Source organism: Oncorhynchus nerka, linkage group LG14 (genome assembly GCF_034236695.1).
Source record: "Oncorhynchus nerka isolate Pitt River linkage group LG14, Oner_Uvic_2.0, whole genome shotgun sequence".
NCBI classification, from domain to species: Eukaryota; Metazoa; Chordata; class Actinopteri; order Salmoniformes; family Salmonidae; genus Oncorhynchus; species Oncorhynchus nerka.
Window position 1 is genome coordinate 30,827,734 of NC_088409.1, and position 144,179 is coordinate 30,971,912.

At 43.7% G+C, this 144,179-nt stretch overlaps 3 protein-coding genes and 2 long non-coding RNA genes across 16 annotated transcripts in view; all 5 read left to right on the forward strand.

Annotated features, from left to right (window-relative positions):
* The first annotated feature begins 4,369 nt into the window (after window positions 1-4,369).
* nphs1 (NPHS1 adhesion molecule, nephrin) lies at window positions 4,370-59,668 on the forward strand. 2 transcript variants are annotated; one of them, XM_029679317.2, is made up of 30 exons: window positions 4,370-4,489; window positions 8,048-8,156; window positions 10,533-10,736; window positions 17,334-17,456; window positions 24,805-24,927; window positions 25,707-25,788; window positions 26,916-27,022; window positions 29,414-29,538; window positions 30,818-30,989; window positions 34,336-34,493; window positions 43,114-43,255; window positions 43,692-43,816; window positions 43,948-44,116; window positions 44,379-44,508; window positions 45,643-45,815; window positions 46,715-46,855; window positions 49,071-49,211; window positions 50,352-50,476; window positions 50,912-51,074; window positions 51,304-51,460; window positions 51,878-52,029; window positions 53,035-53,146; window positions 53,340-53,521; window positions 53,793-53,834; window positions 54,687-54,812; window positions 55,461-55,503; window positions 56,144-56,276; window positions 58,612-58,690; window positions 58,796-58,968; window positions 59,204-59,668. In XM_029679317.2, the coding sequence occupies exons 2-30, from the start codon at window positions 8,093-8,095 to the stop codon at window positions 59,324-59,326; spliced, it is 3,789 nt and encodes a 1,262-aa protein (XP_029535177.2). In that variant the 5' UTR covers window positions 4,370-4,489; window positions 8,048-8,092; the 3' UTR covers window positions 59,327-59,668. The 2 variants fall into 2 exon arrangements, 1 of the variants encoding a protein (XP_029535177.2); XR_010465757.1 differs by lacking the exons at window positions 58,796-58,968; window positions 59,204-59,668 and having other exon boundaries at window positions 55,210-55,503.
* A 5,709-nt stretch (window positions 59,669-65,377) lies between these two features.
* LOC135574977 (uncharacterized) lies at window positions 65,378-69,426 on the forward strand. The gene is made up of 2 exons (XR_010465665.1): window positions 65,378-68,243; window positions 69,095-69,426. It is a non-coding gene; the product is annotated as an uncharacterized LOC135574977 (long non-coding RNA).
* Window positions 69,427-72,939: 3,513 nt separating this feature from the next.
* On the forward strand, window positions 72,940-97,969 carry LOC115140882 (intercellular adhesion molecule 1-like). 7 transcript variants are annotated; one of them, XM_065027972.1, is made up of 9 exons: window positions 72,940-73,108; window positions 75,238-75,283; window positions 84,828-85,100; window positions 85,187-85,513; window positions 95,166-95,216; window positions 96,149-96,178; window positions 96,479-96,553; window positions 96,698-96,743; window positions 97,407-97,969. In XM_065027972.1, the coding sequence occupies exons 1-9, from the start codon at window positions 73,097-73,099 to the stop codon at window positions 97,429-97,431; spliced, it is 885 nt and encodes a 294-aa protein (XP_064884044.1). In that variant the 5' UTR covers window positions 72,940-73,096; the 3' UTR covers window positions 97,432-97,969. The 7 variants fall into 7 exon arrangements, with proteins under 7 accessions (XP_064884044.1, XP_064884047.1, XP_064884046.1 ...); XM_065027975.1 differs by lacking the exon at window positions 96,479-96,553; XM_065027973.1 differs by lacking the exon at window positions 95,166-95,216 and having other exon boundaries at window positions 72,941-73,108.
* Window positions 97,970-119,629: 21,660 nt separating this feature from the next.
* LOC115140883 (uncharacterized) lies at window positions 119,630-122,257 on the forward strand. Its single transcript, XR_003865306.2, has 3 exons — window positions 119,630-120,761; window positions 120,899-121,410; window positions 121,534-122,257. It is a non-coding gene; the product is annotated as an uncharacterized LOC115140883 (long non-coding RNA).
* A 20,206-nt stretch (window positions 122,258-142,463) lies between these two features.
* The window catches only part of LOC115140881 (IgGFc-binding protein-like), a 19,615-nt gene continuing 17,899 nt past the window's right edge, over window positions 142,464-144,179 (forward strand). For 3 of the 5 annotated variants that reach the window (XM_029679322.2, XM_065027979.1, XM_029679323.2), the window contains exon 1: window positions 142,464-142,631. The gene's annotated coding sequence lies outside the window, so the exon portion shown is untranslated. Of the gene's footprint in view, window positions 142,632-142,789; window positions 143,381-144,179 lie in introns of those variants that run through there. The other 2 variants (XM_029679321.2, XM_029679320.2) reach the window with 2 other exon arrangements.

A 144,179-nucleotide genomic window follows, 5' to 3' on the forward strand; every position in this document is an offset into this window, starting at 1 on the left:
TACTCACCATCCCTAGCCAATATACTCCCTATCCCTAGCCAATATACTCACTATCCCTAGCCAATATTCTCCCTATCCCTAGCCAATATACTCACTATCCGTAGCCAATATTCTCCCTATCCCTAACCAATATACTCACTATCCCTAGCCAATATTCTCCCTATCCCTAGCCAATATACTCACTATCCCTCGCCAATATTCTCCCTATCCCTAGCCTATATACTCACTATCCCTAGCCAATATACTCACTATCCCTAGACTATATACTCACTATCCCTAGCCAATATACTCACTATCCCCAGCCAATATACTCACTATCCCTAGCCAATATACTCACTATCCCTAGCTTATATTCTTACTATCCCTAGCCTATATTCTTACTATCCCTAGCCAATATACTCACCATCCCTAGCCAATATACTCACCATCCCTAGCCAATATACTCACCATCCCTAGCCAATATACTCACCATCCCTAGCCAATATACTCACCATCCCTAGCCAATATACTCACCATCCCTAGCCAATATACTCACCATCCCTAGCCAATATACTCACTATCCCTAGCCAATATACTCACTATCCCTAGCCAATATACTCACCATCCCTAGCCAATATACTCACCATCCCTAGCCTATATTCTTACTATCCCTAACCAATATACTCACTATCCCTAGCCTATATTCTTACTATCCCTAGCCTATATACTCACTATCCCTAGCCAATATACTCACTATCCCTAGCCAATATACTCTCTACCCCTAGCCTATATAATCCCTATCCCTAGCCAATATACTCTCTACCCCTAGCCTATGTAATCCCTATCCCTAGCCTATATAGTCCCTATCCCTAGCCAATATACTCACTATCCATAGCCAATATACTCCCTATCCCTAGCCTATATTTTTACTATCCCTAACCAATATACTCACTCCCTAGCCAATATTCTCCCTATCCCTAGCCAATATACTCACTATCCCTAGCCAATATTCTCCCTATCCCTAGCCAATATACTCACTATCCGTAGCCAATATTCTCCCTATCCCTAACCAATATACTCACTATCCCTAGCCAATATTCTCCCTATCCCTAGCCAATATACTCACTATCCCTCGCCAATATTCTCCCTATCCCTAGCCTATATACTCACTATCCCTAGCCAATATACTCACTATCCCTAGACTATATACTCACTATCCCTAGCCAATATACTCACTATCCCCAGCCAATATACTCACTATCCCTAGCCAATATACTCACTATCCCTAGCTTATATTCTTACTATCCCTAGCCTATATTCTTACTATCCCTAGCCAATATACTCACCATCCCTAGCCAATATACTCACCATCCCTAGCCAATATACTCACCATCCCTAGCCAATATACTCACCATCCCTAGCCAATATACTCACCATCCCTAGCCAATATCCCATCCCTAGCCAATATACTCACCATCCCTAGCCAATATTCTTACTATCCCTAACCAATATACTCACTATCCCTAGCCAATATTCTCCTATCCCTAGCCAATATACTCACTATCCGTAGCCAATATTCTCCTATCCCTAACCAATATACTCACTATCCCTAGCCAATATTCTCCCTATCCCTAGCCAATATACTCACTATCCCCAGCCAATATACTCACTATCCCTAGCCAATATACTCACTATCCCTAGCTTATATTCTTACTATCCCTAGCCTATATTCTTACTATCCCTAGCCAATATACTCACCATCCCTAGCCAATATACTCACCATCCCTAGCCAATATACTCACCATCCCTAGCCAATATACTCACCATCCCTAGCCAATATACTCACCATCCCTAGCCAATATACTCACCATCCCTAGCCAATATACTCACTATCCCTAGCCAATATTCTTACTATCCCTAACCAATATACTCACTATCCCTAGCCAATATTCTCCCATCCCTAGCCAATATACTCACTATCCTAGCCAATATTCTCCTATCCCTAACCAATATACTCACTATCCCTAGCCAATATTCTCCTATCCCTAGCCAATATACTCACTATCCCAATATTCTCCCTATCCCTATTATACTCACTATCCCTAGCCAATATACTCACTATCCCTAGACTATATACTCACTATCCCTAGCCAATATACTCACTATCCCTAGCCAATATACTCAATCCTAGCCAATATCCCTAGCCAATATATTCTACTATCCCTATTCTTCCCTAGCCTATGTAATCACTATCCCTAGCCAATATAGTCACCATCCCTAGCCAATATACTCACCATCCCTAGCCAATATACTCACCATCCCTAGCCAATATACTCACCATCCCTAGCCAATATACTCACCATCCCTAGCCAATATACTCACTATCCCTAGCCAATATACTCACCATCCCTAGCCAATATACTCACCATCCCTAGCCAATATACTCACTATCCCTAGCCAATATACTACCATCCCTAGCCAATATATCACCATCCCTAGCCAATATACTCACTATCCCTAGCCAATATACTCACTATCCCTAGCCAATATACTCACTATCCCTAGCCATATATACTATATTCTTACTATCCCTAGCCTATATACTCACCATCCCTAGCCAATATACTCACCATCCCTAGCCAATATACTCACCATCCCTAGCCAATATACTCACCATCCCTAGCCAATATACTCACCATCCCTAGCCAATATACTCACCATCCCTAGCCAATATACTCACCATCCCTAGCCAATATACTCACCATCCCTAGCCAATATACTCACTATCCCTAGCCAATATACTCACTATCCCTAGCCAATATACTCACCATCCCTAGCCAATATACTCACCATCCCTAGCCTAATTCTTATATCCCTAACCAATATCACCATCCCTAGCCTATATTCTTACTATCCCTAACCAATATACTCACTATCCCTAGCCTATATTCTTACTATCCCTAGCCTATATACTCACTATCCCTAGCCAATATACTCACTATCCCTAGCCAATATACTCTCTACCCCTAGCCTATATAATCCCTATCCCTAGCCAATATACTCTCTACCCCTAGCCTATGTAATCCCTATCCCTAGCCTATATAGTCCCTATCCCTAGCCAATATACTCACTATCCCTAGCCAATATACTCCCTATCCCTAGCCTATATTTTTACTATCCCTAACCAATATACTCACTCTCCCTAGCCAATATTCTCCCTATCCCTAGCCAATATACTCACTATCCCTAGCCAATATTCTCCCTATCCCTAGCCAATATACTCACTATCCGTAGCCAATATTCTCCCTATCCCTAACCAATATACTCACTATCCCTAGCCAATATTCTCCCTATCCCTAGCCAATATACTCACTATCCCTCGCCAATATTCTCCCTATCCCTAGCCTATATACTCACTATCCCTAGCCAATATACTCACTATCCCTAGACTATATACTCACTATCCCTAGCCAATATACTCACTATCCCCAGCCAATATACTCACTATCCCTAGCCAATATACTCACTATCCCTAGCTTATATTCTTACTATCCCTAGCCTATATTCTTACTATCCCTAGCCAATATACTCACCATCCCTAGCCAATATACTCCCTATCCCTAGCCAATATACTCACTATCCCTAGCCAATATTCTCCCTATCCCTAGCCAATATACTCACTATCCGTAGCCAATATTCTCCCTATCCCTAACCAATATACTCACTATCCCTAGCCAATATTCTCCCTATCCCTAGCCAATATACTCACTATCCCTCGCCAATATTCTCCCTATCCCTAGCCTATATACTCACTATCCCTAGCCAATATACTCACTATCCCTAGACTATATACTCACTATCCCTAGCCAATATACTCACTATCCCCAGCCAATATACTCACTATCCCTAGCCAATATACTCACTATCCCTAGCTATATATTCTTACTATCCCTAGCCAATATATTCTTACTACCCTAGCCAATATACTCACCATCCCTAGCCAATATACTCACCATCCCTAGCCAATATACTCACCATCCCTAGCCAATATACTCACCATCCCTAGCCAATATACTCACATCCCTAGCCAATATACTCACCATCCCTAGCCAATATACTCACTATCCCTAGCCAATATACTCACTATCCCTAGCCAATATACTCACCATCCCTAGCCAATATACTCACCATCCCTAGCCAATATACTCACTATCCCTAGCCAATGTAAACCATCTAATAGTGTGGCATCACTTTTTTGTTGTCAGCTGTTTTTTTGTCATCTATTTTTCCTTAAGATGACACCCCTAACCCTCATACACACTCCTCTCTCTCTTCCTCCTGTGTCTTTCCCTGTCTAAGAAGAGGAGGATACAGTATATGTGGAGTCAGAGAGTGGGAGAGTCCTATTGGCATTCTTTCTTATCCACACTGCACACTTTTGTTCCAAGCGACATCGTGAGATCAGGCGAGACATAGAGAGTGGCTCCGGGGCCTCGACGTTGCTCAACAGGTAAGCACAGCTTTTCTCTCTCTCTCATGCAAATCCCTACGCATATTCAAAGACTAGTGGCTTCTTTATGAGAGATGCACTGTCTCTCTTACTCTTTCTCTCTCTCACGTTCGCTCTCTTTTTCTCTCTCTACCACAGTCTCTCTGTGAGCTCTCAGGAGACAGAAGGATGAGTCAGTGGAAGTTTGAAAGGAGGTCTTCTCTCCTTCTGTCTCTCTTTTTTTCTCCCAACTTTCTCTCGAGGCAAGTGACATGTGAGGGAGTCAGAGAGAGAGACACATTGAGTCGAAGTTGACGACCCTACAGAGCAGAAACAGAAACCAAGCCAAGCAGACAGACACTCTGCTCAGGTTGGTGAGAAGAGCTTCTCGGAGACATACTGTCCAGCTGCCACTGTAAATTGCTGGACGAGGCTGATGCAATCTGGCTCGTCCACCTGCCCCTCCTTGACTTGGCTTGAAGTTTTCTCTGTCTATTTGCGTCTGGAGAAGCAGGCAGGCTCATCCAGGCAACACTAATCAGACTGTCAGAGGGCCACCATGTTTTCATGCACAATTAATGATTTTAGTTCGATTAAGCCATGTGGATAACCTAATCTGCATCTTTGGCCTATAACTGATTCTGCTGGTGAGTGTTGGTGGTGTAATGGGTTCACAACAGACCTCCCCTATGAGGCCCTGTAATTGGGCCCACAGGTTAATGGTGAGATTTGCGGTGTGTGGGTGAGCCTGATATTAAGATGTAGGACTATATCTGAATTGCATGGTTGCATGAGGTTGAGGCTTCATTTTCTGCACATTGAGTGATTTCATGGGGTTTTGCATCAAATTGGTCCAGGATTGAGTGTATTGAATCGTTTGATGATGTTATGAAAGAAGCCATTAAAAATCTACCTGTCGGGGTCACGCCTGATGCCTCTGCTCTCTCCAATACCCTGGAGTGGAGAACGGCTGACTTGTCTCCGAGAGCGAATCAAATTTCAAATCAAACTTTCTCATTTGCATCTGTGGTAAGCTAGTGAGGGACAAGGTCAGAAACTGTAGTAGCAGTGAAGGTAGAATATCTACTGACTTATACAGGCAAGTTACAACAATGCTTATCCTGGGTGGTGAGCACCAGTTTTCAAATATCTTCCTGACTCATACAACTCTATTGTTGTCAGTGAAATACAGATTATATTATACAGTACAAGGTTTTCCTAGACAAATACATTATTTAGCTTGATAGCACTTGAGTAAATGTGGAAAAATTCATGGAGTGTGAGTACTTTCTGAAGGCACTGTAGATACTGAATGAATGTAATTGTTCATGTATTCCATTATACTGTGTGCATGCGTGCGTGTTATGAAGCTTGTTGAGCTAGTTATGGATAATGACAGAGATCTGTGCAGGGACAAGAACTCGATTAGCTGCCAGGGCTGAAGGCCTGCTTTTTTAGCTGTTTGTGTCTCATATTGTGAATTTTGAATATGTGTTTGTGTGTGTGCTTGCATGCATGTGTTCATGCCTGCATACTCGTGTATATGGTTTTCTCAGGTAGCCTAGTGATTAGAGTGTTGCTGGTTTGAATACCTGAGCCGACAAGGTAAAATATCTGCTGATATCTGCTGATGCCCTTGAGCAAGGCCCTTAACCTACCATAGCTGACCCTGGAAGTCAACACATTTCACTGCACCTATCTGGTGTTTGTGACAATAAAGCACAAATGATTTATTTTCTGGATGATTGTTTTCTGCAATTGTTTTCTCCATTAATTTGAATTCTTACATGACTTCATCAGAGTCCATCCAACAGACACAGCCCTGACCCAACCCTAAAATAAGCATTGTCAAGGACAATGAAACGAAACAAAAACACACACTAGAGAATGAACCAATCCTCCATTTTGTGCACGGACCTATTTTCCCAATGAATTAAGCCCTGTGTTTGGGTTAGCAGTGGTGGCGGCAGTGCGGGGAGGGGACGGGAGGTCAGAGTCAGTAGGCTGCGGCTCTTTTCATTAAATATGTCCGGTAGAAACGTGTTGAGTCATGTAGCCTTCCTCTACAGACCAGTTTTACCTCTCTCCCTCTCAGCCAAATTGTGCACTTCTGCAGTTCTGCATTAACAGCATCACTCCCACAACGGAGGAGGGAAGGCATGGGGAACTTTCATTACACATATAGAAACCAACCAGCCAGCACTTTACTCTCTCTGGTATTTAGATCTCAGATGTGAGGAAAAGGGCAGACTGGGATGGTTAATAAGTATGAGGAAAATCAATTCATGAACATCGGTCGGGGTTGAAATGCTTATGGTGTTTTAAAGGGGCAATCAGCAGGTCAGGTTAAAACAAAGCGTCTCTCTGCCCATGTTTTGATAAGGGATTGGGCAGGAGAAATCTAACCACTCTCAAATTCATAAACAGAGCAGGGACTGACAATCCATGATATCAAAAGTATAATTTTAACCATGTTTTGAGGCTATGCAGTGTTAGTTTACATTTGCGTTGTTTACAAACATTGGAGCTTTTGTTTTGGGATTCTGAGGGGATATGACAATTGAACCAAGCTCATGAGGTTAAGTTATATTGAAGTTATATTCTTCAAGAATCATTGGGTCCTGTATACAGTGAGTCCAAAAATGTATATACATGTAGCAACTGCAGATTTACCCTTTAATAAAGGTGTATTAGAAAGAGGGAAAGGGAGGCAGAGAGAGAGAGACAGGGAGAGAGAGAAAGAGAAACAGACAGGGAGACAAAAAGAGTAAGAGTGAGTGAGAGAAAAAAAGAGAGTGATAGTGTGTGAGAGAGAAAGGGAGAGGGGGGGAGAAGGCAGATTTGTTTTTGAGAGCTCAGAACAGACATCTAATGTGGTGAAGGGGGATCAAATTGCCCTTGTGTGTTCAAAGTGCATGTTGGGGGCTCTGAAATGCACTGATGTTTCTGAGAGCCAGGAATAATTGAGTGTGAGCTAATTCTTATCAAAGCCTGTTGGAGTGCAACTAATCGACTGAGGGGAGATGCCTCAAAGAACTGTTGCTTTTAATTCATTTTGTTTATTCAGATGAGAAAATGTTTAGTTTTCAATCAAGTAAATCACTATTATTTGTTCCACCGCGACAGATAAGTTGATTGATTGCAAACTAACTTAAAATGCACATCGGGTCCCTTTCCAAAAGAAACAGGCAGAGAGGGAGTGTTAGATTAGAACAGAATGTAATGGACGTAGACATAGTGTAACTCATGGATTTATCTAAAAAACTGTTGATGGGTTAATTCACTAGTGCAGGCAAGAGTCATCCAATGATCAGCAGCCAGGTTAGTCTGTCTTCACCAACATAGCCAGCTACAGTAGCTAGCGCAATATGTGGCTATCGCTTTGAGAATACTTTGTGTGTGCTTGGGAACTCAAAACTTGACATTGAGTCAACTAAGCCTTGACTAACATAACCAACATGACTGTAGGCCGTCATTGTAAATTAGAATTTGTTCTTATCTGACTTGCCTAGTTAAGTAAATGTTAAATACATTGACAAACAGTTCACTGTCTGTCATCTCTGTGATTTGTCGTTTCAGGATTCCGCAGGGCCTGGATTAAACGATTGGAGCCTGAGGTTTGAGATGGGTTTGTCATCAACAGCGTGCTTCTCTAGTCCACTTCTTCTTCTCCTCACTCTGCAATGGGGTAAGAAAAACAGCCACAATGGACCTATTGTCTCCTTTCGAACTCAGCAAGGCCTTCTGTTAAGTTACACACCATTACTCTAGTCTATAGCACTGTGCTCTCATTGACTTTATGAGAGGCATAACCTAGAGCTCTGTTCAACTCAATGGATGAGTTTGCATCAAGGTTTCTGTGGACTGTTGTAGTGTTGTTGATAATTCTATGCAGCACATCAGGTATTATTCCTCGCTAATACCCTTTGCTTTTCACTTACCTTGCATTGCACACTTCTGGCAGTGGATTGTTACTCATCGACAATCACATTGATACAATGAGACATTGTGCTCAGGCCTCAACATTACGCTTCCTTGCCAATGTACCAGCTGGTTCTCAGAAGAGCAAAACCAACTGAATGGGAGCAGAAACAGGACAGCTTAACGACAACACATTGTCAGAAGAGAAGGATGCTGTGACGACTGGCTAATCGTTTTCTCAAAATACGCTGTCGAATCACCAAGCTGTCAAAGTTGTTGTTTTTCCAACCGTCTGTTTACTGCTGCTGTACCTCCTCAGACAACGACAATCTGTTCGGATTATTTTGTAAATCATATTCAAAAATGGTGGCCGTCAATCAACATGAAATCCCACAGTACTTGTAAGCCTTTGCTCTGTGAAACAAATCTAGTTCCAGTGTTGATCGCATCATTATGCAGTTACAGCACATTTACTGACACATACAGTAAATCACCTCCAAAATAAAATCTAACAATCACAACCAATATTTATCATCCACACTAATCTGTTGATGGAACAGATCCCACTGTACTGCTGACATAATTATTTCAAGTTGATGAGGTCTGATAGCCTGCCTTTACATTTACATTCTCTCTCTCCTGCCTTTGAAAACATCACAGAGAGAAACAGAGAGACATTGTTCAGTAAGTTAACAAGTGGCCGGTATCATCTTCTCTTAACCTCTACCTGCTTTCTGTCGACCCTGTCCAATGTTTTGATACTAATAACTTCAACTGCAATTATTCCAGATGCTTTTCATAGCGGTTCAGCTTGTACTCCAGAGTATGGCTAGCCTCTGCTTCCATCTCGTTGTGACAGCGAAGGCCAAAGAGTTTTGTGGGCCGCATCAGCTCCATAGCATAATTCCAAGCCATTATCTCGTTCAAATAGACACCAAATCCTTGGATCGGGAAAGGAAATCAATGGCCTACGGTGTTTGCCTGTCTCACCACTTCCATCCCTCATGCACCTCTCTAGGCAGTGGCAGTAGAAAAAGAGAAGAATCCATTTTGTTCCTGTTTGTTTTTCAACTTCCTTTTGCTGCTCATTTGTACACGGAATTGTTGTGTATTCATTTATGTTAACTGATATGCAAATGTGATTTTGTGGCTGGTTGTTTGTATGCGTCGTCTATAATGGCCAATCTTTCCCTTCACGTTTGACGTGAGGTGACTGATGTCCCCTTGATCTGAGAGTTTTCCCTCTCACTCACATTGCCGAGGCGCAGCCGAGCATGCAGTTCGCAAACAACTTTGTGATTGGCTCAAAGAGGGTCAAGATTCAAACAACCTTCCAGAAAGAGGCGGTGTAAATAGCTGCTCTCCTCTCCACTGCATAGTTTAAAAATAAGATGCATGCTTATATATTAGGAACCCTAATTAGCATAGGACTTTGCATGCAGGGCTACAATCGCATTATCTTGTGATCCTGGTCTCATTGTTCTAGCCTCCACCTCACTCACTCCCAGGCTGGCTGAGTGGCAGTAAGGTTACCTTCCAGCCACCAGTGCAGTGTACCGGAGCATTTCACGTCATACAGGGAGTGAGGGATTACCCACCCCCACCTTCCGACACCCCCACACCACCTATGACAGACGACGGCATTAAACCAAATATCATTACTCTCACCTGTAGAAATTAGCCAAAGGGACATCGCAAGTGAAGAAAAAGCAATGGGTGAACGAGGGCTTGGCCTCTCTTCCTTTCCATTCCTTATCTCCTGGACCTAGGAGGGGTTTCATTCGCAGTAATTACATTATTGACTCATTTGCAGGGCCGAATTGCTCCAATTTCCCATCAATAAAACATATGACGTGATGAATAATGTGGCCCGGCTCTACATTCTTTATTTGAGCCCTCATCCCCTGCCTTCCTAGCGTTCCCTTCTTCCTCTCCATCTTCTCACCCTCCTCCGCTCCCTCCATCCATTTCACAATCCTCCTAACCCATCCCCCCCTTTGTTCCCTTCTTCCTCTCCATCTTCTCACCCTCCTCCGCTCCCTCCATCCATTTCACAATCCTCCTAACCAATCCCTCCCTTTGTTCCCTCTTTCCTCTCCATCCTCTCACCATCTTCCCTCCTTTCCCTCCCTCTCTTTTTCAGGTGTGGTGGAGGTGGGGGCCCAGCAGGCGTTCAGGACCCAGCCCAAGAACATGACGGTGCGTGCGGGGACTACGGTGATGCTGAGGTGTGAGGTGCTGAGGCCCTCAGGGGTTGTCCAGTGGGTGAAGGATGGCCTGCTTCTGGGTCCACAACAGAGCCTGCCGGGGTTCCCTCGCTACAGCCTGTTGGGGGACCCTAAGAGAGGTGAGAGCCTCTGGTTGATGGTTAGGGCTAAACCAGGATGTGGACTTGAAGCTAGGGTTAGGGTTATGGCCAGGGTTGAGCCGGGCTGTGGACATGAAGCTAGGGTTAGATTTAGGGTTGTGTTTGAGGCTAGGGCTAGGGTTGAACCAGGATGTGGACATGAAGCTAGGGTTAGATTTAGGGTTGAACCAGGATGTGGACATGTAGCTAGGGTTAGATTTAGGGTTGTGTTTGAGGCTAGGGCTAGGGTTGAACCAGGATGTGGACAGGAAGCTAGGGTTAGATTTAGGGTTGTGTTTGAGGCTAGGGCTAGGGTTGAACCAGGATGTGGACATGAAGCTAGGGTTAGATTTAGGGTTGAACCAGGATGTGGACATGTAGCTAGGGTTAGATTTAGGGTTGAACCAGGATGTGGACATGAAGCTAGGGTTAGATTTAGGGTTGAACCAGGATGTGGACATGAAGCTAGGGTTAGATTTAGGGTTGAACCAGGCTGTGGACATGAAGCTAGGGTTAGATTTAGGGTTGAACCAGGATGTGGACATGAAGCTAGGGTTAGATTTAGGGTTGAACCAGGCTGTGGACATGAAGCTAGGGTTAGATTTAGGTTGAACCAGGCTGTGGACATGAAGCTAGGGTTAGATTTAGGGTTGAACCAGGATGTGGACATGAAGCTAGGGTTAGATTTAGGGTTGAACCAGGCTGTGGACATGAAGCTAGGGTTAGATTTAGGGTTGAACCAGGATGTGGACATGTAGCTAGGGTTAGATTTAGGGTTGAACCAGGATGTGGACATGTAGCTAGGGTTAGATTTAGGGTTGAACCAGGATGCTGACACATAGCTAGGGTTAGATTTAGGGTTGAACCAGGATGTGGACATGTAGCTAGGGTTAGATTTAGGGTTGAACCAGGATGCTGACACATAGCTAGGGTTAGATTTAGGGTTGAACCAGGATGTGGACATGTAGCTAGGGTTAGATTTAGGGTTGAACCAGGATGTGGACATGAAGCTAGGGTTAGATTTAGGGTTGAACCAGGCTGTGGACATGAAGCTAGGGTTAGATTTAGGGTTGAACCAGGATGTGGACATGAAGCTAGGGTTAGATTTAGGGTTGAACCAGGCTGTGGACATGAAGCTAGGGTTAGATTTAGGGTTGAACCAGGCTGTGGACATGAAGCTAGGGTTAGATTTAGGGTTGAACCAGGATGTGGACATGAAGCTAGGGTTAGATTTAGGGTTGAACCAGGCTGTGGACATGAAGCTAGGGTTAGATTTAGGGTTGAACCAGGATGTGGACATGTAGCTAGGGTTAGATTTAGGGTTGAACCAGGATGTGGACATGTAGCTAGGGTTAGATTTAGGGTTGAACCAGGATGCTGACACATAGCTAGGGTTAGATTTAGGGTTGAACCAGGATGCAGACACATAGCTAGGTGTAGGGTTGGTGTTTGCATTAGGGTTGAATACAAAGTAGGGACATTTTAATAGTAGGGGGAAATGCTTAGGAAAAGCAATATATCAAAATTGGGTAAGAAATAATGACAGGGAAGCAGAAAATGATAACACACATGGGTAGTAGTCCAACACATGTGTTTTTACAGCTTGAGCAGAACACAAGCTACCGAATTAAAACATTGAGTGGTAGACAACCCATGGACAAGATGAACATGAGGAATATGTCTAAATTATGAGCACAGAGATGCAGTCGCTGAATGAGGGCCTACACAAGCCACGCAAACAGGTCAAAAGGGCCAAGAGTTCAAGCATTGTGTTGTTGCTCTAAGACGTGTGTGAATTTGGTTTTCTTTGTGACATATTTCAAATGACAGGTTGTTCACTGTGAGGGTGAACGGTGCGTCTGTCAGCGTTAATTGCATTGGCTGTAAGACAAACATAGTAGCAGTAAGCCTACACTGTATAGCCTTGATATGCATGGAGGACACAGTCACAGGCCTAAATGAAGTTACCACGGGGACCCGATGGTAGTGGCTTAACAGAGGACGTCTAAACAGATGCCATCTGTGACTACAGAGACTGTGACTGTGAAATAGCCTCGCGTGTACCAACATCGTCACCCTCAGAAGCGAATAAAGGGAAAATGAAAGTGGCAAGAGAGAGTGAGAGAGAGATGACAGCAATAAAATTAGACCCAACCAAATCATGAAAAAACAAAAAGATAATTACTTGATACATTGGAAAGAATTTACAAAAAAACAGAGCAAACTAAAATGCTCTTTGGCCCTGACCACTGTGCCTGACCCAAAATAAAGGACATCTGTGACTATGTGCAGACTCAGTGAGCATAGGTTTGCTATTGAGAAAGGCCGCTGAAGGCAGACCTGGCTCTCAAGAGAAGACAGGCTATGTGCACACCTGCCACAAAATTAGGTGGAAGCTGAGCTGCACTTCCTAACCTCCTGCCAAATGACCATATTAGAGACACCTATTTCCCTCAGATTACACAGACCCACAAAGAATTCAAAAACAAACCCAATTTTGATTAACTCCCATATCTATTGGGTAAAATACCACAGTGTGTCATCACAGCAGCAATATTTGTGACCCTGTAACGGTTTTCTTCCGTTGAAGGAGAGGACCAAAATGCAGCGTGGTTAGAGTTCAACATGTTTAATAAAGACCATAAACGTGAACACTACAAAACAACAAATGTGGAAGAAACAAAACAGTCATATCTGGTGCATAGACACAAAGACAGAAGACAACCACCCACAAAATACCCAAAGAACATGGCTGCCTAAATATGGTTCCCAATCAGAGACAACGATATACACCTGCCTCTAATTGAGAACCAATCTAGGCAACCATAGACTTACATAAACACCTAGACTGGAAAACACCCCATAAACATACAAAACCCCTAGACCAGACAAACACATAAATCCCCCATGTCACACCCTGACCTAACCAAAATAATAAAGAAAACAAAGATAACTAAGGCCAGGGCGTGACAGACCCTTTGCCCCAAGAAAAGTGCAACCAGTGAAGAACAAACACCATTGTAAATACAACTTATATTTATGTTTATTTATTTTCCCTTTTGTACTTGAACTATTTGCATATCATTACAACACTGTACATAGAAATAATATGACATTTGAAATATCTTTATTATTTTGGAACTTTTGGAATGAGTGTAATGTTTACTGTTCATTTTTATTGTCTATTTCACTTTTGTTTATTACTATTTCACTCGCTTTGGCAATGTAAACATACAGTACCAGTCAAAAGTTTGGACACACCTACCCATTCAAGGGTTTTTCTTTATTTGTACTATTTTCTACATTGTAGAATAATAGTGAAGACATCAAAAATATGAAATAACACATTGAATCATGTAGTAACCAAAAAAGTGTTCAACAAATCAAAATGTACTTTATATTTGAGATTCTTCAAAGTAGGCACCTTTGCCTTGATGACAGCTTTGCACAATCTTGACATTCTCTGAACCAATCACCTGGAATGCTTTTCCAACAGTCTTGAAGGAGTTCCCACATATGCTCAGCAATTGTTGGCTGCTTTTCCTTCACTCTGCGGTCCAACTCATCCCAAACCAACTCAATTGGTTTGAGGTCTGGTGACTGTGGAGGCCAGGTCATCTGATGCAGCACTACATCACTCTCCTTCTTGGTCAAATAGCTCTTACACAGCTTGGAGGTGTGTTGGGTCATTGTTTTGTTGAAAAAAAATGCTAGTCCCACTAAGCGCAAACCAGATGGGATGGCGTATCGCTGCAGAATGCTGTGGTAGCCATGCTGGTTAAGTGTGCCTTGAATTTAAAAAAAATTACTAACAGTGTCACCAGCAAAGCACCCCACACCATCACACCTCTACACATGCAAAGAGCATCCTTTCACCTACTCTTTATCTCACAAAGACACGCCGGTTGGAACCAAAAATCTCACATTTGGACTCATCAGAGCAGACAACAGATTTCCACAGGTTTTTTATATTTTTTATTTGATCTTTATTTAACTAGGCAAGTCAGTTAAGAACAAATTCTTATTTTCAATGATGGCCTAGGAACAGGGGGTTAACTGCCTTGTTCAGGGGCAGAATGACTAATGTCCATTGCTCTTGTTTCTTGGCCCAAGCAAGTCTCTTCTTATTATTGGTGTCCTTTAGTAGTGGTTTCTTTGCAGCTATTCAACTTTGAAGGCCTGATTTGCGCAGTCTCCTTTGAACAGTTGATGATGAGATGTGTCTGTTACTTGAACTCAGTGAATCATTTATTTGGGCTGCAATTTTTGAGGCTGGAAACTCTAATGAACTTATTGTCTGCAGCAGAGGTTACTCTGGGTCTTCCTTTCCTATGGCATGCCTCATAAGAGCCAGTTTCATCATGGTTTTTGACACTGCACTTGAAGAAACTTTTAAAGTTCTTGGCATTTTCCGGATTGACTGACCTTCATGTCTTCAAGTAATTAATGACTGTTGTTTCTCCTTGCTTATTTGAGCTGTTCTTGCCATAATATGGACTTGGTTTTTTACCAAATAGGGCTATCTTCTGTATACCACCCCTACCTTGTCACAACACAACTGATTGGCTCAAACGCATTAAGAAGGAAATGAATTCCACAAATTAACAAGGCACACCTCTTAATTGAAATGCATTCCAGGTGACTACCTCATGAAGCTGGTTGAGAGAATGCCAAGAGTGTGCCAAGCTGTCATCAAGGCAAAGGGTGGCTACTTTGATGAATCTCAAATATAAAATAGATTTTGTATTGTTGAACACTTTTTTTTGTTACTACATGATTCCACGTGTTACTTCAAAGTGTTGATGTCTTCACTAGAAATGATACTACAAAATCAAAAATAAAGAAAAAACCTTGAGTGAGTAGGTGTGTCCAAAGAGAGAGAGAGAGAGAAGAGAGAGAGAGAGAGAGAGAGAGAGAGAGAGAGAGAGAGAGAGAGAGAGAGAGGAGAATAAAAGTATGTAGCAGTATCCGCACACGGCGTGTATAAAAAGTAATCGCCAATTAGAAGGCAATCCTATATATGAGCATTGCATTTGCTCATGATCAACCAGCACAGAGCCGCATGGTGCTATTCCATGGTGCCTTGGCTGTCGTGAGACACACAGCACTAGCAGACAGGCACACGGGAGCTGACAGACATTCAGGGACACACTAAACTCTAGAAATGTTACACATATTCACAGACACTGATAGGCAGACTGGCATGCACTGCACACACACACACACACACACACACACACACACACACACACACACACACACACACACACACACACACACACACACACACACACACACACACAAATCTATAGAAGCAAAAACACAAGCGTTATCACTTGACGCCACTCGATGATACTTGTCACTGATTGTCACCATCAGTGATGTCTGTTGGCGCTGAAAGAGCTCTCACACTCTCACATACGCTCACACACACACTTGGCAAGTTGATTGCGGCATTTGTGGTAAGTAATTTCAGGAAAGAGGGAAATTATTCATAATTCGAAGTCTTCCCGCTGTATGATAGCATAGATGTGAAAATTGTTGCTGGTTGGTATTAATTATCTTGCCAACTTTGTTGATGAGTCCTTTTTTAGGACTGGGTGGTTGTCACACCAAGATGTTATTTTATGTTAGTACGCTGTGAGTCAGAGAGCGACACAAAACAGGAAAAAGCCTCCCAGACCCCAAACATCCTATAATACACACGTTTAATTGCATCAGTCAACATATTAACCCGTGGATGGTGAAACACTATCAGGAGAGAAATAAAGATGGAGAGGTACTTTGTCTGTCCTCCTCAATCGATACATACCATATTCCCACCAATATAGAACAACATGACAGATCTGGAGTCAGACTTCATACACCACACAGCTATCCCTCTTCGTTGGTTAGTGTGCTATTTTCCAAACCTAAGTAGCCTAATGGTAAATCAACAGAGTGTGAGACCAAGTTGCAAGCAAAATGTCCCCGAATTCGTGTGCACGACGCTAGAGAAAATATTTACTGAATTGGACTAAAGCCCCTGGTGTTATAAACAGATGGAATTCCAGTGTGTATCTGGTGCTAAGACCCTCCTCAGTACTGTATGTGTGGAAACCAAGCTCTCTCACAGTGGTCGGTAGTCAATACCACTCTCTCTCTCCTCTTTTTGAAGGGCTTCATCTTGGTGCCTGATAAATGAGAATCCTACCAGTCTGTTTCCCTACAGGTATCAATGATGCAGGCAAACATTACGCTGAATCTACAGTATTTATAACAGCTCTGTACCAACCACACCATCTGGCAGCATTACAGATATTCAAGTCTTTAATTTCCCACACAAAACATCTGTGTTCATTCAACCATGTTTCCTCGGTTGAAGGTAATTCAAAGCTCAGTGCTTTTTGGACCCAGTGCCCCATAGATACACAGGGGATTGGTAGTAAATGTTCATAGATGTGTACAAAGAGAGCTATTTCAGGTGAAGAGTGAATGGTAGAGACTAAATGGACCACCTCTCATTGTAATTACAGTTCATTGTGTGAAGCTTCGCAATTACAACATAATGTGTCATTAAAACATGAATTACTGTCTTTGTGTCTCTCTCTACTCCAGGACAGTACTATCTCCAAATCGAGAAAACCGAATTGGAGGACGACGCCCCCTACGAATGCCAAGTGGGCCAGTCCGAGAGCAGCCGGGCAATCATCTCCCATACAGCGTGGATCAATGTGCAGAGTGAGCAAAACCACTGTTACTCCACAGGGGGGCACGGTGGGTGGTGGGTCATCTTATTCAAGACAAAGCATGACATTAATGTATGAAAATCTTCAGGAGCTCAGCCACACACTGAACATCCAAACCTGTAATCTACAGGTCCTTGTCCTTGACACAATGTGTTATTTGTTGCTATGCACCTTGAGTCTGCTGTTTAGGCTTATTTTGGGCTCAAAATTATAGAGATTAAACCCATTTCTTCCTTTTATTTGGACATAAACAGAGTACAATAACATAAAGTGGCCGTTTTTGTTACTTCTTGGATATTTAAGCAATAAGGCCTGAAGTGGTGTGGTACTGTTTATGGCCAGTATACCACTGATAAGGGCTGTTCTTAGGCACTACGAAAGCGGAGTAGATACACCCCTTAGCCGAGGTATATTTGCCATATACCACAAACCCAGGAAGGTTCCTTATTGCTTTAATAAACTGCTTACCAACATATTAAAATAATGAGTGACATATTCTCATTAAAAACAATATTTTCATAAGTCAATTCATACTATTTCATCCTTCCACCAAAGGAAATATTTTCCCATCATTGCTATGCAATCAAAGAATGCTTTCCATTCCGCCTGGCTAACATTCTTGTCTTTTGTTAGCTCGCCATCGACCGAAAACAGATTCACGTCAATCTCTGCCATTGAAATGACAGCAAACGAGCTGTATTTCCTTTTGTTTGAGTTTTTTCAATTGAACATTCTTTGGATACATCCATAATAATGATTCTGATTTCGCCTGGCTCAGTCAGAAAAGTTGCTGTCTCATCAGGACACCGTTCACTCTCTATGACAGAGGACGATCTCATTTGTGAATTGCAAAATGTTTGCAGAATTGCAGAGAGGCAGACAGCAAGGTGAATACAGTAACCCCAACCCAACAGTTGCACAGTCCATCCGCTAATCACATGACCATGAACTGCAGGACATATCTAAAATTATTCCTTTATCGCACACAACAGAGAAATATGACAATTGAGATATGTTCTTGATTCTATGGACCACACACACACACAAACACACACACGCAAGCAGACACACACACACTACAAGCAGTGTGTGAGCCTCCGTCCGTAACAGCCACTCATGGTGCTCCGTGTCAGTAGCTCCTGGGTAAGTAAATCATAATAGAATGGGAGTGAATGAAAAGTATCCACACAGACGTGGGAAGGAATGGATGTAATTGTGTGAGTACACCAGGCCGCCTGTTGTCACTTTATGATGAACAGCATACTCTCTCATTCTCTCTCTCTCTCTCTCTCTCTCTCTCTCTCTGTCTCTGTCTCTCTCTCTCTCTCTCTCTCTCTCTCTCTCTCTCTCTCTATCTCTCTCTGTCTCTCTGTCTCTCTCTCTCTCTCTCTCTCTCTCTCTCTCTCTCTCTCTGTCTCTCTCTGTCTCTCTCTGTCTCTCTCTGTCTCTCTCTCTCTGCGCTGGCTTTCTCTGTCTCCTTGCTTTTGGGAGCTATGCCATATGTGGAGAGCATGGTGACTCTGAAAGAGCTTTTCTTCTCCTGCTACGGTGTATTCATTTCCCCTTCTCCATTCATCTCTTGCTCTTTCGCTCTTTCTTTTTGGGGGTCATGAAGTGTGTATACCGGGGTGCTGGGGGTGGGGGGTGTTGCCTTGGTGACTCCCACTGCCTCTCTCGCTCTCCTGGGAAGGGAGCATATTTTTCTGACATCAATAGGAGAGACTGAGAGAGAAAGGAAGGAAGGGGGAGTGAACCCCAGCTCTCTCTACACTTCCCCCTGTTCCAGTCAGCTCCATCTTTATACACCTGCAGCTACAGCAGGACTCAGTCCCACATTTATCACTGCTGTGACGTGAAGTGTGTTGTTGGGTGGGTGTGTACACACTCACTCACAATACGTAAAGGCTATCCACCCAGGTGCCTATGAGGCATCATATCAGAGAGGTCCAGGCCCAGATCAGAGAGCTCAGGGTGTCAGGAGACTGTAGTGTAGTAGTTTGTCTGGAGGAGACCTTCAACTCTCTTGTCAGTCCAACATGCGTAGATCCTAATGTTCCCACACTTCCCAGCTGCTATCCCTGCATATTTTCCCTGAATGTTTTCCAACTGATTCCATGACAGATGGATATATTGATACAATCAGACAGGCAGACAGACCAGCCTGAGGCCACAGACTAATCTAAATCCTGCAACAGCAGTGGTCGTCAGTCCTGGGGACCCAGAGGTGTGCAGACGTTTGTTCCAGAACAACACTAAAACACTTGCTTCAACTAATCACAGGCTTTAATATAAGTTGATGAGTTGAATCAGATGTGTTATTATTGTAATACTGGGTTAGAACCAAAGCCAGTACTGTACAACCTATAAGTGAAATGAGTAACACGTCTTGACAGCCTTCCGATGAGTTAAGAGTTCCTCCAGACTACCACAGCTCCCATGATAACATAGATAGACTTCACCAGTCAGCCAACCAAAACACTTTCCTTTAAGAAAAGAGAGATAGAGGTTTTCACGCCCTGATCTGCTTCACCTGTCTTTGTGATTGTCTCCACCCCCCTCCAGGTGTCGCCCATCTTCCCCATTATCCCCTGTGTATTTATACCTGTGTTCTCTGTGTGTCTGTTGCCAGTTCGGCTTGTTTGTCAGCTCTTGTCTTTTTCCAGCCTCTCTTTTTCTCGCCCTCCTGGTTTTTGACCCTTGCCTTGCCTTGCCTGTCCTGATCCTGAACCTGCCAACCTGACCATCTGCCTGCCCCTGGGCCTGCCTGCCGTCCTGTACCTTTGCCCCTTTCTGGATTTCCAACCTCTGCCTGACCTGAACCTGAGCCTGCTTGCCGTCCTGTACCTTTGCCTCTGTTGCTGTAATAAACATTGTTACTTGTTCAAGGCTTGCATCTGGGTCTTACCTTATCCTGATAGAGGTAGCAATGCAAAGAGAGTGAGAAAGCATAGAAAGATCATGTAAAACCAAAAGAAAAGCGAGCCTTGCTCTCTAGTTGGATTCCCCAGGTCGGAGTGGTGGATTGTGGGTATCATCACCAGCTAATTCAGGACGGATCACCACACGCATCGAACAGTCGAGAGGGAGGCACACAAACGTCAATAAGTCCTCTCAGCGGGCCAACAAAGAGACATTTTCGAGACATTTCTATCAGGGGCGAGATAATTCCTGTGTGTTTTTCCTATCCTGCCGAGTTCAGATAGGGGATTACGGCAATAGGCAGATCAAGCGGCAGCAAGTAATCCATGACAAAAACAACCTCTCCACCACCCCCGCGTCCTCCCGCCGAAACTTATACCCCCGGCCCCCGCCCGTCAGAATACCAGAACACCTGACACATCCACTGTCTTTTGTTTGAAACCATTAGCGTTACCATATAATCCTATTAATTAACAAGTCCCTCTTTCCATTTTCTCCTCTCTCTCTCTCTCTCTCTCTCTCTCTGTCTCCCTTCATCTCGCTCTCTCTCTAAGCACAGGCCTGCCTGTATATCCGGATCCTGCAAATAATATTCTAAATGTTTTTGTTTGATGTGTCCCGTTTTTAAGAATACGTTACTCATGCAGTTAAGCTGCAGTTAGGTATTTCTGTGGGAGAAGACAGGGATTGGGGGAAAGGGGGGTGTTTAAGCTTGTTATCAGTGTTGGTTGGGGGTTAGAGACAACAGTTAGAGGTGCGAGTATACTGCACAATGAGCCTTCATGTTATGGCACTTCTTTATGAATAATGCAGCAACTCATAAACGGGGGCATTTACACAAGCAGAATGGAAGGCAGGGTGATTTTGTTCAATGGGTATACCTTTGTTCTATTTGCCTGTGAAATTGGCCCTCTTTTTCAGCACAGTGAGCAAACAGGTACTAGCTGCCCAAGGCTGCGGACCAAAAAATGAGCCTTAGCTAGGTATGTGGTGTGCTGCGGATATGAGAAGGATTTTCCGAGTTATTGCTCAATAACGTCAAATATGTGGCATTCAAGGCCAGGTCAAAAAGCTAGTGTGAGTTCTGTTGTTGTTTCGTCTGTCTCTAGTATCCAGTTGTCACTCACAGGGAAGATGCTGTGTCTTTGTGACAGGGGATGGAGGTGGGGGTTGTTGAGTAAGATGTTGTTTCTTATGTAATGTGAAAGATGAGGGGGAGAAGGACTGACTGAGGCCTATTTCTGTCTTGGACACCTGCTTCGCTTACTGTTCAGCACTGGGGAGAACAGAGGAGAGGAGAGGGATGAGGAACGAGGGAGGAGGATGAAGGGGGGGACCGCTTCAATGGCTTTCAGCCTCAAAGCTCACACACCTGAGTCCTTAGTATGTGCGTGTGTCTGTGCGGCGTGCATGAATGCATGCATGTCTGGTTTGATCTAGTGAGTCTGCACATGAAGAGTTTCATTCCAAAAAGCTATATATCCATTTTCAGAAATGTTGCTAAATGAGCTTTTAATGTTTAAAGAAATTAGGAAATATATTGGTGTGTTTATCTAATCATGGCATGGGGTTGTTCAATGACTGACAGGTATTTGTTTAAAATATAATTTGATGGTTTCTTTTCAGAGTGACAAACAATCATGTTTTTGGAGGCAAAATGCTGTATATCTGCCTCACTCTCATATAAATAAGTAGTACTGCTTGGTTTTACACAGCCAAATGTAACAAATAAGTACATTTAAATGTACTGTATTACTAATTTAGCAGATGCTCTTATCCAGAGCAACTTACAGTAAGTGCGTCTATCTTAAGATAGCTAGGTGAGACCACATATCTGAGACAACCACATATCTGAGTCAAATATACAGGTTACAAACATTCCATTCCAGCAAAACAATGGTTATATAGAGTTTTGCAAAAAAACACAATTGTAATTCACAGATGTCAATCATTTCTGAGCAAAAAACACAGGCTCTCTAAACTGCCTTCTTGTTTATTTGTTTCCCGTTGATCAGATGTTTTATTCAAACAGATCAGAGGAGCTTTGTGTTCTCTATGAAGTTACTGTATGGTGACCACCTGCTGTGTCAGAGGCACACAGCTACCTGAATCAAGATAGATCCGGGGGATTCAGTCAGGGTCTGTGTGTGCAAATGTGTTTTCAGACTTGTTGATCTGTCTGTCTGTCTCTTTCTCTGTCTCTGTGTGTGTGTGTGTGTGTGTGTGTGTGTGTGTGTGTGTGTGTGTGTGTGTGTGTGTGTGTGTGTGTGTGTGTGTGTGTGTGTGTGTGTGTGTGTGTGTGTGTGTGTGTGTGTGTGCTTATCGCTGTGTGTCTGGCTAATCTGCTTCTTATCCGCCTTTCCATCCATCCATCCGTCTGTATTTGTCTAATGAATGCAATTTTGCGTCTCGTTGTCTCTCGCCTTCATGGCAGCAGCATGTCTGCATGTTTGTCTATGTTGAGAGTGGGTGTGTGTGTGCACATGAGTTTGTGTGTTTATGCATGACTGTGCATGTTTGTGCACATGTGAAAATGCATTTGTGTGTGTGTGTGTGTGTGTGTGTGTGTGTGTGTGTGTGTGTGTGTGTGTGTGTGTGTGTGTGTGTTTTGGGAGGTAGTAGGGGGGAACTCAGGTGGGGGTAACATGGTCCACCTGAGTGGCTGTGGTGGATACGGGGCTCTCATTCCCATCACAAGCTACAGCACACCCTCCACTATACTGCACCTCCCTCTGCAGATTTAACAGCAGTGATAGAGAAAGAGAGAGAGAGGGAGGAAGGGGGTTGGCTAGGGCTGGGGAAGGGGAATAGGGGATGATGGAGTAAGTGTGAGATAGGAAGAGGAAGCGAGCATGAGAGTGAGAGAGAGAGGAAGCAAGAGAGAAGAAATGACATACCTGCCCAGCTCGTTTGCGAACATCATCATTCTTATTTTAGGAGATATGTTAGATGGCGAAACTCTCCTGGAGCACAACAAGTGATGCAGCCGTGTGAATCATGTGGGTTTGAGTAGATTGAGCGTGCAGGAGCCTGTCAATAGACACATGGCCCAGTCATCGGCCCATCATCCCGGGGAGTGGAGACTGGTGAGGGAGGGGGAAAAAACACACAAACAAATGCATCTCATTATTTCAGTGCTCACCTCTGCAGTGCTCAGGGTAACCCATCACAGTCCACACAGATCCAATTGCTTCCATGAAATCAGTTTGAAGCTGCAGCCAGATCTCATCTGTCTCAATAGCAGGACTGGAGCCAATAGGACTACTCTACTGCACACAGCAACAACTCCTCCCAGTGGCACTAGGTGAATTACCCAGATTTGAAGGAGAGGAGAGAAACTATCTGGCTGACTGTTTATCCAGCCATAACCATTGGATTTATGTCAGCATTCAGCAGCGGATGACAGAATTACCCCTTGATGAAACATATAGCTCTTCCTCTGGATGACTCGCATGATAAACAAACAATAGCTGCTTGTTTGTCTCTCTTTCTTCCTCTACTCTTCCATTCTCTCTTTCTTTCTCTCTTTCTTTTTCTTTCTTTCTTTCTTTCTTTCTTTCTTTCTTTCTTTCTTTCTTTCTTTGTCCTCTCTCTCTCTCGTCATCCTCACTCTGCTTCTCTATCTGCCTCTCTCTTCTCACTAAACCATGCTGTAAGTTGATATCTGTTGAAAAGTAGCAGTGACCTTTTTTTCTTGTGTGTTATGCTGGCTCTCACCCATTCACAGAAAGCTTGCATTTGCTTGGTAAAATAACAGTTTAAAGATCTCTTTCCTCTCCTCTTTCCATGTCCCTACTCCTTTACCCTATTCTGTGACAGTTTGTTGTGGAGTAGATGATCATGTGTCCAGAGTAAATGACAGTTGTGCTGAAGCCTGTTTGTTGATTAGCACATCTGGTGACATTTTCCCTCTGAATTCCCGTCCAAATAACTTCCACTCTCTTCAACAAAGTTTTCTTTCTCTGAATTCCTGCATGGTCCGAAAGAAATGAAGGAGAGTGGGGAAGAGAGAACTAGGAGTGGGAAGTGCTTTGATCTGCTGTGTAAGCACGTATTCAGCTGGGGGGTGATCTGAGAGGAGAACTGTTTGGCGCTAACACAGATTATCATCTGTCTCCTTTCATCACCAACCCATCTCTGTATGCATATCCCAGTCTTATCTACTGTACACCACACTAATGATATGGCCCCACTGATTCTCCAGGAATATAACAGAACCTGCCTTATTGGCTTGGTACAACTGTCTTTCTTCAATATCTAAGGATCTCAAATGTTTTGAATGCATTAATTACCAAAATCATATTTTTCTGTGATCTGTAAACAGAATCACCAATTCTGGTCAAGACCTAGTCTGTACTGTATATCTCTTACGACGACCCATAACCACTGTTATAGACACCAGTCCTCTGTTCTCCCCTCAGTTCCTCCCTCTAAACCTTACTTTGAGCTGGAGACCACAGAGCCATGGGTAGCAGGGAAAAGCTACACTGTCACATGCATCGCTCCAGACGCCAAACCAGAGGCAGTGATCACTCTGTTTAAAGGTAGGTCACCAAGTACGGTATCAACCCACTGCACACAAACTTAATAATGCTAGTACATACATGTTTTTCCATCAGGAATAGCAGAGACGTTAAATGTGAATCAGTACTGAGTTGAGGGAAAAACATGTTTGCAAAGACATGTTTCAACCTACACTATAATTGTAGTACACTATATCTCAATGTCCTGTTTTTACAATTACATTTTAAAACTATGGCCGTGTGTGAAATCTGTCTTGCCTACTACTTACTAAAACAACATACTGTGTACTAATAGTACTACATACTAGTTAGAATTTACTGGTTAGTAAAACACATGCAGTAAGCAACAAATATCGTAATACTTATCATCCATACATATTTCAATAAATGTTTTACCTTTATTTAACTAGGCAACCTAATGCGCAATCGTGCTTGTTCCCTGCCATTCGTTCATTTTTGTAGAACACATCCCCTATTCTGATTATCAGCTCTCGTCAAACACCCTACACCCCAACCCTGGCACTCTGCCACCTCTGGTCTTTTGTTCCTCCCACCCCTACAAGGTGCCTGCTTCTACTCATCCCAGGCAAAGCTCTTCTCTGTCCTGGCACCCCAATGGTGGAACAAGTTTCCCCCTAACGTCAGGACAGATACGTCCCTGCCCATCTTCCAAAACATCTGAAACCCCCAACTCTTCACAAAGTATCTTTGTAAAAATGGTGGGGAAAAAACAAACACCCTTGCCTTGTTGTCTCTAACACACACTCTCTTTCCTCCTCCCCCTCCTCTTTCTCTCTCAGATGGAGTTGAGCTGACAGGTGTAGAGTCTTTCCCTATGTCTGGCTCTGAGGACAAGCTCCAGAACACACACGCTACAAAAGAGTATGTGTTCCTGTTCTCTGTCTCGTGTGTGTGTGTGTGTGTGTGTGTGTGTGTGTGTGTGTGTGTGTGTGTGTGTGTGTGTGTGTGTGTGTGTGTGTGTGTGTGTGTTATCCCTAATTGAAGCACTTCTGCATTCCCACAGAACTACAGTACAGTGTAATGAATTGGTGCCGACTGTAAACTGTCACTCGGTGCCTTGTGTCAAATCAAATGAGGTTTTGTCAAAGACACAGAATTACCTTTCAGTTGCTAGACAGATGCAATCCTATCTGATTCACCTGGTGGTACATACATACATTCACCAGTGCTGCAGATGAGTCTAATCCAGCTCCAAAGATAATAACCCCTTGTCATCTGCAAAAACACGATGTAGAAGGTATTAAGGAGATAATTCAGCTCTAACGCAGAATAGCCTGGTCGCCAACTAAATCCTTTATGTGTAGATAGTGGTTATAAATAGCAACCATATTTTGTATAGGAGCTTTTAAATCTGGAGATGAATCTAGATAACATGGTGGACTTTGGGTTTGTCATATGTCTGGAGGTATAATGCTCACATTGTTATGATGTTTAGCGGGGTTATAATGCTCTTGATATCCAGACCCGAGATTGTATGAATCTGTCTGTTCTTATGGGGTCTCAAGGGCTCAATTAGAGTGTTAAGGGGTGATGTGTCCTATGTGTTAAGCCATGATCTTTAATGTTATCAATCATCTATTCTTCTCTTCCATCCAATTCTTCCTTCCCCATGACCCCCTTTCCCCCACGCTCCTCACCCACCCCTCCATCGCACACACACACCCCTCCATCGCACACACACACCCCTCCATCGCACACACACCCCTCCATCGCACATACACACACACCCCTCCATCGCACATACACACCCCTCCATCGCACAAACACACCCCTCCATCGCACAAACACACCCCTCCATTGCACAAACACACCCCTCCATTGCACACACACACACCCCTCCATTGCACACACACACCCCTCCATCGCACATACACACACACCCCTCCATTGCACACACACACACACACACACACACACACACACACACACACACACACACACACACACACACACACACACACACACACACACACTCCCCACCCCTGCAGGTTCATGTTCTTAAGCAGTTCGGACAACGGGAGGGAGCTGGTGTGTCGTGCGAAGAACCCGGCTCTCCCTAGGGCCCTGGAGACCAGCCTGGTGATGAATGTATACTGTGAGTGTGTGTTGTTCCTTACCTCATGGATTCACCGACACCTTTACCTTTCCTTATTCCCTTCTCCAGCCACGTGTGGACCCCGACCCCGGGCTGGCATTGGGGCAAACATCCTCACACTGAGCAACCACTCCGAGGGGAGACTTTCAACCACGGGCAAACTCACACCTACTGGGGACTCAATCCCAATGCTCATCCTGGAGTGTTTTATTATTATTATTTTTTCACCTTTATTTAATCAGGTAGGCTAGTTGAGAACAGGTTCTCGTTTACCTGGCCAAGATAAAGCAAAGCAGTCTGACACAAACAACAACACAGAGTTACACATGGAATAAACAAACGTATAATCAATAACACAATAGAAAAAAGCAATATACAGTGTGTGCAAATGAGGTAAGATTAGGGAGGTAAGGCAAAAAATTGGCCGTAGTGGCGAAGTAATTACAATTTAGCAATTAAACACTGGAGTGATAGATGTGCAGAGGATGAATGTGCAAGTTGAGATACTGGGGTGCAAATGAGCAAAAATAAATAAATAACAATATGGGGATGAGGTAGTTGGATGGGCTATTTACAGATGGGTTACTGTATGTACATGTACAGTGATCTGTGAGCTCTCCGGCTTCAGTGATTTTTGCAGTTCGTTCAAGTCATTGGCAGGAGAGAACTGGAAGGAAAGGCAGCCAAAGCAGGAATAGGCTTTGGGGGTGACCAGTGAAATATACCTGCTAGAGAGCGTGTTATGGGTGGGTGCTGCTATGGTGACCAGTGAGCTGAGATAAGGCGGTGCTTTACCTAGCAAAGACTTATAGATGATCTGGAGCAAGTGGGTTTGTCGACGAATGTGAAGCAAGGGCCAGCCAACGAGAGCATACAGTTTGCAGTGGTGGGTAGGATATGGGGCTTTGTTGATGAAACGGATGGCACTGTGGTAGACTGCATCCAATTTGCTAAGAAGAGCGTTAGAGGCTATTTTATAAATGACATTGCCGAAGTCAAGGATCGGTAAGATAGTCAGTTTTACGAAGGTATGTTTGGCAGCATGAGTGAAGGATGCTTTGTTGCAAAATAGGAAGCCAATTCTAGATTTAATTTTGGAGATATTTAATTTTGGAAATGCTTAATGTGAGTCTGAAAAGAGAGTTTACAGTCTAACCAGACACCTAGGTATTTGTAATTGTCCACATATTCTAAGTCAGAACAGTCCAGAGTAGTGATGCTGGACAGGCGGGCAGGTGCAGGCAGCGATCGGTTGAAGAGCATGCATTTAGTTTTACTTGCATTTAAGAGCAGTTGGAGGCCATGGAAGGAGAGTTGTATGGCATTGAAGCTCGTCTGGAGGTTAGTTAACACAGTGTCCAAAGAAGGGCCAGAAGAATACAGAATGGTGTCGTCTGCTTAGGGGTGGTTCAGAGGATCACCAGCAGTGAGAGCGACATCATTGATGTATACAGAGAAAAGAGTCGGCTCTAAGAGCGTTAGAGGTCGACATGAAATCATCAACGTCTCTACTGCTGTCACATTCAACCCACTCAACTCTGTCAATTCCTCTGGCATCAGTGCAATCAAACTCTTTCTTTCTTTCTTTCTTTCTTTCTTTCTTTCTTTCTTTCTTTCTTTCTTTCTTTCTTTCTATTTCATTGTCTGTCTCTCTCTCTCTCTGACTGTCTCTCTGTCCGTCTCTCTCTCTCTCTCTCTCTCTCTCTGTCTCTCTCTCTCCACTCTGTATTAAACAACATCCCTCCAGTAAGTGCTAATGTTGCAGAACCCGTCGACCACCGCAACAGTAGTCCTTACTCAGCAAGCCAGCCCATCAAAGCCTGGAGCACCGTGTCCATTTTCAGCCAGCCAGATTGTTAGTGAGGTAGCAATTTGTCATGCCGGCCCAGGGTCCACATACAGCCGCCTGCGCTGCCTGCGCTCCCAAACTCATTGCAGCAATAACAAAGGCTGGCCCTCCCTTAATTTATTTTACGCTGTATGTTTTATTCAGGAAGGATGTAATTTATTCATATTTCCAAACGTTGCTTTATTACTGTTTAAACATCTGTTATTTTGCTTTATGGAGTCGATCTAGCTGGCTGCTCCCTTAATACTTAATGCTTTCATCAGAGCTAGAGCCCTTACTCTGCAGTCAGGGTAAATGTTGCCAATTTATTGGCCCTGTCTCAACAAATAGAGAGGATGCTCCCTTGCTCATAAAGCCAAGTGTCCGCTCATCCCAGTGCATATTTCTCACCCTCTATCCTCTCTTTCTGTCATCTTCTCTGTTTCTGGTGATTCATCTCTCTCCCTCTCTCTTTCTATTGCTCCCTCTCTTCCTCTCTCTTCACTTTCTGTCGTTCTTTCCCAAGATGTTGTTTCATCTCTCTCTTTCCCTCTCAACATCAGTCCCACCCCAGAATCCAGTAATCCAGGGCCTGGACAGAGAAGGCCTGGTGAAGAGGGGGACCACATTGAAGCTGTTTTGTGTGTCCCAGGGAGGGAACCCATTGGCCACCCTACACTGGACCAAGGTACAGAGACTACACTCGGCTAAAGCTTATAATCAGTCGTTTCTGGTGTATTCTCCATATTCTACTTCTGTACTCTTTCTTTCAGAACTCAATCCCTTCCTGCTGCAACCAGTCAGTCACCTATTATGTTAGTGAATAACCCATAGCCCTGTCCTGTCCTCTGCTTGTTACTAACTCCTAGCCCTGTCCTGTCCTCTGCTAGTTGCTAACTCCTAGCCCTGTCCTGTCCTCTGCTTGTTACTAACTCCTAGCCCTGTCCTGCCCTCTGCTAGTTACTAACTCCTAGCCCTGTCCTGTCCTCTGCTAGTTACTAACTCCTAGCCCTGTCCTGTCCTCTGCTTGTTACTAACTCCTAGCCCTGTCCTGTCCTCTGCTTGTTACTAACTCCTAGCCCTGTCCTGTCCTCTGCTTGTTACTAACTCCTAGCCCTGTCCTGTCCTCTGCTTGTTACTAACTCCTAGCCCTGTCCTGTCCTCTGCTTGTTACTAACTCCTAGCCCTGTCCTGTCCTCTGCTTGTTACTAACTAATAGCCCTGTCCTGTCCTCTGCGTGTTACTAACTCCTAGCCCTGTCCTGTCCTCTGCTTGTTACTAACTCCTAGCCCTGTCCTGTCCTCTGCTTGTTACTAACTCCTAACCCTGTCCTGTCCTCTGCTTGTTACTAACTCCTAACCCTGTCCTGTCCTCTGCTTGTTACTAACTCCTAGCCCTGTCCTCTGCTTGTTACTAACTCCTAACCCCGTCCTGTCCTCTGCTAGTTACTAACTCCTAGCCCTGTCCTGTCCTCTGCTTGTTACTAACTCCTAGCCCTGTCCTGTCCTCTGCTTGTTACTAACTCCTAGCCCTGTCCTGTCCTGTGCTTGTTACTAACTCCTAGCCCTGTCCTGTCCTGTGCTTGTTACTAACTCCTAGCCCTGTCCTGTCCTCTGCTAGTTACTAACTCTTAGCCCTGTCCTGTCCTCTGCTTGTTACTAACTCCTAGCCCTGTCCTGTCCTCTGCTAGTTACTAACTCCTAGCCCTGTCCTGTCCTCTGCTTGTTACTAACTCCTAGCCCTGTCCTGTCCTCTGCTAGTTACTAACTCCTAGCCCTGTCCTGTCCTCTGCTAGTTACTAACTCCTAGCCCTGTCCTGTCCTCTGCTTGTTACTAACTCCTAGCCCTGTCCTGTCCTCTGCTTGTTACTAACTCCTAGCCCTGTCCTGTCCTCTGCTTGTTACTAACTCCTAGCCCTGTCCTGTCCTCTGATTGTTACTAACTCATAGTTCTGTCCTGTGGATCAGAATGGGGAGGTGATTTCCACCAGCTGGGAGGTGGACACAGAGTTGCGACGGGCCATCAGCCACTTGACCCTGCAGGTTAAACCACAGGACAACCAGGCCGAGCTGTGCTGTGAGAGCGTCAACCAGGTGACCCCTGTCCCTCTGTCCAACAACCGCAAGATCACTGTCCTCTGTGAGTCCCCGACTGCTAAGAGATATATGCACTTGAATGCTAGAACACACACACAGACACACAAAAGCGATGGAATGTTTGTGTTTTTTCAAATGTTTGTTAACCCAATCATTAAAGTTATTTTCAATAGCATTCATCCCAATCACAATGACATTAACATTAGTCCTAGCTCCAATACTGAAACTAATTCTGCATTAACACAAACTCTAATATCAATATCATTAATGAAACTAATGGCAATTATGACCCGGGCCCATATTTCACACAGAAACTCATTTGAATCCCAGCTTGGTCTTTTACAGTGAGCTAATTTAACTGAATCGCTTCAATGCACAATCCAAAGGCAATAAAGCTGGCACTTTCTGTGGTGATAATAATGCCAGGTAATAAATTATACATCTTCACTTCACTGCATAGGAGATCTCTCAACTACCACGACTGGAAAACAAACAGAGAATGAAGGTTCCTTCGCATCACACCGACTCTTCCTTCACGCCATCACTCGCTATCTTGCTGCGTCAGTTAATGGTCTAAACCGCTCTCTTCTTCCTCTCCTATTCCACGTAAAAGCCATGTTACCTCCTAGCTATTCCTATTCACGCCTCATACACGTCGGAAATGAGTTGCAGACCCTTTATCAATGTATCTCTCTTTCTATTGCTCTCTCTCTCCTTTTAGTTTTGTCTCGAGCTGGAGGGCAGAGAGAAGAACTGGTGTGTTAGGGATATGCCAGCATCGCCCTAAGGCATGTGCGTAACCTAACACACTGTCTGTCTATGAGTGTAGCCCTCATGTCTGCCTGTGTCCCGTGTATAACGTACATGATATGATGCATTCATGTCTACCTGCTCAGTCATTAGCCTGTCTTACTGCAGCCCCTCAGGGATTACTGCTCAGCTGCACTTCCTCTGTGCTAGTAAAGTTCCCTCCTTTGAAAAGGAGTTTGATAAAGTATGATTAGAATTTATACATAAATGTCTGGAATATTTTAAGTTTGGTGAATCTCTACAATGGGTTAAAGTGATGTACAGCAACCCCAGATGTAAAATAGTAAACGGTGGTTACTTCTCAGAAAGTATTGAGCTTTTAATAGGGGTAAAACAAGGCTGTCCGTTATCTCCATATCTATTTATTATGGTCATTGAAATGCTAGCTATTAAAATTAGATCCAACAAGAACATCATGGGGTTAGAAATTCAGGGGTTAAAAACACAAGTGTCAATGTACGCTGGTGACTCTAGTTTTTTCTTAAGTCCGCAATCTGGATCTCTGCACAGTCTCATTGAAGATCTTGATCACTTTTCTGCCTCTCTGAATTAAACCTCATTATGACAGGTGTATCATATTACGTATTGGATTGTCAACAAATACAGTGTTTACACTACCTTGTAGTTTACCAATAAAATGGGCGGATGGTGAATTAGACATACTTGGTATTCACATCTAAAAAATATATAAATGAACTTACCACAATTAATTTCAATAGAAAGTTAGCAAAAATAGATAAGATTTTGAAACCATGGAGAGGTAAATAGTTGTCTATTTATGGGAAAATACATTGATTAACTCTTTGGTCCTATCACAGTTTACTTACTTACTAGTGGCATTGCCTACTCCAGATGATTCATTTTTAAAATCATATGAGAAAAAAATCAAATTAAACGTGCCTATTTATATAATGAATATGAGTTTGGGGGCTAAAATTATTACATATTAAAGCTTTAAACCTCTCACTAAAAGCTTCACTCATATATAAGTTATACTTAAACCCAAAATGGTTCTCCAGTAGATTATTAAGAAAAGCTCATTCTTTGCTCAAAAATTGAATTTTTTTGCCTTCATACAGATTACAACTTCTCATTTCCAACTAATTGAAAATGTAATTTTGTTTAAAGTATTGCCCTTTCTTAAACAAGCCATACAAAGCTGGTTACAATTTCAGTTTTATACTCCAGAAAAGATAGAACAAATATTACAACAAATGTTATGGTTAAGATCAAATATATTCATTAGTAAAAAAACTATTCATTATCGAAAAAATGTTTTAAAATTGTGTTATATTTATCAATGCTGTTATGAATAGAAATGGAGGAGTTATGTCAAATATGTAGTTATCAAAAAGATATGGGAATATCTGCTCAAAACAAATTTACAACCAACTGATTGCAGCACGACAACAAAAAATAGAGGAGGCAAGTGGAAAAGGGAGAAGGTACGGAACGTGTTTGCCTGCCATATATTAAAGATACAAATTGGCTGAAAGGAACTGGCATAAATAGAAAAATATACCAGTTTCATCTGAGGACAAACATGTTGACAGCTGCACCATACAGGTTGCAAAATAAATGGGAGGAGATTTTCAATGTACTAATTCCATGGCATATGGTTTATGAACTGGTATGAAAAACTATACATAACTCAACACTTAGAGCTTTTCAATTTAAGTTATTATATAAAACTCTTACCACCAACAGAATGCTATATATATGGGCCATACAACAGTCTCAGCTCTGTAGATTTTGTTGGGAAGAGACACTTATTCAAGTATTGCCCCTATGCAGCGTGTCTCTGGTCACAGGTTGAGGAATGGTTAAAAAATCAACCATACATACAATTAACCATACAAATAGCAGTGTTGGGCATAGCCAGTCAATAAATACTATAATAATAGGTTTTCATCTTTAGCTCACAATCTGTGGATAATGTACGATTAGAAAGATTAAAACATGTTGTAAAACATCACAGCACAATTGAAAAATATATGGCACATGGAAACCAAACAAGGGCGGTCTATGGTGATCGGTGGGATGGGCTGAGAGTGGCTGAGGGTTGGGATTAAAGACTTTGATTGGTAATGTATTGTTGTTATATATAACAGTACCATGTATGTCAAATGTATAAGTAAAATGTATATGTAAAATGTGTATGTAAAATGTATAGGTAAAATGCATGAATATGTAGCATAAAAGCTGTAAAAAAAAGCCAAGATATTTGTCCTCGAGGAGGGGTGGTGGTGAAGGGGTTAAAAAAGAATAATAACAATAAAAGATCCCTCCTGGTATAGCTGAATATAGACAGGCTTTGGTAACTAGTATGGGTTTGAAATGGATGGAAAACCTCAGGAGAGGACAAGACTTCATAAAGTGATGTTGATAGATTGGAAATGGTTTCTTTACTTCTTCCTTTACATTCAAATCCAGTCTTTTCATCCTTTCTATAAAATATTGATCCTGACACAGAGCACTTTATTGACTGAATTTACTGTGTGTGTGTGTGTGTGTGTGTGTGTGTGTGTGTGTGTGTGTGTGTGTGTGTGTGTGTGTGTGTGTGTGTGTGTGTGTGTCAGTTGAGCCAGAGAAGGTGATGGTGCTGGGGTTGTTCGAGGCGAGAGAGGGAGAGGAGGTGACCCTGTGCTGTTACACCTCCTCCAGTAACCCGCCTGTACACATCCGCTGGTGGTTGGGCTTCAGGGAACTCAACACCACCGTGGTCAATGTGGAAGAGGTAGGGGGCCTGCATTCACTTCGACACACACTTCTTCTCACACTGAATCACAGTGGCAGTTCAAGCTTGCATGGCTCCCTGGCTCAAGACGCTGAAGCGGTATGATCCCACCTCCTCTGACAAGGCCTGGGCCTCAATCTTTATTACAGGGTCTTTGGTTTGATCCCTCACCTCAATCAGTGCCTCTCTCACCGCTGCTGCCTGATACCTCAGTGGCTCGACACGCTTAACTTTACTCTCCCACCTTGTCTCAGTCCACATCTTCAAAGTGATGTCCACACGTTTTTTTCAGGATGGCCTATTGCTGTGTGGAGGCTGAGATCAAGGTGTACAGTTTGTGGAAGATGCCAAAGTAACCCATGGCATCAACAGAACTTTTAGCAGCATCAAACATAAGCAGGTTCAATGTGTGAACCCCACATGGCACAAATAGAGCTCTTGGATTCATTTCCAGGAGTCTGGCTTGGGACACCTTCATTTTTGCCTCTCTTGTTGGCCCCATTGTCATAAGACTTCCATCTGCAGTCCGCAAAAGGAATTTTTAGATAAATGTTCCTTTATGTGGGGCTCCTCCTTCAGTGACACAATTCTAATCACAACAGACAACTGTTCAGTGTGGCTGACATCTAATGACCTTGCTGCTCAACAAATCAATGAGTTTATTGTGTATTTGGTGGCCACGGTAGCTGGTGGTGTGACTCGAGGTCCTTTTTTGGACACAGTTAAGGTGCTCTTTCATGACTGGATCAAATTGTGCCGTCAGTTCAACCTCTTTGAGGAAATTTCCATTGGATGGAAAGTACGGTGTTTCTGTGTGTCCCCTTAGTGCCAGATTTCTAATTGCCAGAGACTGCACAATAGCAGTCAGATGTGTCAACCCCTCTCTCCATCTTATCCTCTCAGGCTCCATAAGTGCCATCTCATGCTTGTTAATTGTTTCCCCTTTTTTGATCCTCATTGCCAGTTCTTTCCATGTTTTCATGCAGTTTTGGTGTTTTGGACTGGTGTCGTGTGAAGTCAGAAAAGAATGTATATGTTTCCAGTCTGGCAGTCCTGCTAAATGAATTTTCTTCTTAGAAATAAGTTTGCAGCAGAAGCAGAAGAGGCTGTTGTTTCTTTCAGAACACACCAACCAACTTCTAGGGATTTGTTCACCACTCACCAAGGTCTTCCTGAGATACTGGTGGCGGCAACTTCTTCCATCACACTCACTCCTTGGGAAAACAAAGTTAGGTGGTACCTAACTTAGTCCTCTGCAAACGAGTTGTGTCCGAATTCTGTTTGTCAGAACCGAAGGCCAGTCAGCAGGGTCTGTAGACAGTGGTTCATCCTCAGCAGCAGGATCTGGTGGGGATGCTGCTACAGGCATTTCTAATGGAGAGCACATGGGCATTAGTTTACACATGTGATTCACAGCTTTTATAGTGGTAGAACATCCCACATACATATCCAGTAATAATTAAATCATCATTGTTACCTACAATATGGAAACTTAAAACTTTGCAAAAGGGAAATGATTTATTTTGTTTATGTTATGCAGGCATGCACACATAAACACATGTGTGTCTACCCACACACACACATGCCCGTGCGCACAAACGCATCCGAAGAATTCTGCTGGGGAGAAGTGGAAGCAGATGGGTCTTCATCCTCATCCTCAGGCTCAGACAACATTTGTGAAGGCACCTGTGTGGGTGAGGAGGTGGATGGCTCCTCATCCTGAGGCTCAGACAACATTTGTGAAGACACCTGTGTGGGTGAGGAGGTGGATGGCTCCTCATCCTCATCCTCAGGCTCAGACAACATTTGTGAAGACACCTGTGTGGGTGAGGAGGTGGATGGCTCCTCATCCTGAGGCTCAGGCTCAGACAACATTTGTGAAGACACCTGTGTGGGTGAGGAGGTGGATGGCTCCTCATCCTGAGGCTCAGGCTCAGACAACATTTGTGAAGACACCTGTGTGGGTGAGGAGATGGATGGCTCCTCATCCTCATCCTCAGGCTCAGACAACATTTGTGAAGACACCTGTGTGGGTGAGGAGGTGGATGGCTCCTCATCCTGAGGCTCAGGCTCAGACAACATTTGTGAAGACACCTGTGTGGGTGAGGAGGTGGATGGCTCCTCATCCTGGCCAATGCCAGAGGGTGCTGGCCTCTGAATTTGCATTGAAATACAGTATATGAGTCTGACACCCTAAATACATTTGTTGCACAATTAAATATACATGTCATTATGTCATTCATTTTCAGAATAGGAACCAATTGAACCATACACCCTCCTTGGCTAATTCTAGGCATAAGTCACTCCAAAAGACTCAATATGCAGTTTTGCTGTTCTGGACTGCTGTCGTGTGAAGTCAGCAGTCCAAAATATCAGCATAATATAGATGTCTTTTAATTTAGCCTACAGCATTGGAAATTCCCCTTACTGAGCTCAGGACTTAGTCAATACAATCACAGAAAACCTGCACATCCCCCAACACTGTCAACCAAGAGTCAAGACTAAACCAATTCACCTTGGTGGTGTGCAGACTGTTTTTATATGATTCTTAACGATTTCGCACAAACCCCCCCGAAAAAGCAACAATATGTCTGTGAAACTATATATTCACAGTATTATGAATGAATTGTGGTTTATTTGGTAGCATTTTGTATTGTAACTGATTTTACTAATTGCATTAGTACTGTACAAAGTTAGAGGTGCGCTATTTGATAGATTCCACCGCTCCCCCTACCTCGGGCTTCCAGTACGGAGACTTGAGGTCAACCAATACCCGCCCCCCTCTCCATCTCGTACTTCTGGGTGGGAGACCTTCCCAGGTAGTAGCCTGCCTAGCTTACAAGCTAGATAAAGGAAGCTTCCAGAAAACACTTCCAGTAGCATTAGTGCAGCCTCACTTTGGTGTGTACTACCTGGTACAGCAGCTACCCTAAGTTCTTCAAGAACCAGCTACAGACAGCTCAGAATAGAATGTCATGTTGGCCCTTCTCAGCTCAGCGAACTACAGTGGCTATCAGTTGAAGCTGAGATTAGCCCATGAAACTGTATGTACAGTCCCCCAGTGTCTAAAGAACTCTCTTACTACTGTTAGGGACTCTCATTCCTACACCATGAGAGGCAGTGCCACAGATTTTGTGCCATGTTGGTTCCAGAGCAGTAGAGTGGAACAAACTCCCGGCTGAGATAAAAACGGTTTCTGCCAGTCTTAGGTTCAAACACTACCGCAAGGCTTGGTTAATGTTGACATAGCCTCCTAGCAAAGTGTAAAGCCACTCTGCACTAGAGGAGTGATTTGGTAGTTGTGCATATCTGCTTTTTTTGTAAATACGTAAATATGTGTATAATGGAATATATGGCACAGAGTGCCCATGTCACTTGTATTGCCCTGCAGCCACTTCAAATCAAATCTAATCTAATTGTATTTGTCACATGTGCCGAATTCAACAGGTGAAACCTTACCGTGAAAAGCTTACTTACAAGAACTTAACCAACAATGCTGTTCAATAAATAGAGTTAAGAAAATATTTACCAAATAAACTAAAGTAAAAATGTAAAAACAGTAACACAAGAAAAGTACATAACAATAACGAGGCTATATACAGGGGTTAATGGTGCCGAGTCAATGTGCGGGGGTATAGGTTAGTCGAGGTAGTATGTAAAGTGACTGTGCATGGATAATAAATAGCGAGTAGCAGCAGTGGAAAAACAAGGGGTGGGGTCAATGTAAATAGTCTGTGTGGACATTTGATTACTTGTTCAGCAGTCTTATGGCTTGGTGGTAGAAGCTATTAACTTCTTGCGTCGAGCCATCCCGGATCCGGGATCGTGACTACAGCCTCAAGCAAATGAAATGAAATAAATCTGCTAGCTCTCAAGCTTAGCCTTTTGTTAACAACACTGTCATCTCAGATTTTCAAAATATGCTTCTCAACCATAGCAAAACAAGCATTTGTGTAACAGTATTGATAGCTAGCGTAGCATTTAGCGTTAGCATTCAGCAGGCAACATTTTCACAAAAACCAGAAAAGCATTCAAATAAAATCATTTACCTTTGAAGAACTTCGGATGTTTTCAATGAGGAGACTCTCAGTTAGATAGCAAATGTTCAGTTTTTCCTGAAAGATTATTTGTTTAGGAGAAATCGCTCCTTTTGTTCATCACGTTTAGCTACGAAAAAAACCTGTATCCAGGAGTGTACTTCTATTCGCAAGCTCATTAGCATAACACAACGTTAACTATTCATGAAAATTGCAAATGAAATGAAATAAATCTGCTAGCTCTCAAGCTTAGCCTTTTGTTAACAACACTGTCATCTCAGATTTTCAAAATATGCTTCTCAACCATAGCAAAACAAGCATTTGTGTAACAGTATTGATAGCTAGCGTAGCATTTATCGTTAGCATTCAGCAGGCAACATTTTCACAAAAACAAGAAAAGCATTCAAATAAAATAATTTACCTTTGAAAAACTTCAGATGTTTTCAATGAGGAGACTCTCAGTTAGATAGCAAATGTTCAGTTTGTCCAAAAATATTCTTTGTATAGGAGAAATCGCTCCGTTTGGTACATCACGTTTGGCTACCAAAAAAAACAGAAAATTCAGTCATCAAAACGCCAAACTTTTTTCCAAATTAACTCCATAATATCGACTGAAACATGGCAAACGTTGTTTAGAATCAATCCTCAAGGTGTTTTTCACATATCTCTTCGATGATATATCGTTCGTGGAAGTGTGCTTTCTCATCTGAATCCCATGGGAAAATGCCTGCAGCTGAAGATTACGCACCAATTTAGACAAAGGACACCGGGCGGACACCTGGTAAATGTAGTCTCTTATGGCCAATCTTCCAATGATATGCCTACAAATAGGTCACAATGCTGCAGACACCTTGGGCAAACGACAGAAAGCGTAGGCTCATTCAGGGCACATTCACAGCCATATAAGGAGACAATGGAAAACAGAGCCTCAAAAATTCTGCTCATTTCCTGTTTGAAGTTTCATCTTGGTTTCGCCTGTAGCATCAGCTCTGTGGCACTCACAGATAATATCTTTGCAGTTTTGGAAACGTCAGAGTGTTTTCTTTCCAAAGCTGTCAATTATATGCATAGTCGAGCATCTTTTTGTGACAAAATATTGTGCTTAAAACGGGCACGTTTGTTTATCCAATAATGAAATAGGCGCCCCCATAGGTTCAAGAGGTTAAGGAGCCTTTTGGTCCGAGACTTGGCGCTTCGGTACCGCATGCCATGCGATAGCAGAGAGAACAGTCAATGACTTGGGTGACTGACTGGAGTCTTAGACACCGCCTAGTATATAGGTCCTGGATGTCAGGAAGCTTGGCCCAAGTGATTTACTGGGCCTTAAGCACTACCCTTACAGTCAGTTGCCATACCAGGCAGTGATGCAACCGGTGAGGATGTAGAACTTTTTGAGGATCTGTTTGTGGTCGTGCCCTCTTCACAACTGTCTTGGTGTGTTTGGACCATAATAGTTTGTTGGTCATGTGGACACCAAGGAACTTGAAACTCTCGACCCACTCCACTTCAGCCCCGTCTATGTTAATAACCAGTTAAGCCCACCCGACACGCAGGCGTCCCATCTAGCCATCTGGAAATGCAAATGCGCTACGCTAAATGCTAATAGCACTCGTTAAAACTCAAATGTTCATTAAAATACACATGCAGGGTACTGAATTAAAGCTACACTCGTTGTGAATGTAGCCAACAAGTCAGATTTTTAAAATGCTTTTCGGCGAAATCATGAGAAGCTATTATCTGATAGCATGCAACACCCCGAAATACCTGAAGGGGACGTAAACAAAATAATTAGCATAGCCGGCGCTACACAAAACGCAGAAATAAAATATAAAACATTCATTACCTTTGACGAGCTTCTTTGTTGGCACTCCTAGATGTCCCATAAACATCACTATTGGGTCTTTTTTTCGATTAAATCGGTCCATATATACCCTAAATATTGATCTATGAAAAGTGTGTGATCCAGGAAAAAACACCGTTTTAAAACGCAACGTCATTTTTTAAAATTAAAAAAGTTGACGATAAACTTTCACAAAACACTTCGAAATACTTTTGTAATCCAACTTTAGGTATTAGTAAACGTTAATAATCTATCAAATTGATCACGGGGCGATGTGTATTCAATAGCTCCACGTCTTCAAATCATGGTCGGAAATTTCTCTTCCAAAACATCCTGTCGGAGACCGGAAGGAATGGGCTCTCTCTTACTCGTTTGACCAAGAAATAACACCCAGTCATTTGACAAGACTGGCGACATCGTGTGGAAGCTGTAGGACTTGCAATCTCAGCCCCATCTAATTTGCTGTCCCATAGACAATACATGCAAGTGGCGCATTGATATTTTTTCCAGTTTTCGGTGATCAGTTTTTCTTGCGCTTTTCGATAAAACACACGTTCTGTTATAGTCACAGCCGTGATTTAACCAGTTTTAGAAACGTCAGAGTGTTTTCTATCCACACATACTAATCACATGCATATACTATATTCCTGGCATGAGTAGCAGGACGCTGAAATGTTGCGCGATTTTTAACAGAATGTTCGAAAAAGTAAGGGGTAGGCTGAAGTGGTTTTAATGGGGGCCTGTTCGGCTCTCCTTTTCCTATAGTCTACGATCAGCTACTTTGTCTTGCTCCCATTGAGGGAGTGGTTGTTGTCCTGGCACCACACTGCCAGGTCTCTGACCTCCTCCCCAAAGGTTGTTTCATTGTTGTCGGGGATCCGGCTTACCACTGTTGTGTCATCAGCAAACTTAATGATGGTGTTGGAGTCGCAATCTTGGGTGAACAGGGAGTACAGGGGCGGACTAAGCATGCACCACAGAGGGTTCTCAGTGTTGAGGATCAGTGTGGCAGATGTGTAGTTCCCTACCCTTAACACCTAGTGGCGGCCCGTTAGGAAGTCCTGGATTCAGTTACAGAGGGAGGTGTTTAGTCCCAGGGTCCTTAGCTTAGTGATGGGCTTTGTGGGTACTATGGTGTTGAACGCTGAGCTGTAGTCAATGAACAGCATTCTCACATAGGTGTTCATTTTGTCCAGGTGGGAAAGAGCAGTGTGGAGTGTGATTAAGATTGCGTCATCTATGGCTCTGTTGGGGAGGTATGCGAATTGGAGTGGGTTTAGGGTTTCCAGCATGATGGTGTTGATGTGAGCCATGAGCCGCCTTTCAAAGCACTTCATGGCTACTGGGTGGTAATAATTTAGGCAGGTTACCTTCACTTTCTTGGGCACAGGGACTATGGTGGTCTATTTGAAACATATAGTTATTACATACTCGGTTAGGGAGATGTTGAAAATGTCAGTGAATACACTTGCCAGTTTGTCTGCGCATGCTTTGAGTACACGTCCTGGTAATCCGTCAAGCCCAGTGGCTTGTGAATGTTGACCTGTTTAAAGGTCTTGCTCACATCAGCTACGGAGAGCATGATCACACAGTTGTCCGGAACAGCTGGTGCTCTCATGCATGCTTCAGTGTTGCTTGCCTCGAAGCGAGCATAAAAGGCATTTAGCTCATCTGGTAGGCTCGCGTCCCTGGGCAGCTCGCGGATAGGTTTCCCTTTGTAGTCCCTTTGCCTACCAATAGAGGACCACAACGGAAACAAGACTGACTTTTTGTGTATATAACCCTCTGTAATTTCGGTACATGTATTGGTTGCCTGCTGTGGCCTCTTTATGTACCGTAAATTGAATTGAAAATTACCTTTCAAACTACACCTCAGAAGTCAATGCACACTTAAAATACTTAATTCAGACTTCAGGCAGTCTGATTTGCACATCTCGAGCGCCCAATGACAAGCATCTGTGAGAGAAGCCTTTGATTCTGAAAGAACTCATATTATTCTACTCCGTGTAGAGTTTCCACCTTAACCCCATTAAATCTGTTCTTCATTCTCTCTCTGCTCTGACCAAAGAACTACTATTCAGTCTATACTATACAAGGCTTTGGCAATGAGTGAATCCTCAAAAAGGGTTCCAGTATTCTTCTCTCTCGGCTTTTGAGTATGTTAATGAGATAAAAGTGAATAAAAGCTGACATGGGAGTTGAGAGAACCATTATTTCGGCTCTTTGTTCATTTAGAGAAATAATTTTCATTTGATCTAGCATTTACTGCTGCATTCTATCCAGCTTTAATGTGCCTGAATACGTCTGAGGGTTAATAAAGACTGACACCTCAGTGGTGGTTCTTTGTGAACACGTTCCTTCTTGTGTCTGTTTCTCTCTGGAAAAGGCTTTTGCACTAATCATCTCAATGAAAGCCTTGATGAACCCTGCGTGCAAAGCAGACATGACTAGCATCGTGCAGGAGCAAATGGGGGTTTGATTAAATTTATTACGGGTTTTGCGAGCAGGAAGAAGTATATGCATGTGATTTATTTATTTGTTTATTATCAGGGACCAGGCACAATGTAAGTAGAGCACAAGAGTTAGAGAAACACAAAGCTCATTCCATCATCAAAACAGTATTATTATTGTATTTCCTGTGAGCAGCTTACTGTGTATTTAAATTTTTTTAAGGAAAATGTTTAAGGACACTAGAACTTCCTGTCTCTTCCTGACGTTGTCATGTGTCCTTTCCTGTCTCCAGGGAGACCACGGGGGGAAGACAACCATGTCTAACCTGACCCATGTTGTCTCTCGGGAGGAGAACGGTCTGCCCCTCACCTGTGAGACCTTCAACAAGGGCACACGCTTCTCCAAGAGCCAGTCCAACAACCTCATTGTTTTCTGTGAGTCTCTGGATAGGACTGTGACAACAACAACCCTACAAGCCTAATGGTTGTAGGGAATCTCTATTGAATGACTATGACAAGTACAATCGTGAAAAAACCTTGCACAACCAGAACATAACTATGCATTGTACAGTAACAATTGCAACACTCTCAATCTGTGCTTTCTGTAACTATAACAATATAGACATAACCCCCTCTCTCTTTCCCGCCCTCCCCTCCCCTCCCCTCTCTCTCTCTCTCTCTCTCTCCCTCCCCATCTCTCTCTCCCTTACACCCTCCCCCTCTCTCTCTCTCTCCCCTTTCTCTCTCTCTCTCTCCCTCCCCAATCTCTCTCTCCCTTACACCCTCCCCCCTCTCTCTCTCTCCCTTCCTCTCTGTACTCCCTCCCCTTCACCCCTATCTCTCTCTCCTCCTCCCCCTCCTCCCCTCCCAGACCCTCCTCAGAAAGTGTGGATAGAAGCCCCTCCCCCAGGGCTTCCTCTGAGATCAGGAACCATCATACGCCTCATCTGCTTCTCTATTGGGGGAAGTCCCAAAGGAACCCTCAACTGGTACAAGGTGTGTACATGTGTGTATTGTATGACAACATACATTTTGATTGGTTAAGTTGTCAAAGGTTGTAACAGTTAAGACTCTCTGTCTGTACAGTACCATGTCCTCCACTCTCTACTCTCCTCTCCACACTGCAGGATGATAAGGCGTTATCAGACTACCCCAAACAGGTGCCCTCTGATAAAGGCGTGTCCAAAGAACTGGCCGTGCGCCTCCAGCCCAGTGACAACATGGCTACCTACCGCTGTAATGCCACCAATAAGGCCAAGATGGTCCTCAACGCCTCTGTCAAACTCATGGTCCAGTGTGAGTCTTACAGACCGGGCTCTGGGCATGAGTGGATTAATACTAGCCTTTATGGACCTGACAAATAGAGGAGGAAAGCATTAGCTATACTCAAGATGATAGATAATTAATTCAAGATGATAGGTAGATTCAAGATGATAGGTAATTAATTCAAGATGATAGGTAGATTCAAGATATAGCTGCAAAGACACGGAATCAGCAGCCTCAGTATGTTGACAGTGGTGTCTTGTCCTCTCTCCTATACCCCTCCACCCCTCCCCAGTCCCTGCAGTAAGTGTGACAATCATAGCCAAGCAGAAGGAGCTGCATCGGGGCCAAAACCTCAGTCTGGACTGTCTGTCTGGGAGCAGCAACCCCCAGGCCAACATCTCCTGGAGCCTGGGCTCAACCAGGTGAGGGGAGGGCAGGTTAAGCAGAGCCGGTCTGTGGAGTTAATGGAGACCCTAGACTACAGTCTTGTGCAGGACCATTTTTTGCAAACCGCACCTGCCACAATACCGCGGCTGCACCGTAACCCGCCAATCATGACAGAAAGCTGTCGCAACCCGGCCCGTAGTTTGTACCCAAACCCGCCCGCAAACCGCCAGATCATATCAATTGATTTCATTGTTATGACTAGTAGTAGGCCTAGGGCATATAGGCCTATAGACAGTAGTAGCCTATCCCAATGCCATAGCCTATTCAAAGAATTACGTGATTGCATGCAGCCATTTGAAAAGACAAAAGCAAGTTGTAGCTTACTAAAGCAAGCAATAGGCCTAACTAAGTTTTGAAAAGCCTTGTTCTACCTGCTGGACGATGGGTCTGTTTTGGACTGCCCTCATCAACACAGACTTGCTGAGTCAAAATCCATCCATGGGCTAACGTGAATGATTAGGCAACAATATCCTGTTAACAGAAATGTAACTTCACTTGTGAACTGTTTTCTATAAGTTGGCTTCACACTTGCATTAATTGTGTTATCAAACGCTGCCATTACGTGTAGACGTTAGTTAGCTAGCTAGCTCAGGTAAGAACGGTGAGTAGTGAGTGAAAGTCACATGAGGGGAAGAGCAAGAAGAGGGAAAGCAGGAGAGGATAATGCGTTTTACAAGATAGTAAATAGATAGAGGGCAAATCTTTATATCTGTGCCATTATAGCATATGTGACAGCATGGGCACCGCCACCGAGGCTACAACCCATAGTAATCCCCACCCAGTTAAATACTTTGACTACTTTAAAATGGAGGAAGCATGGTGGAAGCCCTCATTGACGCTGCCCATGATAAAACGGCCATTTGGCCACTAGAGGCCTCTATCGTTCTCTGACGTTTTCCTCAGCACCACTGTGAGCATTCTGTGCAAGCAGCCTGTCTCAGTGCCGCTCTGATGGCACGCACACACTACAGAATAAATTAATCAACTGTCAGAGCACAGAAAAAATGTGAAGTTGTTATTTTATTAATTAAAACGGCAACCCTGCCACGGATTTATCGAATGTTCAGTAGACCCGCCAAATGTTCTCCTCTCATCTCTCCCTCTCCCAGGCTGAAAGGGGTGGATCTGCCTCCTAAGAACACAACGTTTGGGGGCATATCAGTACGCAGTACTCTGTCCCTCCCCCTGTCCTCCCAGCACCATGGCCAGAGGATCACCTGTCAGGCCTACAGCTCTCTGCTGTCTGAGGGAGTCAACACCTTCTACAAGCTCAACGTCCTCTGTGAGTGGTGAAGAGTGTGTGGGTTGTATACATGTGTCTATTTCTCTCTGTGTGTTATACAGAGCTTTTGAATACTTTATATGTTTCACTGTGAATATTTTATTTGTTTCACTGTGAATACTTAATTTGTTTCACTGGGGATCCAAATAAAGTATTGAAAATGTGTGCACAGTTATGAGTGGGAGAAAAAGAAAGTGTGTGCTGGTGTGTGTGAGGCTTGAAGCATGATGGTAATGTGACACGATAGTGTGCATGGAAGGCAGTTTTGTTTGTGTGTGTTTGTGATGTTCTCTGTGTGTGTGTGTGTGTGTGTGTGTGTGTGTGTGTGTGTGTGTGTGTGTGTGTGTGTGTGTGTGTGTGTGTGTGTGTGTGTGTGTGTGTGTGTGTGTGTGTGTGTGTGTGTGTTACTGTATTCCTTTGTTGTGACTGTGGGTTAGTCAGGCTCTGTGGCAGTGTTGTTCTAATTGTGTGTGTGCTTTGCAGCACAGCCATGTTATTCTTTGATGCTGTTTCGCAGGCTGTAGCCAGCCAGCTCTTCAAAGCCTGCTGCTCCGTGCGAGCATGAAGGAATGTCACTGTGTGTTTGTGTGCAGCTGCTGTTGGACAACACTACTGTCACTCTGTGTTTTAATGCCTGTCCCTCTCCCTTCCTCCCTCCCGCCCTCATTCTCTACCTACCTCTCTCTCTCCTTCCCTCTCACCCCGGCCTCCTGTGTGAATTCAGTATTTTTGTGATATTGGTGGACACCGCTTCTCAACAGGTTTTTCTTTCATTTGCACTGCTGTCGCCTTTCATGGCTGACATGGTTTCTTTGTGTCTGCGCTTGTATATTTTTTTCCCTTTGTGTGTGTGTGTGTGTGTGTGTGTGTGTGTGTGTGTGTGTGTGTGTGTGTGTCAGATCCCCCTGAGTTCATCCCTGACCATCCCCAGAAGATACAGGTAGTGGAGGATGATACAGCCATCCTTCCCTTGCTGGTCTCGGCCAATCCAGATGACGTCTCCTGCAGTTGGCTCTACCGCAAGGAGGAGCTGCACAAAGGTGATCCACCCTGTTCTTGTCCTTTCTCCCTGTGGTATCTCTACATAGCCAGCCAACTCTCTACAGCTGAGCCAGCAACTGTGCTCGTATCAGCCGCCATTCATGCTCTAAATAGAACATGGCAGGTCGGGCAGCAATGTGAACCTGCCTGATGTGATTCTCGTTCAAATCAAATCAAATTGTATTTTATTCATCACATGCTTTGTAAACAACAGTGAAATGCTTACTTCCTTACGGCCCTTCTCAACAATGCAGAGAGAAAAAAGATAGAGAAATAATAGAAAAGTAAAACACAATAATAAAAGTAATAATAAATACAAAATGAGTTATGATAACTTGTCTATACACTGTACACGTGGTACCGATACCGAGTTCATTTGCAGGCGTACGAGGTTGATATGTACATGGAACAAGGAATAAAGTGACATATAATAAACAGTAGCAGTAGCATATTTAAAGTTAGTGCCAAAAGGGTCAACGCAGATGGTCCGGGTAGCTATTGGTTAGCTATTGAACTAATTATTTAGCAGTCTTATGGCTTGTTCAGGGTCCTGTTGGTTCAAAACTTGGTGCATCGGTACCACTTGCCGTACGGTAGCAGAGAGAACAGTCTATGACTAGGGTTGCTGGAGTCTTTGACAATATTTAGGGCCTTCCTCTGACACCGCCTGGTATAGAGGTCCTAGAAGGCAGGGAGCATTAGGCCGTACACATTATCCTCTATAGTGCCTTGCGGTTGGATGCCAAGCAGTTACCATACCAAGCGGTGATGCAGCCAGGGCCCATGTCAAATCCTTTCAGCCTCCTGAGGGGGAAGAGATGTTGTCGTGCCCTCTTCACGACTGTGTTGGTGTGTGGACCATGATAGATCCTTAGTGACGTGTACACCAACGAACTTGAAGCTCTCGACCCACTACAGCCCCACTACAACCCCATCAATGTGAATGGGGGCGTGCTTGGCCTCCATTTTTTGTAGTCCACGATCAGCTCCTTTGTCTTGTTGACATTAAGGAAAAGGTTGTTGTTCTTGCAATCTCTAACTTCCTCCCCTATAAGTTGTCGTTGTCGGTCGTCAGCAAACATAATTATGGTGTTGGTCACGCAGTCGTAGGTGAACTGGGAGTACAGGAGGTGACTAAGTGTTGAGGGTCAGCATGGCAGATGTGTTATTGCCTACCTTCCTGACCTATGGGTGGCCTGTCAAGAAGTCCAGGATACAGTTGCAGATGGACACGTTCAGTACGAGGGTCTTAGCTTATTGATGAGCTTTGAGGGCACTATGGTGTTGAACGCTGAGCTGTAGTCAATAAATATCATTCTCACGTTGTTCCTTTTGTCCAGGTGGGAAAGGGCAGTGTGGAATGCAATAGAGATGTCATCATCTGTGTATCTGTTGGACAGGTATGGAAGTTGGAGTGGGTCTAGTGTTTCTGGGATAATGGTGTAAATGTTGAGCCATGACCAGCCTTTCAAAGCACTTCATGGCTACAGATGTGAGTGCTACGGGTCGGTAGTCATATAGGCAGGTTACCATAGTGTTCTTGGGCACAGGCACTATGGTGGTCTGCTTAAAACATGTTGGTATTATAGACTTGGACATGGAGAGGTTGAAAATATCAGTGATGACACTTGCTAGTTGGCGCATGCTCGCAGTACACGTCCTGGTAATCCAGTGAATGTTGATCTGTTTAAAGGTCTTACTCACATCGGCTGCGGAGAGCGTGATCACATAGTCTTCCGGAACAGCTGGTGCTCTCATGCATGTTTCAGTGTTATTTCCCCCGAAGCAAGCATAGAAGATGTTTAGCTCGTCTGGTAGGCTTGTGTCACTAAGCAGCTCTCGGCTGTGCTTCCCTTTGTAGTCTGTAGTTCCCTGTCATCGGGCCACAGCCACCACACTCCTGTCCCTAACCTCCCACCTCAACCTCCACCACTGCACCCACCTCCCGGAGGGGTTACCCAGCCATTAAAGGAGGGGTGCTGTGGTACAGTGGTGGTCTGTCACATGGGCTGTTGTTTCTGTGGGAATTTTGCCAGGCCAATCAATAATATAGCATTAGATGTCACTTATAAGCCATGAGTGGCTTAGGGACATGTGGTTTATGCATTTATAATGAATATTTTTGTATGGCTGTGTGTGTGTGTGTGTGTGTGTGTGTGTGTGTGTGTGTGTGTGTGTGTGTGTGTGTGTGTGTGTGTGTGTGTTTATGAACAGAAATGGATCCTCGGTACCACTTTACTGAGAGCACAGCGTTTGAGATCTGGAATGTGACAAGGAGAGACACCGGGGTCTACACTGTGAACTGTACCAACGAGGTGGGGTCTGACAATACCACCATCACTCTGGACGTACAGTGTAAGTCTCACTGGTGTTGAATCTGGTCTGTCTACTCACCTCAACACCGTGTTAGAACACTGAACTCAAGTCTAGGCATTAGCTCAGGGATTGAACACAAGTCTTCAGGACTCAGGACAGGCAAGGTTACTCAGTCCTCATGTGAGTGTGGTTCATCAAGCCACCTACATTACATGCTAGTGTTGTATACCCAAAAACACCAATTCTGTCACAACCTTGAATCAACCGACCGACACATCCCCATCCCACTGCCCTCTTAATGATGTAACATTCGCACTGTTCTGAATGTAGGCCTCAATGTTCCAGTAAAACCTACAGTACAGTACAAGCCTAATGGACAGACAGCACAGCGCTGTCCTGATCCGATGGAACCTGACAGTTGGAGGTTTCCATAATGTATAGTGGATTGTAATAGCTTTAATGGGTGGCGCTGTAGCCTACTTAACAATGTTGTTCCTGGTTAAAATGAATGTGGTGTGTGAGAAGGCCGTAAGTGTCTCTGGTGATTCCATCAGTGTGCTGTGTGTATGAACACAGACAATGGCGCTGGGGCAATAATGCCACTACTGTTATAAATAGATGGTACCCACAGGAAGAGAAGAGCACACAGTCAGGTGGAAAGGGATTACACTACAGTATGTTGATGGAGTCATAGTGCTGCTGTATTCAGGACATAGTGACTGACTGAAGGAGGGATGGAAGGGGGGAAAGTGGGCCATGATGACTGCACCCTCCCTGCCTCTGTCTCGCTCAAAGTTAAAGTGGAGGACAGGCGGCATGCAATGGGGAACCTCCAGGGTGATGTGGCCCAATTTAGGGACATTGAATTGGGCAGGGGTGTCTGACAGTAGGGGGATGGGACAGTTCTAAAATATACTGGGGTTAAATTGATTGGCAAATATTTCATATAAAGTGGTCACTTAGAGAAAGGTCATTATTTACAGTATGTACAGGGTGTCTGTAGGATCAGTGATGCATAGAATAGAATGGAATGGAATAGAATAGAATAGAATGAATAGAATTAGAGAGAGAGTTGGAGGTCGGTGGGTGGTGAGTGACTGATTGTTCCTTAAGTTCTAAAGTAGAATTTGACTTTCCTACTGTTTCTCTCGTCCTACTTTCTAATTGTCTACTCCCCAGATGCCCCTAGTGTGAAGATGGAGAAGGACCCAGTGTATGTGGACGTGGGGGAGACAGCAGACCTGTTTTGTGTAGCAGATGCCAACCCCATCATACACACTGACATGTTTTCCTGGAAATGGCTGGTGAGAACCCCCATATCCCCATCTCATCTCACCTCTCCTTTCTCCTGATTTGATTTCCCTTTATCTGGCCTCCTTTCTTTTATTTGACCATTTCTTACTGTTTATCACTCCCCCCCTTAAATGCAGAGATGTGCCATATTTCAGCGGCTCTAACTATCCTTCCGCCCCTCCTCTCCCGGCTCCACACTTGGCCCAAATCCAGAAAAATTGCTTTCATTATGGCGCGGCAACTAAAGGGCACATTCATTAACGTACGCTCTCTATCCTGTATCTACTGCTCTCTTTTTTCTCTCTTTTACTCTTTTTCTCTCTCTTTCTCCGCTCCCCCCTGGAGTACCTGTACTGATCTTGCACAGGAGGGGGTGGGGGTGTACGAAGATGTGCATGCTGTCCTCCTGTCTTCCTCTCATTTGCCACTATCCCTGTCTTCCTCAGGGTGAGGGGGAGATGGAGGAGATGGGGGAGCAGAGCCAGGATGAGGCTACTGGGCAGCTGACCATCCAAGGGGCGACTCGGGCCCACGCCGGACACTACCAGTGCACTGCCGACAACAACATAGAGCCCCCTGCCAGCATTTCAGTCCAGCTGGTGGTGCGCTGTGAGTCTAACGAGCTCTATCAAGATCTATCAATCATGTCGTGTGAATACATCATGGGTGCAATGGAGTGGAAAAGTGTTGTGGGTGTCTTTGTTTGTGTGGCACCATTCACTATGTCTATGCATATCTGTATTCATTTGCTTGTATTCCATGTTTCTGTGTATCCATTTCTGTTTGTACATGTACAATGTGAACATCTCTGGCTGTGTGTTTGTCCTTTCCTGTGTAGTTAAGCCAGAGCTCCAGAAGGGGGCTCAGTGGAATAAGGTGGCGAGCAGAGGGGATGGCACCAGAACAGCTGAGGTGGTGTGCCAGGGAGAGGGCATCCCGCGGCTCCAATTCTCCTGGGCTAAAAATGGCGTGCCCATAGACTTCATACACCCCAGGTGAGAGCACATCCCACCCCTCACTCTCCATCTGGTTCTCACCTTCTTCCCGTTCCACACACAGACACGCTCACGTACTCAAACATAGTCACACATGTCCCTAACAATGTCGAAACTTTAAACTACTGTGTCATGAGAATGTGGCAAAATATTCATGATGTTGGATAACTAGATTCGTTTCCATAGTTTATACATTCATTCAGTATCTCACCATTAAATCTTAATTTGGGACTTTGCCTCTCCCTATGCAAATACCTGTCACAGTGCCTGCTGTCTGCCCTATAGCCATATTGTGTGTGTGTGTGTGTGTGTGTGTGTGTGTGTGTGTGTGTGTGTGTGTGTGTGTGTGTGTGTGTGTGTGTGTGTGTGTGTGTGTGTGTGTGTGTGTGTGTGTGTGTGTGTGTGTGTGTACTGCAGGTACCAGGAAAAGACCGTTAGGGAGGGCTCATTACACACCAGCACGGTAACCGTGGTGAATGTGAGTGCAGCGCTGGACTACGCAGTATTCACCTGCACTGCTCGCAACACTCTGGGAGAAGACACACTCAACATCCAACTGCTCAGCACCAGTATGTGTGTGTGTGAATGGGTAAAAGGTCAAAGGTTAAGTCAGACATCAGGGCCCAGGGATGTTGCTATGATGTAAAACACGTACTTTACAGCCAACTGCTAGAGTCCCATTGGTCCTAATTTAGCTACATCCATAGTGTTTGTGCGTTTGTGTATGTGCTGCCATGTCCACGATTTTATTAGTGTGGGAGGACCCTCCAGCTTATAGAGAAAATGTTCTGTCTCTCTCGACTGTAGGAAGAGCAAGTCCTCAGTGTCAGTCCTCAGTGTCAGACACCCGAGTATCTCTCCTTTATCCCCTGCCTATAGCTCTAATTCCTCGCTCTGTCAGATAGGCTGAGTCGCCCTCTGGCTCACTAGCAAGTGTATTCCTACGCCGGCGATGTCAACACGGCCCCTGCTCCCAGCGAGCCCCCTAGCCTCCATTGGACACATTTAATGTTTAAAAGCGTGAAATACAATTCAATATTCACTGCTGTTTTTTTCTCTCCCTCTGTTTTTTTTTTACTGCCTTGAATATTCATAATTAATCTGACACAGCGATAATAAAAGTTATATGCTTCCTTATCATCAGAAGGCCGGGAACGGAAAGAAGGCTGTATTCTATCCCTGCCCGCCTCGCTGCCGCTGTTTGGATTAAAAAAAGACAGATCCAAATAAGACTGACCCCTCTAACCTCGTATCTTATGAGCGGAACTGATAATGGAAATGATTTACTCTGCAAACAGAGCTGCCTGCTTGCCTGCAAGCACAGCTTCTCTCTCTCATTCTAGTGCTGAACTCTCTCCTTCTCTTCTGCTCTCTTCCTCTGTCATTCTCTTGTTTATCCTTTCTATCCTCCTATTTCACCTACCCTTCAATCTACCCCCCTTCTTTCTTTCTCTCTCTCTTTCCATTTCTCTACATTTTTCCCACCCTGTTTTTCCCCCAATTTTCTCTCCCTTTCTCTGCCCCCCCTCCCCTCTCTCGTTCTCTTACCTTCCATCTCTCTCTCTAACACACAGATCAACCAGATCCTCCCTCAGAATTCCGCCTGGTCAGCTTCACCCATGCCTCTGCAACTCTAGAATGGATCCCAGGCTTCGATGGGGGCTTGGAGCAGAGATTCCGTGTCAGGTGATAGAGCATTGACTACAGTTTGGCCGAACATGATGTGTCAAATATTGTGATCTCTTCTTTGCATTCATAACAAACCAACACATCCTTGATAGGGATATTAGGAACAGGTCTGGATCAAGGGTCAATTCCATTTCACTTCTGTCAGGTTAGAGCCCATCACTGTACTGACTAAGATACTGTTGATTGACAGGTACCGTTGGGCTGACTCTGTGAGTTTCCTCTACGTGGATGTGTTCCCTCCGAGAGCAAACATCTTCATTGTGACAGGCCTGTCGCCCGCCACTACATACAACTTTTCTGTCAACGCACTCAACTCCATGGGAGAGAGCGGCTACGCAGACAACAACTCAGTACTCACCATCACCACCGAGGGTCAGTCTAGAGCAAGTTCACCACATGACTTCTGGGTCCAAGCTAGGAGAGGGACAATGGTCGGACATTAGATGGTTTGGACTCCTGCCCAGCTGGTGTTGAGATCAGGCTATGTCTCTAATGACATCCTATGCCCCATTTTGTAGAACATTAATAGTCTTGGCACTATATGGGGAATAGGATGTCATTTGACCTTTGACCCAGGTTTATCTTGCAGCGTTAGAACAGCATTGATGTTTTTTTCCCTGTCTTCCATGGTTCTTCTAACCAGAGTGGGAAGGAGCAGTCCAGGAAGAGGATCCCTTAGGGGAAGGTAAGTTTACTTCATATTTTTTGGAACTATGGAAAACATCTATTTTCTAAGCTGGCTAAATCATGTTAATATACAGTATGCACCTCAAATGCCCTTAAATGTGTGCTCTTTGAGTAATGGTACTGTAGTTATGGCAGCCGTGGTCATAAATGCTACTTTCTTTCCTTCTGTTAGTCTTCTATCAATAAAGGAAGTGAGATACCAGCTTACATACTGATTATTATTATCCCTTAATAAGTTTGACTCATTATGCAATAAACGTATTTACCACAAAAGAGTCAAAACTCAGAGTGAAATTCAATTGTTAAATACCAAAGACGCAACAGCTGTAATGGGCATCGAGTGGTGCAGCCGTATACGTGCCTTTCGAGTGGCGCAGCACTCTTATATCCCAGCAAAGCTTCCCACCCATACAATGATATATCAGTAGTTTTTCACTCACATCACACAGCACTTTCCATGGAGCTTAAGGACATGGTCAGCTGTTAACCATGACCCAGGAGTTTCAATCATCTCAACCACTGTTGGCACCACTTCCTCTTATCTTGTTGCTGTTTAGGCCATTGAAAATATCTGTGGTTTCCAGTCACCGGAACCCTAACAGACAGTTATCTAAAAAATCACTCCCTAATATCAACTAACCCTTTCTCTCTACTTTTACTATCACCTTACAATACAAAAACATCCCCAGAGACTTAAGGCCTCTTTCTACTTCCCCTTAATCACACAAAAGCTATTAATCATACAAACAAAAAATATTTACAACCGAACACCCTGTTCCTGGATCTTGCTTCCTATGATGTCATCATGGTGGATCAACTCATTCCTGTTCTTGGTTCTCTTGTAAACCAGAGACAAGAGGGTTGTCACTGTATCAGACTGTGATCATGGCGGTGGTTGGTGGGGCTCCGCTGCTGGCTCTCAACTGGCTGGGCTGCTTCCTGTGTCTGAGGTGGAAGAAGAGGCGGGGCCAGACAGGTAACCGTGGCAATACCATGGTCAAGGTTGTGTGACTGTTTTCTTCTGCATCTGTCTCAGAAACCTCTGCCCAAGTCACCAAAGAGTTGAGCCTGAATCTTAATGCATCTCTCATTTCTTTCTTTCTTTCTCTCTCCCGCTATTTTTCTCTTATCTCTTCTCTTCCTCCTTTCCCTCCAAACACACCCATCTGTCCCTCCCTCCCTCTGCAACCATCCTCCAAGACTGTCACTTCTTCCCTCTATCTTTCCCTTCACCTAATTTATTTAATTTTTTCTCTCTACCTCTCTCTCTCTCTCTCTCTCTCTCTCTCTCTCTCTCTCTCTCTCTCTCTCTCTCTCTCTCTCTCTCTCCCTCCATCCCTCACGTCCGTTATCTCTATATCCGTCTCCCTCAGTTTCCGTTCCCTGCAACTGTCAGGTCGCCTATCTCACATACCTCTCATCTCACTCTCTCCTCTCCACCCTTCTTCCTCACACACTTCTTTATTTCTTCATCCATCCTTCTCTGTCAGATCTCTTTTACTTCTTCAATAGTGCCCCTATCCAATTTCTAATCCCCACTCATTCATCCCCCACCCTCTCTCGCTCTCTCTCTCTTGCCCTCACTCTCTCTCCCTCTCTCACTCTCCCTCCATCTCTTCTCCAGAGAGTAAAGGCAGTGTTTCAGATGGGAAAAAGAGTGAAGATGGGTGAGTCATCATCTTAGTCTGTCTCTGTGTGTCCAGGCTAATCAGCACCCAATCCAGTCCAGTGGGTACAGACAAATGACTATACGTCCAATCCCCTCTCAGAGGCCTAAACCCTGCCCTACTGACAGACCACACCCAGTACCCACAACAGCAAAACTACAGGACCCTGTGATGGACAAAAGTCTCCCGTTTTGTATGATGTAATGTAGCAACAAAAGAGTAAAGCAGACACTCCTGTCAGTCTAACTTTGCAATTAGGGGGCAAAGCAACAGCGCGAATACAGGTGTCACATCCGAATATACTTATAATGCAATACGCCATATGGCATTAACAGTGCTATGCTCTTGTGCACTGTACTGTAGTGTACATGTCTTTGTATGTAGCTATTTTCTCCCTGAGGATTAAGAAAGAGTGACATACGATGAGTGGGTGGGTGATGGGATGGAGGGTGTTGATTGGCTGATGTTGATATGTCTTAATTTAAAAATGGAAGGGAAAAAAATTAAAGAGTGAGATGGGAGGATGTGGGTGGGTGGTTGGGAGTCGGGATGTGATGCTGTGTTTTCTAATTAAAAAAGATACAGAAAAGTAAAAAAGAATGGAGAAGGTTAGACGCTTTGTTCTGTCTGTCATATCCAGGTCCACTGTGTCCACTGCCAGCGGCTCCACCAGGTATGAGGTCAGAGAACTGGTGAATCCTGCGGCCCAGCGCACCCTCCTCATCGACAGCGGATCAGAACCAGACAGCAGCGTCTACGAGAGCTACGCTGGGGTAAGAGGAGAGCGAGGGGGAGGAGGAGGTGGGGAGAGGCGGGGTGGAGGAAAGAGAGGGGAAAAAGGGGGATACTTAGTGAGTTGCACAACTGAGGAGAAGGGGTAAGGAGAGGAAAGAGGGAGTAAGGAGAGGAAATAGGGAGAAAGGGAGATGAAAGAGAGGGAGATAACTGAGAGTGAAAAACACAGTACGGTGTGGTGGATGAAGGGGAGAGAAGAGGAAGTTGACAAAATAAAGAGACAGAGGGAGGGGCTTTGAGAGGAATAGGAGAAGAATAAAGTGAGAAAACAGGAGGGATGAGAGGTAGGATGCTAGCAGACAGAGGTGGAGAGGTGAGCAGAAAAGGAAGGATTAAGGAAGGGGGAGATCAGTCAGAAGAGATGAAGTGGAGGAGTCAGGCATAACGAGGGAAACAGAGGAGAGATAAACTAATAAACACCTTTGGCTGTTTTCAGAGTAGGAAAGGGAGATCGATAGCCCACAATTAGCATGCAAAATACACTTCGATCCTGGTGAAATTGCACATTGTAAAAGGCCAACAAGGCATTGAACCCTGCAGAAAAATGTTAAGTAGAATATAACAACACCGGCAGAGAGAGACTATTGTTAGAATACGATCTAATGCAAGCAAATTCTCCTCAGAGATGTTAGCTAACCCTGAGTTATAATACAATACATCTAGTCTAGGCAACATAATATACTGTTTGTCATGTGTCTCTCTACAGAGTCACCATGTACAGTCGTGGCCAAAAGTTTTGAGAATGACTCAAATATTAATTTTCACAAAGTCTGCTGCCTCAGTTTGTATGATGGCAAATTGCATATACTCCAGAATGTTATTAAGAGTGATCAGATTAATTGCAATTAATTGCAAGGTCCCTCTTTGCCATGCAAATGAACTGAATCGCCAAAGAAACATTTCCACTGCATTTCAGCCCTGCCACATAAGGACCAGCTGACATCATGTCAGTGATTCTCTCGTTAACACAGGTGTGAGTGTTGACGAGGACATGCTGATTGAGTTCGAATAACAGAGTGGAAGCTTCAAAAGGAGGATGGTGCTTGGAATCATTGTTCTTCCTCTGTCTTCCATGGTTAGCTGCAAGGAAACACGTGCCGTCATCATTGCTTTGTGCAAAAAGGGCTTCACAGGCAAGGATATTGCTGCCAGTCAGATTGCACCTAAATCAACTATTTATCGGATCATCAAGAACTTCAAGGAGAGCGGTTCAATTGTTGTGAAGAAGGCTTCAGGGAGCCCAAGAAAGTCCAGCAAGCACCAGGACCGTCTCCTAAAGTTGATTCAGCTGCGGGATCGGGGCACCACCAGTACAGAGCTTGCTCAGGATTGGCAGCAGGCAGGTGTGAGTGCATCTGCACGCACAGTGAGGCGAAGACTTTTGGAGGATGGCCTGGTGTCACGAAGGGCACCAAAGAAGCCACTTCTCTCCAGGAAAACATCAGGGACAGACTGATATTCTGCAAAAGGTACAAGGATTGGACTGCTGAGGACTGGGGTAAAGTCATTATCTCTGATGAATCTCCTTTCCGATTGTTTGGGGCATCCGGAAAAAAGCTTGTCCGGAGAAGACAAGGTGAGCGCTACCATCAGTCCTGTGTCATGCCAACAGTAAAGCTTCCTGAGACCATTCATGTGTGGGGCTGCTTCTCAGCCAAGGGAGTGGGCTCACTCACAATTTTGCCTTTAACACAGCCATGAATAAAGAATGGTACCAACACATCCTCCGAGAGCAACTTCTCCCAACTATCCAGGAACAGTTTGGTGACGAACAATGCCTTTTCCAACATGATGGAGCACCTTGCCATAAGTCAAAAGTGATATCTAAGTGGCTCGGGAAACAAAACATTGATATTTTGGGTTCATGGCCAGGAAACTCCCCAGACCTTAATTCCATTGAGAACTTGTGGTCAATCCTCAAGAGGCGAGTGGACAAACAAAAACCCACAAAGTCTGACAAACTCAAAGCATTGATTATGCAGGAATGGGCTGCCATCAGTCAAGATGTGGCCCAGAAGTTAATTGACAGCATGTCAGGGCAGATTGCAGAGGTCTTGAAAAAGAAGGATCAACACTGCAAATATTGACTCTTTGCATCAACTTCATGTAATTGTCAATAAAAGCCTTTGACACTTAAGAAATGCTTGTAATTATACTTCAGTATTCCATAGTAACATCTGACAAAAATATCTAAAGACACTGAAGCAGCAAACTTTGTGGAAATTAATATTTGTGTCATTCTCAAAACTTTTGGCCACGACTGTACAGTACAGCATCTGTCTATGTTTTCACCTATGGTCTTTGTCCTCCCAGGAGGGCTCCCACTACTACTACCCCACCAGTGACTACCACCCCTCTCTCTACCCCCACCCCGAGGGAGCACAAGGGCAAGGTGAGAGAAACCAAAATACTACCTATGAATAATACATCACAAGAGAAAAGACAGAGACATTTCTCTGTTTAACTTCAAATTACCTCTTTGGCTCTCTTTTTCAAGATGGCCGCTGCTACCCACTAGAGCCCATAGGCCATGAGTATGAGGAGGTGAGAGACTGGGGCATGTATCAGGACGTGCTGGGGTTGTCTCTCCCACTGCCTCCTTCACAGTTTGACACCTGGTTACCAGAGCAGAGGCGAGAGTGGAGACCACCCCCACCTAGTTACCCTCAGGTCAGCACAACCCCACTGGGATAAAGTACTAGTTATTGATCCCTGAGGGGTGATGACACTTATAGTTTCACATATTGGACTAGATGTGTTTTATCACCTTGATTTTCTCCCAAATAACATAGCGACTGGATGGGAAATTTCACATCAACATTATTTCAAGTTAGGATTTTGTCTACGGTGCTATATAGTATCGGCATGTCTCTCACCTTCTTGACACAGCTTTCTTCTCCAACAGGGAAGTGGGAGGGGCTTGACTGCCCCACAGCAGCCAATCAGAAGGAAGGATCCGGTGGTTGAGCAACGCCCAGAGAAAAACGACTATGATTTACCTTTTGAGCTCAGAGGACAGTTAGTTTAGGAAGCTTAAGCCTTGATTCCAGATTGTGGAAAATACCTCAGACTCAAATACAAACTCTTAGTGCTGTGCTGGTATTGAGTACGATGTGAATAGGAAGCCTTTCAACTGATCAAAATGTTACTACCAAAAGGTACAATATTTACAGTAGGTGATGTTGTGGGACAGTCAAACAAAACAAATTAGGCCTCCCGTCGATCCAAAGACGTAAAATGTAAAAGACGAAGCAACAAAACATGCAGAGTTTTTCTTGCAGATCTTTTAGTAACAATTGACTATACTCTACTGTACAAATAAAATGGCAAGGATAATCTAGTCCTAGGCCTAACTGATACACAATTCCAACATGCCTCCAGTGTTTTTATACAGATACATGTCATATCCAAAATCTTTCTCCAACAAGAGCCTTTACTGGAAATGTCACTCCAGCAAGATGAGAGGTGAAAAAGCAGCAGCTACTCTTAACCTCTCTGGGATCGTTCGGGATGCTCCCATCTCGCCAACAGCCAGTGAAAGTGCAGGGCACCACCAAATTCAAAACAACAGAAATCGCATAATTAAAATTCCCCAACCATACAAGTATTTTACACCATTTTAAAGATACACTTCTCGTTAATCCAACCAATGGCTTTTCGGCGAAAGCAGAACATATCATTATGTTAGGGAAGCAACTAGTCACAGAAAGCATTCAGCCATTTTCCAACCAAAGAGAGGTGTCACAAAAAGCAGAAATATAGATAAAATTAATCACTAACCTTTGACGATCTCCATCAGATGACACTCCCAGGACTCATTGTTCACAATACATGTATGTTTTGTTCAATCAAGTTCATATATATATCCAAAAACTACAGTTTACATTGGCGCCATGTTCAGAAATGCCTCCAAAACATCTGGAGAAATTGCAGAGAGCCACATCAAATAACAGAAATACTCATCATAAACTTTGATGAAAGACACATGTTTTACATAGAATTAAAGATAAACTTGTTCTTAACTTCTTGACGATACCCATCCCTGTCGCGGGATCATTTTCGTCAGCAACCGCTGAATAGCATAGCGCAACAGTCAAATAATAATAATATTACTAAAAAATATTCATATTCATGAAATCACAAGTGCAATATTGCAAAACACAGTTTAGCCTTTTGTTAATCTACCTGTCGTCTCAGATTTTGAAATTATGCTTTACAGCGAAAGCAATCCAAGCGTTTCTGTAAATTTATCGATACCCTAGCATAGCATTATGTACACTTAGCATCAGGAAGCTTGGTCACGAAAATCAGAAAAGCAATCAAATTGACAGTTTACCTTTGATGATCTTCGGATGTTTTCACTCACGAGACTCCCAGTTACGCAACAAATGTTCCATAAAGATTATTTTTATACCTAAAATACCGACGTTTGTTTGTCGCGTTATGTTCAGAAATCCACAGGAAAGCAACGCAGACGGAAATTCCAAATAGTCTTCATAATGTCCACAGAAACATGTCAAATGTTTTTTATAATCATTCCTCAGGTAGTTTTTAAAACATATATTCGATAATATATCAACCGAGTCTGTAGGTTTTTCAATAACAGCGGGAGGAACAATGGCGGCTTTACTCTGTAGCGCAAAAACTCACTCTGAGAGCCCCCATCTACCCAATTACGCAATGTGATCTTTCACGCTCATTTTTAAAAATAAAAGCCTGAAACTATGTCTAAAGACTGTTGACACCTTAGGGAAGCCAGAGAAAAAGGAATCTGGTTGATATCTCTTTAAATGGAGGATAGGCATGCATATGAACAGAATGGTTTCAAAATAAGAGGCACTTCTTGACTGGATTTTCCTCAGGGTTTCGCCTGCAATATCAATTCTGTTATACTCACAGACAATATTTTCACAGACAGTGTTTTCCATCCTAATCTGTCAATTATATGAATCATCTAGCATCTGGTCCTGAGAAATAGGCCGTTTACTTTGGGGACGTTATTTTTCCAAACATAAAAATAGTGCCCCTAGTCCACTTGTTGAAACAGCTCTTATTTGACACCCTTCCACAATTAGAAGCCTCAAACAACTTTCTAAAGACTGCTGGAAGCATTGGGAAGTGCAATCTGGCCCCATAGACACAGCATATTGGATAGGCAATCACTTAAATGAAACTACAAACCTCAGATTTCCCACTTCCTGGTTGGATTTGTCTCATGTTTTCGTCTGCCATATTAGTTCTGTTATACTCACAGACATCATTCAAACAGTTTTTGAAACTTCAGAGTGTTTTCTATCCAATACTACTAATAATATGCATATATTGGCATCTGGGGCCTCTGGGACAGAGTAGCAGGCAGTTTACTCTGGGCACATTATTCATCCAAGCTACTCAATACTGCCCCCCTGGCACCAAGAAGGTAGCGTCCCACCTGGCCAACATCCGGTGAAATTGCAGAGCGCGAAATTCAAACTACAGAATTATAAATATTTAACTTTCATAAAATCACAAGTGTAATATATCAAAAATAAAGCTTAACTTCTTGTTAATCCAGACGCTGTGTCAGATTTCAAAAAGGCTTTACGGTGAAAGCACACCATGCGATTATCTGAGGACAGCGCCCCCCATACAAAAGCATGAAAAACATATTTCAACCAGGCAGGTGCGCCACGAAAGTCAGAAATAGTGATATAATAAATGCCTTACCTTTGATCTTCTTCTGTTGGCACTCCAAAAGGTCCCAGATACATCACAAATGGTCATTTTGTTCGATAATGTCCTTCTTTATATCCATAAAAACTCAGTTTAGCTGGCGCGCTTCAGTCAATAATCCACCCAGTTTCCCTCCATCAAAATGCACACAAAATGAATCCCAAACATTACTAATAAACTTTTCCAAACAAGTCAAACAACGTTTATAATCAAACCTTAGGTACCCTAATACGTAAATAAACTATAAAAATGAAGACAGAGAATTGTTATTGTCTTTACCGGAGAAAAATACCAAATAACGCATTCTCTTGGGAGCCACCTAGAAAAACAACCATTTCTGGCTCATTTTTCCAAAAAACAACATGAAACTCTTTCTAAAGACTGTTGACATCTAGTGGAAGCCCTAGGAACTGCAATCTGAGAGGATTCGCCTTATAATAAAAGTGACAGCCATTGAAAACAGTGGTAGGCTGAATTTTCTTTGGGGTGGACGGTTTGTCCTCAGGGTTTCGACTGCCATATCAGTTCTGTTATACTCACAGACATCATTTTAAATTGAAGATGTGGCAAATAGGAGTGGCAATATAGTCTGCTATTATCTTTAGTAATATTCCATCTAGATTGTCAGACCCTGGTGGCTTGTCATGGTTGATAATTTTTTCACCTCTTCCACACTGACTTTACGTAAATCAAAAGTACAATGCTTGTCTTTCATAACTTGGTCCGATATACTTGGATGTGTGGTGTCAGCGTTTGTTGCTGGCATGTCATCCCGAAGTTTGCCAACCTGCTGGGGCTAGGGGGCAGCATGTTCACTTTTGGATGAAAGGCGTGCCCAGAGTAAACTGCCTCCTACTCTTTCCCAGATGGGAATATATGCATATTATTATTACTGGTGGATAGAAAACACTCTGAAGTTTCTAAAACGGTTTGCATTATGTCTGTGAGTATAACAGAACTCATATGGCAGACAAAAACCTGAGAAGAAATCCAAACAGGAAGTGAGACCTCGATTTTGAAAACAGCGCCATTTGAAGTCCATCTTAGATATGGATGTGCATGCACTTCCTAGGGCTTCCACAATATGTCACCGTCTTTAGATTCTGGTTGTATGATTCTACTATAAAGGAGGGGCTCATAATAGCTCTTTGAGTGGGTGGTCTGGCAGAAAGCCTCGGTCTCATTGCACGCGGTCACGAGAGTGTTCTTCCGTTCCAATGCGTTTCTTCAGACAATTAAATTCTCCAGTTGGAACCTTATTGCTGATTAATGTTTAAAACATACTAAATATGGATTGCATACATCATTTGACTTGTTTCTACGACCTGTAACGGAACTTTTTGAGTTTTTGTCTGGAGGAATTGCTCGTGCTTTTTGAGGGTTGAATGCTGGGCTGAACAAGCTAACAACAAGTGGCTAAATGATGGGCTTTATGGAACTTTATGGAACAAATCAGTCATTTATTGTCGAACTGGGATTCCTGGAACTGCCTTCTGATGAAGATATACAAAGGTAAATTAATATTTATAGTGTTTTTTGTAGCTTCTATTGACGCCAAAATGGCTGCTATTTCTTTGGGTTCTGATCGCAGTTCTCAGATTATTCTTTTTCCGTAAAGTTTTTTTAAAATCTGACACAGCGGTTGCATAGAGGATATGTTTATCTTTAATTCTGTGAATAACACTTGCATCTTTTATCAATGTTTATTGTGAGTATTTCTGCAAAATCACCAGATGTTTTGGAATCAAAACATTACTGCACGTAACGCGCCAATGTAAACTGAGATTTTTATATATATATATATATATATATATATATATATATATATGCACATTATCAAACAAAACACACAATAATATAACATGATGTCCTATGAGTGTCATCTGATGGAGATAATCAAAGGTTAGTGATTCATTTGATCTATATTTCTGCTTTTGTGACTCTATCCTTGCCTGTGAAAAATGTCTGTGTGTTTTTGAATTTGGTGGTGATCTAACATAAATATATGTAGTGTTTTCGCTGTAAAACATTTAAAAAATCGGACACGATGGGTAGATTAACAAGATGTTTATCTTTCATTTGTTGTATTGGACTTGTTAATGTGTTAATTTCCCGCGCCACCTTTTCAGCTGAATGGGAGGGGGTGTTCCCTTTAGGGGACTCCTTGCCATAAGTTCTTGCCAATGAAAAAGTAATTAAAGTAGTTCGCCATATCAGTGGGCTTTGTGATGAATGAGCCATCTGACTCAATAAATGAAGGAGACGAGTTGGCTTTTTCCCCAAGATTTCATTTAAGGTGCACCAAAGCTTTTTACTAGCATTCTTTATATAATTTATCTTTGTTTTATAGTGTAGTTCCTTTTGGTTTAGTCACATGATTTCTTCATTTGCAGTACGTTTGCGATTCAGTTGGACTGCCAGACCTAATTGCCGTACCTTTTGCCTCATCCCTCTCAACCATACAATTTTTAAATTCCTCATCAATCCAAGGGGATTGAACAATTTTTACAGTCATTTTTATAATGGGTGCGTGCTTACTAGTAACTGGAATAAGTAGTTCCATATATGCGTCAAGTGCAGCACCTGGTTGCTCCTCATTACACACCACAGACCAGCAAATATTCTTTACATAATCAAGATATGAATCACCACAAAACTTATTATATGACCTCTTATACACTATATTAGACCCAGCTTTTGGAACGTTGGTTTTCTTAGATATGGCTATTATATTGTGATCATTACATCCTATGGATTTGGATACTGCTTTAAAGCAAATATCTGCAGCGTTAGTAAAAATGTGATCAATACATGTTAATTATTTAATTCCTGTTTGTAACTGCCCTGGTAGGTTGACAGACAACCTGATCCAGGTTGCAGGCACTGGTTACAGATTGACATTTTTTCCTGAATGGGCAGCTTGATGATAGCCAGGCAATAAAACTTCTTAGGGATTTCACCATTATTTTCAATTTTCACCTAAAATGACATACCAAATCTAACTGCCTGTAGGTCAGGCCCTGAAGCAAGGATATGGATATTCTTGGTACCATTTGAAAGGAAATGCTTTGAAGTTTGTGGAAATGTGAATTGCATGTAGGAGAATATAACACAATAGATCTGGTAGAAGAAAATATAAAACAACTGTTTTTTTCTACCATCATCTTTGAAATGCAAGAGAAAGGTCCCAGTTCTAGCCATCATTCTGGCTGTAATGTACAAAGTTTCCGTAGGAAATGTAACATGAATGCCAATGTCTCCTTCACGATTTACCTAAATGTCCCTGGGTGACTTCACACTAAATGTCATGTAGTTCGCTCAAGTATGAGCGAACTACATGACATTTAGTGTGAAGTCACCCAGGGACATTTAGGTAAATCGTGAAGGAGACATTGGCATTCATATTACATTACGTTGCAAGAATATTGTCAAATCTATATACTTGGACTTTGATTGAGCTTTTCCAGTATTAGTAGCCATATTATACGTTCAACATTTGCAAAACAACCAGTTTTCATAACTTCATAACTCTGAATATTCTTATAATTTTTGTCCAAAAGGAAAAGGCATGCTGTCGCAAAAGGTTAGCACCTACATTTTGCGACAGACACTGGATACTCCCGTAAAGCCCAGCTCATTGGCTATCTAGCTAGCTTTGTTTGACCCCGATTGGTGCTTATTTGACAGAGATATAGTTGATCAAATGAAGACCGGCCACGTCATCGGTCTTCATTACGTTCTAGGATCTCAGAGGAATACATACGTACGTGATTTGCCTGGTTGCAATTACGTTTAAGGTTAGATTTTCACAGATTCCTTTCTTTGGAAATTGAACGAGTGGAAATACAAAATAGGTCGTGCATGCTATATGGACCTTTTTAGGATATGATTTTTTTTAAATCAAAAACGACACTTCATGTTATCTCTGGGACCCTTTGGATGATAAATCAGAGCAATATTTCAGAATGTAAGTATACATTTCACCTTCAGAGATGAATTTATCAAACCTATCGCAATGAAAAAACGTTTTGTTGTTAGGTAATAGCTCATGTAAATTGGACAGTGTAGTTAATTTAACAAGAATTTAAGCTTTCAGCCGATATAAGACACTTATATGTACCGACATTTGTTGTTTCTCTAAAAATCTGCGATGGTCACAAATGGCGCTGCATGATTTACAACTGTCCCGTTGACGTCGATCCCTCAATCACCAGAAAATATACTTCCCTGTTGATATCATATACATTATCAAGCATTTCACACATATTATCCAGATGCTGACTGTTAGCACTTGGTGGTCTATAGCAGCTTCCCACAAGAATGGACATTAGGTGAGGCAACCTGTAGCCATATTACTTCAACATTGTTTAACATGAGATCCTCTCTAATATTTACAGGAATGTGGTTGTCATGCTCTGACCTTTATTTCCTTTGTTTTGTCTTTATTTAGTATGGTCAGGGCGTGAGTTGCGGTGGGCAGTCTAGGTGTGTTTTTCTATGTTGGGGTTTTGAGTTCAGCCTAGTATGGTTCTCAATCAGAGGCAGGTGTCATTAGTTGTCTCTGATTGAGAATCATACTTAGGTAGCCTGGGTTTCACTTTTGAGTTGTGGATGTTTGTTTCCGTGTGAGTGTTTGTTGCCACAGGTACTGTTTCGGTTTCATTCATTTCCCGTTTATTGTTTGTAGTGTTCAGTTTATGTCTGTAAATAAACGTTATGGACACTTACCACGCTGCGCATTGGTCCTCCGATCCTCCGATCGCATTGGTCCTCCAATCCTTCTCGCTACTCCTCCTCTTCTGAGGAAAGCCGTTACAGTGGTTCTGAATATAAACTACAACACCGCCTCCGTTGGCATTTGTCTTTTCGGTACATGTTATAACCATGTATTGCTACCACTGTATCATCAAAGGTATTATCTAAGTGAGTTTCAGAGATAGTCAGAATATGAATGTCATCTGTTACAAGCAAGTTATTGACTTCATGGACCTTGTTTCTTATATGTTAATATGGGCTATTTTTAGCACTTTCTGGGTTGCTTGATTGTTTTTAATGCTTTACTGGGAAGCTTATCAGAGGTAGACTTACTCATGTTATTTACATAAAGTGGTGTTCCTACAATTGCTCACCGCCTCAGTGCTAAGAGTGTAACTCTGGTTTATAGGCTCAAGATTACTGCTTACAATAGTTGTAGGATAAACAGATGTACCCCTAATTGCACTGAATACAATTATTCAATTATTTACATTGTGTTTTCCAATGCTCCTAAGATCATGTACATTTGATGCAGCATTATGATGACTCATTGTAACAATGGTAGGGATTAACTGAGCTGGTCTTGGATCATTTAGCAGTCATTGTTTTAACGCAGCCTCGAAGTGCGTGGACAGAGATGACCGTAAACTCCAATCAAGTTCTCAGTTGTGTGGGGCCACAGGTTTCCCTCCATCCTCCCCAGACCAGCTTCCTACCCCAATGCCCTACTTCCCTCTCCTCCTCTCACCCACCCTCCTCCCTCCCACTCCCCTCTTCTCTCTCCGATCCTCCTCCCTCCCACTCCACTCTACTCTTCCCTCCAACCCTCCTCCCTTCCACTTCCCTTTAGCGCAGTCAGTACTACATCCTACAGACCCTGCACTCAGAAAGACAGACAGGTAGACAGGGACACAGACAGTCAAGGTAGACAGGGAGACAGTCAGACATCCGCTGGCACTTTTGGGCCATATGTGATGCAGGACTCGCAGCTTCGCCCAAGCGGAAACCATCTTCCATGCGCCTGCTTGCCGTGAGCACCTTGCCCTTTTGAACAATCTGCCTGTCTGTGACACACGTCCCTCACAGCGGCAGACGAAGCCTGGGATTATTACAACACATGGTCACTGCCCAAACCTCCTCCACCTACCTCCCCCTCAACCTCCCCCATTCCCACCCTCTCCCCCCAACCTCCTCCACCCTCCTCTGAAACAAAGAGACCCTGAGGCCTACCGGTTCGCCCCTCCAGCCCTGGGGTGAGCCTCTGAAGGTCTGGGATGAAGGCAGTAATTGAGCGTGGTAATGTGTTTCGAAGGAAAAACCACCACACTGTATCTACAGTCCCTCCCGCTAATCCTGTTGTCTTTCACATTTCAGTTTCAACTCATCATTCTAGAGAGATACCATGCAGGCCATTAGTCCTACTCTGCGACGAGAAAGAGAGAGAGAGGGAGAGAGAGGAATGGAGGCTGAAAGAGAGGGTAAGCGAGTGGAGAGAGAGAGTATGACAGATAGATATAATTTAAGATCTAGGTAGAAAGTCTACCCTCAGATAGTCCTCTAACTTGGTTTTATTGTGCAGATGGGTATTTAGTTCAAGGTAGTTTAAGTTCATTGCAGGATATTTCTCCCTGGTCTGTACAAATCGAACTGATATGCACATTTTGACAATGTACCTGGTTACAAATGTACCTGACTTGGTGGTGTTATTCAGTTGAGGGTTCAGATTAGGAATTGTCATACAAACATTGTCCTGAGAGCATAGCATCTACACAAACACACACAGGGATGTTCCTCCTACCACAGTGTGTGTGTGTGTGTGTGTGTGTGTGTGTGTGTGTGTGTGTGTGTGTGTGTGTGTGTGTGTGTGTGTGTGTGTGTGTGTGTGTGTGTGTGTGTGTGTGTGTGTCCCAGGAGGACAAAGAACAACACTACTTCCTCATAGCCCTCTGATAATTGCATAAAACTCACATTGAACACGCACTTACACACTCAAACACATACAATATTTACAGACAGACAGACAGACACAACCAACCAACACCCTACTTCCTTGTTCTCCCTTAAGCTTGATTTTTCATATCAGTCACGAGTGCACACACAGGCAAATACACACAGAGTCGAAAACATCATCTTGATTTACTCATTCCAAGGGGAAAAATACTATAAGCCACTGGTTCTATTTTAATGAGGATCATTCCGCCTGCTTTAAGACCTATTCTATTTCTGGAGGAGGTCTCCCAGGAGATCTCAGATATTATTTATTATTACTACTCTGTATTGGGGAAATTCTCACCAAATTGACCTTGTGTTCTTCTACCGTCTATTCTAGATGTGTTTCCCCCACATTGCCAGGCATCTGCGGTTGTCTCTACCCAGCTACCCAGATATGAAAGAGATGAATCCCAATGATTCACCAGACGGCTGGTGCTGTCTCTCAATTAGGGGCGACAGATAGCCTGGTGGTTAGAGTGTGGGGCCAGGAACCAAAAGGTTGCTGGATTGAATCCCCGAGCTGACAAGGTAAAAATCTGTTGTTCTGCCTCTGTACAAAGCAGTTAAAAGCAGGTAACCCACTGTTCCTAGGTTGTCATTGTAAATAATAATTTGTTCTTCATTAACTGACTTGCCTAGTTTAAATAAAAGGTGTGTTGTTTTCCATCATGGACTGTCAAGACACATTTGTCTCATTACTGAACATTAAGTTCCAGTCAAAGTGACAAGCAGGCATTCAAATGAAAGCCTATTCTCTCCTGCTGCCGATGCATCATGGAGGAGTGGAGAGGAACTATCATCTGCTAAATTGAAGGTTTGACAGCCTAATACAGGCCCATCAATGTCCATTTCTCTTCTCTCATGTCATGGGTAGTTTGATGTATTATGTGCAGAAGAAGGACCCAACGGTACGAGTAGGAACAGGAAACAAATGGAGAAATTAGCTTAAAAGTACAATGTGTTTTTTCCTCTTTATACACCTCTTTTCTATACCCCTTTTCTACACAATAGAACAAAATACACCGCAATACAAGGGGATAGACCTTTGTCAATCCCAGGTGGCTATTAAGGTCGCTGAACCAATGCCGTAACACAAACCATACAATCAGTAAAACCTTACCCTATATGCTACATCACATTTTTATTTCCTGAACTAAGTACAGTAGAGATGAAATTGAAATGCCCCTAGTCCTGCTCTACAGAAACTACAGAGTACATACAGACATCTTTAGTGCCGTTTCCTGCAGCGGGTTATGTGAGCAAAGAGAATGCAAAGTGACCTTTAGATTTGGATGAAACTCTAAAAAAATAGAAGAGTTGTCTTATGAAAGGCAGCCTTGAAATAAAAACAGAACTAATGGTTAATATTTGATGAAGGCTGATTTGAATACATGCTAAAACTAAAAGAGTATGGTGAACCTCTTTAACTATTGATATTAGCGATTGGCTTTGATGGCATGGCATACACATTCCTCCCTGTCTGGAGCACATGGTTAATAAAGAACAGCAGAATACAATAAAACCAGTCATTCTAGCATTGCATTTAGAGTACATGCATGTGCATGTTGGATAGGCTATAACAGCACAGCGCTTTTAAAACTTCTTATGGCTGAGATCCCGGTAACGGGATCGATATGACTACAGCCAGTGAAAGTGCAGGGCGCCAAATTCAAACAACAGAAATGTCATAATTAAAATTCCTCAAACATACAAATACTTCACACCATTTTAAAGATACACTTCTTGTTAATCCCACCACAGTGTCCGATTTTAAATAGGCTTTACGGCGAAAGCACCACAAACGATTATGTTAGGTCAGAGCCAAGTCACAAAAAACACAGCCATTTTTCCAACCAACGAGAGGAGTCACAAAAATCTGAAATAGAGATAGAATTAATCACTAACCTTTGATGATCTTCATCAGATGACACTCATGTTACACAATACATGTATGTTTTGTTCGGTAAAGTTCATATTTATATATTTTTTTAACTCAGTATACATTGACGTGTTACGTTCACTAGTTCCAAAACATCCGGTGATTTTGCAGAGAGCCACATCAATTTACAGAAATACTCATAATAAATGTTGATGAAAATACAAGTGTTATACATAGAACTTTAGATACACTTCTCCTTAATGCAACCGCTGTGTCAGATTTCAAAAAAGCTTTACCGAAAAAGCAAACCATGCAATAATCTGAGTACGGCGCTCAGAGACCAAACCAACCATAAAGATATGTTGAGGCCATCAGACTGTAAACAACCATCACTAACAAAGAGAGGCTGCTGCCTACATACAGACTTCAAATCATAGGCCACTTTAATAAATGGATCCCTAGTCACTTGAATAATGCCACTTTAATCATGTTTATATATCTTGCATTACTCATCTCATATGTATATACTGTATTTTATACCATCTATTGCATCTTGCCTATGCCGCTCAGTTATTGATCATCCATGTATTTCTATGTATATGTTCTTATTCAAATCCTCTACTGGGATTTGTGTATATTAGGTAGTTATTGTGGAATTGTTAGATTACATGTTAGATATTGCTACACTGTCGGAACTAGAAGCACAAGCATTTCGCTACACTCGCGATAACATCTGCTAACCATGTGTATGTGACCAATCAAATTTGATTTGGATTGGATTCACCTGTTTGAAGACTACCTGCTGAAATCTAAAAGAGATGAAAAGGTTCAAATATATATATTATATCCAGTGGTCTGGTGCAGTGTGGCCAGTGGCATGTCTTAGGAGGAGGAGAAGGAGGATGTACAGCATGTTGAGAAGTAAAGAATGTGACTGGATGGGGACAGTCCAAAAGCCACCCCAACTCCTGGAGCGAAGACTGTGTCCTCTGTTTGAGTGCCTGAATTGGCCCCAATGTCCATCGTGACCGGCCTGGACTGGCGTCTCACTGTTGTGTAATATTGTAGTGGCTGGAGAGGCTGTGCTGACAACTCTCCAAGAGCATCGCCCCACTGGGCTATAACTGATGGAATCAATGCTGTCATTTCAACCCACAAAAATTAATGTGATGTTGAATCAACATGGAAAACTAATTGCACTTGAAAAAAATGTGCATAAACGTAAGAGTATTTAGTCTGTTTTTAAACAAACTTTTAACCTAAGTCAATGACACTGTCATTTGTATTTGTTGATTTCACTTTGAATACTCGTTAGTTGACAACTCAACCAAATGTAAATCAAAACTAGACATTGAGCTGACGTGTGTGCCCAGTGGGGCTATTTTCCTTATTGTGTTTCTCAGTACAGTACTATGCTTCTTCAATGCACTTTCTTACTGGAAGTTCTGCACTAATTGAATCTGTGAAGGACAGTTCCCTTCCCGCTAATCTTTGATGATGCTTAAATGTATGAGTACTGTGAGAATTATATATATTTTTTATTTCAACTTTTTGCGTACAATTTTTTGCTGCATTCCCTACGTTTAAATGTGTACAATTCATTGAAAAGGCGACCGCATTGAAAAGTCTCCAGGGTCACATTTGGGGAATGCAGTACAAGACGGGGTATAGTGCAAAAGAGAGACAAGCAGACACACAGACATAGAGAGTGGATGTCAAAAAGAGAGACATGCAGACACACAGACATGGAGAGAGGCTGTTAAAAAGAGAGACATGCAGACACACAGACATGGAGTGAGGCTGTTAAAAAGAGAGACATGCAGACACACAGACATGGAGAGAGGCTGTTAAAAAGAGAGACATGTAGACAGGGAGAGAGGCTGTCAAAATGAGAGACATGCAGACACACAGACATAGAGAGTGGATGTCAAAAAGAGAGAGATGCAGACACACAGACACGGAGGGAGGATGTCAAAAAGAGAGACATGTAGACAGGGAGAGAGGCTGTCAAAATGAGAGACATGCAAAAACACAGATATGGAGAGAAGCTGTCAAAAAGAGAGACAAGCAGACAAAGACAAGCAAACACAAACAGAGAGAAATAGAGAGACAGACAGATAGAAAAACACCAGCCGCAAACACCAGCCGTCAGGCTATAAGACAGACAGACGAGAACCACTAACACAGAGACGATTGAGGCAGACTGACTGACAGTGAGAGAGACTAGTCTGGAAGACAGAACAAAAAAGGAAGTGACGTGGCCCACGTGTGAGAGCCAGCAAACAGAGAGAGAGGGTGAGAGAAAAAAAAAAGTGTAGTGCGCAAGATATGGAACAAGGAGGTCATGAGCAGAAGGGTGTCGTCGACTAACGGTTCTTAATGGTTCCTGACTGACACACAGAGGAAAGAGACCGTGGATGCTGCTCTGGAACGAGCTCTGGAACTACGCGACAATTCAGGATGGACACCAAGGTGAGCTGAATGACTTTCATTTGGGACTCAAAGAGGAGAGGAGTAAGCGAGGGACATCGGCACTCATGAGAAAGGGAGAGAGTAAGATATGTGAAGTGAGAGAGCCTATGGCGGATGTTCGAGATGGACGGACAAACAGACAGATACACAGAAAGATAAACAGACAATGGGTGAGTGAGTGAGAGAGATAGAGACGGTCAGACAGGAGGGTAGAGGGGTGAGAGAGTCTGGTAGGGAGGCTGGGACAGCCCCAGGCGAACAGGCCCTTGCCTTGACATATGCTTCAGAGGCTTCAGAGTGAAATTAGGACTGGCGTAACCCGCTAATCTGAGCTGTCAAGCCTCATGATGCCCACTGACGCTCACCTGTCACCGCCTCCCCTGAGGACATGCTGCCATCAGAATAGGTCAGGGGATCTCAGCTAGGTACTGATACAACACCAAAACACTCCTCTGGCTGTCAATGCCTTCCTCCTTTCCTGCCTTCATCCACCTCATCGCTCTCTGCTCTCCATCCCTCTAGAACAAATAATCATTGGGTTCCTCGTTGGTTTACTGATGTTATTTTTCTGTATACACTACTGCTTTTTGTCAGAACTAAAAGGTTGTCAGGGTGATTGCGATTCTCCTCAGAGCGAATGTGTTTACTTGTTTGCCTGTTATTTTATGTCTATGATTACCATATGGTGCAGATGAAGAGCGATTAGAAAAAGCTGTTATGACCCTGTACAGTAGTTGTGTGTCTCAGAGAAAGTGCTGAGAGTAGCAGCTGATTGCTGTAAGTGTTGCTGTTATTACAGATCCTCATTCTGCAACTAGATTGTTTTGTTGGCAACACTAAGGAGTTCAGAAATGATTTACAGTATATGTGATCGCAGCGACCTCAAACTTCCCCCTCAGCTAAATTAGGGCCAAGTGCTGTGTGATATGTGTAACTATACAGAAATCATGGCTTTCAGTAGGAAAAATGGAAACAGGGCTTCAGTATAATTCCATGGTTTAGAAAATGTGAGTGCACTCATCCAGTTTGTATATCATATTATACGTTTCGTTTGAGATTGTCAGCCATCTTCATTGTGTGAAAAATGTGCTTGACTACACTTTGGTGTGGGGGTGAGAAGTGGTAGAAACAACCGCTATGAGTACATTTTCCTGTGTCTCAAAAGAAATGTTATAAGGGCACAAGGCAATACCCAGATGCAGACATGGGAGTCAGATGGGTTGAGTCTTGATATTTATTAAACAATCCAAAAGGAGTAGGCAAGAGAATGGTTGTGGACAGGCAAAAGGTCAAAACCAGTTCAGAGTCCAGGAGGTCAGGGCAGGCAGAATGGTCAGGCAGGCGGGTACAGATTCCAGAAAACAGGCAATGGTCAAAAACCGGGAGGACTAGCAAAAGAGGATAGAAGCAGGGGTACTGGGAACCCGCTGGTTGACTTGAAAAACATACCAGACGAACTGGCACAGAGAGACAGGAAACACAAGGATATATACACCAGGGAAAAGCAGCTCCTCGGGGGGGTGGAGACAATCACAAGACATGTGATACAGTACAGGGTGTGACACATGTAGCCTCAGTGACTGACTTGAAACCAGTAACACGGCTACTTCCTCTTTATACTGATATAAGTCATGAGCCTACATGAACGCATCCCTTGTTCCACACAGTAGCTCGTAGTGTCTGTCTCGTTGTGTAGAGTACCATTAGAAAACCATTAGGGAATCATTACAAAACTATTACAGCTACTGTAAAGATAGGAGCTGGTTCTGAAACCTGTTACTCAGCACTATAATGGGCAGAGAGAACATTAGTGAGTGTGTGTTTACGTGCAGCGGGAGCACACAAACAAGCAGGGTGTTAATGAAGGTTGATAGATGTGTGGTTGTCATGTGTCTGTTGTAATCTATTGTGGGTATAGCATATGTGCCTGTGTGGCTGCCTCTAAGTGATCTGTATTCATTGCAGTGTCACCTGTGCTGCCTAAGGGCCTTTGCTTATCTTGCAGATTTCCAGCTGAAGTAGTAGTCAGCTTAATGCTGTATTAATTACAGACCCTGCTGAAACTCTGTACCACAATGAATCTCTCACTCACATCTATCTCTCACTTCTTCACGTGCTCTGTCTTTCAGATTCAGCTGAGCTGGATGGCAATATGTCTGTTTCTCACACTACCAGGTAAGTCATCAAAAATAACCATGTATTTCTCTCTCACACATACACATGCGAGCACCCACGGTCACACACACTGTTCTCATTTATAAACATACTGTATACACACTCTCTCCCTTTCTCATCTCAAACTAAAATCTCTAAACCAGGGGTCTGCACCTTTCCTTGCCCAGGGACCCCCATTATATGTTAGCAAAACATGTTTTTTTTCTTCAGATGTTTTGTCTTATCATCTGGTGAATGATAATGAGAAGGACAAGTAATCAACATTTCAAAATGAATACATTTGGTAGATAGGTTTTCATTATTTTGACCCCCACACATTATAATTGGAAAAAGTGTAAACTCTATCATAGCCTATTAGTTAGAAAGGTAACTCCAAGCTAGAGGTGCGACGATTATAGAATTTTGGGTAACAATTAAATGTAATAAACAAATCAAATGGCCACAGTTCATAATTGTCTCAAAAACAAATGGTTTTGACCACCTCAAACTTTTGGAAACCAAGCTTCTCCTCCCAACTGTGCCGTTCTGCTCGTAAAATGATTACTAACTTCACCCTCTCCATGTAAAAATGAAAACTGCTATTGAGTGAGCTATATCTACTTGAATATAAAGTTCAATCTCTCCCTTCTCCTAAAATAAATGTATAACAATAATTGTGCTGATTATTATACGACAGATGTGCCAGCCCTACTCCACATACAGTACATGTTGGTAGCAGCTGTTTAGCTGGTTAAACAAAGGTTAGCAATTTGTTGACAGAAATGTTTGTCCAAGTCAAGAAAGCTTGCCAGCAGCTAGCGTCATTCACCGCGACTGGTACTCTCTGGAGTTTTTTCAAAGCCTATGTCAGATACTCCAGGGAGTGTAATGAGCTCCAATGAGTTTAATTTGCTCAATATTAGAAGTTGAGAAATAAAGACATCATTAAAAAAGAATATATTCCCCTCTTTTCTAAAGTAGGTATGTATTTAAAAAATTGTTCAGTCTGTTGTTGCAAATGACATTCATAAAAACCTATACATTTTTGCCATATATTTTTGCGGACCACCTGCAGCACCTCCGCAGACCCCTAGGGGTCTAAACAGTCCCGAGCCACAGTTTTTTCAGTGACATCTCTCCTCTAAACCACATTGTAAATATCTCAAATTACCTCACAGGGATTCAGCAACAGAACCGATTTCCCTGATAGAAAATAGATTAAGTTCTAATCACATTTGCTTGTGGGAAACCAGTGGGCCCATAGTGAGCTTGTAGCGATTCATCACAGAGTGGTTAATCGGAAGGTATTGATGGGGAGCAGAGGGTGTACAAAGGCCTGCTTCTCCCGTCTCTCAGGGCCAGGAAAATCCACATCTGTGTTGGCCAGAGCAGCCCCTTCATAACAACGCTGCACTACATTCACACCAATCTATCTACCCAGCTAACAATTCTAGGGAGAGATAATGTTTTACAGTAAGGAGGACGTTCCCTTAATGTCAAACAGAACATACCCAGAACATTACACATCACGCCTTGTTACCGAGCCAATCAAGGCCCTGATTGGTGAATCACTGATAGCTCCTTGTTTGTTCGCAAGTGATACTTGCAAAAAGTAAACTTAAGTATTTGACACACTTTGACGTACACTATATACACAAAGTATGTAGATCCTCTTCAAATTAACAAATTGGATTATTTCAGCCAAACCCGTTGCCTGCAAGTGTGTAAAATCGAGCACACAGCCATGCAATCTCCATAGACAAACAATGGCAGTTGAATGGCCTAACTGAAGAGCTCAGTGACGTTCAACATGGCACCGTCATAGGATGCCACCTTTCCAACAAGTCAGTTCGTCAAATTTCTGCCCTGCTAGAACTGCCCCAGTCAACTGTAAGTGCTGTTATTGTGAAATGGAAAAATATATGCGCAACAACGGCTCAGTCGCGAAGTGGTAGGCCACACAAACTCACAGAACGGGACCACCAAGTGCTGAAGCACGTAGCGTGTAAAAATCTCCTGTCCTCTGTTGCAACACTTGCTACCGAGTTCCAAACTGCCTCTGGAAGCAACGTCAGCACAAGAACTGTTCATCTGGAGCTTCATGAAATGGGTTTCCATGGCGGAGCAGCCGCACACAAGCCTAAGATCACCATGCGCAATGCCAAGCTTCGGCTGGAGTGGTGTAAAGCTCGCAGCCAACTGGAGAAGTGGAAACACTTTCTCTAGAGTGATGAATCCCGATTCATTATCTGAATGTCCGACAGACAAATCTGGGTTTGGCGGATGCCAGGAGAACGCTACCTGCCCCAATGCATTGTGCCAACTGTAAATTTTGGTGGAGGAGAAATAATGGTCTGTGGATGTTTTTCACGGTTTGGGCTAGGCCCCTTAGTTCCAGTGAAGGGAAATCCTAACTCTACAGCATACAATGACATTCTAAATGATTCTGTGCTTGCAACTTTTTGGCAACAGTTTTGGAAAGGCCCTTTCCTGTTTAAGCATGACAATGCCCACATATATAAAGCGAGGTCCATACAGAAATGGTTTGTCGAGATCGGTGTGGAAGAACTTGACTGGCCCGCACAGAGCCCTGACCTCAACCCCATCGAACACCTTTGGGATGAATTGGAATGCTGACTCATGCCAGGCCTAATCACCCAACATCAGTGACCAACCTCACTAATGCTCTGGCTGAATGGAAGCCAGTCCCCTCAACAATATTCCAACATCTAGTGGAATGCCTACCCAGAAGAGTGGAGGCTGTTATAGCAGCAAAAGGGAAACCAACTCCATATTAATGCCCATGATTTTGGAATGGGATATTTTACTTTTGGACTTCTAGTGTATTTGAGTGAGAGTTGACTAACAAAATCAATGATTACTACAAGTTTAGACAGCTGGCCGCTAGATTTAACAAAATATATATGCTGACATGGGATCATTTAGTGACTGTCAGTGACTGACATAACAAGAGAAAAACTGCTTACACAAAACCAAAATTGCACCTTGTGTATACTACTATTTTTATTCTCAATAGTAAGTTGAGACCCCAACTGAGATCCTATGATTTACTTGTGGTACAGTATAGTTAGGCTCTGTCCAGAAGAAACCGTAACCCCTCCTCCTTTGGCACTCATGTAGATGAAACAGCTCAATAGGTGTACGCAATAAGTTGAGTGCACTTTGGAGTAAATCTCAGCTCTGATAAAAGTACAAAAACTATATCATTGATCATAGTAATTCAGGAATATCATTTAAACAGCTTAACATGCCCCAACAACATTAGACAACTACAGAAAAAGCTCTTAAAATACTGAAGTCAATCAAATCATTGAGATCACAGTACCGTGAACCAAGAGGTTGTGAGTTCAAATCCCATGTCGAATAATTATTGTGTAAATGCACAATCACAATGTAATCATCTATTTTAAAGTGTGTAAAATGTGTAAGTTAAAAGCACTATGTTAAATGCACTGTGTGTGTGAGTATCCCTCACGTTCACAACAGACAAAGAGCTATCAGTGGTTCCCCATTTAGGCCCTTGATTGACTGCAACATTAACATGTGTAATTCAACTTTTTAGGGGGGGGGGGGGGGTCGTGGAAATTTCCTCTATTTACCAAATCATGATAGCAAACCACACACACAAGTCAGAGTTAGTTATCAAAATCCATCTTTAATTATATGAGCTCTATCACAATCCTGTGACTCTCAGGTAATTCAGTGTCTCTCAGTGAATTCTCTGAGAGCCCCATTACAATGCAACTGAGATCCTTTAATAGCAAAGAACACACATAGTCAGACAGCATAGACATAATAAATCGTTCAGCTTTGTCTCCTTACTCAAACCCTAGAACCATAAACCAATCCTCCATATCAACAGGCATATATCAAATCCATCCTATCTTGACAAGATCACAGAGACACACTGACTGGCACACAGACATTGTGGAGCCAAGAGATACACGCTTGATGACACTTTGACCTCTCCCCTCTCTGCGGCCCATGCAACTTAGTCTTGACATAGAACAGATACTGCAACCCTGCCACAGTATTATACAAAAATACCATTCTGATGAGAAGTAACTTATAAACATATGATGAATATAAAACATCTTACCTATGTTACCAACTAATTCTGATTATTCCACGACAGGGGACATTTATTTGGGACCATCAGGCGACATCCTGACAACTGATACACAGAAATGTTCCAGCAACGTTCCCATGAAAAGTGTCTTGAACAATATCTTATGTTCTGAGAACATGGCAACCATGTTTGGTGGGACGTTGATGGAATAGTCTCATAACACAGAAAACTGGACACATGAATGTTCTTGCAACCATACCATGAAACGTGTCTAGAACATTGATATCTTTAATTCTGAGAACATGGTAACCCCATTCTGGGTAAGTTATGTTTGACAGTAAGGCAATTGTTTCTTGGAAACATTCCTTGCACATCACCAGAACAGTCCTATGAAAAATTACTTAAAATGGCCTAATGACACTCTTAAGGGAATGTTCTCTAAAGTTGTGGGAACGTTTGTTGTTAGCTGAGTAACTCCCTCCCTTTGTCCCTCCCTCCCACTGGCTGTGTGTGGACACATTCTCAACCCTGGCTGCTGCTAGGAATATATTACTCAATTGTTGTGGAGAATAATTTCAGCAGTAGCCATGTTTTGTGCTTCCGACTGTCTTGTAATGTGTTGTTTAGGTTTCACCCAACTGTCTTGTAATGTGTTGTTTAGGTTTCACCCGACTGTCTTGTAATGTGTTGTTTAGGTTTCACCCGACTGTCTTGTAATGTGTTGTTTAGGTTTCACCCGACTGTCTTGTAATGTGTTGTTTAGATTTCACCCGACTGTCTTGTAATGTGTTGTTTAGATTTCACCCGACTGTCTTGTAATGTGTTGTTTAGGTTTCACCCAACTGTCTTGTAATGTGTTGTTTAGGTTTCACCCAACTGTCTTGTAATGTGTTGTTTAGGTTTCACCCAACTGTCTTGTAATGTGTTGTTTATGTTTCACCCAACTGTCTTGTAATGTGTTGTTTACGTTTCACCCAACTGTCTTGTAATGTGTTGTTTATGTTTCACCCAACTGTCTTGTAATGTGTTGTTTAGGTTTCACCCAACTGTCTTGTAATGTGTTGTTTAGGTTTCACCCAACTGTCTTGTAATGTGTTGTTTAGGTTTCACCCAACTGTCTTGTAATGTGTTGTTTAGATTTCACCCAACTGTCTTGTAATGTGTTGTTTATGTTTCACCCAACTGTCTTGTAATGTGTTGTTTAGGTTTCACCCAACTGTCTTGTAATGTGTTGTTTAGGTTTCACCCAACTGCTTTGTTTGTGTAATAGTTGAAAAGTCATTAGTTTTCTGTCAACAGGGTCCCTTGCTCAGAGCCCTGCCACCACACACCCCAATCGACCGGTGGAAGTGACTCTTTGTCATTTCTAGGTGATGTCACATGGGGCTATTTCCTATTTCTCTGTATCTTTCCACCTGCCACAACTCCCCGTTAATCTCAAGGACTTCACTCTTAATAATAGGACCTTCTTTTAAATCTTTTTCACCGGCAGGATGAATGGAAATCAGTGGCCGTATACATTGAGCAGCTAGCTCACCAATGTTTGTTATGACTTTGTCCTCCTTAAACTAGCTTTGGTTCAGTTACTGTAATCATTTTGAGGAGTTACTGTGACTTGCGAAAGAAATCACACTTTTAGTAATGTATTACTTATTTCTGACTATTTCATTAATGGAACTTGCGACAGAAGAATTTGTACTTATTATTTGGAACACTACTCCTCTTACACCGTTTAAGATAGAAACGCCATTCAACCTTTAAAACGTGCAGGCTGGTCAGGACCAGTGTGATTGTATACATCTTTTTGAAACCATTTATACCTTTTAACCTATTAAGCTTCTAATAAACCTCTTCCACTTTAATGGGATTTCTTCTACATTCTAAAGCTCCCATTGTTAAATAGCCACTGAACATTCCGATTGGCAAGTGTGTTTTTCTGTTGCTCATTTGAAAAACGAGATTTCAGTTTTACCGGTGTTTCCTCACCGATTTCGTGTTTGGTTAATTATTTTTGTCCCCCATGAGACACTATAGACTATGGAAGGCTATTGAATGAATCTAAGATAACTGAAGAAATCTGTAATAAATTTGACGTTTTTGCCAAGGATGTTTTAATTAGCAATTTTACATCTAACTAAGGTGTTTCTCACTGTCTATTATATTGAATGGAGAGCAATCACCACAGCTGTTCACACTATGTTAGTGGGCAAATGGACATCATCAACTCAAAACCCAACTTTCATTTACCTGTTGTAGCGCACGGGTGTTCCAAACTCTGTCGCAGACGAGACTGACTTTATGACCAAAATTATCCTATTTACACTTTGTAGTCTATTTGACACAAGAATAACATATCGATACCACAAAGGCCATTTTCAAAGGGATTTTTAAAGGCAGTGACTCTTTAAAAACTCCCATTCTGAAGCTGTAACTTCCAACATTCTATTCACTGTAAACAATGTGACTTTTGACACAAATCAGCTACTTTGACCACTTTCTCAACAAGCTAGACAAAACAAAATCTTAATCTACTTCTCGCCTATTTAGATCTGATATCAGAACAGAAATATCTTCTACCAATCAAACAATATATCTGTTTGTTATCAAATCAACTTCCTTTTCCTCTCAATTTTTACAAACAACTAAAATTTTGACCACTTTCCCAGCAAATAAGACACAAACGTAGATGGTATGACATATTATTCTACTTTTCTGCAATTCAAATCTGATATCATAACATAAATATCTTCTACCAATCAAACAATGAAGCTGTTTTAGTAAAAGCATCAAGTACTTTTCCTCTCAAACTTTTGAAAATACTGCCATTTTGACAATTTTCCCAAGTTAGACAAGAATGTAAAGCGTATGATATCTTAGTCTACTTCTCTGATATACAAATGTGAAATCAGAATAGAATATATTCTACCAGTCAAACGATACAGCTGTTTCAGTAACAACTTTGACAACTTTCTCCCAACTTTTCAGAATTACATTTTTGCCCACTTTCCCAACAACTTGGACAAAAACGTAGAGCACATGAAATCTTCTAGTTCTCTGCTTTTCAAATCTGAAATCAGAACAGAAATATATTTTACCAATAAAATGATAGCACTGTGGGAGCAAATAAGACTGATTATGCCACACAGCTTAACCCAACCCACTAAACTAACCCATTATGAGAAGCCCCACTGACACAAGCCACACTACAATAGCGACCCCACGTACTGTAGCACCTATGTGAACTGAGCCACAATAACAATTAGCCACAATAGTAGAATCGTCAGTTCGCCTTCAAAAAAGCCCTGCATTGAAACTGATGTAAACTGATACAAATAGTGAAATCGTGCCATATTTGGACTAGATTAGGCAAAAAGGGTTGGAATGTTGTTTTAAATTTAACAAAATACAATAATTTGTTAATTTGACAAATGACCTAACCAGTCAGCTTATTGTGCGTATTGAACATTCATAGTGCACTGTAATGTCTAACCTAGGGATTGTGCACTCATGATATAGGGTATCAGCCTACTTGGTGACACCCATAGAAGATCATTTTGAACAGTTTACACAAATATTAGAGTCTTGGGTTTCCTGTCCTTCTCCTCTGGTAAGTAAATTCAGTTAATAAAAAAAGAGTAGGCTATGTGTTGATATTCTAATAGTCAACATTACAATGCCTTCTGAAAGTATTCACACACCTTGACTTTTTCCACATTTTGTTACATTACAGCCTTACTTTGGAAAGGCACACACCTGTCTATATAAGTTCCCACAGTTGGTAGTGCATGTCAGAGCAAAAACCGAGCCATGACGTCGAAGGAATTGCCCGTAGAGCTCCGAGACAGGGTTGTGTAGAGGCACAGATCTGGGGAAGTATACCAAAAACATTTCTACAGCATTGAACATCCCTAAGAACACAGAGGCCTCCATCATTCTTAAATGGAAGAAGTTTGGAACCACGAAGACTCTTCCTAGAGCTGGCCGCCTGGCCAAACTGAACAATAGGGGGAGAAGGGCTTTGGACAGGGAGGTGACCAAGAGCCCGATGGTCACTGTGAAAGAGCTCCAGAGTTCCACTGTGGAGATGGGAAAACCTTCCAGAAGGACAACCATCTCTGCAGCACTACACCAATCAGGCCTTTATGGTAGAGTGGCCAGACGAAAGCCTCTCCTCAGTAAAAGGCACATGACAGCCTGCTTGGAGTTTGCCAAAAGGCACCTAAAGGCTCTCAGACCATGAGAAACAAGATTCTCCTGGTTTGATGAAACCATGTGAGAACTCTTTGGCCTGAATGCCAAGCATCACATCTGGAGGAAACCTGGCACCATCCCTACGGTGAAGCATGGTGGTGGCAGCATCATGCTGTGGGGATGTTTTTCATTAGCTGGGACTGGGAGACTAGTCAGGATCGAGGCAAAGATGAACGGAGCAAAGTACAGAGAGATCCTTCATGAAAACCTACTCCAGAATGCTCAGGGCCTCAGACCGTGGCAAAGGTTCACCTTTCAACAGGACAACGACCCTAAGCACACAGCCAAGACAACACAGGAGTGGCTTTGGGACAAGTCTCTGAATGTCTTTGAGTGGCCCAGCCAGAGCCCGGTCTTGAACCCGATTGAACATATCTGGAGAGACCTGACTATAGCTGTGCAGCAATGCTCCTTATCCAGCCTGACAGAGCTTGAGAGGATCTGTAGAGAAGAATGAGAGAAAATCCCCAAATATATGTGTGCCAAGCTTGTAGTGTCATAACCAAGAAGACTCAATGCTGTAATCGCGGCTAAATGCTTCAACAAAGTACTGAGTAAAGGGTCTGAATAATTATGTAAATGTGATATTTCAGTTTTATATTTTCTTAAATTAGCAAACATTTCTAAAAAACTGTTTTACTTTGTCGTTATGGGTTTCAATGTGTGTGGATTGACGAGGGGAAAAGACAATTTAATCCATTTTAGAATAAGGCTGTAACGTAACAAAATGTGGAAAAAGTCGAAGGGTCTGAATACGTCCCGAATGCTCTGTATACTGTAGAGAATCATTTAACCATCTAAACCGATGTGAAATATATTTTATATTTTCCACAGCCACAAATCTTGTATTGTCAGTTGTTTGAAGCTGGTGTACAAAACTGAAAGTAAAAGATGCAAAAACTCAACTTGGAAACCGGAACCATAGAAATAGCACACACAGAACTGATCTACCACTTCTTAGACCTGCTTTCAATGAAGAATGACAGACCTACAGTATAACTCACATATCTATGTGAATTTGGTCAGGTCGCCCAAAAAGTTGCATTTTGTTGCTTTAACGTTACCGATTAGAAACTGCCTTCTGAAAAAGGCAATACATGTAACCTATTTTTAATTTGTTCTGTATTCTAGACCTATACTTGGGATATAGCTTTAAACAAAAAATAAGTCTGCTTGAAAAAGTAAATGATATGATTATGGTCTCTGTCATGCTCTGAACTGTAGGTGTGCCTACACATGCCTCCTGTCCTGTTGAGCTCAACCCTCCCAGAGTAGTGGTGAGATATGGAGACTCCGTCTCAGTCAACTGCACCACATCCACAGACCCCGAGGGGATGGGGTGGGAGGTCACGTTCGGAGGTATAGGTTTGCAAGAAAATGTCAGCTTTGTCACCTGGACTGTGGGAAGCCTCATGGACTGGACAATAGAACCTAAATGCTACATCAATCTACAAAATGGAAGTCAGTGTACTGAGATTCTCCCTGTCATTCTCTACAGTAAGTTGTTTTTCTTTTTCTTATATTTGGGAGTTTTGTCAGTAAAATCCATTATATTTCACTATGTGTAATTATTTTGTCTCTAGAGACTCCAGACAGTGTGTCTATCTCTCCTCTGGGCCACTCTGGTCCAATGATGGAGGGGAAGGAGTACCAGCTGCAGTGCGACATCCAGAACATCACTCCTCTACAGAACCTGGTTGTGAGGTGGTACAAAGGCAATGAAACTATAGAGACTCAAACGTTTAATGACTCCACAAAGGAACTAGTGAATACGTCCTCCACTATCACCATCACCCACAAGAGATATGAGGGTGAAGTAGAATACAGATGTGAGGCAGAGCTGGACCTGGGACCAGAGGGACCGAAACCTTCTGCCTTGACATCAAAACCTCTTAATGTTACTGTTTACTGTAAGTCTTTTTGTTTCCTTTTGGGCTGCGGGGCTATTCCATTCCACATACTATCTTCTACTAATCAGATTATAGCACTGGGGGAGCACATAAGACTGACTATGCCACACAGCTCACCCCAACCCACTAAACTAACCCACTATAACAACTCCCACACTCACTAACCAAACTACAATAGTGACTCCACTTACTATAGCTAACCCATGGCCTACCTACCTAAAACATTCAGAATTACTACTGCAATGCACTGCTACTAGTACTTCTGGGTTACTCACTACTACCTAGTCTCCCACTAAAGGCTACTATCAACTATTTATAAAACAGTCACTACCTCTACTATACCAGCCTCAATTTGTCAACACTAACAAACTTCTAAACTTCTTCCACTAGATGAAAAATAATAGCCTAAATTTTTTTTATAATTTCTTATGACTAAAAGTGTAGTAGTCTGACTGTAGTTATTTATGGTGAAATATGTACAGTCGTGGCCAAAGGTTTTGAGAATGACACAAATGTACATTTTCAGTCTGCTGCCTCAGTTTCTATGATGGCAATTTGCATATACTCCAGAATGTTATGAAGAGTGATCAGATGAATTGCCATTAATTGCAAAGGCCCTCTTTGCCATGCAAATGAACTGAATCCTAAAAAATAATGTCCACTGCATTTCAGCCCTGCCACAAAAGGACCAGCTGACATCATGTCAGTGATTCTCTCGTTACCACAGGTGTGAATGTTGACGAGGACAAGGCTGGAGATCACTCTGTCATGCTGATTGAGTTTGAATAACAGACTGGAAGCTTCAAAAGGAGGGTGGTGCTTGGAATCATTCTTCTTCCTCTGTCAATCATGGTTACCTGCAAGGAAACACCTGCCGTCTTCATTGCTTTGCACAAAAAGGGCTTCACAGGCAAGGATATTGCTGCCAGTCAGATTGCACCTAAATCAACTATTTATCGGATCATCAAGAACTTCAAGGAGAACGGTTCAATTGTTGTGAAGAAGGCTTCGGGGAGCCCAAGAAAGTCCAGCAAGCACCAGGACCGTCTCCTAAAGTTGATTCAGCTGCGAGATCGGGGCACCACCAGTAAAGAGCTTGCTCAGGAATGGCAGCAGGCAGGTGTGAGTGCATCTGCACGCACAGTGAAGCGAAGAATTTTGGAGGATGGCCTGGTGTCAAGAAGGGCAGCAAAGAAACCACTTTCTCCAGGACAAACATCAGGGACAGACTGATATTCTGCAAAAGGTACAGGGATTGGACTGGTGAGGACTGGGGTAAAGTCATTTTCTCTGATGAATCCCCTTTCCGATTGTTTGGGGCATCCGGAAAAAAGCTTGTCCGGAGAAGACAAGGTGAGCGCTACCATCAGTCCTGTGTCATGCCAACAGTAAAGCTTCCTGAGACCATTCATGTGTGGGGTTGCTTCTCAGCCAAGGGAGTGGGCTCACTCACAATGTTGCCTAAGAACACAGCCATGAATAAGGAATGGTACCAACACATCCCCCGAGAGCAACTTCTCCCAACCATCCAGGGACAGTTTGGTGATGAACAATGCCTTTTCCAGCATGATGGAGCACCTTGCCATAAGGAAAAAGTGATAACTAAGTGGCTCGGGAAACAAAACATTGATACTTTGGGTCCATGGCCAGGAAACTCCCCAGACCTTAATTCCATTGAGAACTTGTGGTCAATCTTCAAGAGGCGAGTGGACAAACAAAAACCCACAAATTCTGACAAACTCCAAGCATTGATTATGCAAGAATGGGCTGCCATCAGTCAGGATGTGGCCCAGAAGTTAATTGACAGCATGTCAGGGCAGATTGCAGAGGTCTTGAAAAAGAAGGATCAACACTGCAAATATTGACTCTTTGCATCAACTTCATGTAATTGTCAATAAAAGCCTTTGACACTTATGAAATGCTTGTAATTATACTTCAGTATTCCATAGTAACATCTGACAAAAAAATATCTAGACACTGAAGCAGCAAATTTTGTGGAAATTAATATTTGTGTCATTCTCATAAATTTTGGCCATGACTGTACTTTTGACAATATTTCACCTATTCACTTTAGTAAAATATTTAAATGCCACAATTTAAAGGATATTCCACTTATTTCTGACTTGTTATAGTTATTTGGAACACCACTCCTCTTCCACCATTTAAGATAGAAATGCCATTCTATCTTAAGTTTCTTTCATACAACTTTTTGATAACATTTATACTTTTTAAACTACTAAACTTGCTGTTCTCCTAAAACAACTTCATCCACTGTAAAGAGATTTCTTCAACATTCTAAAGCTCCCATTGCTTCCAACATTCTATTCACTGTAAACAATGTACCTTTTTACACAAGTCAGCTCTTTCCCAACAACTTATACAAAACCTTAGAGGCTATGAAATCTTAGTATAATTTCTCTGCTATATACAGTGAGGAAAAAAAGTATTTGATCCCCTGCTGATTTTGTACGTTTGCCCACTGACAAAGAAATGATCAGTCTATAATTTTAATGGTAGGTTTATTTGAACAGTGAGAGACAGAATAACAACGCATGTTAAAAATGTTATTAATTGATTTGCATTTTAATGAGGGAAATAGGTATTTGACCCACTCTCAATCAGAAAGATTTCTGGCTCCCAGGTGTCTTTTATACGGGTAATGAGCTGAGATTTGGAGCACACTCTTAAAGGCAGTGCTCCTCATCTCACTTTGTTACCTGTATAAAAGACACCTGTCCACAGAAGCAATCAATCAATCAGATTCCAAACTCTCCACCATGGCCAAGACCAAAGAGCTCTCCAAGGATGTCAGGGACAAGATTGTAGACCTACACAAGGCTGGAATGGGCTACAAGACCATCGCCAAGCAGCTTGGTGAGAAGGTGACAACAGTTGGTGTGATTATTCGCATATGGAAGAAACACAAAAGAACTGTCAATCTCCCTCGGCCTGGGGCTCCATGCAAGATCTCACCTCGTGGAGTTGTAATGATCATGAGAACGGTGAGGAATCAGCCCAGAACTACACGGGAGGATCTCGTCAATGATCCCAAGGCAGCTGGGACCATAGTCACCAAGAAAACAATTCGTAACACACTACTCCGTGAAGGACTGAAATCCTGCAACGCCCGCAAGGTCCCCCTGCTCAAAAAAGCACATATACATGCACGTCTGAAGTTTGCCACTGAACATCTGAACGATTCAGAAGACATCTGGGTGAAAGTGTTGTGGTCAGATGAGACCAAAATGGAGCTCTTTGGCATCAACTCAACTCGCAGTGTTTAGAGGAGGAGGAATGCTGCCTTATGACCCCAAGAACACCATCCACACCGTCAACCATGGAGGTGGAAAAATTATGCTTTGGGGGTGTTTTTCTGCGAAGGGGACAGGACAACTTCACCGCATCAAAGGGACGATGGCGGGGCCATGTATTGGCAAATATTGGGTGAGAACCTCCTTCCCTCAGCCAGGGCATTGAAAATGGGTCGTGGGTGGGTATTCCAGCATGACATTGGCCCAAAACACACAGCCAAGGCAACAAAGGAGTGGCTCAAGAAGAAGCACATTAAGGTCCTGGAGTGGCCTAGCCAGTCTCCAGACCTTAATCCCATAGAAAATCTGTGGAGGGAGCTGAAGGTTCGAGTTGCCAAACGTCAGCCTCGAAACCTTAATGACTTGGAGAAGATCTGCAAAGAGGAGTGGGACAAAATCCCTCCTGAGATGTGTGCAAACCTGGTGGCCAACTACATGAAACGTCTTAACCCCTGTGATTGCCAACAAGGGTTTTGCCACCAAGTACTAAGTCATGTTTTGCAGAGGGGTCAAATACTTATTTCTGTTATGCAGGTGAGTGAGGACCCAAAAGCGGTTTAACAGAAACAGAGTCTTTTAATGTCCAAACACAGGGAAGACATAAATCCTCTTCAGATGTATCGGTTGACAAAATAGACAACCCGCAGAGAGGGCGACAAATAAATCATAAAGTCCTCTGATCTTTACAGGAGAGTCCCCTTCTAGCAGCAGAGGAGAATAGCAGGGTTAGCGGCAACAGACTGCTGGTCTCTCCGGGTAGGCGCGGGTTGTAGAGGACAGAGGTACCTGATCACACGTAGCATCTGATGAAGAGGCAGATTACGACAGGACGGGACAAGGGTGAAGCAAACGAGAATCTGACAAAGACAGAAGCAGAAACAGAGAGAGAAATAGAGACCTAATCAGAGGGAAAAAAGGGAACAGGTGGGAGAGAGTAAACGAGGTAGTTAGAGGAGATGAGGAACAGCTGGGGGAAGGAAAGGGAGAGAAGGTAACCTAATACGACCAGCAGGGGGAAACGAAGTGAAGAGAAAGAACAGGAACAAGACATAACATGACAATTACATGACAGTACCCCCCCACTCACCGAGCGCCTCCTGGCGCACTTGAGGAGGAAACCTGGCGGCAACGGAGGAAATCATCGATCAGCGAACGGTCCAGCACGTCCCGAGATGGAACCCAACTCCTTTCCTCAGGACCGTACCCCTCCCAATCCACTAGGTACTGATGACCACGGCCCCGAGGACGCATGTCCAAAATCTTACGGACCCTGTAGATAGGTGCGCCTCGACAAGGATGGGGGGAGACGAACGGGGGCGCGAAGAAAGGGCTTAACACAGGAGACATGGAAGACCGGGTGGACGCGACGAAGATGTCGCGGAAGAAGAAGTCGCACTGCGACAGGATTAATGACCTGAGAAATACGGAACGGACCAATGAACCACGGGGTCAACTTGCGAGAAGCTGTCTTAAGGGGAAGGTTTTGAGTGGAGAGCCATACTCTCTGACCGCGACAATATCTAGGACTCTTAGTCCTGCGCTTATTAGCGGCTCTCACAGTCTGCGCCCTATAACGGCAAAGTGCAGACCTGACCCTCTTCCAGGTGCGCTCACAACGTTGGACAAAAGCCTGAGCGGAGGGGACGCTGGACTCGGCGAGCTGGGACGAGAACAGAGGAGGCTGGTACCCGGGGCTACTCTGAAAAGGAGATAGCCCGGTCGCAGACGAAGGAAGCGAGTTGTGAGCGTATTCTGCCCAGGGGAGCTGTTCTGCCCAAGACGCAGGGTTGCGAAAAGAAAGACTGCGTAAGATGCGACCAATAGTCTGATTGGCCCGTTCTGCTTGACCGTTAGACTGGGGGTGAAAACCGGAAGAGAGACTGACGGAAGCCCCAATCAAACGGCAAAACTCCCTCCAAAATTGAGACGTGAATTGCGGACCCCTGTCCGAAACGGCGTCTGACGGAAGGCCATGAATTCTGAAAACATTCTCAATGATGATTTGTGCCGTCTCTTTAGCAGAAGGAAGCTTAGCGGGGAATAAAATGAGCCGCCTTAGAGAACCTATCGACAACCGTTAGAATAACAGTCTTCCCCGCTGACGAAGGCAGTCCGGTAATAAAGTCTAAGGCGATGTGAGACCACGGTCGAGAGGGAATGGAAAGCGGGCTGAGACGGCCGGCAGGAGGGGAGTTACCGGACTTAGTCTGCGCGCAGTCCGAACAAGCAGCCACGAAACGACGCGTGTCACGCTCCTGAGTGGGCCACCAAAAACGCTGGCGAATAGAAGCAAGCGTACCCCGAACGCCGGGGTGGCCGGCTAACTTGGCAGAGTGAGCCCACTGAAGAACGGCCAGATGAGTAGGAACGGGAACGAAAAGAAGGTTCCTAGGACAAGCGCGCGGCGACGGAGTGTGAGTGAGTGCTTGCTTTACCTGCCTCTCAATTCCCCAGACAGTCAACCCGACAACACGCCCCTCAGGGAGAGTCCCCTCGGGGTCGGTGGAGGCTACTGAAGAGACGGGATAAAGCATCAGGCTTGGTGTTCTTAGAGCCCGCACGATAAGAAATAACGAACTCGAAACGAGCGAAAAACAGCACCCAACAAGCCTGACGCGCATTAAGTCGTTTGGCAGAACGGATGTACTCAAGGTTCCTATGGTCAGTCCAAACGACAAAAGGAACGGTCGCCCCCTCCAACCACTGTTGCCATTCGCCTAGGGCTAAGCGGATGGCGAGCAGTTCGCGGTTTCTCACATCATAGTTACGTTCCGACGGCGACAGGCGATGAGAAAAATACGCGCAAGGGTGGACCTTGTCGTCAGAATGGGAGCGCTGGGAAAGAATGGCTCCCACGCCCACCTCTGACGCGTCAACCTCGACAATGAACTGTCTAGAGACGTCAGGTGTAACAAGGATAGGTGCGGATGTAAAACGCTTCTTGAGGAGATCAAAAGCTCCTTGGGCAGAAACGGACCACTTAAAGCACGTCTTGACAGAAGTAAGGGCTGTGAGAGGAGCTGCCACCTGACCGAAATTACGGATGAAACGACGATAGAAATTCGCTAAGCCGAGAAAGCGCTGCAGCTCGACACGTGACTTAGGGACGGGCCAATCGCTGACAGCTTGGACCTTAGCGGGATCCATCTTAATGCCTTCAGCGGAAATAACAGAACCGAGAAATGTGACGGAGGAGGCATGAAAAGAGCACTTCTCAGCCTTCACATAAAGACAATTCTCTAAAAGGCGCTGGAGGACACGTCGAACGTGCTGAACATGAATCTGGAGTGACGGTGAAAAAATCAGGATATCGTCAAGGTAAACGAAAACAAAGATGTTCAGCATGTCTCTCAGTACATCATTCACTAATGCCTGAAAGACAGCTGGAGCGTTAGCGAGGCCGAACGGCAGAACCCGGTATTCAAAGTGCCCTAACGGAGTGTTAAACGCCGTTTTCCACTCGTCCCCCTCCCTGATGCGCACGAGATGGTAAGCGTTACGAAGGTCCAACTTAGTGAAAAACCTGGCTCCCTGCAGGAGCTCGAAGGCTGAAGACATAAGGGGAAGCGGATAACGATTCTTAACCGTTATGTCATTCAGCCCTCGATAATCCACGCAGGGGCGCAGGGTCCCGTCCTTTTTCTTAACAAAAAAAACCCCGCTCCGGCGGGAGAGGAGGAAGGGACTACGGTACCGGCGTCGAGAGCTACAGACAAATAATCTTCGAGAGCCTTACGTTCGGGAGCCGACAGAGAGTATAGTCTACCCCGGGGGGAGTGGTTCCCGGAAGGAGATCAATACTACAATCATACGACCGGTGCGGAGGAAGGGAGGTGGCCCTGGACCGACTGAACACCGTGCGCAGATCGTGATATTCCTCCGGCACCCCTGTCAAATCACCAGGCTCCTCCTGTGAAGAAGAGACAGAGGAAACAGGAGGGATAGCAGACATTAAACACTTCACATGACAAGAGACGTTCCAGGAGAGGATAGAATTACTAGACCAATTAATAGAAGGATTATGACACACTAGCCAGGGATGGCCCAAAACAACAGGTGTAAAAGGTGAACGAAAAATTAAAAAAGAAATGGTTTCGCTATGATTACCAGAGACAGTGAGGGTTAAAGGTAGCGTTTCACGCTGAATCCTGGGGAGAGGACTACCATCCAAGGCGAACAAGGCCGTGGGCTCCCTAACTGTCTGAGAGGAATGTCATGTTCCCGAGCCCAGGCTTCGTCCATAAAACAGCCCTCCACCCCAGAGTCTATCAAGGCACTGCAGGAAGCTGCCGAACCGGTCCAGCGTAGATGGACCGACAAGGTAGTACAGGATCTTGAAGGAGAGACCTGAGTAGTAGCGCTCACCAGTAGCCCTCCGCTTACTGATGAGCTCTGGCTTTACTGGACATGAAATGACAAAATGACCAGCGGAACCGCAATAGAGACAGAGGCGGTTGGTGATTCTCCGTTCCCTCTCCTTAGTCGAGATGCGAATACCCCCAGCTGCATAGGCTCAGCACCTGAGCCAGTGGAGGAAGATGGTAGTGATGCGGAGAGGGGGCAACGGATAACGCGAGCTCCCTTCCACGAGCTCGGTGACGAAGATCAACCCGTCGTTCTATGCGAATAGCGAGTTCAATCAAGGAATCCACGCTGGAAGGAACCTCCCGGGAGAGAATCTCATCCTTTACCTCCCGCGGAGACCCTCCAGAAAACGAGCGAGCAAAGCCGGCTCGTTCCAGTCACTGGAGGCAGCAAGAGTGCGAAACTCTATAGAGTAATCAGTTATGGATCGATTACCTTGACATAGGGAAGACAGGGCCCTGGAAGCTTCTTCCCCAAAAACAGAACGATCAAAAACCCGTATCATCTCCTCCTTAAAGTTCTGATACTGGTTAGTACACTCAGCCCTCGCCTCCCAGATTGCCGTGCCCCACTCACGAGCCCGTCCAGTAAGGAGAGATATGACGTAGGCGATACGAGCTGTGCCCCTGGAGTATGTGTTGGGCTGGAGAGAAAACACAATATCACACTGGGTGAGGAACGAGTGGCATTCAGTGGGCTCCCCAGAGTAACACGGCGGGTTATTAATTCTGGGCTCCGGAGACTCGGAAGCCCTGGAAGTAGCCGGTGGATCGAGGCGGAGATGGTGAATATGTTTCGAGAGGTCGGAGACTTGGGCGGCCAGGGTCTCAACGGCATGTCGAGCAGCAGACAATTCCTGCTCGTGTCTGCCTAGCATCGCTCCCTGGATCTCGACGGCTGAGTGGAGAGGATCCGAAGTCGCTGGGTCCATTCTTGGTCAGATTCTTCTGTTATGCAGGTGAGTGAGGACCCAAAAGCGGTTTAACAGAAACAGAGTCTTTTAATGTCCAAACACAGGGAAGACATAAATCCTCTTCAGATGTATCGGTTGACAAAATAGACAACCCGCAGAGAGGGCGACAAATAAATCATAAAGTCCTCTGATCTTTACAGGAGAGTCCCCTTCTAGCAGCAGAGGAGAATAGCAGGGTTAGCGGCAACAGACTGCTGGTCTCTCCGGGTAGGCGCGGGTTGTAGAGGACAGAGGTACCTGATCACACGTAGCATCTGATGAAGAGGCAGATTACGACAGGACGGGACAAGGGTGAAGCAAACGAGAATCTGACAAAGACAGAAGCAGAAACAGAGAGAGAAATAGAGACCTAATCAGAGGGAAAAAAGGGAACAGGTGGGAGAGAGTAAACGAGGTAGTTAGAGGAGATGAGGAACAGCTGGGGGAAGGAAAGGGAGAGAAGGTAACCTAATACGACCAGCAGGGGGAAACGAAGTGAAGAGAAAGAACAGGAACAAGACATAACATGACAATACATGACAATTTCCCTCATTAAAATGCAAATCAATTTATAAAATTTTTGACATGCGTTTTTCAGGATTTTTTTGTTGTTATTCTGTCTCTCACTGTTCAAATAAACCTACCATTAAAATTATAGACTGACGATTTCTTTGTCAGTGGGCAAACGTACAAAATCAGCAGGGGATCAAATACTTTTTTCCCTCACTGTAAATCTGAAATCATAACTTCTACCAATCAAAATTGCTCCGGCAAAGAGGCAATGTAGAACTCGCTATGTTAACACATAAACAGCTAACTCTCACCTTCCACCCAGATGCTAAAGTTACCTGTTGCAAGCTAACTAGTCAGCCCAGACAGAAGCACAAAACAAACAATAGTATATTTAAAAAGTTATCATAACTTTAGTATCGATTTCAATCAGGCACTGAGGTTATCTACCTAAGAAACACAGATATCCAATTGACCAGTGAGTATTCTCAAAATGTGAGCTTTTTCTCCTCAGCTCACACAAACAAGTCAACAACACCCACGGCTAAGTCCTTAACCACCGCAGGTAAACAACAAACCTTATATTCCCTCCTTGACATATTGGAATTACCTGTTCCCAGAAAAATAAACACCCATATTGGTAATCCCTGAAAAACACTGCAACACAGCTATAGTGAATGGATGCTTTGCTATGAAGAATCTCCCATAACCAGTTCTGTCTTTCACGTCAAGGGTGCATGCAATTTAAAATCGAATTAGCTCTGTAATTAGCAAATGTTACATTCCCCTTTCTCGTTAAGATAGACAGGCAGTGGATTTTACAGCACTTGACAAGGACACTACTGATACGCTTTAAAAAGTGTAATTAGACTGACCCGATTTCCTATGAGAGTCGTGCCATTGAAATATGCTGAAATTCTATAAAAAAGTGAGAGTTACATAAAAGGAATGCACCTGGAATTTAATGAGAAGTAATTATGTACAGGTCCATATGACAGAGATAAGGACTCAAAATGCTGACAGAGAACCATCACTCCTCTTGTTGCCTGGGGTAGCAAAGGCCTTTCCTAGCCTAACTTTTCCTTAAATCTGGAGTTTTTTTGTGTTTTTTGTTATTGTTATCTCACAGCACATTTGACAGTATCATAATTCCCCGTCTCCCAAACAAAACCCTTAGAGGAGTTGTGAAACAGAAACAGAGCACCTCAGCTCGCTGTCTCTAACATGTCCTCAGATTAATGCTTGATTGTGGCTGATGTAAGAGATAAGAAGTCTCTGAGTGTGTCCCTCTGCGCTGTGCAGGCTTACGTGAGGGTTGAGATGTGGCTTCAACAACACATCAACTGGACCAGATCGCTCTGTTGTCATCTCATTGTGTTGTTGTCCCCACCTCTTTCTTTGTTGCAGGAATATAGGCTACACCTATTATGCTCTAAAAACACACAATTCAAGTAGTGTCTTTCAACTAAGTGATATTGTATTTTTCTTTGATCACAGATGCAAGGTGGGATGAACCATTCAATTATGGTAAGAGGATCTGACTTTTTTCCGAAGTGCACAAATATAATGATCAACCTAGTGGTTAGAGCGTTGGACTAGTAACCGGAAGTTTGCGAGTTCAAACCCCCGAGCTGACAAGGTACAAATCTGTCGTTCTGCCCCTGAACAGGCAGTTAACCCACTGTTCCTAGGCCGTCATTGAAAATAAGAATTTGTTCTTAACTGACTTGCCTGGTTAAATAAAGGTTAAAAAAAACAATGCCTCCAAACATGGTTTACAATCACATGGTAATAGACTCATCTATGTGTCACTGTGTCTGTGCTCAGACTACTACTTCCTCCGTGTTGTTGGTCTGTCTTTGGCTGCAACGCTCTTCATCCTGGGTATTATGGTCATTAGCTGTGAGTAGAAAACATTTAACCTCCGTGTCTCTTAGCTTTGTCGTATTCACACTGTTAATACGGTACTGTTATCATAAAAACAGCTCTTTCTATCCCTCTTATTGTCTTTCACTCTTTCTTTCTCTCTCGTTCTCGATCACACAGGTGATAAAGTATGCCGGATGCCTAGGTGTCATGTGGGCACAGGGAAGTGAGTAGTCCTCTATAGCCACTTATATCAATGTGACACACACTCAGGCACACATCCAGTATACACCCAACCACACACGTCACCTTCAGCTTCACATACTACAACTGACACAACTGTGGTAACGCTTTTGTGGCTGTGACCTCATTATGGAAGAGAGGCCCAATCATGCACCAGTATTTGTAATGGAGGTGTTCCAGTGAAGTGACTGACTATAAAGGGACAACGTAAAAAGCCAAGTGGACCAGCTGGGTTGCAATGTTTAGGGATATCATTCTGTGTTGGTATTGCATGCTACTGTATTCTATCTATACCATGAGTGAGTATCTGTGTGCCTAAATGAGTTCATGTAGATACAGTACTGTGAACATGGATAAATCACTGTATAGAGGAAGTGTCTAAAGTCAGTCTTGACATCAGTCATAATCACTGAATGGACTGCTGACTTAGATCCTATTGTTGACAAATGGCTTAAAGCATTGTTTGGCTGTATTCGATTGGTTCGTCAGCCATGTACAGTTATGTAAATATTTGTTTTCATTGTTTGATGAATTGATGTTAGAATAATCAATGTTTGATTAATTTAAATTTGATAATCTGACCTTAGATGAATTGACCCTGGATAATCGGACATTTCATTAATTGACGTCATGTGTTTTTTCCCAGGTCGTACCAAGTGGCCAGAGAGTAGTGAGGGAACAAACGTGTTACTGAGTGGCCTCAAGACACCAGAAGAGTTCATCAGAGGGACATGGTGAAACAACACTGATGCAACAGACCTTATCGGCCATGTGCGTGTGTATGTGTGTGTGAAAACATTGTTGGACAAAACTCTGCATCTCTCATTTCAGAGATAAGAACGTGAGATGTGTTTCATGTGCCTTTCCCACAGACTGCAAGTGAGACTCAGTCAACATTATGAAATTACCCCTCCCTCACTCTTCTAAAGACTTACCTGTAGTTTTGAATGCAAGTTTTATTATACTTTGGCATTCATGTTTCTATGTATATTTTCAAATGCTTACAAAATGTTACAGAATACATACTGTAGATGTTACGTAGCTCAGAGGCGCCCCCAAGAGCACTGGAAGAGGTATTGATCCTTTTTTTCTCATATCCCAGAGACAGCAAATTTCATGCCTAGCTTTTCACAGATTTAATGTTGATTTTATCTGTAGATTTGTCACCAACGTGGATGACATTTTCTCTAATAAATCACATACATGTCCTGTTCATGGTCTCATTTCCACAGATATTATGGAGGTCCATCATGCCTCTGGCAGCCTCATCTAACTGAACAGTCCCTCTGGTTCCGGGTAGGGAATTGCCAATACTACATGCCAGAGGCACAATACAGACATAGGTGTCTGAGAAGCTTCCCTGTTCTACCTTTAAATGCACTGTTAATATAGATCCAAAATGTTTTGCATGTCAACAGTCAAGTTTTCAAGATATTGGACTTTCAAGAAGCAAAGTGTCACTGGCCACATGATTGTCCTTATAACAGAACAGAGAGGTGGAGAGAGAATATATTTTTTTTTAAACTCCAGAATAAACCATGGACAAATGAGTCACGCTGACAAGTGAAGAATAGGGGCATTATTTTCCTGTTAGTCTTTGTTAAATGTTATTTCCATTACCGAATTCAACTTTGAAATTAAAATTAATTGCGAGTCTGGCTGAATAATGACAAGATGAGTCATGTTTGAATTCAGGTTTCCACCTCCTCTATCGAACAGCCTGCTCAACTCTAGCCAAGCTGTTTCTATGAAATCGTTTAAAATCATTACCTCAGAAACGGCCAAGCCTCATACAATAAGCCTCATGAATAAAATGGCCCTGAAAAACATTCCACTATCTGTTAATCTTCAAAATACCCCTAAAGTTATCAGGATGTAAAAATAAAACCTGTTCACTTCCCTTTCCTGTATTGTATAACTCACAAAGAAAACAGATGGTCAGTAGTTCCAGCATGTTCTTTACTCAGAAAACAGACTGACAAAATGTTTTAGTAGAAAGTTATTTTAAGCTTCTTAGTGGCTTTTCATTGTACAATTTACAATTTAAATGAGCAAAACTCTGGATTATGCCATATAGTGTACCAGCTCTGTGTCCATATGGCATATCGTGAAGCATTCACGTTGAGACCAAGCATAGCAGAACACATTTAATGTAAAAATAGTCATAATCCATGATATAGAAGAGCCATATACAGAACATAAGTAATGCTAGTCCAAATTGAATGATTGGAGAATGTGTGGGCTGTGGAAACCTACAGTACAAGTAGAACAGCAAGATGACACTTTTAGTGCATGTCTAGTTATTCTAAAACACACTCAGATTCATAGACATAGGAATGGATGAGATATAGAGTATTGTAGAAACACTTCGCTGCTGTACACTACAAACAGTTAATGATCCTGAGCAAACAGAATGTACAGGGTTTATCAGCATTGATTATGAGTACTGATGAAGACGTGTGCTTAACTAAAAGACTAAACTATCATTTGAATATTGAGTTTACAATAGGACATTTCATAACAATATAATAATACACCAAGCTACTTGTCAAAGAAAATAATTTTTTGGAAGACATTTGCATAACGTATTGCTGTGCAGAGGACACATCATCCCTGTAATGCATCAAGCTCATCAAACAAAATCTGCTGGTTGATACATTTTCCTATTTTCATCAAAAGACAGAATGCACAACAGTTTTTTGGGGAGAGGGGGTGGTGTAAGGACTTTTGTATAATAAGTTAAGGCTCTTGGGGAGCCATGTCTGACAGTGTCAAGGATTGGCTGAACTCGATAGTGCTTTCTCTTGACAAAAAAATAAAGATTAGATGAAAAATGGGCCTAGAGAAACTTTTGCACAGCTGAAAAAGCCCATGGAGCTCTTTTGAGCTCTTTTGAAAATCCAATATTTTTTTCCAATATTTGAACATTTCATACCCTTTTCAATGTAAGGGTGTAAGGAAGAAATAAATGGAGGACAATCAGTTTTGATGCATTCACAATAGCAATGCTTTGTGGCTTTGAAGGAGCATAATGCCACGGAGATGTGCAAGTGTAGCTGAATGTACAGAGCATTACACAGGTCAAACCAATTCTTTTAGGATTTTTGCCCTTTGTTTGGTTCATGGCTTATTCAACATGCTTGCTTGAACGGTTCTTAGATGTTCTTTGTATCGTGAACAAGAAAAACTGTTCTATGCAAACCTCATCTTATAGCGAGACTAGTCGCAGACTCGTAACCACATCTGCTTTGCAGGTGAAGGGTATTTCTCATGCTATTTCTGAGTAGGGAAAAAGGCTTTATTGAATGTGACTGTGGTCAGTAAACAAAGGGTAAGTGAAAGTTGTTTTGTTCTTTTAAATGTATGTCAAATTATTCTCCTTTTGAAATGCTGTCAGAGCTAGACTACATCTAAGAAATGCTTACTTGATTGATGCTTCAATCAAACCCCACAAACACCTGCAGAGTGCAGACACACACATACCACACCGTATGCATTTACAATCTGTTTCTCACTATTAGCAGCACCAGCTACTAATTCAATTTCATCAACTTAAACAGATTGGGACAATTCTGATTGAGTGAACCAGATAACACAAAATGAGATGGAGGCGCTAATTACACAGGTGATTCTGTACAGCCTGGAACCCAGCCAAGCCCATCCCCAGCTGATGACATCACAGCGGTAAGGTTGAGTGGAGAAAGACAGTGCGCATGCTGTTTAGACAGACCCAGTTATTTCAACACTACTTGATCGTGGGTGTAATTCACACACACTCACAACAACCCTTGTTCCCTCATGATAACGCAACAAATGAATAGCCCTGTCATGCCGAAGCACATAATGTCCACCTCCCCCTCTCCTCTGACCCCTGCCAAAAAACATCCTTTCTCTGTAATGCAGAGTAAGAAATAAACCAGCCAGCACCTCGGCCCTAAAGCTTTTGTTCACGGGGCACGATTGATTTCCATTTAAATGAAAGTAGAGCCAGGGAGCGATGGTGGAGCGGCCCTGTACTCAGTATGAATGAAACATGGGCATGGTGGGTATTTCCCCACTCACATCCCACCCTACCTACCCCCACACTTTATTTTATCCTCTCTATCCCCCGGTCCCCATCCCCATCCCCGTCCCCGTCCCAGCACTATAAACCATTAAAATCAGACTTTCCTCAGCCATCCGAGAGCAATTTACAATCGGTGATGTGGTTGACGTTTTGAACAAAAGCATTTCAAAAAGAAAAAGAGAACGGGGGGAGTTGAAAAGAAAACATCATTCACTAAAGTTGATTAATTCTCCACCTCAAGTGAATGTTCAAACAGACCTGACTGGCTTTTTCCACCCATTTCTTTTCCTTTTTTCCCCTTCAGAGGTTGAGAAGATGGGAGAGCTTTATCTTTCAACTGTATTTTCTGTTGTCACTAAGAGGCCAAGGACAGGATATGTCACAGAGTTGAATGGGGAAATTTAGAGAGGACTGGGTTGGTTTAGGGTGGATGAAACTTGTTTTTCTCATGCAAAAAAAGCCTGTTCTGAATGCACCAAATCAACTCTGAATACAGTTTAGTTTAGCGTCGGAGCGGAGAAACCTGTCGGAACAATTGCAAATTACTTTTAGCAATACTTGTTTTTCTTGAAAAATATGCCATTGGACAAAAGGTGTTTGTCACATTTGGTCACATTCATTGGCTTCAGGGTTTTTCAATAGAATCCAATGACAAAACTTCGGTTCCAAATGTTGCTATGTGTCCCAAGCATAAAGGGATAATCTGTAGTTGAAACAATAAAGCGTTCTCTACCTATTTTGGTAAAAAACTGAGGGATGGGGCCGGAGAAATATAACCATTCTCAAATTCATAGGCTATGAGCTATGGATGCAAGGACTGACTATCCGTGATATCAAAATCATAGTTTTAACCATGTTTTGAGGCTATATAGCATTTGTTTAAACATACTTTGTTTGCTAACATTGGCATAAAACAAGCTTATGTTTTGGGTTCTGATGGGGCACGACAGTTGAACTAAGCTGAGGCATATATATTATTCAAGAATCAATGAGTACATCCAGAAATGTATTTAGCAACTGCAGAATGCCCTTTTAAATATACGCACATACTTTGGGATACGTGGCACAAAAATGAACGAGAGACCAAATATAGGAAACTAAGTTACACTGGCTTTGGAGGGGACCCATGACACAGTAACAGATGGTCCCAGAGAGGAGAGCAGTAGGGAGTGGTTCAGTAAGAGCAGGCTGGGGTGGAAAGTGTTCCCTTCCTGAGTCAAAGGTCAGTGGGTTGTAGAGCTCCTCCCCTGCAGGTGTCCAATGGGACTGGAGCTCATCTTGTGGTTAGACCGTTCCTTTCATTCCCTGTTCTGCAGGCACTGAGTAGATCCTAAAGAAAGGAGAGAAGAGAAGAGTGAGAGAGGAAAATGTACTATACCAATCCAAAAAACTGGTGGGATTTACACATCTGAAATATTATTAATTCACTACTATAAAATATTAAAAACATAACAAGGAATTAAATATCACTGTTGTAAGAGTTTATGGGGGATATATCAATTTAGAAACATTGGATGTCCTTGGGAAATGTACAGACTACAGCATATAAACATTACATGTTTTGGAGAATTGGGGATTACAATGTTTGAGATCCTTCCCATAAAACAGCCTGTTCACGTTCGCACTTGGAAAGCAGGTAGCTATAATCCTTGTTTGTGGGAATCCAGGAAATGCATGTCGGTTTATAGCGCGCTGCAGGGGTTTGGCGTGCTACATGGCGACTGCATTACCTCCACACATCCCCTCCCCAGGTGGGACTTATGGCCCTGGCAAGCCTCCCTGTTGATCCAACAAGCCGAGGGTTGCTGTGTGAATAAGCCTCTTTTCAGCACACCTATCACTCAACACACAACACAGCCAGAGCTGACTGCAGCCCTAGGAGCCAAGCGTTAATCCTGCAGAGGATTTGAACCCCTTTCTCTTTCTAAGCCTGCATCATCAGATCTATAGCGCCGAGGTGGCTACGTGCTAGGTAAACTCTCTAACCTCTATCGTTGGCTAGGTCACGTAGCATCTAGCATGGGACAAAGGAAACTGATTACTCTGCAGAACGCCAGCACCCAGCACTCAGCACAGTTACACAACCCCAAAGACAGACCCAGAGAAAGAAAGAAAAAAGAAAGAGAAAGAAAGAAAGAGACAGGTAGAGCTCTCAGTTACCCCTCCCCCCCTTCCTCCCTCAGAGGCCCCAGGAGAATGACTAACTGACTATATCTCACTGTCTGTTCAACTGGTTCAGGCTGTTCTCTGTGCTCTGATTGTTGTTGTCAGATAATGTCATCATACCATAGAGACAGAGCTGGGATTTACTGCTCACTGTGCAATGTGCTTCATACACTAGATTTCTATAGATGTGTTATTCCTGCTCTGGGCTCTGGGAGCAGGCTGGGTCTTGCCCTGTAGGGGTCATGAAGGGCAGACCGTTCTCTCTGCATCATTGTTGACAGTTGACAGGGTGGGGCGAGGTAGAGCAGTGGAGTGGGCTGGATGGCTTCAGGCTGTGCAGGTAATTGCAGCACAAGTCCAGACGGCCTCGACGGCTCAGCGGCTGGGTGGATCTGCTCCTCCTGATTGAGTTTCGCAACCTCAGCAAGAGTTTGTCAGGTTTTACATGGCGCTGGCATGATGCCGTAGCAGAGCGTGTTGCCAAGCCAGCGGTGTGGTGGATGGACTGACTGTTACTCACTCGACTGGTTCTGTCGCTTCCTTCCAGTCGGGCAGGCGGGGGACTAAGTGGAACATCTCTGAGAGACACTGATTTCTATTATGTATATTATCTAAAAGGCCTGTTCCTCTTAGGGAAAGTAAACACTCCGAGGGGAATAACATGGAGAGACAAGGCAGAGTGACTTACAGTTCAACATGCTTTAAAAACTCTAATTTAACTCCATTTCCATAACTGCTCAATGGAATCCCCATGGACAAAAATTGCAGCCCTGATGGTTTTTTCAGGAAGATGGTGTCAGTGGAGGAATTTGGGGTACTAGGTTACACTGAGACAAAATATGCACAACATATTGTAAGACTTTCAGTCAAACAGAGTGAATGGAGACGTGTGGCCTTACCCCTGTGGTCGGTTGTGCATTCGGCGACGGACCAGCACTATGGCTGAAACCAAACACAAAAGGGAAAAGGTCACCACATTTCCTCCTTGCCGCAAGAGAATTGTTCACATTTGCTTAAGTATTAGAACTTACATGACACCCTGGATGTGGAGTAAATCAGGTCAAGTACCTGACTCAGGGGCCTAACAGCCGTAGGCCTGCGAACTCACTGACTTCAACAAACCACTTTTCTAAAGGTTGCTACATCTGGTCCCTGATCAAACCATCAGTAATAATGTGCCAGAAACACACCCTGTAATGTGTTGTGAGGTGTGAAAAGAGGTCTGCCAGTCAGGTAGCGTGTATATCTGGTCTGATATTGTCTCAGTCTTATCTTGACCTTTAATCCTTACCTACTATCACTGCGATTGACAGTGCCACCACACTCACGGCTACGATGATGACAATGGTAGTAAATCCATCTGAGAGCAGATAACACACGACAAAAGGAGTTGATGGGACGAAATTAACATACAAACTTAATTTACACAATTATTTTAGCATGACATGGCTAATGTTCATACAAACCAAGAAGTATGAATTTGCTAAAATATTTACTTTTAAATGGATTTATTGCACATTGAAATTACAGTTCATCAAGTAAGAAGGTATTTATGGGCCTACTGACATGCAGAAATAAGGTTACTTAAATTCTACATACTGTAAAAGTAGAACAAGTTGTAAACAAAGTTTTTCCTACCTTCCCCTACTTTTTCTCCTGTTGCCTTGTTTGTGTCCACAATATCATTAGTTTCAGGTTCGATAAACACGTAACCATTCCTGAGATTTGGGATCACTGAAACAGGCAAGAACACACCTAATTTTTCTCCGACCTCCATTTCCATTCAGAAGGATATCACCAGTACAGACACATATAAATAAACATTCATTCATCTGCTCACTGACTAATTCTATCACTGTCTGATCAATGTGGCAGAGGAGGAACAGAACTGGCAGATTTAACAGATCATCATTCTGATTGGATCGATTTCACTCCCAGCCAATCATTAAGCATTCAACATTCACTCCTAGATTCTGATGAGGGGGAGGAAGAAGGGCTTCGGCAGTGCGGCTCCTCTCCTGGCCTGGCTGAGAGAAGGTGCTTCTCCAGAAGATGTGGCCTGTGGGGCAGCCCTCCCTGTACTAAATAGCTCTGTAATTATATCAAAGCAACATCATGGGGAAGATGAAGAGTGACAGCTAGCGATGCCGAGAGGAAATGAGAATGCCAATGTGGATTAGTGCCCTGACAGGGTGGGGTGGGGTGTGGTGGGGGGGGTCGCTACGTGTCTATCTAGTCTAACTTCTGCTTGATGGATACACAGGAGGGGTTCTCCCCACAGATAATTGATTCCATTCTGGGGGTAATGATGAGGGGAATGGTTGTGTAACATTTACATTACATTTACATTTAAGTCATTTAGCAGACGCTCTTATCCAGAGCGACTTACAAATTGGTGCGTTCACCTTATGACATCCAGTGGAACTGCCACTTTACAATAGTGCATCTAAATATTTTAAGGGGGGGGGGGGGTGAGAAGGATTACTTTATCCTATCCTAGGTATTCCTTAAAGAGGTGGGGTTTCAGGTGTCTCCAGAAGGTGGTGATTGACTCCGCTGTCCTGGCGTCGTGAGGGAGTTTGTTCCACCATTGGGGGGCCAGAGCAGCGAACAGTTTTGACTGGGCTGAGCGGGAACTGTACTTCCTCAGTGGTAGGGAGGCGAGCAGGCCAGAGGTGGATGAACGCAGTGCCCTTGTTTGGGTGTAGGGCCTGATCAGAGCCTGGAGGTACTGAGGTGCCGTTCCCCTCACAGCTCCGTAACAGAGGTGTGATCTCTCTTACTCTGCTGACTGGGCTGCTTGCCCATCACATTTCTAACAGGGGGCGAGTTAAAGGGTTAAACTCACCGTTTTGCTTGAATAGATCTTCATCGTCTCCATCTGTGGGACATTCAGAACAGAGGAAGTGGGAAAAGCCCAGTCAGCATCAATATAAAGTAGCTTGTATTACATTTAAAGATTAGCAGTAGTTATATCGCTGTGCTTCATTTGAGGGTTCACTCATGGAACATTATCGGATCATCACGGTACTCCCAAACATAATCATCACTTTTGTCAAATTTATGAAAATGTTTTCATATACTCCTGATTTCATGCTACTTGTGATTTTGTCCCCTTTGGTTTCCAGATGAAGATGTATTCCATACCTGCTGCGTCTGCTGATCCTTCACTCTCCTCTGAGGAAGCTGTATGGGAATAGAGATAGGGAGGTGTCACGCCCAGGGTGTGATTTGGGGTGGGTATTCTATGTTCTATTATTTATATTTATATGTTTTAGGCCGGGTAGGGTTCTCAATCAGGGACAGCTGTCTGTCGTTGTCTCTGATTGAGAACCTCTTCTTTTAACTACCGTGACAGGAGGATGGGACCAGATTAACTCACAGCAGCTTCTTACTGTACATCACTAAGGTTATTTGTTACATTTTACCTTTATTTAACTAGGCAAGTCAGTTAAGAACAAATTCTTATTTTCAATGACGGCCTAGGAACGGTGGGTTAACTGCCTTGTTCAGGGGCAGAACGACAGATTTGTACCGTGTCAGCTCGGGGGTTTGAACTTGCAACCTTCCGGTTACTAGTCCAACGCTCTAACCACTAGGCTACGCTGGAGCAGAGCTACTCTCCTATGAACTACTACTGTGGGATATACAGAATGATTGAGCTGCCATCCATTCAATGATATACTCACTCATGAACTCCATACTTCTGTGGCTAGGGCATTTAGCTCATGGTAAAGGTAGCCATCTTAATATTACCAGTTTCAGAGTTTTGTGGAAATAACTAACTATACCTTTAGATAGATAGTAAAACACTACTGTAGCATACACAGGTTCATATCTTCTTTAATTTTTATATTTCACCTTTATTTAACCAGGTAGGCTAGTTGAGAACAAGTTTTAATTTACAACTGTGACCTGGCCAAGATAAAGCAAAGCAGTGCGACAGAAACAACAACGCAGAGTTACACATGGAATAAACAAGCGTACAGTCAATAACACAATAGAAAAAAATAAAGTCTATATACAGTGTGTGCAAATGGCGTGAGGAGGTAAGGCAATAAATAGGCCATAGTGGTGAAGTAATTACAATTTAGCAAATTAACACTGGAGTGATAGATGTGTAGATGATGATGTGTAACTAGAAATACTGGTGTGAAAAAGAGCAGAAAAGTAAATAAAAAAAACATGGGGATTAGGTAGGTAGATTGGGTGGGCTATTTACAGATGGGCTATGTACAGCTGCAGCTATCTGTTAGCTGCTCAGATAGCTTATGTTTAAAGTTAGTGAGGGGAATATAAGTCTCCAGCTTCAGTGATTTTTGCAATTTGTTCCAGTCATTGGCAGCAGAGAACTGGAAGGAAAGGCAGCCAAAGAGGTGTTGGCTTTGGGGATGACCGGTGAGATATACCTGCTGGAGCGCATGCTACGGGTGGGTGTTGTTATCATGACCAGTGAGCTGAGATAAGGCGGAGATTTACCTAGCATAGACTTATAGATGACCTGGAGCCAGTGGGTCTGGCGACGAATATGTAGCGAGGGCCTAGAGCATACAGGTCGCAGTGGTGGGTGGTATAAGGGGCTTTGGTGACAAAATGGATGGCACTGTGATAGACCACATCCAGTTTGCTGAGTAGAGTGTTGGAGGCTATTTTGTAAATGGCATCGCCGAAGTCGAGGATATGTAGGATAGTCAGTTTTACGAGGTATGTTTGGCGGCGTGAGTAAAGGAGGTTTTGTTGCGAAAAAGGAAGCCAATTCTAGATTTTATTTTGGATTGCAGATGTTTAATATGAGTCTGGAAGGGGAGTTTGCAGTCTAGCCAGACACCTAGGTATTTGTAGTTGTCCACATATTCTAAGTCAGAACCGCCCAGAGTAGTGATACTGGGCTGGTGGGCAGGTGCGGACAGCGAACGTTTGAAAAGCATGCATTTAATTTTACTAGCGTTTAAGAGTAGTTGCAGGCCACGGAAGGAGTGTTGTATGGCATTAAAGCTCGCTTGGAGGTGAGTTAACACAGTGTCCAAAGAAGGGCCAGATGTATACAGAATGGTGTAGTCTGCGTAGAGGTGGATCAGGGAATCACCCGCAGCAAGAGCGACATCATTGATATATACAGAGAAAAGAGTCAGCCCGAGAATTGAACCCTGTCATACCCCCATAGAGAATGCCAGAGGTCCGGACAACAGGCCCTCCGATTTGACACACTGAACTTTGTCTGAGAAGTAGTTGGTGAACCAGGCGAGGTAGTCATTTGAGAAACCAAGGCTGTTGAGTCTGCCGATAAGAATGTGGTGATTGACAGAGTCGAAAGCCTTGGCCAGGTCGGTGAAGACGGCTCTACAGTACTGTCTTTTATCGATAGTGGTTATCATATCGTTTAGTACCTTGAGCATTGTTGAGGTGTACCCGTAACCAGCTCAGAAACCGGATTGCACAGCAGAGAAGGTACAGTGGGATTCTGATCTGTTTATTAACTTGGCTTTCGAAGACTTTAGAATGGCAGGGCAGGATGGATATAGGTCTATAACAGTTTGGGTCTAGATTGTCACCCCCTTTGAAGAAGGGGATGACGCGGCTACTTTCCAATCTGTAGTGATCGCGGATGAAAGGAAAGAGAGGTTGAACAGACTGGTAATAGGGGTTGCAACAATGGCGGCAGATAATTTTAGAAAGCGAGGGTCCAGATTGTCTAGCCCAGCTGATTTGTAGTGGTCCAGGTTTTGCAGCTCTTTCAGAACATCTGCTATCTGGATTTGGGTGAAGGAGAAGCTGGGGAGGCTTGGGAAAGTAACTGGGGGGGTGTGGAGCTGTTGGCCAGGTTTGGGGTAACCATGAGGAAAGCATTCTCGATTATCGTGGATTTATTGGTGGTGACAGTATTACCTAGACTCAGTGCAGTGGGCAGTTGGGAGTAGGTGCTCTTGTTCTCCATGGACTTTATAGTGTCCCAAAACTTTTTGGAGTTGGAGCTACACGATGCAAATTTCTTTTTGAATAAGCTAGCCTTCGCTTGCCGGCCTGAGTGCGTGTTTTGATTCCTGACTTCCCTGAAAAGTTGCATATTGCGGTGACTATTCGATGCTAGTGCAGTCCGCCACAGGATGTTTTTGTGCTGGTCGAGGGCAGTCAGGTCTGGAGTGAACCAAGGGCTTTATCTGGTATTAGTCCTACATTTTTTGAAAGGGGCATGCTTATTTAGGATGGTGAGGGAATTACTTTTAAAGAACGACTGACGGGATGAGGTCAATATCTTTCCAGTATACCCAGGCTCACAGAGGTTTTTTAGGGAGCGTTTGACAGTAATGAGGGGTGGTCGTTTGACCACGGACCCATGGCGGATGCAGGCAATGAGGCAGTGATCACTGAGATCCTGATTGAAAACAGCAGAAGTGTATTTGGAGGGCAAGTTGGTGAGGATAATATCTATGAGGGTGCCCATGTTTACAGATTTAGGGTTGTACCTGGTGGGTTCCTTGATAATTTGTGTGAGATTGAGGGCATCTAGTTTAGATTGTAGGACTGCAGGGTTGTTAAGCATATCCCAGTTTCCGTCATCTAACAGAATGAACTCTGAAGATAGGTGGGGGGCAATCAATTCACATATGGAGTCCAGAGCACAGCTGGGAGCTGAGAGGGGTCTATAACAGGCGACAACAGTGAGGGACTTATTTCTGGAGAGATTCATTTTTTAAATTAGAAGCTCGAACTGTTTGGGCATAGACCTGGAAAGTATGACAGAACTTTGCAGGCTATCTTAAGTATCAGCCTAGGTTCTTGTAATCAGTTTTCCACTTAATATTCTGCTATCCCTGGAAGCTATAGGACTCAGAGAGAGACGGTGTATATTTCTTGTGTGGAACACATACAGGCATAAAAACAATAAAAAGGTAATCTGTGTGATTAGATCTTTGTCAGTGTCTCAGTGTCTGCTGCCAGAGCATTGTGGGAAGGTGAGAACATGTGATACGTACCAGCAGCTCCTTGCAGAGTCACAATCAAACACAGAAACAGTAATCGCAACATCTTCCAATGCTGGAGGGGAGAGAAGAGAAGAAACCAAGTTATAAATTCTGGTCATTAATATTCTGCTATTGATGTGTGTGAAAAATGAAAATCTTCCCAGTTTGAAAAAGCGAAAGTGAGATGGCATGAAAGAGTCATCTATATTCTGTTGTTGAGGCTGTCTGTTGTTTACTCAAACATTTAGGTTTACCTCAGAACCACAGGTAGTCAATGGAAAATTACAGGTACCGGGAACACTATCTTCTGCAATAACGACACGGACTATCATGATGACACAACTTCATCCAGGTGGCACAAGCACTGCCCTGATGTTAAAGGATGATGTATATCTTGTCTCGGGGGGTAGGGGTGGATGTAAACTGTGTTTCCCCGTGCTCAGCAGAAAGTAACCCTGTCCCTCTCTAAACACTCAGTCTCAGCCAGCTGGCATGAATTGCCTTTTCAACACTTTCCCCTTCCATCTGGGTAACGGTGTGGGACTGTGTGTGACTCGGTGTACTTTTACATTTTGTATTGTGTGATTGTGTGTACTGTGTGTGTGTAACGGTTTGAATGGTGTGTAAGGCCACAGTGCTTGTGTTCTAACCAGCCATTATTAATCATTAGGATTTACGTCGTGTCAGCCATTAAACTCTGTCACCCTCCGTTTAGATACTAAAAAGTTATTTGTAACTAAACAAATATTTAAGTTTCTGTCGGCTCCACTTTGGAAGATGGCCCAACAGTCACATTCGTTTTGTCTGGCTGTGAGTGGGAGTTTTTCATGCCGCCTTCTTGAGAAACCTCACACTACTTCCTGGTGGCAGCAGGCCCAGAACAGAGTCTGTTCTATTCCTCTATTCGCTCATCTCCCCAACACACAGATGTGGAACACAGCTGTTCCTAGCTAAACAAAGCCTCGACAACCAGCTGGCCAGCCGCAGTACAATTGGCTGTATTTTTAAAATGGGCCCAAGCTTGGGAATGACCTCTTCCCCAGTCTATGTCCGACTGGACGGATGACGCCTCGGTGCTCAAATATAACACGGCTCCCTGGCACGGGCCCAGAAGCCTTTGCTCTACCAGGGAACCAGGGTTAGAGTGGTGGGAGAATTCCCCCTTAGAGAACTGGAGCAAATACTGCTGCTACTGCCCTCCCTCTCATTGTCAGCGATGCCCATTGTGTACAGAGACCCTACTTCCTTTAGCTAATGACTACACTACTATGTGAGGGCTCTGGGAAGTGAACGGAGGTGAACTGCATTGTTGGGACATTGGACAGGCTGGGCACCAGGAGTCTCCACCAACCTCCTACCCCCTATCCTCACTGCCCTCTACACCATTAATATGTTACTGAAGTCCAGTTGAGCTTCCAGTTAGGACAGTGTTGCCGTACATTTGTTTACCATGGCAGTGTGAAGACATCAAGAGTCAAGGCAACACGTATAAATGAGATTATGTCTCATAGACTCCCGAACCATAATGGTGAGGGGAAGTCAGTAAAAAGAAAGAGGGAGAGGTGGACTATAGTGGTGGTGGGGGAGGGAGTGGAGAGTAACTGAGTCTCCTCCATCTCAGGACACTGGTTCAGCAGGGGATTTGATGTTTGAGAAAGACCTGAGGATCGGGAGTCTATGGGCTATAATCTCATTTGTACGTGTTCGCCTTGGCTCCAGATGTCTTCACACTGCCATGGTAAACAAATCACCATCCTGGAGGGCCGCAGAGGGAGACGGGGAGAGATGCGTGGACTGGGCTTCTAAAATACCAGGCTTGAATAAGCAGGTCATGGATGGAAACATATGTTAGTTTAAGGTGTTAATCAGATGACAGGAGAGCGACTGATTTCAGAGGGAGACCAGTGTGCTGCGTTCTGCTCACGCCTCAGAGAGCTACAGTAAATCTCTCAACAACCTAAGTAGCAGCCCCAAATAAAATCCCCCTCTGTATCCAATCTAGTTTAGTCAGAGATGCTTTGGGTGAAATAATAAGCTGATACAATTTGGAAACATTTATCAACACAGTCCATTGCCTCAGAATCAAATGCCTCCTGCGAGATGGTTTTATTTCTCTAAATTGGGTAATATATTCTTGTATATTTGAATGGCGATTGAATTTGCGTTAGTATCCATGCAGGATTTTACTAGGCCCCAATTTGCACCTTATCATAAGCAGTGGCCTCCCAATGAAGGAGAGAGAAGAGGCCTGCCCAGAAGCCACAGAGCTACAAAGATCATAGACTATCATAAATCTATGCATCCTAAATCGGAAGCTTCTTCTGCAACCTACACTTAGTGTACAGAACATTAGGAACACCTTCCTGATATTGACTTGCCCTCAGAACAGTCTCAATTCGTCAGGGCATGGATTCTAGAAGGAGTCGAAAGCATTCCACAAGGATGTTGGCCCATGTGGACTCCAATACTTCCCTTTGGGTGGTGGACCCTTCTTGATACACACAGGAAACCGTTGAGTATGAAAAACCCAGCAGCACTGCAGTTCTTGACACACAAACAGGTGCGCCTGGCATCTACAACCATACCCGTTCAAAAGCACATCAATCTTGAATCTTGCCCCTTCACCCTATGAACGACACACATACACAATCCATGTTTCAATTGTCTCAAAGCTTAAAAATCCTTATGTAACCTGTCTCCTCCCCTTCATTTATACGGATTGATGTCGATTTAACAAGGTACATCAATAAGGCATCATAGCTTTCACCTGGATTAATCTGGTCAGTCTGTCATGGAAAGGTGTTTTGTCAACTGGCCTTGTTTTTCTGCCATTTGTTTCCCTTATGTTTTTTTCCCAGCACACACGCACGTTGAGCAGAGCAGCATACCTCACTGGCTAAGCCCATCCCAGAGAACATCTTGATCTTGTTTACAGGGTTTCATTCTGAATGATAACACTCCCCACCAACAACACTACCACATAATCCAACAAACACACAAATAAAAATAATGCGCACAGACATATACATACATTATTTCCATACAGGCAGCTAGGTGAATAAATGCCACTATGTCTGTCTCTCACGAACACACACTGCTGTCATGACTGACGTGAGTGAAAAAAAAACCACTGATGTGTTAAGATAGCTGAGAAATTAGGGGAGAGAGTGACACAGAGAGAGAGAGAGAGAGAGAGAAGCTAGATTCAACTTTTGTCATACAGCACAGTAAGAACAAACAGACATACATATAAAAAGAGAGCAAAAGAATAACAGACAGAACGAACCAAGTGAGCAAGAGATGGGGAAAGGGAGAAGGAGAGACAGAGTGAATGCTACCTGATGATTTGTTATTCAATGCCATTCAATTGCAAAATGTGGTGGCTCTGCTTTCTATTGTTCAGTGAAAGGAGAAAATATTCATATTGAAATGTTTACTCAACTGTCCCCTCCACAGAAAACGTTTATCTAGGTGAGTTGAATGCAAATAGATTCTTTCTGGAACCCATAAACAACAAATGTCCCTTACACTATGGCAACAGGCCACAAATAGCAATTATGGAGCAGGTAAATACGCACATAAACACAAACAATACAGTCAGAGCACATTACCTGCTATTGAGAGCATGCACACAGGTTGCCATGAAGCAATTCAGCACCAGGCAACATAAGAGTGTGGCATTGGTCTGCCTGTGTGTGTGAACCAAATTAAGAAATGAAACCCACAGTAGCAAAGTACACAGAGAAGATGTGACCATCCCTTTGCAGACATGCAAAACCAAATGGAACATTTTTAAGAAGGCTTGAGATTCTGCTGTCTGTCTGTCTGTCTGTCTGTCTGTCTGCCTGAGTGTCTGTCTTAGCGTCTGTCTGTCTGTCTGTCTGTCTGTCTGTCTGTCTGTCTGTCTGTCTGTCTGTCTGTCTGTCTGTCAGTCTGTCTGTCTGTCTGTCAGTCTGTCTCTGTCTGTCTGTCTGCCTGTCTGTCTGTCTGTCTGTCTGCCTGAGTGTCTGTCTTAGCGTCTGTCTTAGCGTCTGTCTGTCTGTCTGTCTGTCTGTCTGTCTGTCTGTCTGTCTGTCTGTCTGCCTGCCTGTCTGTCTGCCTGTCTGTCTGTCTGTCTGTCTGTCTGTCTGTCTGTCTGTCTGTCTGTCTGTCTGCCTGAGTGTCTGTCTTAGCGTCTGTCTGCCTGAGTGTCTGTCTTAGCGTCTGTCTGTCTGCCTGAGTGTCTGTCTGTCTGTCTGTCTGTCTGTCTGTCTGTCCGTCTGTCTGAGTGTCTGTCTTAGCGTCTGTCTGTCTGTCTGTCTGTCTGTCTTGTCTGTCTGTCTGTCTGTCTGTCTGTCTGTCTGTCTGTCTGTCTGTCTGTCTGTCTGTCTGTCTGTCTGTCTGTCTGACCGACCAACAACAGGAACTACAGACAACTGAGACAGTCACAAGACTAAGGAAGTGATTCTGACATGATGATTACCACTGTGCTGACTGCCACTACCACCATTACTGAAGTACAGCACAATGTACATGTGATGTGGTTGGCCTATGGCACGCTGACTTGCGTAGCAGTATTATACAGGATTATACTGTGTCTCTTTCAGGGAAACTTTAATGCTATTCAATTAGACAAAACCTCTTCAACAGCCATCTGATGGAGAGATGCTGCTGCTGTTCATTGTTTTGTTAATGCAACAGCAGACCAGTGTTTTCCCTACACCTGTAAAGCTGTGGCCGGCTCCTCAGCCTAGCTCTGTTCCCTAAGAGAAGAAGTCTTCAAGTGATTTCAATTGAAACTATTAGAAGACTTGTATATTGATTTATGGGCCTTTGCATCCTGCCTGAAAAATAATCTAGTGTAAACACTGACCTAGACAGTGAGCTTGAAATCCTTCAGTGAGCTTGAAACCTGAGGTTTCAAGCACATTGAAGGATTTCAGTATTCCATGTTCATCCGAGCCTCTCCATAATCTAGACCTTCACAGCTGGGTCTCACATGCCTCTCAGAAATACACTTGATTAAAACAAATGTTTGAAATCCTCTGCCTTGGCTGCTATGTGTACAGACTTCTCCCACCAAGTTTAAACCATTTGATGTTGATGTGGGGTCCCACCACTCTTTGGGGGGAAACTTGCGTTAGTATAGTAGAACTAAAGGTCTCTAAAAACGGAATTGTTCAATCTGAGAAAAAAAATTAGGTCAGGCACACCAGACACACGTGTGTACAAGACAGGAAGTGAGAAAATGACTGCCTTGTCTGTGTTTCATGCTAAGTCATAAAGCCTGACTGTGTGATCGCTCCTTATCTATCTGATGCAACAGCCCTTATCAACACAACTGGTTAAAGTCAAAAGTTCAGACCATAAACCTGCTTCCTTATGGGACTAGTCTTCACATTTGAATTGCAAATTCAAAGTGCTTCAGAGTTTCAATCCAGACACTTTTTGTATGAGAAAACGTTCTGTGATTCATTATCATTACACAGTTAGGACAGTTCACAAACAATGCTTAGGTTCAGTAGCCTGTCTGGTGGTTGGAAAAAATATTCCCAATCTTAGTCATTCGTTGGCTGATGAGATAGTTATAAAGGCAAACTCGTTCTGCTTGGCAGCTGTGCAGAAGAAAATACAGTACACTGCAGTGCACATGGAGGGTGAATGGTTTCTGTTCCAACTGAGAGCAATATTGCCAAGACAACAAAACACATACCAATATGCCTATTTAGCCTAGGTAGAAATCCATAATACCCTTTCCTCCAACTTTCACCAAGGTTTTTGATCTCATATTAAAATGATCATAAAAGATGCAAAAAGATGTTCACCTTGTTCAGGTAGCCAACACATTACAGACTCTCTGCAAAGGTTTCCTGGTCGCCTATGTAGGCAAGACTGAGGCTACTGTAGACTAATTGATCATGTTGTATTAATATATCAGCCCCAGACAACCAACAACAGAACACAAGCTGACATTTACTCAATTTGTGTCGAGGCATTGCAAGAACATTTAAACTAAATATTCCAATAACACCAAAATATTTTAAATAAAGCATTTTCATGTTGTCAACTTCCATACTCTCTTCTATAATGTCATATTCTATAAATTATAGGGTTGTCTTAAAATTATAGATTTGGGTCTGTCTGCCGCCCACTCAAAAGGTACTCACCTACACTGACTTTCTGCACCGTGCGACTGGCTGTGTTTCACAATAGGCTATTATGAGACTAAAATGAACCTGCAAGATGTTCACTCGCCGGTGGCAGGAAGCACTGTGATGCAGCAAGGGCCAAGTTCAGGGGAACTTGTTCGAAACAAAAAGGGAATTCACTAGCGATTTGTCACATCGCTTAGTAGAAAGAAATACCCCAAATACGTCATTGACATGTTTGTGCAGATGTTTTACAGGGAAGATGTGAAAAAAAGTCCCTTGTGTTACTGGCCTATACAATACACAGACACATATGCGGCGCGGCAGTTGTCTGGAAGTCTTTTTTCCTTTGCAATGTTCTGAATTGAAAGCGCTATCATTTGGTTGTAATATTGAAGTGAATTTGACAGCCCTTCTTCGACAGAGAGAGGTATTACAGTGTGACACGTGGTCATGTTGTTCCCTCCATGAGCTCACACTCATCTGTCAATCTGAGCTAATTAGGGCCAACTTTCAACACCTTACCGGTGTTCGAGAGCATCAAATACGTGATACATTGTGGGCAAAGTGTCACTGTCTGACTGATCTATAAATAATAATGAATAGTTATTTATAATGCAAGGTTATTTGTAGATCAGTTACCAACTGCAATTCAGTCCATGGCTGCGTTTAGACAGGCAAAAAAAAAATCTTCTCACTAATTGTTATTTTGAAAGTGAAAAGATCCGATGTGACCTTAGTGAAAGAACAATCAGAATTGGGCTACCTGTGCAAATGCTTCAATTATCATTAATGATGATCATGTGTGTGAATTTGGGGTTAGCAGCGTATTTCTTCAGCAAATACGACCATTTAAATACAGTTGTTTTTCTGTTAATTTGATCCAACTAAACAACTGTTTTTGTTCAGAACAGTTACGTTTATGTTGCTGTTCCAGGTGTAAGTACTGCATCTCTCTTATGGTTTAGCAAGCCTTGGCCTGTTGTATATTTCCATACAATGTGTATGTGACTTCTGTGTGCAAGGTCATTGTAAAACTCTTGAAATAGTAGATTGATGGAGCCCTTCAGGTTATTCCTGTGTTTCCTCGTGGGCTGGCCCTGGACAAGTGACACAGGCGGTCGCCTAGGGCCCCGGCTGAGGTGTTTTTGTGTGTTTCTATTTAAAGAACTCAGTCGGGGTCACAACTTACTGTTGAGCGTTAGAGTAGTAGAATACACAAGGTGCAATTTTGAAACTTGGTTGGGCATCAGTAGTTTCCTATTGTTTTGAGTCACTGAATTAGCCCATGTCAGGTATAAAAAAAAGTATGTATAAATTGGTAAATTCGTTTACCCAGCTATCTAAACTTGTAATAATAATGGCTGAATTACTGACTGGATATGTCAAGAGGGCATGAGGTGTGGACCCCCAAAAGGCTACGCCTGGTTCCCTCATGCTGCCTTTACCTGTTAGGTGTGCCATCCCATGTCATTCCCATCATTGTGACTCAAGTGAAATATCATCCTGTTTGATCATGCAAGACCAAAGTCGTAGGTCTTGGCCCAAGCCTTGGATTGAAATGCAGGCCAATTACTGTATGCCAATACTGAGTTGTAAACCTTCTCTTAATAAGTTATACCATAGCTACTTGAGATGTTTTTGTTAGATGGGGCCCCTACGCTACAAGACTAACAATCAATTTATTATTTAATTTAAAACATTTAAAATGTTTTTATTTAAATAGGCAAGTCAGTTAAGAACAAATTCTTATATCGATTTACCTTACTTAAAGGTATCAGTTGAATAGACTTAAAATGGGACTGCACGTAATCGGGAAAGGGCAGGTATGTGTGGCGTGAATCATCACTCAGGGTAAACTAACATGAAATACCTTGTGAAATATCTCATGTCATTCACATATGCAACATACTGTTATGTTGCCTCTCCCTTAAACCACTCAAGACTCAACAGTTGAGTAACTATTTGTATAGTTTTGTGTTATTAGTGAGGTGGGGCTACCTGTGACTCAGTTCTTGAGATAATGAAGACATTGACCTCCCTGGATATCGTGCCAGCCTGGCTAGTGGATTTTCCAACCCTTAGCATAGTGCCATTTAATGTCATGGTAATGCTGGAGGCACCTTCGTAGACTCCTAATTAGGCCCTTCTCTCCCATTTGTTAATCAGGTGGTCATGGGTCCTCCAATGGAAGCTTGCAGCCATCTGACAAGCAGTGCTAGATTAGTGCAATGTCTGGCAGCTTATAATGGCTTTTGACATGCAGAATGTAAAGTGTTGAAGCTTATTCACATTGGTGTTGATTAAAACTAAGCTATTTAGGATTGTTGGCAGCGCAGTAACTGAGGTTAGGGTTTAAATTGAACATACTTGTTAACAGAGCACCTTTGTCCGTAGGCTATGCTTTAGGGGATGTCCATATTAAAACAAAGCTTTTCTGTAGTGGTTCTCCCTCTTTAAGCATTATAACCCCCTTGTTGACTGTCAATCATGAACTAGTCTTGATTGAACACACGGACCTGTTGTTCTTACAAAAAAGAAGTGTTGCAGAGTTTTATTTAATTGCTCATGCAAAAAATACTAAAGCCGTTTCTTCACAGCCCCACCGCCTAAATTATACAAGACAGTGCTGAAAGTGGATAATTGTAATGTAGTTAGCTTTACAGATGACATCTCTTTATCAAGGCTCTTGCTATGATCTAAGTTTATACTGGAAAGCATCACTCACCTCAAGTCGTGTTGACACTTCTAGCTGTGCTGAGTTGATTCTAGACCACTGCGATGTTTTGTCCCACTGTTGTTGTGATCCCTGGCAACATGGGAGCTTCCTGAGAATGTGCGCACAGGTGCACACCAGACAGAGGTCAGGAACTAGGAACTGTGCTCCGAATTCTCTCATTGGCTGCTGAGCCAGGTGCAATCTGACACCTGCCCTGATAGTGTTATCTGTTTTACAGTACTTGCACACTGCTCAGTGCTCTTAGCTTGGCGTGAAACATATACAGTAGGTTTTACTTACAGGTGAGCAGTGTGAGCTGGGACAGTAATCATTTCTCTGCAAATGCAATGTTCCAACATTTAGTTTCATTAAAAAAATGTATCTGCTCTCCTCGACTAGTGTTTGTACAATTTATAGCTTTTTCAGACTGAAGAAATCTAATTAGCCTCATTTTAGTTTTAACATGGGAATGTCCTGTAGCCTGATCCTCCACATAGGCGCTGGAGAGTGTTCAGCTCTGAAGTCTGTAGGTGTCGCAACAGGTTACACATGCTAATAACAGGACATTGACAACTTCACTTACGACCTTGCTGACCTGAAGCCAGTTTCTAACTTGGAGTCTGACTTTGTTTTCCCTCCCCTGACTAATGTTAACATGAACTATCTAGCCATGTGTGAAAAACAAGGTATGTACTACAACTAGAGACGAGCTCATGGCTCTATAGGTCATTTTACTTTTCAACCTTTTTAAGAAAATACAATCAAAAATGTGGTTTCTTCAGGCAACATAACCACTGACTACTTTGTTTTTGTATCTGCAGATCCCTGTGAGTAGATGCACTGTGGACCTCACAGGCTGTGTGTAAAGAAGGACGGAAAGCCTGTCTTCGCTTCAGAGTCTAACATCCGCTCTGTATAGGGGATTCTTACTACCGCACCTTCGTCAGCAGTAACACTTTGCCGTGATTGTGGCTAGTACATGTCCATACTGTCTTGTTGCTTTTGCAGATCAATAGTCAGCAGAGGAACCTGCCCCTAGCCCTGGCCCGCCGGCTCTCTGCCTTTAAACCCTAGCAGCTCCAGCGTTGTCTTGGAAACAGACTTTGGCCTGATGCTGCGGTATGACTGGCATCACAACCTTGAATTGGAAGTGGCACCGGAGCTGTCTGGTTCACTGTGTGTTCTCTGTGGAAACTACAGCCACAATGCAACTAATGACTTTGCCACCCCTGATGGAACTGTGGCGGCTGTGGACTTTGCGCTTCGCTGGAAAGTGGACTGCGGCGCCTCATGTCCTGTGTGCAGTACAGGCCAAGTGAACTCTAAACCTGCATTGGGTTCGGTTTCAGGCTGCTGCAGAGCCACGTCCATGTTGTTCCTGAACAGGACGTCTGCAGCTGCAAGGCTGACCAATGTGCTGCTGATGGAGCTCCTTCTGCTGTCTGTAGGTCGAGGCAGGCCTACTCTGACATATGTCAGAGGCCGGCTACCTCCCAGTGCAAGGAGGGCTATCTGCTCAGTGGCAGCCATTGTGTCCCAGACAGCAGGTGTGGCTGCAGCCATCAAGGTCTCTACTACCTCCCCAAGGAGATGTTCTGGATGGACCGCCAGTGTCGGAAGCAGTGCACCTGCCAGCCTTCCTCCAAGAATGTCACCTGTGTCCAGGCCCAGTGTCAGGAGGACAAGGTGTGCAAGATTCTGGCTGGGCTACCATAAGGAAGGGCTTAGGGTGTGCACAGCTCAAGGGGATCGGCATTACACAATTTTGACGGGAACAGGTGTGTCTTCCAAGGCACCAGCTGGTGAGGCACTTCCCTAGCTCGGGAGACCTGCCTGGTTTCAGTGTGGTGACGCAGAACATGAGGAGGACGACACCAACACTTCTTATTCCAGAAGGGTCAATATTTTGGTCCATGGTTACTCTATTGAGATCTCTCATTACTAGGATGAAGTAGTTGTGGTGAGTTGGCCTGCTTTGGATACATATTGAATAGAGTTCCCTGTCTGCACTATTGTCTAAACCATCAGTGTCAGAAGATTTGTAATTTCACCTCGTCTTGGACATGCCCTTTTGACTACTTCTCAATCTTGTTTCAGGTGAATGGGATTATTTTGACCCTTCCCTCACTGTTGAGCCAAGGTAAAGTGAAGAGCTGTCCACGTGTATTGAGACTGACTTTGGTGTCCTGGTCACATACAACTGGAACCTCCTGACTGTCCAAGTGCCCAGGGTCGTCTCTGGCTCACTCTATGGCCTGTGTGGGAACTTCAACGCGGACCCAGAGGACTATCTAACAGACGACGGGGACATCTATGGCTGTGAGGCGCTGGAAAACTAGTAACGTTGTTGAATGTGTGGATGTGACGACTGTGAACAATCCCCAATGCCCCATCAGGAGCAGGCTCTCTATTTAGGCAGGGACTACTGAGGGAGTGTTCCAGAACTGCCACGGGATTGTCAACCCCAAACGCTGCCTTTGACAACTGTCTACGACCTCTGTTACAACAATGACAAGCAGACTGCCCTGTGTCAGATTCTCTCAAGTTACACCGCTGCTTGCCAGGAGGAAGGGGCAAACGTAGATGAATGGAGGCTTCAGATTATTGTGGTAAGTAGTTTGAATTGATAAATCCTTTTGCTCTGTATTGAAGACTATTTCAACTAATCAATTGATGTGAACCTCTGCATGATCCATACATTTGCTAAATTTCCCTTCCTATGTCCTGTACAGGTCTGTACTGTCCAGCCAACATTGAATACAACCTGTGCCCAACAATTGTGTGGCGTCTCGTGTAAACCTGGGTTCTTCCATAATGGTGGGAAGTGTGTCCCCAACACTGAGTGTGGCTGCCTCTGACGGTTTGTGCCACAAGATCAAGGCAGTGTTTTACCCCCATGATCACTGCCAGGTTGCTTCTCTTGTCGGTCATGGCTAGCTGCCATGCACTGACACCACCTGTGACTCAGATGGTCCGTGACGTTTTCCTGAGTGTAACTGGACCTTGGCGGCTGAGTTCAAGTTGGAGCATTTCTGTGGTGTCCTCTCAGCTCCTGCTGGCCTATTCAGAGACTGCCACGCCACGGTAGACCCACAACCTTTATTGGACAACTGTGTAAAGGCCCCTGTGTGTGTCTTGAACGGATATGGCAAAGTACTGTGGAAGCCTGAAGGATTATTGGGGCGGCAGGGTAGCCTAGTGTTTAGAGCGTTGGACTAGTAACCGAAAGGTTGCAAGTTCGAATCCCCGAGCTGACTAGGTACAAATCTGTCGTTCTGCCCCTGAACAGGCAGTTAACCCACTGTTCCTAAGCCGTCATTGAAAATAAGAATTTGTTCTTAACTGACTTGCCTAGTTAAATAAAGGTAGAAAAATTTAAAAAATCTATGTTTGTATTTTATGAAGCCACAGCCAAGGTCTAGCCATGGAGGGGAGATGAATGCTGTAAGTGGATGATGCAAGATCCTTTCTGGCTTAAAACTGAATTCAACATGTATTATGTTTACAAAGACTAAATGTCTTTCCCCTGCATACAGCCATGTCATGCCCAGTGAACTCTCACTACAAGGTGTGTACCAATGCCTGCCCTGAAACCTGTGCCAATACTTCTGGTTTGGTCACCAGTCCTTCGACTTCTGTGGATGGGTGCCAGTGTGAGGCTGGGTAATGTGCTCAGTCATGATCACTGTGTCAAGCCTGAGCAGGGTGGCTGATTCCAGACTGGATGCTACTATGAGGTGTGTGTGTGGAACTGGCAGAAGCAACGGTTTAATGGTTCAGTCAGACTGGCCTTTGTATTGTACTCCCAAATTACTCTATGTGTAGCTGGTTTGTTTCCAATCCCAAACCATACTGAACAAAAATATAAACGCAACATACAAGAATTTCAAAGATTTTACTGAGTTACAGTTAAATTGAAATCAAATTAAATAGGCCCTAATCTATGAATTTCACATGACTGGGAAGGGGCGCAGCCATGAGTGGGCCATAGGCCCACCCACTTGGGAGCCATAGGCCCACCCACTTGGGAGCCAGGCCCACCCACTTGGGAGCCATAGGCCCACCCACTTGGGAGCCATAGGCCCACCCACTTGGGAGCCATAGGCCCACCCACTTGGGAGCCATAGGCCCACCCACTTGGGAGCCAGGCCCACCCACTTGGGAGCCAGGCCCACCCACTTGGGAGCCAGGCCCACCCACTTGGGAGCCATAGGCCCACCCACTTGGGAGCCAGGCCCACCCACTTGGGAGCCATAGGCCCACCCACTTGGGAGCCAGGCCCACCCACTTGAGAGCCAGGCCCACCCACTTGGGAGCCAGGCCCACCCACTTGGGAGCCATAGGCCCACCCACTTGGGAGCTAGGCCCACCCACTTGGGAGCCAGGCCCAGCTAATCAGAATGAGCTTTTCCTCACAAAAGAGCTTTATTACAGAAAGAAATTCTCCTCAGTTTAATCAGCTGTCTGGGTGTCTGGTCTCAGATGGATGTGGAGGTCCTGGGCTGGCATGGTTACATGTGGTCTGCGATTGTGAGGCCGGTTGGACGTACTGACACATTTTCTGAAATGAAGTTGGAGGCAGCTTATGGTAGAGAAATTAACATCACATTCTCTGGCAACAGCTCTGGTGGACATTCCTGCAGTCAGCATGCCAATTCCATGCTCCCTCTACAAACATCTGTGGCAATGTGTTGTGACAAAACTGCACGTTTTAGTGGCCTTTTATTGTCCCCAGCACAAGGTGAACCTGTTTCATGCTGTTTAATCAGCTTCTTAATATGCCACACCTGTCAGGTGGATGGCTTATCTTGGCAAAGAAGAACTGCTCACTAACAGGGATGTAAACAAATGTTTTCACAATCTGAGAGAAACAAGCTTTTTGTGCATATAGAACATTTCTGGGATATTTTTTCAGCTCATGAAACATGGGACCAACACTTTACATGTTGCGTTTATATTTCTGTCCAATATGTATTTTCTGGGTTGTAGTCATTGGTGCATTTCCAAACCTTTCCAAAATGACCAGATCATTTGACTGTTTTATCATGTTCCAAGACTAGAGGTTTGATTACTCTGAGGGTGTAGTCAGTAATGACACACAGCCACATTTATTATGACACATTATTTATCATCAATTCCCAAACCTGAATTTATGCAGCTGTAATCCCTGACATGTTGCCACAACTACACCACAGATCAAAATGTGCCATGCTTCATTTAGCCCAGGCTGTCACAAACAGCCCAATGATTTATGTCTTAACTGTATGTTAGTCACTACACCTGTAGTGTGTACAGGGCTTGACTAATCCCAAAACCTTTGTGGGGTGTCAGTTGGAGGGAGGGTTGTATAACGAACACACACTGACTCATTGTGCTTCTGCAGAAAGGGGAGGTTTCCTGGTTGGATGGGTGCTCTGAGGTGCACATGTTCCGCCCCTGGCTCCCTGCGCTGAGAGGCTGCCTCTGCCCTAAGGGTCGAGCTGCACCCTTCTTGACTGTTCCTTGGGCTGGGTTGGGAAAAGTAATTACTGCCCCGCTGGTCAGCTGGATTCTCTGACACACCCAGAAGCTCCAAAGTTACCAAACTTGGAGGGCTTGGTTGTTTATTTGAGCTTTTTTTGAGTTGTGGTGTTGTACCACTGAAGAAAAATGTAAAGTGTTGGTTCCATGTTTCACGAGCTGAAATAAAAGTTCCCAGAAATGTTCCATACACACATTTTGTGACACTTGTTTACATCCCTGTTAGTGAGCATTTCCCCTTTGCCAAGATATGCCATACCTGTCAGGTGGATGGATTATCAAGAAGCTGATTAAAAAGCATGATCATTACATAGGTGCCCCTTGTGTTAGGGACAATAAAAGACCACTCTAAAATGTGCAGTTTCATCACATAACACAATGCCACAGATGTCTCAAGTTTAGGAGTATGCAATTGGAATTTTGACTGCAGGAATGTCCACGAGCAGTCGCCAGATAATTTAATGTTCTCTATCATAAGCCACCTCCAATGTTGTTTTAGAGAATTTGGCAGTCCAACCGGCCTCACAACCGCAGACCACATGTATGACGTTGTGTGAGCGAGCGGTTTGCTGATGTCCACGTTGTGAACAGAGTGCCCCATTTTGGGGTTATGGTATAAGCTAAGGCATAAGCTACGGAGAACAAACACAATTGCATTTTATTGATTGTCGATTTGAATGCACAGAAAAACCATGATGAGATCCTGAGGGCCGTATAAAAAATGTTAAGGTATATCTGTATTCCCAGTCATGTGAAATTCATAGATTAGGGCCTAATGAATTGACTTAAATTGACTGATTTCCTCATGAGCTTTGTTTCATGTTGCGTTTATATTTTTGTTCCGTATACATTGGATGTATTCAGCCTGACGTATTTACAAGGATTTATAATATACCTATGATTCATACTTCCTCAACGCTTTCATTCTCCGAGTTGGCAATGACCTTGTTTATTTTGCGCACACTTTACACCAAATCTTGAATAATAGCCTACAGGGGCTAGTGGAATTGTTATTGTCAATCAGAAGCTTGTTCAGAATTAATTAACCTGTCAATTGTTCCGAAGCTAATGGAATGCATGTCAATGTCTATCACACTGCTGGTTGAATATACCTCAACTTTAGAAAGATTCCAACAGCGTCTTTTCCTCTGTGCAGATTAGAATGCCTGTTCAGAACGTTTGATGCCACCCAAAAGTCGACGCATTTATAATTCATCTAGTTTAAACGAACAGACTGTAATAATCACAACAATAATGGACAATTTTGATATATTCAATTAGGAACACTGTCAACTGCAGTTGTCATCAAATCTGTGTGAATTCTCTCAAGAGCCTAATTCTTGTCGCCCGTCTTTCCAGTCCAAGCCCTTAATCTGTTGACCTGGCCCAGAAAACTGATTGCTGGGTGCTCAGAGGCCACCACTACTACACCTTTGATGGCCTGGAGTTAAACTACTATGGAAACTGCAATCTAGTCCAGAAATGCACCCACGCCAGTACTGCAGAGCCCTTCTCGGTCATGGAGCAAAACGACCATGCTCAGAACCACTTTCCATCTATTAAAGCCCTACAGCTCACTTTGTATAAGGACCACACTGTTATCCAGAGAGGCAAGATAGGCTGTTGTTTGGTACCTTACAAATACACACATGCACTTTACATTCAAAATAATGTTGCAATAAAGTCAGTCAGGCTATAGACATGCAGTGATTTTCCTCTGGGCATGTCTATCTGTCAACCGTTCTGTAATTGTTTTCCACCGAGTGATGGTTTAACATCCCTTTTGTAATACGAGTTCACTGGGTCATTCTCTGGATGACTGAGTTTGAATAGTAATTCATGTCAAGTTCAAGTGCATGTCTGTATGGCATTTTAGCCAGACTGGGTGAAAAATTGAGAATACAGAATTGTACAAAGCCTTGAAGGGAGGTTATTTATATTAAGATAAAAATAAGTTATGTTTCAGTGGAATGACTGAAGTGTAATGTTTACTCGGGTTGATTGCACATAATTTGAGAGCTGCCAATCACATGTTCCGATGCCATTTTAATGATTCATTGCCCATTGACACATTTGATTATATTAATTAAATGTTAACATGAAATACATCAACTCTCTACTCTGAAATGACCCTTTGTCTCCTTTCTCTCTTTGATGGTGAATGGCCAGAGAGAGCAGTCTTTTCTCGGTCGTTGACACCAGCTTCGGCCTCCATGTCAAATACGACTGGTTCCACTACATCCTGGTAAGCCTGCCCAAGAGCCGCTCTGACGTGTGTGGTTACAACCATGGCAACAAGGACGATGATCTCCGCACACCAAAGCATGCAACATCGAGAGCATCATTGCCTGGTACAGCAATTACTCGGCCTCCGACCGCAAGGCACTTCAGAGGGTAGTGCGTATGGCCCAGTACATCACTGGGGCAAAGCTACATGCCATCCAGGACCTCTACACCAGGCGGTGTCAGAGGAAGGCCCTAAAAATTGTCAAAGACCCCAGCCACCCCAGTCATAGACTGTTCTCTCCACTACCGCATGGCAAGTGGTACCCGGAGTGCCAAGTCTAGGACAAAAAGGGTTCTCAACTGTTTTTAGCCCCAAGCCATAAGTCTCCTGAACAGGTAACCAAATGGTTACCCGGACTATTTGCATTGTGTGCCCCCCCCAACCCCTCTTTTACGCTTCTGCTACTTTCTGTTTAGCTTAGTTGCATAGTCACTTTAACTATTCATTCATGTACCTACTACCTCAACTGACCCGACCAACCAGTGCTCCCGCACATTGGCTAACCCGGCTATCTCCATTGTGTCCCAACACCCGCCAACCCCTTTTTTTTACGCTACTGCTACTCTCTGTTCATCATATATGCATAGTCACTTTAACCATACCTACATGTACATACTACCTCAATAAGCCTGACTAACCGGTGTCTGTATGTAGCCTTGCTACTCTTATTTTCAAATGTCTTTTTATTGTTGTTTTATTTCTTTACTTACACCCCCCCCCACACACACACACACCTTTTTTTGCACTATTGGTTCGAGCCTGTAACTAAGCATTTCACAGTAAGATCTACACCTGTTGTATTTGGCACACGTGACAAATAAACTTTGATTTGATTTGAGGTGAATCCTGTTTCCATTGATCATCCTTGAGATGTTTCTACAACTTGATTGGAGCCCAATTGTGGTAAATTCAATTGATTGGACATGATTTAGAAAGGTACAGACCTGTCTGTTTAAGGTCCCACAGCTGACAGTGCATGCCAGAGCAAATACCAAGCCATGAGGTTGAAGGAATTGACAGGATTGTGTCGAGGCATAGATCTGGGAAAAGGTACCAAAAAATGTCTCCAGCATTGAAGGTCCCCAAGAACACAGTGGCCTCCATTCTTAAATGGAAGAAGTTTGGAACCACCAATTAATGGCCACACCCTTTTCAAGATGGCGGACGGAAGACAGGGTGGTGCAGCTTCTCATTCGAATGCTGTAATTTTATCTAAACCATCAGGTGTATGCCGACCCCAGCTAAGTCACTCATGCAAAGGGTTAAAGCGCAATTATGTGTTTTATCTCCAGTACTCTGCCATGATTGTCAGTTATGTAGCTGCTCTACTGATAATCTCAGTGCGTCCTTGCTGGGATGACACAAATCTACTGCCGGAGAATATCAACACCAAACTCATTGGTTCACCGTTCCACGGGAGCGGACAGTACACAGCGTACCATAATGTTCTGAATAATGGCCAAGTCTATCTCGCTCCCTATTCCACTGAACCGCTTAACAAACACAATTCCAACATTTATCGGAAACTGTTAAACTACCTGTTCATTACCCTCCTGCTCTCCGGGGATGTGCAACTCAATCCTGGGCCCAACATCACCGAGCCAGCGATACGCACCGGAGTGGAAAGCGGTGGAAGGCCTCGTCCACTGGTCGTCGCCGCTGTGGAGGTGGGTGAGTGCTATGGTCCTATGGTTTCTCTCGACTCAGGATAGATTTTGACTCTTCAAACATACCAGAGTCGCTATATGCGATCCCTGACTCTGCTTCTGGTACGCAAGCTGTTTTAATTAGTTCCCGCATCCAGTGCAGGCGGGAGGGATTGTTAATTACGCTACCGAACTGCCCCTAATCAAAACGAAACAAAACGGCCTAAACCCAGCCGTCAGAAAACACAGAAAATGTCACTTTTTTCAATGTGTCAATCACTCTCGAGTCATCTGGGACCCACGAGCTAAGCCCAAGGGACTACTAGGGGGGACTTGAACATTCGTAGTGTCATTCCAAAAAGTGATCAAATTCAATATCTACTCACAGACTCCAACCTTGACTTTCTCTGCCTCTCAGAGACATGGCTCCATAAACACTCTCCATATGCTGCTGTGATTGTGATTGGCTACAATGTTTTCAGGAGAGACAGGATTGAAGGAAGAGGAGGAGGTGTGATGATTTACATTAAAGAACATATCCGATGTAAACAAATTGAGTGGTCATGTGATAATAAACTAGAATGTATTGGCCTGAAGGTTACACTGTCTCCCCAAATGTCTTTTACCCTCATTGGAATGTATAGACCACCTTCCACCAAAAGTCTGTTTTGATCAGTTTAATAACATGCTTAGGGAATGTGACTTTGGGAAAGAGGTCATCTTAATGGGAGATTTTAACATGAATTATGAAGACAAGTTTTGTAGAAAAACCCTCAAACGGATCACTAATACCTTTGACCTTACACAGCTAGTTAAAGGGCCAACCAGGGTGACTTGTTGCTCTAAAACACAGATTGATTTGGTGTTCAGTAATAAACCAGAGAGAGTGACTAAATCATTCAATATGGTTACTGGGCTATCTGATCATAATCTGACACTTATAGCCAGAAAGCTGTCTAAGAGCAGGTTTAACCTCTCTACTGTTAGAAAGCCGGATCAACTAAGAATACCTAAGAGTGAATTAAGCTATTTTGAAAACGCAATTAAGGGAATTAACTGGAATGATCTCTTGTCCTATACAGACGTGGAAGCTGATAGTCAACTTTTTCTATCCACAATCCAGACGACAATAAATGGTTTCCTAAAGAAAATCAAATCCAAACCCGGCCAAAAGAGCACTCTTCCTTGGCTAAATGGAGAAATCTGGAAATTGATGAAAGAACGAGATAATTATCTAAAAATAGCCCTAAGATCCAAATTAGAGCATGACAGAAGTAGGTTTACCATGTTGAGAAATAAGGTGATTAAAGAAATCAGACAGGCCAAGGCAAACTTTTTTATTAACATAATTGGTGAAGCAAAGGGAAATTCTAAACTGATCTGGGAGAATCTAAAAAAGTTAACAGGGAAAGACCATAGTAACACTGCAAAAAGACTAGACATCATGGTGAATAACAATCTAACACAGGATGCAGTTGAAATAGCAATAGCCTTCAATTCCTACTTTATTGACTCTGTCAGGGTACTGACACAGAACCCCTCCACTGATTTCTTGGGCTCAGTGTTAGTAAATGATGCTCAACCTGTCTTCATCATAAGGGAGGTTTCTGAGTCAAAGGTGAACAAGGTGATTAGCTCACTAAAGAACTCTAAAGCCAAATATGTGTTTGGGCTGGACTCTACCTTTCTTAAAAACTACAAAGAGTCCCTCATTGGCCCCATTACTAAGGTCACCAACACATCTATTGGTCTCGGGGTGTTTCCAAGGGATGGGGGTCGGCCATAATAACGGCCATCTTTAAATCAGACGACCTTGCTGACGTGAGGGGTGTCAAAGTTTGTTGAAAGGTGTGTAGCAGAACAACTGATTGCCCACCTCAACAACAGCCCTTTCACATTACACTCCATGCAGTTTGGCTTCAGAGCGAAACACTCCACAGAAACGGCCAACTGCTTTCTTCTGGAAAATGTGAAGTCCAAGATGGACAAAGGGGGCGTTGTTGGGGCTGTGTTTCTGGACCTAAGGAAGGCTTTTGATACTGTTAACCATGAGATTCTCATCACAAAATTGTCCAAGTTCAACTTTTCCCCTGATGCCTTGGGATGGATTAAATCATACCTTGAAGGCAGAACTCAGTGTGTCAGAGTGAGCAATGAGCTGTCGCCCACTCTTAGCTATGATGTGGGCGTGCCCCAAGGGTCAATACTGGGGCCCCTCCTGTTCAGCCTGTAAATTAATGATCTGCCTTCTGTCTGTACTGGGTCTGAAGTTCAAATGTATGCAGATGATACAGTGATATATGTGCATGCAAACAGCAAACAACAAGCTGCACAAGAACTCACTACTGTAATGGTCCAGGTTACAAAGTGGCTCAGTGACTCGTGTTTTAATTTCAATGTGAAAAAAAACTGTTTGCATGTTCTTCACAAAGAGGGCAACAGATGCTACTGAGCCAAATGTCTATGTGTCAGGGGAGAAGCTCCAGGTGGTACCTGATTTTAAGTACCTTGGCATCATACTTGATTCCAACCTCTCTTTTAAAAAGCATGTGAAAAAGGTAATTCAAATAACCAAATTCAACCTAGCTAATTTCCGATTTATACGAAATTGTTTGACTACAGAGGTAGCAAAACTGTACTTCAAATCTATGATACTCCCCCACTTAACATACTGCTTGACTAGTTGGGCCCAAGCATTCTGTACAACATTAAGACCTATTCAGTCTGTCTACAAACAGGCTCTCAGAGTGCTTGATAGGAAGCCCAATAGCCATCATCACTGTTACATCCTCAGAAAGCATGAGCTCCTGAGTTGGGAATATCTTGTGCAATACACCGATGCATGTCTTGTATTCAAGATCCTAAATGGCCTGGCTCCCCCTCCACTCAGTATTTTTGTTAAACATAAAACCCAAACATATGGCAGCAGATCCACAAGGTCTGCCATGAGAGGTGATTGTATAGTTCCCTTAAGGAAAAGCACCTTTAGTAAATCCGTTTTCTCTGTGAGAGCTTCCCATGTCTGGAATACACAGCCATCAGACACACATAACTGCACCACATATCACACGTTCACAAAATGTTTGAAGACATGGCTAAAGGTCCATCAGATTTGTGAACATGGTCCCTAGCTGTGTGTTGCCGCTTTCCATGTTGTCTGTTGTCTGTAGCTTGTGAGGTGTGGAAACACTTTGTTGCTTTTATGAATTTTGTCTTGCTGCTTTTTGTTCTGTCTGTATGCTATGTCTTGCTTGTCCTATTTTGCTATTGTCTATATTGTAATTGTTTTTACTAACCTGCCCAGGGACTGCGGTTGAAAATTAGCCGGCTGGCTAAAACCGGCACTTTTACTGAAACGTTGATTAATGTGCACTGTCCCTGTAAAAATAAAATAAAATAAACTCAACCAAAACTCTTCCTAGAGCTGGCTGCCCAGCCAAACTGAGGAATCGGGGGAGAAGGGCCTTGGTCAGGGAGGTGACCAAGACCCCGATGGTCACTCTGACAGAGCTCCAGAGTTCCACTGTGGAGATGGGAGAACCTTCCAGAAGGACAACCATCTCTGCAGCACTCCACCAATCATGCCTTTATGGTAGAGTGGGCAGAAATAAGCCACTCCTCAGTAAAAGGCGCATGACAGCACGCTTGGAGTTTGCCTAAAGGCACAAAAGGGACTCTCAGACCATGAGAAACAAGATTCTCTGGTCTGATGAAACCAATATTGAACTATTTGGCCTAAATGCCTAGGGTCACATCTGGAGGAAACCTGGCACCATCCCTACGGTGAAGCATGGTGGTGGCAGTATCATGCTGTGGGGATGTTTTTCAGTGGCAGGGACTGAGAGAATAGTCAGGATCAAGGGAAAGATGAACAGAGCAAAGTACAGAGATTCTTGATGAAAACCTGCTCTAGAGTGCTCAGGACCTCAGACTGGGGCGAAAATTCACCTTCCAACAAGACAAAGACCATGAGCACATAGCCACTCCTGTATTGTCTTGGCTTCGGGACAAGTGTCTGACTGTCCTTGAGAGGCCCAGCCAGAGCCCGGACTTGAACCTGAACGAACATCTCTGGAGAGACTTGAAAATAGCTGTGCAGCGACGCTCCCCATCCAACCTGACAGAGCATGAGAGGATCTGCAGAGAAGAATGGGAGAAACTCCCCAAATACAGGTGTGCCAAGCTTGTAGTGTCAAACCCATGAAGCCTTGAGGCTGTAATAGTTGCAGAAGGTGCTTCAACAAAGTACTGAGTAAAGGGTCGGAAAACGTATATAAACCTGATGTTTCCTTAAAAAAATGTTTTAATACAAAAAATAAAAAATCTAAACAGTTTTTGCTCCGTCATTATTGGGTATTGTGAGTAGATTAACAATTTAATCAATTCTAGAATAAGGCAATGAGCTTTAAATCTACTAAATTACAAGAGGCGAGTTCCCCAATGTTGGAATGTCAATGTCTCTCTGATTTGGTCCTGCCGTACATACCTACACGTACGCTATGGTCACAAGACGCAGGCCTCCTAATTGTCCCTAGAATTTCTAAGCAAACAGCTGGAGGCAGGGCTTTCTCCTATAGAGCTCCATTTTTATGGAACGGTCTGCCTACCCATGTCAGAGACGCAAACTCGGTCTCAACCTTTAAGTCTTTACTGAAGACTCATCTCTTCAGTGGGTCATATGATTGAGTGTAGTCTGGCCCAGGAGTGGGAAGGTGAACGGAAAGGCTCTGGAGCAACGAACCGCCCTTGCTGTCTCTGCCTGGCCGATTCCCCTCTTTCCACTGGGATTCTCTGCCTCTACCCTGTTACGGGGGCTGAGTCACTGGCTTACTGGGGCTCTCTCATGCCGTCCCTGGGGGGGGTGCGTCACCTGGGTGGGTTGATTCACTGTTGTGGTCGGCCTGTCTGGGTTGGCGCCCCCTTGGGTTGTGCCGTGGCGGAGATCTTTGTGGGCTATACTCGGCCTTGTCTCAGGATGGTAAGTTGGTGGTTGAAGATATCCCTCTAGTGGTGTGGGGGCTGTGCTTTGGCAAAGTGGGTGGGGTTATATCCTTCCTGTTTGGCCCTGTCCGGGGTGTCCTCGGATGGGGCCACAGTGTCTCCTGACCCCTCCTGTCTCAGCCTCCAGTATTTATGCTGCATTAGTTTATGTGTCGGGGGCTAGGGTCAGTTTGTTATATCTGGAGTACTTCTCCTGTCCTATTCGGTGTCCTGTGTGAATCTAAGTGTGCGTTCTCTAATTCTCTCCTTCTCTCTTTCTTTCTCTCTCTCGGAGGACCTGAGCCCTAGGACCATGCCCCAGGACTACCTGACATGATGACTCCTTGCTGTCCCCAGTCCACCTGGCCATGCTGCTGCTCCAGTTTCAACTGGCCTGGGCCCTAGGACCATGTCCCAGGACTACCTGACATGATGACTCCTTGCTGTCCCCAGTCCACCTGGCCATGCTGCTGCTCCAGTTTCAACTGTTCTGCCTTACTATTATTCAACCATGCTGGTCATTTATGAACATTTGAACATCTTGGCCACGTTCTGTTATAATCTCCACCCGGCACAGCCAGAAGAGGACTGGCCACCCCACATATGCTCTCTCTAATTCTCTCTTTCTTTCTCTCTCTCGGAGGACCTGAGCCCTAGGACCGTGCCCCAGGACTACCTGACATGATGACTCCTTGCTGTCCCCAGTCCACCTGACTGTGCTGCTGCTCCAGTTTCAACTGTTCTGCCTTATTATTATTCGACCATGCTGGTCATTTATGAACATTTGAACATCTTGGTCATGTTCTGTTATAATCTCTACCCGGCACAGCCAGAAGAGGACTGGCCACCCCACATAGCCTGGTTCCTCTCTAGGTTTCTTCCTAGGTTTTGGCCTTTCTAGGGAGTTTTTCCTAGCCACCATGCTTTTACACCTGCATTGTTTGCTGTTTGGGGTTTTAGGCTGTGTTTCTGTACAGCACTTTGAGATATCAGCTGATGTACGAAGGGCTATATAAATAAATTTGATTTGATTTGATTTGATTTGGAAGGGGGGCCCCAGGTGAAAAAACTTTGAGAACATCTGGACTAGATGGTGTCATGGTGGCAATTTGTGCTCATGTAGTTCTCTCCCCCCCCTCCATCATTCTCTCTTCCCTCTCTCAGGGAAGAGAGAATTGTCCAGTACACAGCCACTATGAGCTGTGTGGCTCAGCCTGCACTGCCACCTGTGAGGACCCCCTAAGCTCCAGCCCATGTTCCCTGGCTTGTGTGTAGACCTGCCAGTGTGACCAGGTCTTTGTTCTAGAGGGGGACACCTATGTTCCTGTGTCCCAGTGGGCTGCACACACAATGGCTTCCTCTACCATGCCAATGGCCCCATCTGGTCCCATGACAACTGTGCTGAGTACTGTGTCTGTATGCCATGCACCCACCGGGTCCTGTGCCATCCGGCCTCCTGTGGCAGCTGTGGTATAAGTGAGGATGGGGTCAGGGGCTGCTTGGCTTACCTCTGGCAGATGTGCTGGCAGAGCAGCAAACACCTGTCCAACTTTGACCAGGTTGTGTATGACTTCCAGGGGATCTGTAGGTACCAGCTGGTGGGAATGTGTGGGGACAGGGATAGCCTGACTCCAATTGAAGTGCATGTCCAGACTGACGGGCATCAAGACTCTCCTATGAATTTACTGGTCAAGGTGAACGGCACCATCGTGGAGATTACCATTATACAATTATGAAACTGTACAGGTAGGTTTTCACATTGCTAATAGTTAAATTAAACATTTCCTGTATAGCCTACATCTATTCAAAGCACGCTGACAATAGGCTGATTTATTTGTGGTGTCTTTGACCAAACTGTTTTTCAGTCATTGTGTGTTTATATATAAAAGGGGGAAATCCGATTTGACACTTCAGGCAGAAATTCCAGCCCTAATCTGTGAATGGGCCTGTTAAAGTCATCATTCTGAAACATTTGAGTGCAGTGTTTCCTCCCCCTACAGGTGTATGGAGTACAGAAGAACATGCCCTTCCTCTTCAGTCCCTCCACAGTGGCTCATGCTGTTGGTCTGATCATCTACATCCACACAGACTGAGGCTTCTCCATCAGCTTGAGAGTAAAGGCAAATATCGCCATCATTCTCTCTGGAAAATATTCCAACCCCACCTGTGGCCTGTGTGGCAACTAGAACTCTGACCCTGCTGATAGGCTTACAGGGTGGGTTTCCACAGAGTTCTAGAAGTTGTGGAAGAATGGAGACTACCCATGGTGTGGACCCCGACTTTGGAAACTGTCCGAAATGTTCCCCAGAGCAGCTGGCCCTCTACTCCAGCTCAGGGGTGTGTGGGAAGATTTTGTAGGTCAGCATATCTTTCCGAGACTATCAGGTCAAAGTGGACCCAGCTGGATTCTTCAACTGCTGCATTGGTGACCTCTGTGTCATCACAAAGACCACCAGCTTGCTCTATGTAGGTGGCTGGCTGAATACGCTGAAGCCTGTAAGATGGACGGTGCTGAGGTTCAAGCCCGGAGGAGCCCCAATTACTGGATTTATGGATTTTTTTATTGCAGTTTATTCTCCAGCTAAGACGTTGATGGGTTTTATAAGGTTGAAAATAAATAGCAGGTGCTTGTTTAGTAAACTGTTACAATAATTCAGGCCGGTGTGTCTGCTGCCTCTTTACCACTAGATGGGAGTAACACAATTGATTTTCCCAGTGGAGCCAAAATCACTCATGCCTATTCACTGTATCAGAACTAAATGACGTCATTCTCCCTTCACAGACAGAGCCTGTCCAAAAGGCACAAGCTACACCTAACACTCCTCTGGTCCTACTCTCATCTGCGACGGTTTGCTCAACAAAACTGTGGCGCTGCCTGCAGACCACATGGGGGAACTGCTTCTGTGAACCAGGCCTGATGCTCAGTGGCTCCCCCAGTGTCCAACCCGAGGACTGTGGCCACTTCCACCATGGAGAGTACCTGGTGTTGTCCTGTGAGAAGAGATGTGTGCCGTGCATTTGAATTCCATGGGACATGTGACAACATGCTGCTCAGTACCTGCCAGCTGCACTCTAAAACTGTGGAGGAGTTTGTGGTGGCTGTGCATCATGGCAGTGAGAATACATCCTGGGAAATACACATGGTCATCAGATGGTTCTCTGACCATCTTGGAGAGGTTCAGGTAAAGGATGGGTTTCACCATCAGAATGAATGTTTTATGTAGTTTGGTGCAGATACTGCCCATCTCCTCCTGTCACTCTGTAGACCAGTCACAGACCCACTACTCCCACTGTATGGCTGACCTGTGGGTGGTAGGGAACCAGACCCAGCAGTCGCTGTGTGAGCAGCTGCAGGCTTATCATGTGGAGAGTTAGGAGGCAGGGGTCAAGGTGGGCCCATGGAGGAACCATGCTGGCTGTGGTAAGTTTCCCCTCTGACAGAAAATGGCATCATATTGCCCAAATGTGGCCCTCACAATGCATTCAATCTATAAAACTCTGTTGATTGCCCTTTAATAATTAGAATACGGAAACTTAAGCTAAATGTATATTCTCACGAATGAAGGCGAACAAGATGCCATAAATGTCTAATTAGTCATCTAGGTCTTCACTGGAGATCTGTTTAACATTAATCTGGTCTTATTTACAAATGCATGTATTAATCATGAAAATTGTATTCCTCAGCTCATTGCCCCCAGTTCAGCCACTACAGCCTGTGTGCCAACGCCTGTTCCTCGCTGTGCCCTGGAGAAGCGGGGTCTGTGCCATGCCCAGATGGCTTGGAGGAGGGGTGCCAATGTGACCAATGTTCAGGCCTGCATGCCAAGAGGGCAGTGTGGCTGCTGTCAGGACAGGAGGAGGTTTAGGTACGTTTATAGAAAAGCCAATTGATGGAATAAGCAGAGCTGATTATTCAAATATTGAAATGTCCAATTTGTAAGTCGCTCTGGATAAGAGCGTCTGCTAAATGACTTAAATGTAATGTAAATGTCGATCTCAATATACTTCCCTGTTTAAGTATAAAATAAAAACTCACTCAAACAGCACATCATGCATATCAAAGACATAAGTATATGCTATGGTTGAACTGGCAATGTTTAATTACTGGGTATAGTTTGTTTATTTAAACCTGAGTCTTTATTCTTGGCCTCTATTCTTGTAATTCTGGAGAAGCCCGCTCTCTATGATCTGCCACTCTGGGGCTTCCCTGGTCTGTGAACCATTTGCTTGCCCTGACCGTCATGTCTGCACTGTCTCAAATGAAGTCTTCGGCTACCACAGCATAGGTACAGTAGGTAACATTACTGCTCTGGTCCCTGCACCAGCTTAGTCATCTACTGTAGTCAGCAATATGGACTGTTAGGCTAAGTTAATATGGAGAGGATTGGCAATATGGACAACCCTGTACTACATTCACTTCCTTCGTTGGAGTACATATACTAAGATGTCTTTCTTATTTACAGAATAATACATCTCAAATTGATTTCTCTCCCCAGATGTGATCTGTCCAGTGATCAGCTACTATGATGACTGTGGCTCAGCCTATCCACACACCTGTGAGTCCAACTCCAAAATGTACATCCAGATCTGTGTGCAGGGCTGCTTTTGTAATGCCGGCTTCGTCCAGAGGGGTGTGTGCGTCCAGAGCAGTGTGGCTGTACTGATCCAAGATGGCGTAGCAGTGCAGACGTGGTTTGTCGTCCTCTCGTCTTTTTTGTATATATTTCAATGTATTTTTCCGGTAACCCACCTCACTCAATGTGACACGGATCTGCTATTTCCTTTAGACCTTATAGCCAAAACTTGCATCAGAGGCTATCCAGCTACTTAGCTACTAGCTATTTAGTCATTGTTAGCCACTGCTCTGTTCTTTAGCCTGGATAATACCTGCCAGCCTCTAACTGTTTTTCTCCACTACAACGCCGGATTCCTGCCGTAAACCCTGGACCATTGATCATCACAGCTATCTAGCTGCCACTGAGTGACCCAGCCCCGAAGCTAGCCCTGAGCCCTGAGCCAGGCACCTCACCATCCTAAATAAACATGCCCCTTTCAAAAAATGTAGAACTAAGAACAGATAAAGCCCTTGGTTCACTCCAGACCTGACTGCCCTTGACCAGCAAAAAAACATCCTGTGGCGGACTGCAATAGCATCGAATAGTCACCGCAATATGCAACTGTTCAGGGAAGTCAGGAACCAATACACGCAGTCAGTCAGGAAAGCAAAAGCTAGCTTTTTCAAACAGAAATTTTATCCTGTAGCTCTAACTCCAAAATGTTTGGGACACTGTAAAGTCCATGTGAAACAAGAGCACCTCTTCCCAGCTGCCCACTGCACTGAGGCTAGGCAACACGGTCACCCCCGATAAATCCATGATAATCAGAAATTTCAATAAGCATTTCTCTACGGCTGGCCATGCTTTCCTCCTGGCTACTCCTACCCCGGGTAACAGCTACATACCCCCCGCAGCTACTTTCCCGAGCCTCCTCAGCTTCTCCTTCACCCAAATCCAGATGTTCTGAAAGAGCTGCAAAACCTGGACCCCTACAAATTAGCTGGGCCAGACTGGACCCTCTCTTTCTAAAATTATTCGCCTCCATTGTTGCAACCCCATTACCAGTATGTTCAACCTCTCTTTCATATCGTCCGAGATCCCTAAAGATTGGAAAGCTGCCGTGGTCATCCCCCTCTTCAAAGGGGGTGACACTCTAAACCCAAACTGTTATAGACCTATATCCATCCTGCCCTGCCTTTCTAAAGTCTTTGAAAGCCAAGTTAACAAACAGATCACTGACCATTTCGAATCCCACCGTATCTTCTTCGCTGTGCATTCCGGTTTCTGAGCTGATAATGGTTTCCCCCTCAGCCACGCTCAAGGTACTAAACGATATCATAACCGCCATCGATAAAAGACAGTACTGTGCAGCCGTCTTCATCGACCTGGCCAAGGCTTTCGACTCTGTCAATCACCGCATTCATATTGGTAGACTCAACAACCTTGGTTTCTCAAATGACTGCCTCTCCTGGTTCACCAACTACTTCTCAGATAGAGTTCATTGTGTCAAATCGGAGGGCCTGTTGTCCGGACCTCTGGCAGTCTCTATGGGGGTACGACAGGGTTCAGTTCTCGGGCCGACTCTTCTCTGTATGTATCAACGATGTCGCTCTTGCTGCGGGTGATTCTCTGATCCATCTCTATGCAGACGACACCATTCTTTATACATCTGGCCCTTCTTTGGACACTGTGTTAACAAACCTCCAAACCAGCTTCAATGCCATACAACACTCCTTCCGTGGCCTCCAACTGCTTAAAAAATGCTAGTAAAACTAAAAGCATGCTCTTCAACCGATTCCTGCCTGCACCCGCCCGCCCGACTAGCATCACTACTCTGGACGGTTCTGACTTAGAATATGTGGACAACTACAAATACCTAGGTGTCTGGTTAGACTGTAAACTCTCCTTCCAGACCCACGTTAAGCATCTCCAATCCAACATGTAATCTAGAATCAGCTTCCTATTTCGCAAACAAAGCCTCCTTTACTCATGCTACCAAACATACTCTCATAAAACTGACTATCCTACCGATCCTTGACTTCGGCGATGTCATTAACAAAAATAGCCTCCAACACTCTACTCAGCAAATTGGATCTCAGTGCCATCCGTTTCGTCACCAAAGCCCCATATAATACCCAACATTGCAACCTGTATGCTCTCATTGGCTGGCCCTCGCTACATATTCGTTGCCAAACCCACTGGCTCCAGGTGATCCACGTTTTTGTTAGGTAAAGCCTCGCATTATATCAACTCAGTGGTCACCATGGTAACACCCACCCGTAGCATGCGCTCCAGCAGGTATATTTCACTGGTCATCCCCATAGCCAACTCCTGCTTTGGCTGCCTTTCCTTCCAGTTCTCTGCTGCCAATGACTGGAACGATTTTCAAAAATCACTGAAGCTAGAGTCTTAAATATCCCTCCCTAACGTTAAGCATCAGCTGTCAGAGCAGCTTACTGATCACTGTACCTGTACACAGTCCATCTGTAAATAGCACACCCAACTACCTCATCCCCATATTGTCTTTTTTTGTTGCTCATTTGCACCCCAGTATCTCTACTTGCACATAATCATCATCATCATCAGCACATCTATCACTCCAGTGTTAATGCTAAATTATAATTATTTCACCTCTATGGCCTATTTATTGCCTTTCCTCCCTAATCATACTACATTTGCACACACTGTACATAGACCCTTTCCATTGTGTTATTGACTGTATGTTTGTTTATTCCATGTGTAACTCTGTTGTTTTGTTGCACTGCTTTGCTTTATCTTGGCCAGGTCGCAGTTGTAAATGAGAACTAGTTCTCAACTGGCCTACCTGGTTAAATAAAGGTAAAATAAAAAATTACTAAATTGTCACGAACGTCGTCTTGAAAATGACCGGACCAAGGTGCAGCGTGGTGAGCGTTCATTTTTCTTTATTTTTTAAATGTCGCCAACAAAACAATATACAACAAAAACGAACGTGAAGCTCCGTAAGGCTATACATGCATTAAACGAAGACAACAACCCACAAATGAGAAATGTGTTATTTGTGTGTGGTTGATTACTCATGAATACCTACATACAGTTGAAGTCAGAAGTTCCCAAACACTTGGGTTTCATTAAAACCACTCTACAAATTTCTTGTTAACAAACTATAGTTTTGGCAAGTTGGTTAGGACATCTACTTTGTCACAAGTCATTTTTCCAACAATTGTTTACAGACAGATTATTTCACTTATAATTCACTGTATCATAATTCCAGTGGGTAAGAAGTTTACATACACTAAGTTGACGGTGCCTTTAAACAGCTTGGAAAATTCCAGAAAATTATGTCATGGCTTTAGAAGCTTCTGTTAGGCTAATTGACATAATTGGAGGTGTACCTGTGGATGTATTTCAAGGCCTACCTTCTAACTCAATGCCTCTTTGCTTGACATCATGGGAAAATCAAAAGAAATCAGCCAAGACTTCATAATTTTTGTTTGTAGAACTCCACAAGTCTGGTTCATCCTTGGGAGCAATTTCCAAACGCCTGAAGGTACCACCTTCATCTGAACAAATAATAGTACTCAAGTATTAACGCCATGGGACCACGCAGCTGTCATAACGCTCAGGATGGAGATGAGTTCTGTCTCCTAGAGATGACGTACTTTGATGCGAAAAGTGCAAATCAATCCCAGAACAACAGCAAAGGACCTTGTGAAGAGGCTGGAAGAAACGGGTACAAAAGTATCTATATCCACAGTAAAACGAGTCCTATATCGACATAACCTGAATGGCCCCTCAGCAAGGAAGAAGCCACTGCTCCAAAACCACCGTAGAAAAGCCAGACTATGGTTTGCAACTGCACATGGGGACAAAGATCGTACTTTTTGGAGAAATGTCCTCTGGTCTGATGAAACAAAAATAGAACTGTTTGGCCATAATGACCGTCGTTATGTTTGGAGGGAAAGGGGGAGGCTTGCAAGCGAAATAACACCATCCCAACCGTGAATCTCGGGGGTGGCAGCATCATGTTCTGGAGGTGTTTTGCTGCAGGAGGGACTGGTGCCCTTCACAAAATAGATGGTGTCATGAGGAAGGAAAATTATGTGGATATATTGAAGCAACATCTCAAGACATCAGTCAGGAAGTTAAAGCTTGGTAGGAAATGGGTCTTCCAAAGGAACAATGACCCCAAGCATACTTCCAAAGTTATGGCTTAAGGACAACAAAGTCAAGGTATTGGAGTGGCCATCACCAAGCCCAGACCTAAATCCTATAGAACATTTGTGGACAGAACTGAAAAAGCTGACTCAGTTACAAATCTGACTCAGTTACACCAGCTCTGTCAGGGGGAATGGGCCAAAATTCACCCAATTTATTGTGGGAAGCTTGTGGAAGGCTCCCCAGAACGTTTGACCCAAGTTAAACCAATTAAAGGCAATGCTACTAAATACTAATTGAGTGTATGTAAACTGCCAACCCACTGGGAATGTGATGAAAATAAATAAAAGCTGAAATAAATAATTCTCTATATTTTTATTCTGACATTTCACATTCTTAAAATAAAGTGGTGATCCTAACTGACCTAAACCAGGGAACTTTTACTAGGAATAAATGTCAGGAATTGTTTAAATGTATTTGGCTAAGGTGTATGTAAACTTCCGACTTCAACTGTACCTTCGACGGGCACCGGTTTGGCTACCAGGGGACTTTTGTGTACCAGCTGGTGGCGCTGTGCACCCAGAATCCGGGCCTGTTGCCGGTCAAGGTGCCCGTGCAGAATGACCACCGCGGGAGCAAGACCGTGGCCTACGCTAAGATTGTCATCTTCACCATCAGCAGGGACTACCCCCTTCAAGGTACTGGTGAGTGTTGCTGTAAAGCAGCCTTAAAGTATGGGTCGCGGACCTGTTAATGGTGGGAATCGTGTCAGAGTAAATGTATAATTATTTGACTTCATTTGGCCAAGTGCAACTGCTGTCTCTGTTCGGTGCGCTCTCTGCTTAGCAGCGGTGTCTGCTCAGTTTGGCAGCTGCGCGAGAGGGAGATGCCCGTGTGCTTCGTGGTTTACCAGATATTTTTCTGGAGTTTTCTTGAAGACACTCCGCGACACACGCTGCAGCGCTATCGTTCAACAGCAGATGATGCGCTGTAAGCCACTGATTTGTCATTCCCACTCGCCAAATGGACTCATGCTCGAAACAAATTATGACTGAACTCAGTCGTCATGAAAAGCCAATACACCGATGAGTTTCTCTCTTTCATACAAACTTTGAGAATTAACGAGGAGCTCCCTCAAAGCGTTTTGTGCTGGGAAGTGCTTAGTAATGAGTCAATCAAAACTAACAAATTCGTATAAGGACACGTCCTGACCATACATCCACAGTATGACGGTATACCCAGGGAATTCTTTCAGAACAGGACCGAATGCTCCAGGAAACAGTAACTCAGTACTTTAACAACTGTTACATTCGCTATGTCAATTTCACCAGGTTCATATATCAATATGTTGTGTTGATTTGTTATGCATGCCTGCATCCTGGGAGAAGGGGAGTGTGTACCTACGTTTTGCCCGGTGTGCTCGTGCTCAAATCATGTTGATGCACTGAGAGAGGTAGGCACGCTTTTTCTGTCTTCAGAAAAGTTTGATTATTTTAAGTACAAAGTCATACACAGTGTTTTGTTCATGAATAATTATGTATAATTAGAGGTTACTCATAAGTGGATGGTATTGTTAAGATGCACTTGTAATTGTACTTTTTAGGATGATGTCAATATTCTGAATTCAACATGTGGTTAATAGCTAGCTAAGGTATTAGCAGGCTATTGTATGTGTGAACGATGGCTAGCTCCTCGAATGATCCCAGTCCCTCCTATTGTGCATCTGTTGTAGAAAGAGGCGACGATTCTCAGAACATATGTGCTCTACAAATGTTTTATTTCCTTTTGGATGCAGATGCAGGATGCAGAGAGTCAGTTCTGCTTGATTAAAACGACCTGATCTCCAAAGTCCACGTTTATAGTCTCTATCAACCACACACAACGCAGAGTTACAGCGGTGCAGTATAGCACCGGCTACACTAGCAAGGCATTGTTGTCATTTTATAAAAGGCGATAAGCAGAAATAAGGGAGTGCTATCTCATAGTAGTATATGTGAGTTTGTCTTTCAAACAATCCCCTGGCCTTGTACACAGCTAATGGCTAACGTTAGCCAAAACAAGTTATCTAGCTACTGATAGTGCAACCCTAAGTAACAGTACAGATGAAGATGAAAAATGATCAGGCTTACTGTACATCTTACTGTAGAATTTCTTGTTGAAAACAAGTTTGTTGGAACCGTTGCTGTTAAAATACAAGTCATTTTTATTCTGAACTGGAATAAACTGTTTGAAGCAAGATACTTTTTGAGGCA

Coding starts and splice junctions, on each gene's coding strand:
- nphs1 (XM_029679317.2), top strand. CDS start 8,093: ATGGGTTTGTCATCAACAGCGTGCTTCTCTAGTCCACTTCTTCTTCTC. Junction 24,928..25,706: donor AGTGATCACTCTGTTTAAAG/GTAGGTCACCAA, acceptor TTTCTCTCTCAG/ATGGAGTTGAGCTGACAGGT. Junction 34,494..43,113: donor CCGTGGTCAATGTGGAAGAG/GTAGGGGGCCTG, acceptor TCCTGTCTCCAG/GGAGACCACGGGGGGAAGAC.
- LOC115140882 (XM_065027972.1), top strand. Junction 85,101..85,186: donor TCTCCCTGTCATTCTCTACA/GTAAGTTGTTTT, acceptor TTTTGTCTCTAG/AGACTCCAGACAGTGTGTCT. Junction 96,179..96,478: donor GGATGAACCATTCAATTATG/GTAAGAGGATCT, acceptor GTCTGTGCTCAG/ACTACTACTTCCTCCGTGTT.